Raw genomic sequence first — 104,430 nt, forward strand, 5'->3', positions numbered from 1 at the left:
TGTTTTTAAACACGGTTGCACACGGGTTGGCAAAATTGCACCCCCAGCACTTGTTCGGTTTCTTCGCTCTTTTGTAAGTTCCCCTGCTTAATTAGGATGCAAACAATCCCAGAGGAATGTTTAATTAATATTATAAAGCAACAATGGGATGATTAAGCAAGTCTGGGCAGCTGCTATTTATACACAGGACATGTGGCACTTGTTGGGGGTGAGGAAAAATCACTCCACGGATCTCCCCGTGAATTTTATTGCCTGTTTTAATTGTCTGGTTGGGCCTTTTCTCCTCTTTGTGTTCGCTCAGGCACAGCGAGAGGAGCAGGGATTGAACTCGGTCTCTTGTTCAGCTTAATTACAGAGAAAGCTTTGAGCAGGAGCCTCCTGCCACCCTGCCCAGCCTCCAGGGCTCCACAAACAGCTCCGGAGGCTCCGGGCAGGGAATGCCCTCAGACCGGGCCGGGAATAGCAGCTGGGAGAGCCCTGGAGCAGAACATCCCCCAGGATGGGGATGGGGACAGGCTGGGAGATCCCTGGAGCAGAACATCCCCCAGGATTGGGATGGGGACAGGCTGGGGGGTCCCCTGGAGCAGAACATCCCCCAGGATGGGGATGGGGACAGGCTGGGGGGTCCCCTGGAGCAGAACATCCCCCAGGATGGGGATGGGGACAGGCTGGGAGATCCCTGGAGCAGAACATCCCCCAGGATGGGGATGGGGATGGGGACAGGCTGGGGGGTCCCCTGGAGCAGAACATCCCCCAGGATGGGGATGGGGATGGGGATGGGGATGGGGATGGGGATGGGGATGGGGATGGGGATGGGGATGGGGATGGGGATGGGGATGGGGATGGGATGGGGACAGGCTGGGAGATCCCTGGAGCAGAACATCCCCCAGGATGGGGATGGGGATGAGATGGGAGATCCCTGGAGCAGAACATCCCCCAGGATGGGGATGGGGATGGGGATGGGGACAGGCTGGGGGGTCTCTGGAGCAGAACATCCCCCAGGATGGGGATGGGGACAGGCTGGGAGAGCCCCTGGAACAGAACATCCCCCAGGATGGGGATGATGATGGGGACAGGCTGGGAGAGCCGGGGGCTTGGCCAGGAGCAGCAGCACCCGCTGGGCTCCCCCGAGGCAGGGCAGGGGTGGGCTGGGGGGTCCAGAGATCACCTCCCACCCCTCAGGATCCGTGGAATCCACGGTTGGGGTTGGAAGGGACCCTCCAGAGCACCTCCTCCCAGCCCCTGCCGTGGGCACAGGCTTCTCCCCTGGGGTGAGATGTGCTCCTCAAACAGCTCAGGGATGCTCTCATCCCCCAGTGCCTGCCTGGTTTGGGTTTTAGGGCATTTCCCATTTGGAAATGATTTCTCTGCAGCTCCTCAGAAGCTTGTGCACAACCTGAAGTAATTGTATTTGCCTTAGGTTGAACTCTTTTGGCACTTCCTAAAAATAAACACTCGATTTCTTCTCTTTCCCGTGGAGCTGCCTCTGCTGGGAGCAGAACCAACCAAACTGGTAAAAAATGAAAGGAAATGCAACAGAAGGGAGCTGAGATGGCAACAGCACAGCCCCAAGCCTGTCAGGAACCCACAGCTCCCAGCAGACAGTGGGTTCATGTCTCACAGGGGACGATCCTGGGCTGGGAGCTCTTCCTTCCTCGCTGCTCCTGCCCTGGCACAGCTGAGGCAGAATCCCAAACCCGAGGAGCCCAGCCCTGAGCCAAGCACTTCCCTTGGGGAGCTCTTCACCCCAGCACAGCCCCCAGAGAACTCCATCCCTGCCCTTCACCCCCAGAATCTGCTGGAGGGGCTCAGTCCCACCACAGGCAGCAGGGGAGACACCCAGGAGCCTTTTCCCTCCTTTCCTTTCCTTTTCCCTCCTGCCCAAGAGCAGCTTTTGCTCTGACTCATCCTGAGAGTCTCATTCACCACCTCACACTTATTCAATTATTACTTCAGCCCTGGCCTGCTCTGGGAAGCTTATCTCACACCAAATCCTTCTCAGTCATGCCCTGAACGCTGATTGTTTCAGAAGGAAAGGGCCAAAAGCTGCCTGTTGGCTGCTGATCAGCCTCTGCATCATGCCCTGAATGAGGGAACACCCTGAGCTCGGCAGGGCAGCAAATCCAGGTTCTGCTCCTGCCCAGGCTGGTGGGGAAGGTGCCTCCAGCTGTGTCTGAGCCACCAGAATCAAACCCCGGGTGCTCAGAGCCACCAGAACCAAACCCTGGGTGCTCAGAGCCACCAGAATCACAGCTGGGTGCTCAGAGCCACCAGAATCAAACCCTGGGTGCTCAGAGCCACCAGAACCAAACCCTGGTGCTCAGAGCCACCAGAATCACAGCTGGGTGCTCAGAGCCACCAGAATCAAACCCTGATGCTCAGAGCCACCAGAATCACACCCTGGGTGCTCAGAGCCACCAGAATCAAACCCTGGGTGCTCAGAGCCACCAGAATCACACCCTGGTGCTCAGGGCCACCAGAATCACACCCTGGTGCTCAGGGCCACCAGAATCAAACCCTGGGTGCTCAGAGCCACCAGAACCAAACCCTGGTGCTCAGGGCCACCAGAATCACACTGGGGTTCTCAGAGCCACCAGAACCAAACCCTGGTGCTCAGGGCCACCAGAATCAAACCCTGGTGCTCAGGGCCACCAGAATCACACTGGGGTTCTCAGGGCCACCAGAATCAAACCCTGGGTGCTCAGAGCCACCAGAATCAAACCCTGGGTGCTCAGAGCCACCAGAATCAAACCCTGGGTGCTCAGAGCCCAAGGGACTCTCGGCTGCTCCTGGCAGCTCCACCGAGCCCTGGGTTCACCCCCAGCCCCTGGCAGAGGGTTCTGAGGGAGCCCAGTCCCTTGTCCAAGGACCCTTTTACCTTGACTCCATCTCCTGGGCACACTCAGCACTTGTGGAACCAGGGGAGAGGGCCAGGTGGATGCTTTCCTTGCTCCTGTTGAAATCCTGCACGTTTCTAACACGAGTTCAGAACACAGCTGGCTCCTGTTTGCCACGGGGGTTTCTTGTCAAATTTCGGTGCTTCTGCCCTGGAGGGAATGGAGAGGGAGCTGAGCCAGGTGCACGGGCCAGGGTGGCACAGGGGATGTTCCCTTCCCTTCCCTTCCCTTCCCTTCCCTTCCCTTCCCTTCCCTTCCCTTCCCTTCCCTTCCCTTCCCTTCCCTTCCCTTCCCTTCCCTTCCCTTCCCTTCCCTTCCCTTCCCTTCCCTTCCCTTCCCTTCCCTTCCCTTCCCTTCCCTTCCCTTCCCTTCCCTTCCCTTCCCTTCCCTTCCCTTCCCTTCCCTTCCCTTCCCTTCCCTTCCCTTCCCTTCCCTTCCCTTCCCTCTCCTCTGTGTTTGGGCAGCTCTGGTGCTGCTGCAGCTGCTGCTCTGCCACATCCAGCCCTGGCCTTTGCTCTGCTCTGCCTTCCCCTGTTCCTGCAGATTAATCTGGGCCTGGAGCCGGAGCCGGCCGCTGTCGGGTCTCCCTCATTTCAAACCTCATTTATCACACAGGATTATCCTGCAGGGGCTCCTGTGCAGTCATATTTAATAACGTAAACGGCTTCAAATCCAATGATTTCTCCCGTGAGTTTAAGCTGAACTGACAGGGCAGCTTGACACTTCTTCTTTCCAAAGCTAAATGAAAAATGGGTGTGGGATGCTGGATGTCTGCAGCCCTCACAATGTCACACCCACGGTGTGACCACGGGCAGGGAGAGTCAAGGTGCAAGGGAGCTGCAGGCAATTCATCCAAGGATTTGTAACAGCCTGGGAAGGAAAGGGCAGCAGAGCTGCAACACTGCTCCCTTTCACTCAGTCCCCATCACTCACCCAGAACTGCTGCCAGAAAGGAGGGGAGAAGGCAGGCTTAGGGATGATTGAGGCAGGGACTGGGCTGGGGGCTGCTGCTCTCCTTGGGGCTGTTCTGGAGGACACCCAGGGGCATCTCAGATCTCAGCATCGATCCCTGAGCTGCTCCGAGGGGCACAGAGGGTCCCCAGCCCCTGCCAGAGGCTCCAGAAAGCTCCGGTGTCCCAGCCCTGGAGCTGCTCCCTCGGGGTGAATTTGTCCTTTGTGGGTGCTTTGGGAGCTTTGGGCGGTGGCAGCAGCCGGGCTGTGCCCTCGGGGGTGCCAGAGCATCCTCCCTGCCCACACCAGGGGCTCCCTGTGCCCCCCGAGGAAATGGCAGCGATGCTGGAGCTCCAGGGCCTGTGCTGGGGGAATCTGAGCGGTGCCAGAGTCCCCAAGGGCTGGGGACAGAGCCAGGACAGGCATCTTCCAGCTCCAATCTCCACTTGTCCAAAAGCTCTGGCAAAGGATTTCATCTGCCTCTGGTGCTGCTCCTCTGAAGAGAATCCTGCTGGAGAGGAGGGCAGAGGAGCCAGGACAGCGTGGATAACGTGGATAACGTGGATAAAGTGAATAATGTGGATATTGTGGATATTGTGGATAATGTGGATATTGTGGATATTGTGGATAATGTGGATATTGTGGATAATGTGGATAATGGGGCATCTCTCACCACAGGAGGAAGGAGCAGGGTTTGCTCGTGTGCAGCTTCCTGCAAAGGGAGGAGAAAAGGCTGTTTTCAGTCCCAGGATAATACAATCAGTGTTTCCCCATTTCCCTGCAATTAGGAAGTCACAGAGCAGGAGAGCTCAGCCCCAGGCAGGAGCAGGCACAGGGCAGAGCTGTGCCAGGGCTGCTGGGAGGCTGCAGCATTGGCTCATCAGCCCTGGCTGGTGGCTACTGAGCCCAGAGTCCCCCAGTCCTGCCCCTCTCCCTCCTCCTGCACCGGGTTTGCCTCCAAACTTGGGGATTTTCCTTCCAGGAGGAAAGACAGAGCTGTGGCTGAAAGCCAGAACACTGACCAGCTGCTGCAGGGAAACCAGTGCCAGATCCCAGCCCCAGCCAGGAGGGTGGGAAGGATGCTCAGCCCCAGCCAGGAGGGTGGGAAGGATGCTCAGCCCCAGCCAGGAGGGTGGGAAGGATGCTCAGCCCCAGCCAGGAGGGTGGGAAGGATGTTCAGCCCCAGCCAGGAGGGTGGGAAGGATGCTCAGCCCCAGCCAGGAGGGTGGGAAGGATGTTCAGCCCCAGCCAGGAGGGTGGGAAGGATGCTCAGCCCCAGCCAGGAGGGTGGGAAGGATGCTCAGCCCCAGCCAGGATGGCTAGCACATGCACATGCTGGTTATTCACCAAGTGCCACCTGGGCCTCTGGAAAATCCAATTTCATTCCTCAGTGCCTGGTCCTGGCAAAATAAAGAAAACATTCAATAATTTTGCTGGTTTTGCAAAGGTTAATGGTGAACTGAACATGAATTTTCAAGTTTCTCTGGTGGCTGCAGGATGCAGGACCTCCCACATCAGCCACTGCAATGGCAGGAATGCAGCTCAGAGCCAGAAGGAATCTGGATTTGAGCAACCTGGGAAGGTTTCTCTGCCACTTGTTTGGGTCAACAGCACAACCTGCAATTAAAACTTCCCAGTGAGGCAGGACTGATCTGATCATCTGATCCACACTGGAGGGGAAAACATGGCTTAAAATAACCTTCAGAAAACCCTGCTAACAGATAAATTAACAAATAAATAAATATATAAATACAAAATAAAACACAGCACACCTGCAGAGGTGGCTGGGAATCTCCTTGCTGGGATTTGTGCACAGCTCACACAGGAGCTGGATGGCTCCAGTGAAATTTTAAATGTGCCCCTTTGCTCACAGCAAAATGTTACTGTGCTTGGCTGGGTTTGGGTCAAAAGCAGAGCCTGGGACTTCTGGGAGGTTTTTCTTTTCCCTTTTCTTCAGGACATTCTGCAGTGAAGCCATTTTTAACCCAGAGAGATACAAACCACCAAGTGCTCCAGGACATTTGTGTCTGACACGGAACTGCAGCAGCTCAAGCGTGTCCCAGGGCAGAACTGGAGCCATTCTGCTAAAATCCATTAAAGAAGAACTTTATTCTGTGCAGTGAGAAAACCAGCGCCTTGTGGGAGGCAGGGGGGAGAGGAGAGGGGTGGGAAGCGGGGTTTACACTGCAAATATCCCGATTTAGAGCGATGGCAGGGGAGCCTGTGCCTCTCCCACACTCCCATCTAGCGGCAAGCACAGCTTCCTTCCTCCTCATCCTCCTCACCCCACTCACACCCCTCACCTCTGCTCCCCAGCTCGCACAGGACATGTCCAGCGATCACCAGATCACTGAAATGACTTTATTACTAAAATATTGTTATATTCTGTAGAGGTAACCGACCTGCAAACACCGTGTGTCCCTGCTCCTCCTGAGCCAGGCGCTGCAGGGGAAGCTGAAGGCAGAGGCTGTCCCAGCACTCACTGCAGGCAGATGCTGTCACTCCATCCAGATGTTTGGGGCTGTCCCCAGCACTCACTGCAGGCAGATGCTGTCACTCCATCCAGATGTTTGGGGCTGTCCCCAGCACTCACCAGCAGACAGATGCTGTCACTCCATCCAGATGTTTGGGGCTGTCCCCAGCACTCACTGCAGACAGATGCTGTCACTCCATCCAGATGTTTGGGGCTGTCCCCTTTCCCCAGCAGGCAGATGCTGTCACTCCATCCAGATGTTTGGGGCTGTCCCCTTTCCCCAGCAGGCAGATGCTGTCACTCCATCCAGATGTTTGCACCCAGTCCTGCTGGGGCTGCACTCAGAACCTGGGGTTGCTGTAATTCATCAGCTGCATCAGAACAGTTTGAGAAAAACCCCTTTATAAAAACTGCTCCCCCTGATTCCAGCACGCCCTGCAGCGGCTCCAGGACACACCAGACTTCATTTCCTGATTGAAGGAGCAGGACAAGGCCTGTGCTGAGTTTTCTCCCCTGTGAAGACACATTTCTGCTCTCTCTCAGCCCTGTGGGGGCTGCAGCTGATCCCCGAGGAGGGGCTGGGGTCCCTGGGGCTCTGAGCTGCACACACACAGCAGGATGGAACACACACTTCACACCCTGCTCTTGGAAACTTCCTGACACCAACAGCTATTTGAAAAATACAAACCCAAAATGAAACCAAAAACCCTTCAGCTGATCAGGGACCACCAGCCAAAACCAGGTTTGAAAGCGAGGATCATCCTCCAAGTCAGGAATGACCTTGGAACAAAACCAAACTCCTGCACATCAGAGTCACTGAACAGAGGAAATGTTTGCAGCAACACAACCTTTAAAAAGCCAAGAGAAAACACAGGAGGTGCCTGCTGCCCTTTGGGGGCACCTCAACAAATCCCTGATCCACCAGGATGGGAGAGGAACTCACAGAACATGGAGCAAACCCAAAGGCTGGAAACAGTAACAAAAACACAGAAACAAAAATGAAAATGTACTAAAATTTAATCATTCATAAAAGCTGTAATTTAATCTGTGACAGTAAAACACAAGAAGCAATATTAGAGTTGGTTTAGTATATTATATATTTTTTGCTTTTAAAGCCATAGAAATCAGTTATCCCAGTTTTTTTCCTATAAAAGACCCATTTTTCCAAAGCATTATGCACAAACATTTTTAATTAGAATACAATGGCAGAATGAAAATAATGATGTTCCGTAACTTTTAAATATAAAATGAAGTCAATGACTCAAAAAGTTATTTGTTGCAGTGAGTTCAAAGGGAAATTTTGGATAATATATATCTATAGTTATAGATATAAAATATAACAGTGGAAAATTTTTAGTGCTTGATGGGGAGAAATTATGATAAAATGGTCAATATGAATTTTAATTATAATAGCAATCTCTAACATTTGAAATGCATCCATGCTCCTTGGGATAATCATATGCTAGAGTCAATTATATTTATTTTCACATCTGTTAATTGCTATTGCAAAGGAGGAGGAATATTGGCTTAAATTTCCAAGAGATATACACAGAGCAACTGCTTTTTCCAGGGACTGTGTGCAAACCATTTTCCAGATCTAAATTCTTCCCGCAGTATATAAAAAACAGGAGAAGCTTCTTCCGATATGTTACTCATTTCCATAAGGTTTTGAAGTTGGGAATGCTGGCACTTTCCATTTAGGCAACAGTTCTTCATTCCTGCAATCTGGAGAAAGCAGAACAGAACACAAGTAAGGGATGATGGAGGGACATTTCTTACCCTGCTGAGGAGGTCAGTGATGCCAAGGGCCTGAAAGCTGCCCACAGGCAGCAGCAGAGCTCATTTCCCCAGAATTCAGAATTCAGGGCTGTTCCTGGTGCAGAGCAGGAGATTGTGGGAACTCTGCACTTGTTGTGTTTTATCATGGCCAGACAACTGCCACCCTCCTGTCCCTGCCTGATAGCACCAGAGGCCTCCAGGGGCTCTGCAATTCCCCCTGCTCAGCAGCCCAGGGTGGGGGATCCCTTCCAGCTCTGGGGTTCTGGGGTGAGCCCCATGAATGTGAGACCCCCCAGAGCCCTGATCTGGCTGTGGCCAGCAGGCCCTGGGTCACAGGGGACTCAGGGAGGGAGCTGGAGGGTGCAGGGAGAGGGGCTTTAGGGCTCCTGCCATCCCACACCACACCAGGGTCTGTGGTGTCTGAGCACAGAACTCCTCCAGCAGCTCCCAGTGTGTCAGTGCTGCTGCACACGGGGCCTGGGAGGGAGGGACAGGGCAGAAATCGCTCCCTCCCGGGCTGGGGAAGCCAAATTCCACCCTGGCTGAGCAGGAGGCATCACCTGAGCAATAGGAAAAGCCACTCAAGGCTCTTCAGTCTCCTTTCCTAAAGCCATTGTTTCCCACAGCCCTGGGCTGTTCTCTTCTGGCACCCAAAGCTGGGGGGAAGAATCCACCTTCCCTCATCCCTCACCCCCCAGGGCAGCTCAGGAACAGCCCCTGGCCTGCAGAGCTGCCCTGAGCCACCTCAGGGCCACCTCAGGGCCACCTCAGGGCCACCAAGAGCAGGGAGCCGGGGCCTGGCACAGCCCCTGTCCCCAGGAGTGCAGCCTGGGGCCGGCAGCTCTCGGGTGCTGCAGGACAGGGCTCAGCCCAGGACACAGCAGGGACCCCCTGAGGGTGACAAAGGCAGCTGCCATCTGCCAGAGCCCTTCCCTGCCCCCAAATGGGGACATTTCTGTCCCAAACCTGGAGCTCTGGAGCTGCTGTTTCCTTCCAGGAGCATGACACAACAGCTGTGAGCACACAGAGTTCCCTGCCAACATACACAGGAAGATTATTTATAGCTGTGTCCAGCCTTGCCGTGGTTTTTTTGGTTGGGTTTGTTTTCAGGCTTTTTATGCTTGTTTTGGTTTGGGGTTTGGTTTGGTTTTGTTTTTTTGGTGGGAAGCTTTTTATTTCTGTGCCATCAAAACCCACATCCCACCCAAAACAATTTGTAATTGTCCCCAAAGCTCCCAGCACGGGGGCAGCAGAAACACCAGCATTTATCAGAGGATAAAAAGGAAGCAAAAGTGAGCCCTGGTGGCTCAGAGCTCGGTGTCACAGGCCAGAGGGAGAGCCCAGAGGGGCCAGAAGGAAGTTCCTGCTCAGGCACAGTCCAGAAGAGCAGCAGAGGGAAGGGGGCTCTGGCAGGAGCTGCCCCAGCTGGGATTCAGACACCTCTTACCTGGCTCAGAGCTGCTGCGTGATGGGAGTCTAAAGCAGCAGACATGATTTCTTTTTAGGCTTCTTCTTTTCCACTGGTGTTTTTCTATTTATCTGTCTGACCAGGTCATAAAAGATCTGCCAATGAAAAACACAAGCTGAAAAATCCAAGTGATAAAACACAAGCTGTCAAAACCGAGGCAGGCTGGGGAGCTCACAGCTCTTTCCTGGTGGCTGCAGTTGTGCAAATTCAATTAAACTGCTTGAATTTATTAAATGTTGCTCAAGCAGATGCTTATGGAAGAAGAAACCCAGAACTTCCATCAGTGTGCAGAACATAAGGGAGCTGGAAATTCAGTTTGTCACCACCAAAGCCTTCAGAAGAACACGGCAATGAAATGGCAACAATTTCCTGGCTTTGGAGATGTGGGAGAAAACTCAGGATGAACAAAGGGTTTATTAAGACAGGTACAAAACCCTCAAGGATCACCTCACCAGCAGAGCCCTGCCCTGCAGCTCTGTCCCCTGGCTGTCCCTCCCAACATCTGCCCTGAGCTCCACATTTCCACCAGGGCACTGTGGCAGGGCCCTCTTTCAGCTGCACAGCTTTTGTCAATGCTGCTGCTGGCAGTTGTTTTCCCAGCAAGACTCAACCCATTTATAGCAAAATGAGCTTTGCAAAAATGCTTGGAGCTGGGTCACAGCGTTGAGGAGAAATATTTCAACCTTCAGAGGGCTCCACCCTTGTCCTTGTTTATTTTTTCCCCTTCCTGGAGTGGCTGACAGCTCACAAATTCTTGTTGATTCCAAAGGAATTCAGAAGACAAAGAAACAGTTTATAACACACTGTAACTACTGAAATTTAAAATCTTCCTTTCTCATAAATTAGATTATTTAGGTGCTAGTACTGACTGTGAGTACAGATGACTGCAACAAGGTTTCAGGAATGCCACCATCCCTAGAAACAGTCACTGTGCTGCTGCAAGAGCATCTCAGGTCACCAGAAGGACGCCTGATTCACTCTGGATTAAAAGCTTATTATCTGAAAGGTTTGATTCACATTCAGCAAATGCATGGAGGAATTTATCACTCTTCATCTAGATTTTAACAAATTTAGAAACTCCAGAAGTAGGAATAGCAGGAATAAACCCCAGAAGAATACAAATGCTTCCCCAGCCCAGGAGCCAGCAGGACAAACTCCCAGTGCACTGAGCTGCTTCATTCACAATTTTTCTCTTTGATTTCCTCAGCTTTTGTACTTTTTACAATTAGGAAATATCAACTGGCAGGAGACCAGGAACTCATCTTGCAGATAATGACATTCTTCTGTCTGATGTGACCTCGCTGGAGGCTGCAGACCCAGCAGGGGAAGAGGGAGAGGCAGGATTCCTGTGTGAGGGATGTGGGGTGTCTGTGTGCCCCACAGAACCCCTGCCCAGGGCTCTGAGGAGGGTGAGTCTGCACCCCCAGCCTGGAAATGCCCAGCCCAGCATCTGTCCCCCTCCCTGGGGATCTGCTGGATGGCTGAGCCGCTCCTTGCTTCATCTCCAGCCCTGCTTCTCCTCCAGCTCAGACACACAAATCAATCCCTGCTGGCAGCAGTGGATCCTGAGCACTGCAGCCAGGCTAATCCCAGCCACAGGAGCTGCAATTCCCAGAGCCTGGAGCTCCCTTCCCTTTCCACAGCCCCTGCTGCCAGCCCAGCCCTGGGCCCAGGCCAAGCTCCTGCTGCTCCTGCTTATCACACACCCCTGAACAGTCCCAGTTATCTGCTGGCACCAGCCCAGCTCTGCTGCACGGGGTCACCTCTGCTTTTGTGCCTGGAAACTCGGCCTCTGGCACAGGCAGATCATTCCCAGCACAGAGTAAAAACTTGGTGCCTGATGTGGAGCAGAGCTCCCTCAGCACAAGCCCACGGGGCCAGGGAGCAGGAGAAGGCACCCCAGAGCAAAAGGGGGTCTCAGTTAAACTCAGAACTGCTCAGCCCTGGCTTTGGGCACGGTTTCAGCAGGCTGGGGGCTTACACAGGGCTGTGATGAGGCATCTGCAGCCAGAAATGCAAATGCTTCAAAAGCAGCAGCCAGCAGCACACAAGACAAGGAGTACAGCGGGGCATCGTCCACGTTTGGACTGGCAGCAGTTATCTGTACAAAATACTCTTTCCAGATAAAGTTTATCTAAGCTAAGAGGCACCCATCCAACCCAGGACCTCTGCTATTCCTGGCCCCTGGCTACAGAAACACTGACCTGGGAAGTCACCCTGCCTTTGCAGAGAAAAGGGAGCAAAAAGTACCCAAATACATTGCATGGCAACCCTTTCCTAGGCTGAGAATTGGGATAATCCTGGATCTCCCCAGTTCAGACACACCCTGCTTCAGTGGCACGTGGTGGTTACCTCGTTTACGTTGATTTTCGACTTTGCAGACGATTCTAGAAAGGCACAGTTACACCACTGTCGTGCTAAGTTCTGCCCCTGCTCTTTGCCCACGACTCGTTCTTCCTCCAGGTCACATTTATTGCCAACCAGGATCATGGGAACCTGGAGAGGAGCAAGCAGGAAGAGAGATCCATCAGCAAGTTCATGTACAGAGAGCTCTGTGCTGCTGGGGCTCTCAGACTGAGGAGGGGGAAATGCAGTGCAAAAATGCAGTGCAAAAATGCAGTGCAAAAATGCAGTGCAAAAATGCAGTGCAAAAATGCAGTGCAAAAATGCAGTGCAAAAATGCAGAAGGAAAAGCGTAGAATGAAAAGCGTAGAAGGAAAAGCGCAGAAGGAAAAGCGCAGAAGGAAAAGCGCAGGAGGAAAAGTGCAGGAGGAAAAGTGCAGGAGGAAAAGTGCAGGAGGAAAAGTGCAGGAGGAAAAGTGCAGGAGGAAAAGTGCAGGAGGAAAAGTGCAGGAGGAAAAGTGCAGAAGGAAAAGTGCAGGAGGAAAAGTGCAGAAGGAAAAGTGCAGAAGGAAAAGTGCAGGAGGAAAAGTGCAGAAGGGAAAGTGCAGGAGGAAAAGTGCAGGAGGAAAAGTGCAGGAGGAAAAGTGCAGGAGGAAAAGTGCAGGAGGAAAAGTGCAGGAGGAAAAGTGCAGGAGGAAAAGTGCAGGAGGAAAAGTGCAGGAGGAAAAGTGCAGAAGGAAAAGTGCAGGAGGAAAAGTGCAGAAGGAAAAGTGCAGAAGGAAAAGTGCAGGAGGAAAAGTGCAGAAGGGAAAGTGCAGGAGGAAAAGTGCAGGAGGAAAAGTGCAGGAGGAAAAGTGCAGAAGGAAAAGTGCAGAAGGGAAAGTGCAGGAGGAAAAGTGCAGGAGGAAAAGTGCAGGAGGAAAAGTGCAGAAGGAAAAGTGCAGAAGGGAAAGTGCAGAAGGAAAAGTGCAGGAGGAAAAGTGCAGGAGGAAAAGTGCAGGAGGAAAAGCGCAGGAGGAAAAGCGCAGGAGGAAAAGTGCAGGAGGAAAAGTGCAGGAGGAAAAGTGCAGGAGGAAAAGTGCAGGAGGAAAAGTGCAGGAGGAAAAGTGCAGGAGGAAAAGTGCAGAAGGGAAAGTGCAGGAGGAAAAGTGCAGGAGGAAAAGTGCAGAAGGAAAAGTGCAGGAGGAAAAGTGCAGGAGGAAAAGTGCAGAAGGAAAAGTGCAGCAGGAAAAGTGCAGGAGGAAAAGTGCAGGAGGAAGTATGAAAACCAATAAAAATCAGGGGACAAGGATGATGAAGTGGCACCTGCCCCTCTCCAGTGCCTGGCACGGCTGTGGCCCTCCAAGATGTCCCAAAGAGGAACAAAAGGAGGTGTCCCAGGCCAGCCTGGACAGGGCTTGGAGCACCCTGGGGTAGAGGGAGGTGTCCCTGCCCATGGATGAGCTTTGAGGACCCTTCCAACCCAAACCGCTCTGGGATTCTCTGACACCTTCAACAGGGGAACAAAGCCCACCCAACGATCTCCCCTGGGAGGGCCAGCTCCCTGGGGACAGCAGTGGCCTGAGGCTGCTCCCTGTCCCCTGGGGCTCTGCTGGGACAGCAGCCCTGGGGATGGCACGGGCTGAGAGCAGAGCAGGATGATGCCACAGCCCAGAACCAGTTCCTGTTTCCCCCACGCTGTGGAGAAGCAGAAAAAACCCCAAAGAGCTGCTGATAAGGGTTTGCACCCGCTCCATTTCCTCAAACATTTCATTCCTTGAGCAGAAATCGAGTCATTTCCAGCTGGAAAATAAATCATTACCTGCTCCATTTGGTAATTTACAACACACTGTTAATATTTATTCCCAGCTTTGAACTTCAGCTTCCCTTTCACACACCTGGAATAACCCTGACAGCCTCCAGTGCAAGACAGCTGCAGAGCTACTGAGAACATTATAATATCCTCACTGCTATTGCTCCTTAACTTTGAAGGAAATAAAGCACAGAGAAAGCACAGAGAAAGCACAGAGAAAGGAGAAAATGCAAATCCTGGAAAGGAGTCTAAAGGAAAAAAAGTTACATCATGTTGTTCTCAGTCAACTCCTACCATTTCTAAACATTGTGGCTTCCAGGACATGGGAAAATCTGGTTTTGTGATGGCCCTTAGCAGGTGCTGTGCCTCAAACAACACCACCAAAAACTTACTCAACACTAACCAAGAATATTTATTCTTTGAAAGAAGCTTTGTATGTAAACATCCAGGCATTTGAGAGCAAACACTTCTTAACCATTTGCAGAAATAAATACAAACACATTCTACTCACATCTTCAGTGTCCTTAACCCGTAAAATCTGTTCCCGCAGGTCCTGGAGGTCGTTAAACGTGGACTGTGCTGTTATAGAATATACTAGTGCAAACCCCTGCCCATTCTTCATGTACAGATCCCTCATGGCTGTGAATTGCTCCTGCAAGCAAATATTTTTAAAAGTAATTAGCTGGTGAATGCAACTAATGAATAGCTCCAAAGGAATACTTTTATTGTACTGGAGACGAGCATACAGTGCCATACAGCATGGATTTACATATTTACCCCTCACAGAAACCCACTGAAGCATGGAAATTGAATAAAAGCATTAACACTCTCTTTCCCTTTGTTTTTTTTTTTTCCCCTTAATAAAGGGCTTCTCAAAAAAAATGTGGAAGAGATGAAGAGCAGCAGTAAAACCATCTCTGCAGACAGACTGAAATGCCAGAGCGGGCTGGACAATGCCAGCAGGGACAGGACTTTTACCAGACCCACACAGCAGCAACTTCTGCAGCTGCTGGTGGGAATTGCCAAGGCTTTCCCAGTAAAAGCAAGCTCCAGGGAGCAGCCCCTGTGCTGTGCTGCTGGCACTGGCTGCAGGCTCTGTCCTTGTGCTCCTGGTGCTTGCAGAGCTCAGAAGGTTGAGGTGGGGATGGCACAGGAGGCACCAGCTGGGCACAGAGCCCACCAGGCCACTGGCACTCCCCACACTGGGCCGGGGTTATTGAACAAAATCCTTCCCTTTCCGTTACTGCAGCTGATTTATTGCTTTTGCTTGGATCACCGCTCTGAAGAAAGGAACTCCACAGCAATTAGATAAAGAAATGGCACTTACTGTCCCTGCTGTGTCGAGGATCTCCAGCATACACTGCTGACAGTCTACCTCCACTTGCTGGGGAAAAAGGGGAACAAAGAGCTCAGACTCAGTGGTGTGCAGTGGGACAGGCAGGAGGGATCTCAGCTCAGTCTGTATTACCCCACAAAGGGCTCTGAGCAGAGCAGGCACCTGCACTTGCCCAGGGCTGAGCAGCACTGCTGGCAGAGGATTAATCTTGCCCCAAGCCAGGCATTTGGGTCAGCTCATGTGCTCCAGAACTCCCTTCATTAGCAAGGCTTAAATGAGCAGCTCACTGTAAACATCTCAACTTAAGTGAGACTGTAAATATCTCGACTTAATCCACTCTTACAAATCAAAGCACCTTAAAACTTCAATTTTACTATGCTGATGGGAGAGAAGGGAATAAGGAAGAGAGGAAAATTCAAATATTTCAGGGTTCTCACAGTGAGACTTTGCAAATCCTTCACTCCCTGAGAAATGTCTTGGATCTAACGAGGGTAATTCCAGGAAAGTCAAGTAAATTTAACAGCAGAACTCATGCCACAATTTAATTTAATTATCCCAGGCACAAATGTCACAAGTTTTCAGTGTATGTTTTGGTGCCTTTAATGCTGGTGACATTTCTAATCCGTGAAACAATGGGTCACTTGACATCCATCCAGGGAAGAAAGCAGCTCTGTGCCTGGCATTACGTAACAGCTCAGGGATCCTGCAAGGATTTCTGCTCAGCCATTCCAGCCCTGCACCCAAAACACTCCCAGGAATTTCATATTCTCTGGGAGACTTGAGAGAAATAAAAACGATGGTGGTTTACCTTTCTGTATGAATCTTCTATTGTTGGGTCATATTTTTCAACAAAAATTCCCTGAACGAACTGTACAGTCTGGAGAGGAAAGAAATCAGAAAAAAACCCTAAGTGAGCTGAACACAACCAGAAACATTCACAGGAAAAAGCAACATCAGTAAAACTGCTCTGCTGTTTTTATCAAATAGTGAGAAAAAGACATAAAATTTCAATTTTGCAAATAAAATTTGTGTTTTTTCTGTTAAAATCACATTATTTGAGCCATGTTTGCAGAAGTTTTTTGCACATCAACTGTTTGCTCGCTTGTCTCAGAAAAGATGATACCCTCAAAAATGCCTTTACTCCGCTGCCTGTGACTTTAGAAGGACAAAAATCACCAAATATGGAAGACTTGAGATTTGAGCAGAAGCACTGGCAACCTGTGCACTGTGGGAAATGCACATTTCAATCCAAAGGAGCCCAGAGCAGAGCAGGGAGTGCAGCCTGGAGAGCCTCCAGACACTCCCTGTGCACGAAGCACTGCAGGAGGAGCCCTCACTCCATCTCCAAGGATTCCTTCCCTGCACACCTCAACACTTCCCAGCGAGCTGCCAGAGGGATGGGAGCATCCCTGGGAGCCCAGCTCTGTGCCCTGCCTTCTGCCAGGACAGAGTTTTCCTCCTCCTCTGGGAGGCAAAGCTCCTTTTTCCTTTTCACCCACAGTTATTTGCAGTAAAGCAGCACAGGAGTGGCTGAAGATTTGGGTGATGTTTGTAAAACAAGGTGGTGTGCACTCGTCAAACTGAGAGCTGAGATCCCAGAACTGAATTCTGTCTCTTGAAAATCAACCAACACACACCACTCATCTTCTGCCAACCGAACCTCTCACAAGTTTTACACAGCAAATTTGTGAGGAAAGTCTGAGAAGCCACAAGTGCCTCATTTCAAAATCATTCTGTATCACTAAATAAGTGCATCCCAGAAGCAGCAGCAGCCCTGTGCTGGCACAGAAGAGTTAAAACAACAAGGAGGATCTGCAGTGAAACAACCCCATATTGTCATCTGCACTCCAGTGCAAACTGAGCTGGAAATGAACACCAGGCTCTTTGTTGCACAGGTCAGTTTATACAGTTGGGAGAATGAAATTTAAAGTGACCCCATATTATTTTAAATCCCACCTTGTAACCTCTCCTTGCTAATGCTTGGAAATAAGGACAGACTCTTTGAAAGCTGAATATTATCCACTCCTAGCTGCTAATTGGCACTTTCTGGGTGCTCCTATAAACACAATGGATCTATGCTGCACACGAATTACCAAACATGCTGACTTAGCACCCACCCTGGCTAAAAGAATTTAACTTCTATTTACCAGACTATTTGAGTATTTGCATTTCAGCTGTTAAAAAGGTCAGTGATGGTGCTGACTCAGACTTCACATCACCAAGAAGGAAATTCAAGTATGTCAGATGCTGAGTAATCTTTATTTACAGCATACTACTAAGTGCCCCATCTCACCTAGTGAGTCTTTCAGTGTTATAACAGAAAATTAAGATAATCAGGGAAGTGCTGGTGGAAAAAGTACTACAGATTGCTTATATTGCTGTGGAAGAACAGAGCTTGTAAAAAATTACACCTTGTACACGTCTTGTAGTGATTAGGATGGGATTGCTGAAAGAGTGCATCAAATTTGATATACAACTGAATAACCTCTCCTCCTGTTCCCTGGGATTCTGCAGGTGATTTACCAGGATTATTACCTGGCTGTAGCAGCAGAATAAACAGCGAGGCAGGACAGGAAGGCTGCTCAGCTCATGTCTGTGACAAGGAACGCTGCAGTTCCTTGCTGTAGATAATTCACACTTGACCAGTTCTTTGCCCCTCTGCTGGAGAGAGCTGCTTGACTGCTGAGTGATAAATGGGTGACACAAGTCTCTCTCTCAGGGCTCTGCTATCAACTCTGCTGTGTAAACCTCTCCTTAGGAACAAGACAAGCACTTGAGGAGTGCAAAGTGTCATCAGCCTGCTGCTCCCTCTGTGCACAGGCTGCAGATGGGTTCTCAGTGCTCTGAGCCCAGGTGATGGAAAACACGAGGTGTGCAAGGCTGAACCCCCCAGTTCTGTCACTGATTCCAGCCAGACTTCTCCTGCTCTGCCAGTGCTCTTGGGCTTTTAATATCACACAGATATTCAGCCATGTACAGCACAACACCCATGCAGGAAGCAGACATGACACGCTAATTACCAGCAATTAATCACCTCTCCAAAACCATGCCACCCCTCCTCTCAGCAGTGTCACAGTGGCTACATGGAAGTCCTGGCACATGTTAGAAGTCACAGAAACTCCCCAAAGCATCAGGAACCTGGTCTGAGAGAGCCAGGCAGCTGGAGGGCTGGGGATGGGCTCCAGAGCTGCTTCCCCAAACTCACCAGAGCAGACTTGCCCACACCTCCTGAACCAAGGACCACCAGCTTGTACTCACGCATGGTGTGGTCTGTTCAGAGAGCGACGACCTGCAAGGCAGGAGGAAAGGCAGCAGTTAAAACCCAGAGCTGTGACCCTGTCCTGAAAACAGCAGCACTCCCCCTTCACCCAATCCTCCCAGGATGGGAACACCTTTATTGACAGCTCTGCCTTTCCTTTTTCCACCTCAACACTCAGGCTGAGAAGGCCACTCCAACAGCCCCAGGTCACAGGAAATGGCCAAAGCTGATCCTGGCAGTGCTGGGCGAGGAAGAGGATGGACACACCATGGGACAAACACAGAGCCTGCCCCAGCTGTGCTGGGCACCACGAGCTGTCACTGCCTGTCCTCTGCTTCCTCAGCATTTCATGGCACAAACCACAGCACGGGACAAGAAAATTAGATCAGAAAGAAGCGAGTCAAGAGGTTTCTCTGCCCCCACCCCCAGCAGGGAGGGATTTAGGTCAGCATTCTCTCTCTGGAAAAGGTCAGGCCCAGCGCACGGCTGCCAAGGCAGAGCTCTCTGCTCGCCCAACACAGGCTCTGCCTTTTTATGGAAATCTTGCAACTCCCTCAAGTCACTACGCAGCACCAGAAAACTTCTCCTTCTCCTCGAGGTTCCCTGACAAATAAGGCAAATGACAAAGCTGGTGATAAACACTTTGCAGGGTGTTTATATCAGCAGCCAGGCTGGGCTGTCCCGCTCCGGGGCTGCGGCAAACAATGAGCTCAGCACGAATCCCCCCTTCCGCAGGGACGGCGCTTCCTTCCCAAGTAAGGGCTGCACACAGCAGGGCTGGGAGCCTGGGCAGGCTCCACTGCTCCCAGCCACTTCAAACTAATGCTCCACACAATTTATGGGCTCGCAGGCTACAGCCTTTAAAAATAAAAACGTCTTCCAAGGAGTTTGATGGAGAAATGCATCACCCTGTCGATATGGCCGTGAGCACGCCTGTCAAGAACAGGGGCTGTATTTTTAGCTTTGCAACGTGGACAACTCCCTGACAATCTGTGTCTCGAGTTTATGTAATCATTAAACAGGGACAGGTTCTCTTCTGTCATTTCTGCTCCCAAGGGGAAGATGTAAAACAGAGGCAAGAGGAACCCTGTGTGCTGCTGCTCGTGTGAGCTGAACTGAGAGCTGGGGATCCTCCCCAAACATCCCCCTTAGCCCTCACTCTCACCCTCCCCTGCTTCATGGGCTCAGCATCACCCAAGAGTGCCTTTAAACAAAAATCTGAAAATCCCATGTGCAGCTAGAGAGAGACACACAAATTTCTGTGCTCGGTTTAGCACAAGTTTAAACTCATTTTTGAAGCTGGAATAACAGAAATCAGTGCAGCCCATCATTCTAAGCACCTGCAGGAGGTTTTTCTTCAACTCTTGAAGCCCACGTGAGCTGCAGTTGCCTAACTGCAAATTGTGAAACCAAGTCAGACTGAAAGGGGCTTTCCAGAAACTGCTTAAAAGCAGAGCAGGGGATGGCTGTGCACTCTAGGACACTGACAACAGTTCTGGCTAAATTCTGGGAACTGCAAGCTCCTCTTCTTCAGCATTTCCCTGAGAAGTAACACTCACTTCCTTTCTTTCAAAATCATGATTTTGAATGGGAAGGAGAGGGGAATTCCAATTAACATTTATTTTCCCTTTGATAATCCCAAGAAATTAAAATCTGATGCATTTTTTATAAAGCATAAATGCAACTTATTGATCCAGGTTGTCTTCATTTCCCTACAGTCCCACAGTCAGTTCCACCAAAGAAAACGCAGAAAGCAATCAAGCTAAGGGTTAAATTTAGCTGTGAACTATTTCACTTCTTATTTATAGTAGAAAATACTTGTGGGAAAGTTTAAGCTGGGAGCAGTACAAGACTAACTTCTCATTTCTTCTCTACAGTATTTGCTGATTTTTTTTTTTTTCAGGTGCAACAGGAAACCAAGATCCTGAAAGGCACGAGCCTTATTACTGTAAACCCCACATGCCTTAATTATCTTGTAGCTCTTTCACAAGTATGTTAATGTTATCTGTTTATACAACATGAATAGAGTGCTCAAGAAATTACTATGCTGCACCCTGGCCAACTTTTCATTTGGCAACTGTTGAAGCCCACCTAAATACAGTCAGACACAGCAGCATTCATTTCCATCCAGAGCTCTCTGCAGCAGTCACATGCTGTGAAGCAACGGCTCCATTTCCAAATGGAATTGAATTATGGCTGTTAAGTGTTCCTTCAGAGTCAAGAGAAGTGTATGATCACTAAAGAGTGTAAAAAAAATTAGCTGTACATGTTCTCATTAGTTCTGAATGGTGTGGTGCAAAGCTGAGTGTGTCTCCTTGTGCCCCTGAGCTCCAGCAGGAGAAGCACGGGGCACACCTCTGCCATCCCATCACATCCCAAACCACCTGCATCACCTGCAGGGTAATAAATCATAGGGTTCTTTTATCTCTAATCACAAAAAGCTTTGATTCTACACCATCAAACAGCCATCTGTGAATCCATCAGAATCCATCTGTGTTCTGTATTCTTTAACAGGAGCATCTCTTCTCTCTGCTGCTGTCACAACTGCCCGGGAGGAGACACAAATGGACACTCATCCATTCCCAGCAGCAGCCCCAAGCTGCTCAGCTCCTTCCTGACAGAAAAGTGAGGGGCTCTACCCTGGGAGCAGCTGGAGAGGTGGGAGAAGCTGCAGGATATTTGTGTCAATACCCAAAGGCAGAGGATCCCTGCGAAGGACCACGGGCAGGTGCAAGCAGAGCTGGAGCCCTACCCTGAAATGTGGCTCCCAGTCCCCTGCAGCTGTGCTCAGCCAAGCCCTGGTGCACTCTCCAGGCTGCAGGAGCCATCCTCACCCTCCTGCAGCCGGGGCTGCATCGGGGCAGGAAGCAGCAAAACTCCCAGGGTATTTCCCAAGAGGAAGAGCGGGGCAGAGGCTGGGGGAGGTGGTGGGGACAAGGGGCCCTTCAGGATACAAACCTGATGCAAAACCAGCTGCTTCTGGTAGAAAAGTTTCAGCAGCTCATCAAGAAGTTGGTAATTTGGGTGGTGGGGAGAGAGAAGCATGAACCAAATAAAGCAAAGACAGCACTAAAAGGGAGTGAGTGCAAGAACTTCACTTATCAGTTACCCACTCCAATGTTCACAGAAATTTCATTTAAAATATGATGAGAACACTAAAAAACTCTTACCTTGGCATAAAAGATCTCTCATCAGTGTTAGCAGCTCTACTGAAGGTTCTTCCAGGCTCCCCACAAGGAACTGAAAAAAAGAAGAATTTAAAAGAGAGTTAATTGTTTTTCAAGTGTCAGCATTTGCGAAGCATCTCTGTAGTGCTTAAGCCAAACCACCCTGTTCCTGTGGACTTCTCCCCAGAATACTCCAAGGAAGACTTCACTCACAAAAGACAAACTCAAACTAAGCATGTCTGAGGTTGCATCAAATTCAAAATTAATGCTGAAACATGGGAGAAAGATTCAGAGCAGCCCAATGTCCTGAAAGGGGGAAAGCCATCACTCATCTGTTATCACTGCCAGGGTAAAATCCAGTGCAACACCTCGAAAGCACCATTATTTCAGGGAACCCACCAGGTTTGTAGCAGGGGGTGGAACGAGATGAGCTTTGAGGTCCCTTCCAACCCAAACCATTCTGGGATTTTGTGACAGTCCTGGAGAGCAGAACAACTCCCAGGAACCTGCTGGCTCCTTGGCCAAGAGTTTCAGAAGCTCTGACATTTCCAGTACCTCAATCCTTTGTTCAGTAGCACTGAAGAGCAGCAGGGCTGATACTTCAGACAGTGATCACAGCATTGGCTACACCCTGCTGCTCTGACAGGCAAAGGCTCCTGTCTTTTACAGGTTCAGCACTTTATATTTCTTTTCAAGGGATAAAAAAAGAATCAACTGTTCCTCTGGAATCCCAGGAAGTTTAAATGAAAACCTAGTGTGCTGGTTTTTTGAAAATATTTCTTTTTAGCAGCTCTGGAGTCACCTTGGAGTCACAGAAATCAAAACTGTTTCCAAACAGATAATGGAAGCTCTCATAATCCTTGTCAAATATTTTTCCAGGTATGAGAAAGTGAGTCTAGAGGGCAGGGTTAGATGGGATATTGGGCAGGAATTGTTCCCTGGCAGGGTGGGCACAGGTGCCCAGAGCAGCCCCTGGATCCCTGGCAGTGCCCAAGGCCAGGCTGGATGGGTTTGGAGCACCTGGGACAGGGGGAGGTGTCCCTGCCATGGCAGGGGTGGCTCTGGTGGGCTCTGAGGTCCCTCCAACCCAAACCATCCCAGGATTTTTCATGAAGGCTCCAGGACTGCAGACAGACGATGGCTCAGCAGCACCGGCTGCGCTTGCACCCAAAAAGCAGAGCCTGAGTTTGAATGGGGTGAGAGAAAAGGAACAGAAAGAAGTGAGGCACAGAAAGGAGAGGCACAGAAAGCACAGCATCAGTTCCTAGAGCCTGTGTGAGATGGGCTCTCGAGGCACAGCTCCTGCACACCCTCACTGCCAGCCACAGGCGCTTTGCTCTCTGCTCAGCCCCAGGAAGATGCACCGGGATAGAGGAAGATGCTCCTGACCAATGGGACAGAGCAAGGACCACTCACCTGGCTTTAAGGAAGAAAAAAGAGATTAACTCCTTGCTTGCTCATCACTCACACCTCCCTTGCTCTGACTTTCAGCAGAGGAAAGCAGAATATTGAACATTTCCAAGGGAAATTTGGGAGAGAAGCAGAGATGTGTCAGAGCTCCAGCACCTCCACGCAGGGCTGGCTGTGCCACTCCTGTCTGTGGCCTTGCCCTTCCCACTTCCCAAATGAGAGGCAGATTCTTGGGATGCTGCAGCCACACGTCCTGGTTATTTTTATCCTGGCAGTTAAATACTGAATCGTGGCTACTATAAACAAACCTGTTTCATTTTCTACTTGTAAATGTTCTCCGTGCCAGTTTTATTTCAGCTACTATAAACTAGGCCATGGAAAGGGGTGGATTTTCTTTTTTTAAAAGTGTCAACTAAACATTGCTCAACACTCTACCAAAATCCCTCCATTACTCAGAGCCGTGTTGGCAAAACAAACCCAAACCCAGCACTTCTGCAAGGGGAAGATTTACAGCGATCAAAACCACACTTAAACTGACAGATTCCCTCCAGAGTCACAAAAAAAAGAATCCAAACAAACAGAGAGAATGATACAGCAGCAAAGGCTGGAAACACCAGGCCAAGGATGTCCCCTTGCCTTGAGCAGGGCTCCACTCAGCACCTGCTCCACACCTCATTTCCTCTTCACCAGTTCCAGATATTCAATTACTCAGTGAAGTCCAAAACACGTGAAATACTTCCCTAATGCTCATCAAAGCTGTCATCAATTCCACACTGGTTCCAGGAGCTGCTGGGAGCAGGGATGTGCATCCCAAATGAGAGGGGATGGCTGGAAATTGCAGATCCTGCCCCCAGACAGCAGCCAGGCAAACACGGGCACAGATTACACATTATTGGGTAGCAAGGAGCCTCTTCCATTGATAAAAATCACTGCCATGGACTCACTTCTTCACAAAACGAGGGCAGTCAAACTCCCTGGCTTTAGGGAAAACCTCCTCCACCTTTCCTGAGGCCACCAACAGCAGAAAAATGAGAGGGAAGAGAAAAACAAGAGACTGAAAGACCAGACTAAGCGGAAAGCAGGACTTGAATGTGGCTTCAAAAGTACAGTTTGACAAACCTCTGCTCACAGACTCTGCATTTATTTTCTTACTCATTATCACTGCGGTATCTGACACCAAATAAGTCTCTTTTAGATATTAACATTATGTAAGAGGTAACATTTTATAATTTGTGCCAAGAATCTCAGCCTCAGTTTTGTAATTTTAACACCAAAATCATTATCATTTCCACTGACTGCTTTCAGCATCAAATCAAATACCAATCAAGGCAACAAATGTGTAATTAGCTATGCACAATCCTGCTGTAGGATGAGTCATGACCCCACTGAGGTGCATTCCCTACCCTGGAACATGCTCTCCCTTTTCCAAATCATCAGTGATCCAAGTCTAAATATATTTTCTTTTGTTTTTCAGGTAACAAATCACCCCAAAAAGTCACAGCAAGAAAAACACACAGTAAATACAGCTGGTGACAAGCCAAATAAACAAACAGGTATGTGAGAACACAGGAGAACGACACTGGCCAGAGGTGTTATCTGAAGAGTTCCATCAGAAAAGGCAAGAGAGCAGCCTCCAAACCTGGCAGCCATTCCCAAAGCCCCCTGGTGCAGCCGTGTTCTCCTCAGAGACACATCCCCATCATCACTTTCTGCAGCGCTCTGCATCCTCCCTGCAGCCCCTGAGCCGGGGCCATGAAATCCTGGGCAAGAGTAAAGTCCTGCAGCAACACAGCCCTCCCCACTCCAGTGTTGTGCTGAGCTGGAGCTTTCAGCAAATTAACTGCAGCCCACACAAACAAGGCAGAGAAACAAACTTCTTGGAAAACAGCAATAATTCTGTCATTGGAAATAGTCATTTTGTGCACAAACGCTCTGGGATTGATCCTCCTCAGCCTGTAATCTTTTGTGCAATCAGCTTCACGCTGAACCTGCAATTTCAAATAACATAATGTTAACTTCTATGGAAGCGACTGCCTAATTATTCATTGGAAATTGCTTTGCCATAGAAGCTCTCCAGGCAAGGAACAAGGGCTCTGGGCAGCTAAAGCCTGCCATGCTGAAACGGCTAATTTATTTTTTGTCCTATTGGTCTGCACTTGCACAAAGTTGGTAGGGACGTGTGCCAGGCAGACAAAGGCAGGGGAAAGGAAGCCAGCAGCACAACTCAAAGCCCAGCACACACTGCATCCCCAAATTAGAACAGAGCTCTGCAGCAGGGGCTGGGGCTGGCAGGCTCCCCTTGGGCTGGACTGTGGCTCTGAGCATGGGAACAGCAACAGGAGTGAGCTGAGAACAGGACACAGGACAGGGACACTGAGCACAGGAACAGCAACAGGAGTGAGCTGAGAGCAGGACACAGGACAGGGGCACTGAGCACAGGAACAGCAACAGGAGTGAGCTGAGAGCAGGACACAGCCAGCTGAGCACAGTAACACCAATGGGACTGAGCTGAGAGCAGGACACAGGACAGGGACACTGAGCACAGGAACAGCAACAGGAGTGAGCTGAGAGCAGGACAGGGGCTCTGAGCACGGGAACAGCAACAGGAGTGAGCTGAGAACAGGACACAGGACAGGGACACTGAGCACAGGAACAGCAACAGGAGTGAGCTGAGAACAGGACACAGGACAGGGGCACTGAGCACAGGAACAGCAACAGGAGTGAGCTGTGAGCAGGACACAGGACATGGGCACTGAGCATGGTAACACCAACAGGAGTGAGCTGAGAGCAGGACAGGGGCTCTGAGCATGGTAACACCAACAGGAGTGAGCTGAGAGCAGGACAGGGGCACTGAGCATGGTAACAGCAACAGGAGTGAGCTGTGAGCAGGACAGGGGCACTGAGCACAGGAACAGCAACAGGAGTGAGCTGAGAACAGGACAGGGGCACTGAGCACAGGAACACCAACAGGAGTGAGCTGAGAGCAGGACAGGGGCACTGAGCACGGGAACACCAATGGGACAGAGCTGAGAGCAGGACAGGGGCACTGAACATGGGAACACGGAGGGGACAGAGCTGTGAGCAGGACACAGGACAGGGGCACTGAGCATGGTAACACCAAGGGGCTGAGCTGTGAGCAGGACACAGCCAGCTGAGCACAGGAACACCAATGGGACTGAGCTGTGAGCAGGACACAGGACAGGGGCACTGAGCACAGTAACACCAAGGAGCTGAGCTGTGAGCAGGACACAGGACAGGGGCTCTGAGCACAGGAACACCAAGGAGCTGAGCTGTGAGCAGGACAGGGGCACTGAGCACAGGAACACCAATGGGACAGAGCTGTGAGCAGGACACAGGACAGGGGCACTGAGCATGGTAACACCAAGGGGCTGAGCTGTGAGCAGGACACAGGACAGGGACACTGAGCACAGTAACACCAATGGGACTGAGCTGTGAGCAGGACACAGGCACTGAACATGGTAACACCAAGGGGCTGAGCTGTGAGCAGGACACAGCCAGCTGAGCACGGCCAGCTGAGCACAGCCAGGCACAACACGCTCTGCTCCACTACAAACTGCAGGGACAGTTTGATGGGAGGGATTGGGAGGTCACAGCTCCTCCCAAGCAAAGCCATGGCTGTATTCACCATTTCTCCTTTTCCCATCTACCCTGCTGGAGTAGTTCAGCATTCAGAGGAGTTCTCCACAGCTTTTTTGGAAGAAAAAATGAAAAAAAATACTTCCTTTCCCTCTTCCTCATCAGCCCAACATGTAAACATTAAAGGCCATCACCACTGGGCACAGCAGCTGTTCAGGGCACTTTCCTCCATTTGCTGCCTAGCACAGCCACAACTTGCCACTGAATTTCAAGCCCTATAAAGTTTTTTATTCCTCTCCATTTCCTTTAGTGCAAAAAATATCCTGACCTTTTATAAAACAGATTAAATTCCAGACAGACCTGAGGAGACTCAATCGTAGCAAAAGACCAACTCCATTCTACTTGGTAGGAATAATTTGTTGTGCTGATAGTAGCTTGGCAACGTTCACCGCTATTCTTCCTGGTTTATATAATTAAGAGTAAATAAGTGACATGAGGTCGATAGATTGCCACTGAAATTTCAGCCTGAACTTTAATTATTTCATTTCTGCAGTAGTAGTGGCCAGACATTGACCATAAAGCCCTGTTTGAGCTTACCAGGTCTCCAGCGTGAAAAATTCCATGGGGGAACAAAGCTTCCAGGCCACTAAGGATTTCTCAGTAAAATTGGAGAGGTTTAAACTGCTCTTCCCACGTATTTCAAACCTTCATTGGGTAGGTGAAGATCAGGTATTGGGACAAAAGTCTTTACCTAAAGGGTGCTGAGGCCCTGGCATGGGGAAGCAGAGCTGGAGCAGCCTGGGACAGGGGAAGGCGTGAGCTTCAAGGTCCTTCCAACCCAAACCATTCCATGATTCTGATTTACACCCACCAGAGATAAATTCTAAGACTAACACCAAGCCTCTAAACAAGGGGCACATCCCAGCTTTTCAGGAGACTGGGCTAACTCTCAAACTCCAGAAAATACTGATATTCCTTACACCTCCCTGGCACAGCTGCAATAATCCATGTGTGTATTTGTGTTTGTACACTGGAGCTGAGCATGCTGCCCGTTCTAAAGGTCAGCTTTGCATGTGCAGCCCAGATTTTCACTTGCCTGGTGTGTGGCAGCCACAAGCAACCAAACCCCCCCTGTTCCCACTGCTGCTCATTAAACGCCTCTTTTAACAACCATTTTCAGAATGAAAAGCCCCACTGGCCATATGGCCACTTATTAATACTACATTTGTTTATCAGTTTAAATAAACCCCCTACAGCAATGAGTATCCGTGTAATGAGGACTTAAACACAGCTCACAACGGATGTGTTTTAGCACTGCCAAGTAGGACTGCACCTCCTGAATGCTTTTCATGGCAGATTTTAAGGCTTGATAGGAACCTGAATAGCAGTAAGTGCACAGAATTAACTTCAAATAGAGGGGAAAGTAACAGTTTCATTATGTTTCCGAAAGAAATTGAGTTATTTAATGTGGTGCTTAATCCTTCAGTATTTAGCTCAGCCCCTTAATGCTGTTTCCTGGAACCTTGGGGCAGAGTGGGGGTGGAAACTGAATTTTCTTCTACAGCGAAAATGAAACTTTTTTCTGTGTGAAGGTTTTAACTGAAGGAATATTCAGTTATTAACACTTCAGTGCCAGAGTGAGAGCTCCGAGAGCAGAGTTCTTTAACCCAACATCTGCCAGACCTGGTCTCTGCACCGAGGCTCCTCTGAAGCCTTTTAATCCTCCTGAACCTGCTTAAAAGGGCAAAACTCCTTTGACAATTCATCCTGGAATTTCCTTTATGGTGAATAAAAGGTGGCATTAAAGGAAACAGCTCTGATAGTTTAATCAGCTCTATATGAGCCATTTCAGTATTTACAGGTCAAGTTTGAGCACAACCAAAGCAGACAAATTCAGCTGGAGTCCTGCTGGCACAAGAGGGGCTGGCTTGACTCACATCCTACCCTGGAGCAGCACTGCCATCAGCCATCCTTTCCCTCCACCTCATCAGCACCATTCAAACAGCAACAAAAAATGGATTATTTTTAGGATGTGTCTTTGAAATGATAAGACAGGGCAAAAGGAAAATAAGGGGAAAAAAAATCATCTCTTCCACATTAGTATGTAAATCTGTCAGGCACGTGGCCTGGGGACAGGCAGTTCTGCACTCTGAGCAGGACCTGAGAACACAGCACACTTCATCTGAGTGTTAATTGCCATCTCCCACAATTTCTGTGCCTTCCCCACGGTGAGGACACCTTCCCACCAAAGTCACAACTCCCAATCATCTGTTTTCTTCTGGAGTAAATCTGCAAGTACAGCATCAGCCCAAGCTGTGCCCTCAGCACAGTGTTACCATCACCGGTTTTAAAATGTTCCTAAATCCATTTCAACTTCTGCCCATGGAGATGCAGTGGAAGGGAACCTGGCATGAGAAGGACAGGGAAAGTCACAGCATCCCAGCTCCTCTGCCACCTGCCAAGCCACGCAGCACCCAGCTGGAACTTGCTCTGCTGCTAAATGGATCTGGACTCGATATTGTGCTCATGACAAGGGTTGGGGCAAACACTTCATTTAACAGAGGCTGCCAAGTACTGAAATGACAGAAAAAAAGGACAAGACCCACTTTCTCAGAATGACACCAGCCAGGAGAGTACCCTGGAGCATTACAACATCTGTTTGATCATTTCAAATGGGATTCCTGAAAGAGCCTTGACTGCATTCTAGGGATCAATATGCCAATGCAGTGTATTCACAAAACAAGGCAAAGCCATAATAATATTGTAATCTCCACAACTTCATAAGAGATCTGATGAGTTAAAAGCCCTAAATGCATACATATTTCATGAGAAAGGCTATCTGGAACCACTTCAGTCTGTATCTTTAATCTTAATGTTATTCTCAGCTACAATTAGTGTTATAATCTAAAGCAGAAAGCAAAAATTGGCTACATTTATTTTATCTTCACCCATATTCACTTCATAAATCCATCAACATTTCTGTTCTTCAGGCCTGATACCCAGTAACAGTTACTCAGCACAGGACTAACAAACACATCAAATCTCAGGGTAAAGCAAGATGTGCTGGAATGAGACTGTTACACGAAAAAAAGGAGAATTGCACCAGAAATAGCCTTACCCAGTGAACTCTGAGTTACTTTTAACTATCACGTGGTGAGTGGCATATAAAAAGATATTATTCTGCATGTCAGCTGTCTGTAATGAAAGTTTTCCTCTTCTCAGCTGCCCCTCCCTAGAACTTCAAGTTTATTTGCATGAGAGAAAAGACTATTACATAAAAATACAACATAAAAGGCACAGCAACCGATACATCCAGCTGAAGTGCTCCTCCCACGTCCTCCGTGCTTTCCAGATTAAGGGTCTATTTCCAGCTAAAAATGTGAGAAATGCCTGATTCCACACAGATTCTTCCCTTGGACAAACCCTGCAGCAGCTTTCCTTGCAGAGGCAGGGAGCAGCCCCAGCTGCAGCCAGCGATGCTCAGAGCATCACCAGCACACTGCACTGCCCCGAGCTCACACGCAATATCCTCATTTAAACACCACAAGTTCACATTTTTTCAGTATTAGTAATCAGAATTAGCTGCAGAACACAACATCATTGAATCCAACAGATATTTCAGCTAAAAAAAAAACAAAACCCAAACATTCCAGCCAGCCTTGAGTCTGCAGTCATTGACAAGTGAAATGCAAGTGTCTGTTTTCCTGCAATGCTCCAGCAAGCAGCAGTTATGCAACACAGCCCATTGACAAACTCCCAAAAAGCAGGGTTTTCACAAAGCAACATCACCTGTTACAGAAATGCTCAGTTACTCTGAGCACATTTCTGAGCCTATTTTACCTCACTGAATGATGAATGAAGATTTGTTCCAGCCCCAACACAGCCACTGCTGTGAGCACATCCAGACCTCTTGCTCCAGTGCCCCCGATGGGTTTAAGTATTTTCCATCTTATCAATGTTCAAAATAAATAACAAACCACAATGCCTCGGGCCACCTGCTCAACAGGACTGCCACTGCCTGGCTCCCCACATTTTAAGTTAAACCAAATAGGTTTATTTGGACAAATAGGTGAAACAGCCAAGACAAGACAGCCACCTGCAGCCATGGGCTGAGCCCTGGGATTCCTTTTTGGCTCTTTGTCCTGTTACCTGCCTCTTGCCTGGTGTAAAAGCCCTATGCAGGGTCAGACTTCCCCCCAGACTGATAAATTTTATCAAAAGAAAGTAACCAGCAGTTCTCAAAGCACAGCAAGTCTGCTTTGCTCAGCACCTGGATTCCTCCAGCCCTGGTGTGTGCCTTTCCCCGGGCTGAGGTCGAGCACGGCGGGCAGGGAGGGAGGGAGGGAGGAAGGAAGGAAGCGCCTGTTCAGGTAGAGCAGGTATTTCCCAACTCCCAATACCTGCCGGGGCACACATCAAAACATCAAAACATCGTCTTCATGTGGCCACGTCGGGCTTCAGCAGAGCCACCCGACCTGCTCCAGCAGCTGACACGGTGAGAAAGAGCCCCAGCCCTGCCCTGGGCTCCACTGCCACAGGACAGACACACAGACAGACAGACAGACAGACAGACACAGGCACTCCTGAGCTCACCTTCCCCAGGTGGGCTGCCTGCTGATACAGGAGCTCCAGACCCCAAAAGGACTGCAGGACCACGTGAGGGGTGGCTTCTGCTGTCCCATTTCCTCACCCACACACCCCAAACGATCTTCCCACGGCACATGAACACAATTTAAGCTTAAACACACCATTTCTGATCAGGAATGCAACTCAGTGGCTCCTCCTTGAGCACCACCATTCTTCCCACAGACTCCTCATTTTAATATTGTTAAATGGATTACTCTGCACAACCTTAATTATTTCAGTATTTGCAAGGGAAGAAGCGATCTGTCAGTAACCAGTTCGTGTCCCTCTGCAGATCAAAACTTGTTTCACAGCAAACCTGGGAGTGAAACGGCACCAGAGGTGCAGCACAAAGTGCTTCAGTGTGAAAACCAAGAGCTGAGCAGGCCCAGCTGTGTCCTGACTGATGCTCTGCTGTCACTGGGTCCCCTCTTCTTCAGAGGGGAGCTCAGAAAACAGACATTAATTAACAAAATTACGCTATCACAGGAAACAACAGGAAGCTTCTTATAATGAGCCATTTAGCTCGGAAGGGTTTCAGTCAGACATGTCAAACCAGCTCACAGAGGATGTCAACAGTCACCAGCAACAAGCACAGCCGGCTGAAAAACAACCAGCAGAGACCCTCAAGCTGTTGCAGCAGAAAGGCAGCTCGATGTAACTCTCAGAAATGCAGGCTGGTCCTTGCAAATAACAGCCTGGTACCTGTGAGGACAGAGCCAGTGTCTGGTGTGGTATTTAGTATTATTCTGGCAGCCAGAGTGAGTCACAGGTCTCGTTCTTCCCAGCTGTCACAGGCACAGCAGAGTCCCCCCATCACCCCTGCAGCAGCACAGGAACCAGCCCTGCCTCAGATCAGGAACTTCTTGTTCTGTCCTCAACTCCTTCCCTCCATCAGCAGGGCACTGGACACACAAGGCACAATTAAACACTATCCTCTTCACACCTGCTTTAATCCCTTCTCTTCTGGTGTAACAGTTCAACACATCTTCACTTTACCACCACAGATTTTTGTTTCGCTCTGATGTTTGTGCTGGAGACACTAAACTGCATCAGCTGGATTCCTGCTGGGTTCTTGCTTCCAAGAGTTTCTGAATGCCCAACAACAAAGCTTCGACAATGGGAAAGCAAAGGAGTTCAGGCTCTGCCTTGCCTTCCTCACCTCTCAGGGGTGAGGAACCCACGGCTGCTCCAAGCTCTGGGAAATTCTTACCCACAAAAACCGAGCCCCCTCCTTGGCCTGACTCCTGCACCCATCACCTGTACAGGAAGCACTGCCATAAACTCTTCTTGACCATTTCCACCAACTCTAACGTCCTGAGCTCGCTTCTACCTTCCAGGACCTGCAGGGAGCCCAGGGGAAGGATGGAGAGGGACTATTTACACCTCACACAAGTTTTAACATCTGAGCAAGACAGGCTGCACAGAGCAAGAAAGCTCAGCAAGATGAAGAGTTCTTTCAGAAAACTTTGGAACATCCTTACTTATCTCTGCCATTAGGTGTCACGTTTCCAGCAGCAGCAGCTTTCCTAAAGTGCAAACACAAATGCCTACAGGAAAATTTGACCCTGGGATTTAGAAGCACCCTCTTAAGAAGATGCATCCATTAAAATTCTGTTTAATTTCCAATTAACTATTAAATAAAAGAGTAAAAGAAAATCAATAACTACTACAGAGCTCAACATAAAATTAATTGAGGCTATACTTTAACTACCATCCTCACTACTTCATCTTCAAAAAATAACCCAACATTTCCCCAAATCAAGGCCAAAAAATCCAAACACCACTCTAGGACCTGACCAAGTTTCTAAAGTCAAATCTCTCTTGAATCTGCTTTTGCAGAATTAAATACACAAAGTTATAAGAAGTGATTGATGTTCAACATTGATGTGGTTCTTCAGAAATTAAAAGAAAGTGATAAAATAGGAAGTCTCCCATATTACCCTAAAACCCAAAAGTTTTGATCAGGATCCACAGCCAGAGCCAGCTGAGCTGATGTTGACAAGGGTGAAAATAACACTGGGTCAAGGATAATTCTGAACTTCAAACAGCTACACATAAAAAACACTTCAAATATAAAGCCTAAAGGTTTGAACTTATGTATGTTCAAAAGATTCCCTTTGTTTTCTCTAGGAAAACAGATAACATGTTCCTGTTGTCAGAGTATTAGGATTCCTCTTGAAGATGGTTTTTTTAAGTCTGCAGAGTTGCACAGAAGCAATCTGCTCTCTAAACACTGAGCACGAGTTCAAAGTGCCACCGAGTGCGCTCTGCACGTGCAGCCTACAAGAAAAAGCTCTGCAATGTAAAGTACAAACAAATGCTGGAGTTGTTTATGCCCAGGACGATGATTCAATATACAATTAAAACTTTAATGTTCAAGTACATCCACATGTCACGCTGCAGCCATTTAATTACTTCTCAGTTTTTTTAAGAGCAGTCCTCAGACTGGCTGAGAAGCCATGAAATGTATCACTAATAACCCAGGTCTGTATATTTGCAGCTTATGGTTTCAAATATAAACCGTCCCGATGCTCTGTGTAAACAGGAGTCTCCAAATAAAAGCATTAACCTGCCACTGGACTTAGGCTGTGCGAGTAATTCAGCCCGTTTGGCAGGAGATCCTCTCAGAACCTTCAGCAAAGCTCCTTACCCTAAAAACAGCAGCGCCAGAGCCGGGACACGTGATGGCTCAGCCCCGGGAGCCCTGGGGTGACAGCCTGGCTGTGACACCGCCGGCCACGGCTGGCACCCAGCTTCCCTCGGCCTCCTGGGCATCCTCACTGGCAGGAGCTGCTCCACAGGGGGAAAACTGGGCTCCAGGGAGGATCTGAGGGAACGCTGTGGCGCAAACACTGCGCATGAAAACTGATTATTTTTAGAAGCGGTGCGAGCACAGCACTTCCTGCCGACTCCACCTTGAAGAACGACAGACGCTCTGTCACCCTCCATTCCAAACCCAGCATTTCACAACTTCTGCTACCTGCCACAACAGACACAGGCAGGGGACAATCTGCCGAGGACAGCAAGTGACAATTTCCCAGTTTGGAACTTGGCACTGAGAACTTCTGCTGGAATATGTTACCAGTCTTCACTCACGTCAATAAATCGATGCCTTTTTTCCTGCCACAGGGATGAACAGAACATTAAATGTTTTTATTTATGACACTGATTTTTTCCATAGCAACCGGATGTGAACATGGCATTCCCAGTGCAATGAAGTCACTATAGCAACGTGATAATGATGTCAGAATAATCAGACAGCGTTTCATACTTGTGAAACACATTGCTTCTGTGAATTCAGAAAGTTGCAGAGACCACAAAAGCAAGAGTGCTCCATCTGGAACTTCCCTTTAACTTGCCTGGTTTTGGATAATTTCTCATTAAAGGCACAGAGCTTTGCTAACGCACCATTTTCTGTTTCTCCAAGCTTCATCCATTACTTCCTGAACGTCTCACAAATTCCCACATTAAAACCCTCTCAGATCCGAGGATCCGCTACACCAGGGGGAATTACTGACACACCATTTCAGCATGAAAAAAGCAATGACACAAATCACAACAGTGAAACATTTCACAGCAGACAGGCACTGTCAAATGAACAGACGCTCTCCTCAACTCCTCAGATGATCTGGTGTCTCTTTACATGGAGCAACACAACTACTCAGAGAGAATTACAACAGCAACAGAAATTACAGAGTGCTGATACCATACTCCGAAGGCAGACAGGCGTTTTCAAGGCAAACAACTAGTTTAAGGAATATTATCTCTCCTGCTAAGCTACTGAAAGGAAAAAACCCAGAGTTTTCATGGTTGCCCTTCCTGTTTTCAGCTCTCTCCAAGCTGTGAGCAAAGCAAGACCCAGTTCCAGCTCCGTGTCAGTCGGAATTGACTCGCTGTGCCCAAGTCCCAACCCTCCCACTGAAGAGGAATCCCTACACCAAACCCACACTCCCAGTCCCTCAAATATCGCAAGCAAAGACACCCGTTAACGAGAAGTATCTAAACACCAAAATTTCCCTCCGCAGACAACAGGTTCTCTTTAAAGCAACCGAAGGAAGTGCAAGAACCCTTTTCAGAGCTGAGGTGGTGTGAGACAACAACCAGTCCTTGGGAGTGGAGGATGAGGATGGGCCAGCCTGCAGCTCCACGTGGCTCACGAAGGGCTCTCCCTTGTCTTGTCCCACCTGCCCAAACCATCCGGGCTGGCAAAGCAGAGCACATGAAGCCTGTCCCTCATTCTGCATCCCCCTGTTCCTCTTCCTGCATCCCCCTGTTCCTCATCCTGCATCCCCCGTCCCCAGTCCTGCATCCCTGTGTCCCCTGTCCTGTAGCCCCTGTCCCCAGTCCTGCATCCCCCTGTTCCTCATCCTGCATCCCCCGTCCCCTGTCCTGCATCCCCCTGTCCCCAGTCCTGCATCCCCCTGTCCCCAGTCCTGCATCCCCCTGTCCCCAGTCCTGCATCCCCCTGTCCCCGATCCTGCATCCCTGTGTCCCCTGTCCTGCATCCCCCTGTCCCCAGTCCTGCATCCCTGTGTCCCCTGTCCTGTAGCCCCTGTCCCCAGTCCTGCCATCCCCCTGTCCCCGATCCTGCATCCCCCTGTCCCCAGTCCTGCCATCCCCCTGTCCCCGATCCTGCATCCCCCTGTCCCCAGTCCTGCATCCCCCTGTCCCTCATCCTGCATCCCCCTGTCCCCGATCCTGCATCCCCCTGTGCCAGCCCACCCTCGGTGCCTCCAGCCTCGCTGTCCCTTCAGCTCGGTTGCTCCACGGGCCCCGTCCGGCAGCGGTGAGCAGCGAGCAGGGGACGCCCCGCACAGATCTGAGCCCAGGATCACCGCACCGATTCCGGTCAGCTCGGAGCTGGGGACAGCCCCGGCTGCGGGCAGCCGGCCCGGGGCCGCACAAGATGGATGTCCGGCGGGGCAGCCCGGGGCCGGGGCCGGGGCCGGGGCCGGGCCGAGCCGCCTCCGCCTCGCCTCCGGCCGGGCCGCGGGGAGGGAGCGGCCGGCGCGGCCCCGCTGCCCCCGCCCGGCCCCGCCGGACTCCGGGCCGGCCCCTGCCCCGCTCCGCCCGCCCCGCGGCCTCGCCAGGCCCCGCCGGGACAGCCGGAGCCGCCGCCTTCCCCGCCGCTTCCCCGGCCCGGCCCCGCCGCCTTCCCCGCTCACCGCCGCCCCCGGGCCGCCCCCGGCGCCGCTCGGCTCCCCCGCTGCGGGCTCGGGGCTCGGGGCTCGGGGCTCGGCTCCGGCCGCTCCCGCTGCTCCGGCCGCGGCTGCTGCTGCTCTGCGCGGCGGCGGCGCCGCGTCCGCTCCGCCCTCAGCGGCCGCGGCCCGGGGAGGAGCCAGCGGGGCGGGCGGGACGGACGGGCCCGCAAAAGTTCCGGGAGGGCCGGGGCAGGTGCGGGGCCGGTTCCGTGTCGGGAACGGGAGCAGGAGCGGGAGCGGGCCGGGGCTCCGCGGGGCTGTGCCCGGGCTGGGCCCCGAGGGCAGGGCTGGAGCACCGGGAGCGGCTGGGAAAGGGGCTCAGCCTGGAGAAAAGAGAGATCGGGGGGGACCCTGTGGCTCTGCACAATTCCCTGCCAGGAGGGGACAGCCGGGGGACATTGGGGATCTTCTCCCGGGGAACAGGGGCAGGAGGAGAGGGAGCGGCCGCAGGCTGGGCCAGGGGACCGGCAGCGTGGGAATCGGGGGTGTTTCCCCATGGACAGGGTGGGATCGGGGGGATTTCCCCATGGGCAGGGTGGAATCGGGGGGATTTCCCCATGGACAGGGTGGGAATCGGGGGTGTTTCCCCATGGGCAGGGTGGGAATCGGGGGGAATTCCCCATGGGATGGACAGGGTGGGATCGGGGGTGTTTCCCCATGGACAGGGTGGGAATCGGGGGGAATTCCCCATGGGATGGACAGGGTGGGAATCGGGAGGATTTCCCCATGGACAGGGTGGGATCGGGGGTGTTTCCCCATGGACAGGGTGGGAATCGGGGGGATGTTTCCCCATGGACAGGGTGGGATCGGGGGATGTTTCCCCTGGACAGGGTGGGATCGGGGGATGTTTCCCCATGGGCAGGGTGGGAATCGGGGGTGTTTCCCCATGGGATGGACAGGGTGGGATCGGGGGGATGTTTCCCCTGGACAGGGTGGGATCGGGGGGATGTTTCCCCTGGACAGGGTGGGATCGGGGGTGTTTCCCCTGGGCAGGGCAGGGTGGGATCGGGGGGATTTCCCATGGGATGGACAGGGTGGGAATCGGGGGGATGTTTCCCCATGGACAGGGTGGGAATCGGGGGGATTTCCCATGGGATGGACAGGGTGGGATCGGGGGGATGTTTCCCCATGGACAGGGTGGGATCGGGGGGATTTCCCATGGACAGGGTGGGATCGGGGGGATTTCCCATGGGATGGACAGGGTGGGAATCGGGGGTGTTTCCCCATGGACAGGGTGGGAATCGGGGGTGTTTCCCCATGGACAGGGTGGGATCGGGGGTGTTTCCCCTGGGCAGGGCAGGGTGGGAATCGGGGGGATGTTTCCCCATGGACAGGGTGGGAATCGGGGGGATGTTTCCCCATGGACAGGGTGGGAATCGGGGGTGTTTCCCCATGGACAGGGTGGGAATCGGGGGGATTTCCCCATGGACAGGACAGGGTGGGAATCGGGGGGATTCCCCATGGACAGGGTGGGAATCGGGGGGATGTTTCCCCATGGACAGGGTGGGATCGGGGGTGTTTCCCCATGGACAGGGTGGGATCGGGGTGATGTTTCCCCATGGACAGGGTGGGATCGGGGGGATGTTTCCCCATGGACAGGGTGGGATCGGGGGGATTTGTTTCCCCTGGGCAGGTGGGCAGCAGGCAGGGAGCAGCAGTGTCCCTGCTCACAGCGCTTCACACCGAGGGGATAATGCTGCACCGCTCACACGGGACCGGACAAGGGTCACCAAGGGCTCGGGACCAGCACCACATCACCTTCACACTGTAAAAAGCTTTTATTGAAACACAGCTCTTCAAAGTGTGCGGGGCTTTGTTTAGTTTTTTAGCAAAGCATGAAAATAAAGAAGTGTAACATTGAAGTGAATAGACAAGAATCAGACAAAATTCGGGAAGAGGAAAGGGCACAGAGAAGTTCTGGCAGTGTTCATGTCACAGGGATTGTGAGTGACAGCAGCCACACAGGGAGGATCAGGCCAGAAGTGCAGCACAGTCACTGCCTCTCGTGATCTGGGAGATCACTTCATTAGCCCCAACTTAAACTATAATTCAGCTCTAAGCTACACACTCCAGAAGAGCTGATGTCAACAGTCAATAAATGTCAGGATTTTTTTTTTCTCCTCGTTAAGAATATATAATTACCCCAGGAGGAGCTGTGGTTGCTTCCATAATCGCAAAGCCCGGCTCTCCATGGAATGCAGAGGGATCTCTCTGTTTCCAGGCACTGTCACCTCCTTACATAAGCAGGGACAGGACAAGGACTGCAGCCTGTCCCTGGGGATGCTCCTGGTGCCAGAGGCAGCAGCAGCAGAGCAGGAGCAGCACCAGCACCAGCACCAGCAGCACCAGCACACCCTGGGGCCTCCCCACACTCCTCCATCACCACTTGCACAACTTCAGGGACACAGCAGATTTGCTGAGGTCTGAGGCTACAGCAACGTTTAACAGTCAAGCTGCCTTTCATCCACAACTCCAACAAAAATGCTAAATATTGTCTGGCTGTAGAGATGAGGAAAAAACCAGATTAAATGACTTCTCCAAAATCCCCAGCAGGTGAGCAGCCAGGAGACACACAGAGCTCAGAGTCCCCCCTCTGTCACTGAAACCTCTCCAGTTCTCCCTCTCACAGCTCTGTGTGTGCAGCAGAAATAAATACACAGCGCAGAGTTTTGCTTCCAGGTACAACTTGTGGCTGCTGATAGTGATCTGTAAATCTCTGTTTTTATGGCTTAAGAGGTGTCTCCTTCCCTGGGGACCACCGTGCTGGGAGCGAGCAGGTGAATCACTGCTTGATTTGAATGGCTGCAGGCAGGGCCATGCCAGCAGAGGATTTCCACTCTTTGTGTCTCTGCAGGACTTGGCAGCCTCGGCAGTGAGAGGCTCTGGAGCAGTGGGACACTCAGGGTGGCAGAAGCATCTGCCTTGAAGGATGCTCAGCACTCGTGGCTGAGCTCGTGGTTTCTTCAGAGTACAAACGCTATGGTGGGATCTGTGAACTTGGGAAGTTACTAGCTCAATGTTTAAAAACATGAGGCTGTGTCTGGAAAACAGGCAGGGATAAAATATCAGCGATAACTTCTGTTTTAAAAGCTGTGCAAAAACATATTCCCATGGGCAGAAACTGCAAGGGATGCAGTTCCTTTAACAGGCTCAGTGTACATGGAAATGTTGGAGCATTCTGCAAGACATCACCCCAAATTTCCTTTAAAATCAAAGCTATAACAAACTTTGCCCCAAATATCAACACTTTTGCAGTCTTTTCCCACTGAGCACTGACTGAAAAGTTTCACTGTAACCAAAATCACATGCTTATCTATTTCACAGCCAGTTTCAAAACAATAAGGGTCCAGTCACACTGAGGGCCTGACTCAGCAGGACAGAGCTCCTGTTTGATGTGTGTTCTGGGAAGGTTGACTTTTCCCCCCGTTTTCTGCAGGTCTGAGTGGAAGCTGATAACATTTATTGCTGAGTCAGACTTTGCAAGTAGATGAAATTAGATCTGGATGAATGTGAACCTGGTTATGAAATGATTAGGAGAGGAGAAGCAGGTCCAAGCTGAGCTGAAATCACATTTTCCTAGTGACTCCAGCAGGGAATAAACCTGGATCTGTGTTTCTGCCAGCCCCAAATCCTGCTCTCCTTCAGGCAGACAGATGCAGCCCCTCAGCCAGAGCTGTTCCACTCCTGTGCTGCTGCTCCTTATCTCTCATCAGCAAAGCCAGGCTGTCAGCAGGGTGTTACATCCCATGTCCACACCTTGTCTCTCGCTGCTTTCCCCATTTCTAACAAATCCCATTATTCCAGGGATGTCTCAGGGTGACTGACACTGGCACTGGAGGGGTGTGACCTGCTGACAACCCCAAACCAGGGATTTCACTCCACACCAACTCAGCAACAGCACAAGGTTATGAGGCAAAGAGAATCGATTCTCTGCATCCTGTCACATACAGGACACAGCCTGGAATGTCCTGGACACAGCCCAAGGAATCCAGTGACCCTTCACACTCCAGTTTTATTAAAAAAATGGTGTCATTTATCACAGCCCATCGATACAAAACAGGAGTTGCCACAATAACTTCCTTCCCAAACTCTGCAGTCTAAATCCATTCATATTAAATGATACCAAGATTTCACCCCCCTTTTCCTGATGTATGGCAGCAGTAAAAGACTGAAAGGAAAACACTCATTTATCCCAGAACCTGCAGCAGGATTGCAGTTTTTTACCTGCTTTTGCAGCTGAGTTGCACTGAGTCTTCTGCAGGCAAATTAATATGAAGAAGAATCCCTCAGGACTTCTTTTATTCCAAAATAATAATTGCCCAATTGGATAAATGATCACAAGTTCAGCTGATGTAAATATGTAGTTAAGGCCCATTTGCTGATTTAATGAAATTCAGAAACAATTTGTGATTGCATAATGACCTTGGATTCCTGGCTGATAGAATCAGAGGGCTGGAGAGTAAATGAGAGTGGCTTTGACACCATGCAGGCTAATAACACATTATCCTTTTGCTCTGGCTCTCAGAAGCCAAGGTGCTGCTCCTGTCCTGAGTGTCTGAACCTAAACTGCACAAGAAAGGAGCTGGTGCTCTCTAAACTCACAAAAAATCATTCTATAAACTCTAGTCAGGGAAGAATCAAGAAAAAAATGCTCATTCCAAAGACCTCAACACAAGCCTTTGAAGTGCAAGCATAATATTTTCTTTAGAGATGAGATCGCAGTGTATCATTATGAATAATGACTTAATGATGTAATTAACAGTGAGCATGTTAATTAACATGGCTGCCAGCAGCTGTCCTGGCTGAGGGTCACCGAGCTCACACCTCACCTCCCACGCTGTCCTTGCCAGGGATCTGAGCATAAAGGATCATTTAACCCAGCCCAGCATCCCAAACTCTGCAGGGGCAGGAGAGCTCCGAGCCCTGAGCCTGTTCCTGGAGCAGATTCCCTGAAATCCCCATCCCTGCTGTCCCTGCAGCCCTGCCCTGCTCCGTGCCCCTGTGGCTGGGTGATCCTTGCAGGAGATTAAAGATGGGCTGGGAGCTGTGGATGTGGGGAGGGATGGCTGATCCCCAGGCAGGGCTCTGCAAATCTCCTGCAGGGTTCCAGGGGAAAGCCTGGAGCAGCTTTGCTGTGTCCTACAGCCCTGGGACCCTGATCCTCCCCCAGGGCTCCAAGGGAAAGCCTGGAGCAGCTTTGCTGTGTCCTACAGCCCTGGGACCCTGATCCTCCCCCAGGGCTCCAAGGGAAAGCCTGGAGCAGCTTTGCTGTGTCCTACAGCCCTGGGACCCTGATCCTCCCCCAGGGCTCCTTAAAGGTGCTTGGAATCACAGGAAAGGCTGGAGCCCAGTGCAAACATGGGATGTTTTCCGTGTTTGAGCCCCACAAGGACTGCAGGAAGGGTGAGAAGGCAGGAACAAGGATCCCTCTACCAAAAACACCAGCAAGCCTGGGCTTTCCTCCTTTGTGCCTCTGAAAGGGACATGGGATGTTCCCTCATGCAGCTTCCCAAACATTTCCCTGCCTTGTGAGCGTGCCAGAGTCAGGCTGGTATCTGCAGTTCTGCAGAGTCAGGAGGAAGGCAGAGACTGATAGGGGTTTCTGGTTCAAGGCTTTTATAAATGCTATCAGAGGCTGTGAAACTCGCTGGGGAAGGAAGCACAAATCCCACTTCCCGTGCTCAGCTACGGCAGGGAGCTGCCAATTATCGTGTGCAGGGATTCCCTGGCCTCAGCCTGACAGCAGCACCATGGGCTGCTCTTACTCTTGGCTTTCTGCAAGCAAGAACTTCCTTGTCCAAAGCTGCAGCAGCCTGGAATTCCCTACCAGAGGAAGGAAAGGACCCTCGGAGAGCTAAACATGAGCAGAGGCAGCAGGCTGGGCTCCTCTCCTGGCTTTTCTTGCTGAGAGCCGTTTGTAGGATATTTGATGAATCCCCCAGGTATGGATGGGTGGCACCTCCACAGAGACCCCCAGAACACAGCCCAGGGTCTGATCCACAGAGACCCCCAGAACACAGCCCAGGGTCTGACCCACAGAGACCCCCAGGACACAGCCACAGAGACCCCCAGGACACAGCCACAGAGATCCCCAGAACACAGCCCAGGGTCTGACCCACAGAGATCCCCAAAACACAGCCCAGGGTCTGATCCACAGAGACCCCCAGGACACAGCCCAGGGTCTGACCCACAGAGACCCCCAGAACACAGCCCAGGGTCTGATCCTGCCTCACAAAGCCCATCCACAGTTTGCAGTGTGGCTGCTGCATTTGCACAATGAAAGCCAAAGCAGAGGGGATGGAGCTCCCTGATCCCTGCCCAGTCCCAAGCAGGAAAAACTGGGACAGCAGAACCCAACATGAGCAATACCAAGTGTTATTCTTTCAGCTGACAAACTGTGCTCCCTGCTCAAAGCAGCTGCAACCACACATTTTCTATTACCCAACTCCTTCCTGTGCAGCCAGGCACCCGCTCACCCCGTGGCCAGGCGCTGCCTCCTGTGTCTCTGGGTCCTGAGCCTCCTCCTCCTCCCCTGCCAGCTGCCCTCACACATTTCTAGCAGCTGCAGCTGCCATCTTCCCACTTCTATTTTGTAAAATCCAGGCAGTAGAATATGGGGAAGTTGGGGGAAAAGAAAGAAAAAACCAAAGATAAAATGAAAGTTGAAATGTAACTACCAGAGGAAGTCAGGGGCATCCTTTGACTGGAGGTTTGGTGGAACCCACACAATGAGACAAACATTACCTTGAAATTAAATGTCATGTATATTGAAATGAGAGGATGTCTAAGTCAGTAAGTGCTCCTTCCCATCTTTCCCTTCATGGAGTTTAAACACTTGTTTTCTTTAAGCACAGTCACACAATGACTGCTTTGTAGCCAAGGGGCAATTTTTGATTAGCAGGTAAAAGTAACAAGCCAGGTATTTGTCTGTCAGCTTCTGCAAGTCCTGTGAGATCCATGGGCTTTCTCCATTGCCTGTCCCTGCCCTCTCCCAGTTGATAACTGGTTCCACTCAGGGTCAGTGCCAGTATCCAGGGTCAGACACTCCTGGTGCCCTGAGCCCAGCAGCACACACAGGACAGGGTTTATAAGAGGTAACAATGAACTCACCTGTACCTGGAGAAGAGATGTACTTCCAGTGAGATGTTCCCAGTTAGTGCTGCTCTCTGTCCTAAGTGGATTTAATCATGCCCCAGCCTTGGAGACCCTCCAGCACCTTCATTCCTCTGCTCACAGGGGTTAGCAGAGCTTGTCCTGAACCAGCAGTGTCAGGAGAGGCAGTTCCTCAGCTCCTTTCAGAGCTGCTGCTCTCTAATTATGATTACACTAACACTTAGACTTTTGACAGCACTCTTTGTTTTCTGATTGCTTCCTGAACACAAGTGAATAACCCTGGCTTGGAGCCTCTTTCTGGGGAAGAGCAGGTATTTTCCTCCAGCAAGGCTGAACGAAGCTAGAAGAGAGCACGGGGCAGCCGTGTGTGCCCAGAGCTGGTGCTGAGCTCCCCGTCCCAGGCAGGAGGTGGCCCTGTCACCCTGGGTGCTCCTGGGCAGCAGCTGAGTGTCACAGCCCTGTCCAAGGCCATGGAGCCAGCTCTGCATGGATTCAGCTGTCCTTAGCAGCTCCTGAGTCACTTCCACTCCTGCTGTGATTCAGCCCCTGACTGGAGACTGCCTGAGGAAGGCCTGGATGTCCCTTGTGTGTCCCACCCTGCCGTGGTGCCACTGCCTGGCCAGGGACACCTCAGCAGCACACACGGATCTCTGTGTGTGCCTGCAGCCCATGGAAACCCCGCTGACATCCCCAAAACACTTGGCTGTGCTTTGGCTCCCAACACTTCCCTCTGTTGCCCTTTGAAAAGAAAGTGTTTGCATAAATAACAGCAGATGCATTTGAAAATAGCTCATCTCCCAGCCGTGGAAGTGAGCAAAGATGAAAGAGTTGCATCTGATGTGAGAAATGCAGCAGATGGGAGCAGCCGGGAGCAGCCGGCCCGGCCAGGGAAGATTGCGGCTCACGGGCTGAGGTTGTCTCAGCATTGATGGCAGGGAACGGGAAACAGCCAAAGCACTGTCACCACAGCAGCCAGCCCCGGTGACCTGAGCAGGGTGGGGACCAAGGGCCAGCTTTGGAGCCCCCCAGATGTGGGGTGAGCTGTGGGTGGGTGTGCTGGGTGCTGCCCCATTGGGATCCCCCCAGTTGTGGGGTGAGCTGTGGCTGGTTGTGCTGGGTGCTGCCCCATTGGGATCCCCCCAGATGTGGGGTGAGCCCTGGCTGGGTGTGCTGGGTGCTGCCTCATCAGGAACCCCCCCAGTTATGGGGTGAGCTGTGGCTGGGTGTGCTGGGTGCTGCCCCACTGGGATCCCCCCAGATGTGGGGTGAGCTGTGGCTGGGTGTGCTGGGTGCTGCCCCATCAGGAACCCCCCCAGATGTGGGGTGAGCTGTGGCTGGGTGTGCTGGGTGCTGCCCCATTGGGATCCCCCCAGCTGTGGGGTGAGCCCTGGCTGGGTGTGCTGGGTGCTGCCCCATTGGGATCCCCCCAGTTATGGGGTGAGCCCTGGGTGGGTGTGCTGGGTGCTGCCCCATTGGGAACCCCCCAGTTATGGGGTGAGCTGTGGCTGGGTGTGCTGGGTGCTGCCCCATCAGGAACCCCCCCAGTTATGGGGTGAGCTGTGGGTGGGTGTGCTGGGTGCTGCCCCACTGGGATCCCCCCAGATGTGGGGTGAGCTGTGGGTGGGTGTGCTGGGTGCTACCCCACTGGGAACCCCCCAGTTATGGGGTGAGCCCTGGCTGGGTGTGCTGGGTGCTGCCCCATCAGGAACCCCCCAGGAGCGAGTCCCCAGCCCTGCAGCTCCTTGCTGAAGCTCCTGGGCTGTTTTCCCGAGGAGCAAACGTGCCAGGGTATTTTATCTGCCACAGACAGGAGCTGCTGTCCCGTTTGTCACAGCAGGGTGGGAGCTGAGCTCCTGGAGTGATGGGGCCGGCTCTCAGGGTTACCTTCATGGCACAACTCTGCACTCGTCTTTCCAGAGTTACAGGAATCAGAGCTATCAGAGCGTTTAATCTCTTGTTTCAGTGCCTGGGCTGTGTTGTGGTGAGGAGCTGCGTTCCAGACTGACGGGTTCTGCTGTCCCCAGCCCCGCTGGCTGCTCCATCCCTGCAGGATGGGGATGCTCTGAGCCCTCCCGGGGGCTGCTGTCCCCTGTGCCGAGCCCAGCTGGGGCACATTGGGGACATCACTCACTGCTCTCCCTGCTCCAGCCCCTGGAAACCTGCAGGCAGCTCAGTTCTCATTTCCCTGTGCCAGACGAGCAGAGCCCAGCTCAGAGTGTTCATCCCCGGAGTGAAGTGACGAGGAGCTGAGGAGATGGAAACAATCACACTTTATCTCCCTGTCCTTCCAGACACTTCCTCTGCTGCTGCCTCTGCAAAGGCCGTGCTAAATCACACCAGGAACATTATTATTATCATTATTATTATTATTATTATTATTATTATTATTATTATTATTATTATTATTATTATTATTATTATTATTATTATTAATTTTTATTTTTATTTTTATTTTTATTTTTATTTTTATTTTATTTTATTTTATTTTATTTTTTTTATTTATTTATTTATTTATTTATTTATTTATTTATTATCATTATTTACCTGGGAACACCCTCACTTTAAATTCCCTTCTGCTGCAGATTCAGACAAATCTTAGGGGCAAACTCCAGATATATCACTGTGAGGCTCCAGAGCTTGCAGCAAGTATTTAAGAATACTTTATTTCCCCCCAGATCAGGGCAGCAATCCTGGCAAAAAGTGTCATTAACAGAACAGTTTTCTATAGCAATGAGAGTTCTGTGTGTGTTTTGTCGTAAGGAAAAATATATTCATTTTTTTTCTATAGCAATGAGAGTTCTGTGTGTGTTTTGTCGTAAGGAAAAATAAACTCATTTTTTTTCTGTAGCAATGAGGGTTCTGTGTGTGTTTTGTCGTAAGGGAAAATAAATTCATTTTTTTTCGCTAAGGAACCAAAAATCATCTCCGAGTTAATTGTAGAACAAAAGAGGCCTTGATTTCTGCCATCCATCATGGAAAAGGTTGGATCCAAATATACATACATTAAAAATAAAAAGGTATAAACAATGTTTCCTTCCTAAAGAGCTTCCCTGGCAAACCTGGACCGTGCTGGCCCCAGAGCCCGGCTGCCTCCAGCTCCTCCTCCTGCTGCTGGAGCTGAGCTCCTGGGGACACTCCAGGCTCCTCTCAGCACCACTTCCCTGGAAAATGGTTTGTTTTCAGTCCATCTTTGATCAAAGCAAGGCCCCAGGGCTTTCCTTCCTGGCCGCCACCTTTGTGTGTGAGTGTCCCTGGTTCTGCCAGGGCTGGGGATGGAGCCTCGCTCCTTCCTGCCCTGCTCCGAGCTCGGAGCTTCCCTGCAGAGCCCGGGGCACCGAGCAGCTCTGGAGATGTGGGATCAGCGCAGGGATGGGGAGCACTCCCCTCCCTCGGCTCCTTCCCCTCCCCAGGCTTTCATTTGTTCCCTTGGGACCGCAGTTCCTCGGGGGAAAGCCTCTGCCTGCACCTCCGGGGGGATTAGTGCAGCCACAGGAGCAAATCCCTCTGTTCATTACACCCGGGAAAAGCTGCAGCAAATAAATCCTGTTAAGCCATTGGGGCCACTCCGGGCTTACCCAGACAGAGGCGGCAGCGCTATAAATAAGATCTTGGTTTGATTAGGGAAATAAAGGCAGGAAAAAAGCACTTAAAAGATATCCAGAGGAAATCTAAGCTCCCCCCCAGTCATGCTGACAATGATGAATTAGTCCACGATGCCAGTCAGAGAGTGAGTCACGATTCATAAATAAATTACAGCAAGATATTCATAGAATCATAGACTACCCTGAGCTGGGAGGGACACACAAGATCATCAATCCAGCTCCTGGCTCTGCACAGGATAACACAAAACCTTAGGAATCTTAGGAAATACCTTGCTAATATTAATTTAATCTGGGACATTTGTAGGCTGAGATGCCACTAAACACTCAAAATTCAGAGTAATTCAGTGACCCCGTATCAAGCATATATATTTATTGTAGTTGATAGGGCCACACATTTCTGGCAGTGTCCTCTCAGCCTTTATTGGAGACAAACTGGATTTGGAGAAGTTGCTAAATGTGTTTTACAGCCGTGTTCTCAAGCCCTGGGGACAGGCAGGGCAGTGGCAGCGGGTGACTCCCGAGGATGCTCATCAGTGAGGTAATGGCACTTTCCTCCCTTTCTCTTCAGGGAAAGGCAGCTTTTGCAGTGCTCTGCAGTTAAATCATTTGCTGGTGTTCAAAAACAGGACCTGGGAAGGGAGCTCAGGGCCTTGGCTTTGTTGTTTCTCCCTGTCCTGCCTCCCCCAGCCTTGCTGTGCTGAGATGCAAAATTATCAGTGGAAGAGTTTATAAAATGTCCAAACAGTTTCTCTCCTGTCAGCCAGACAATTTGTGTAAATAGAGCCTCTCTAAAGAACCTCCTGCCAGCTCCAACCTCCCTTTCATCTCCCCAGGATTTATTGTATGCCATTTCCATGGAATTTTAAAAGAGTCTCTGATGAGGATGGGAAGTTCTGTGCTGCTCAGAGGAGCCTCCAGTGGGATCCTGGATGTGCTGTCACCTCCCAGGCCGGGCAGAGCTGGGGAACACAAACCGAGGCGATTTCCTCTCCTCACACGCCGGAGGTGGCTCTCCAGACCGCTGGGAGATGGCTCTGGGAAAGCAGCTCTGGGATGAAATATTCCAAAAAGCTGCATTTCCCCAGCCAGCCGAGCACAGCCAGCCCTCATCCCCGCCCCGGGTGCTGTGGGGCAGGAGCAGTGTGGGGCAGGAAGAACTGGATAACCCGGGAATCCTCTTCCCCCGTGGCAGGGAAGGTTCCCGTGTGTGGAGCTGGCATCAAACGGGGCCCTGTGCCAGCGGCTGTGCCCCTGCTCAGCTGCTCCCCAGACACACCCAGAGACAACTGGAAAAAGCTCCAGTTCATTATAAAACCACACAAAATAATCATTTGTCCCAGCCCCTGTCCCTGTGCTCCTGCCCTGTTTGTAGCCGGGGTTCCAGGGCTGGCTCCGGCTGCTGCATCCCACCAGTCTGCCCAGCAAAGCCACTGGGCCATACTGGTGTGCCAGCCCCAGCTCCTCCCTCCCGGGCCCTGCACTGCCCGACCAGCTCAGCAGGACCAGCACAAACAGATCTGAGACCCAAAGCCACGGGAGAATCCCAGCACCAGCACACACAGCTCTGAGAGCCAAAGCCACGGGAGAATCCCAGCACACACAGCTCTGAAACCCAAAGCCACGGGAGAATCCCAGCACACACAGCTCTGAAACCCAAAGCCACGGGAGAATCCCAGCACACACAGCTCTGAAACCCAAAGCCACGGGAGAATCCCAGCACAAACAGATCTGAGACCCAAAGCCACGGGAGAATCCCAGGACCAGCACACACAGCACTGAGACCCAAAGCCACGGGAGAATCCCAGCCCCAGCACACACAGCTCTGAGACCCAAAGCCACGGGAGAATCCCAGCACACACAGCTCTGAAACCCAAAGCCACGGGAGAATCCCAGGACCAGCACACACAGCTCTGAAACCCAAAGCCACGGGAGAATCCCAGGACCAAGCTCTGAGACCCAAAGCCACGGGAGAATCCCAGCCCCAGCGCAGTTCAGGCTCAGGGATTGGGATGTGGAAGGGAAGAAGAGCTTTCCAGATCTGATTTTCCTCTGACAATTTGCTGTTGACAGCGATTGAAGTCATCTTTGGAACCAGCCCTGCATTCTAAGGACAGTAAACTTTGCCTTTCAGCACAGCTGTGTGTGTGCCAGAGGAGGGCTTGCTCCAGGTTTTTGCATCTGTGAGAAACACCAGCAGTGGTTTTCCAACATCCCTGTGCCCCCACTGGAGGGGAAGGTGAAAAAATCCCAAATGAGGAGTTTCAGAGGGAAACCAAAAGGGTTCTGCTCCTGTCCAGCCCTTCCCAGCTCTGTGTAGACCAGATCAACCCTCCTTTTACCATGGCTGGGGAAACTGAGGCAGTGAGAGACACTGTCCCCACACCAGGGGAAACTGAGGCAGTGAGGGACACTGTCCCCACGCCAGGGGAAACTGAGGCAGTGAGAGACACTGTCCCCACGCCAGGGGAAACTGAGGCAGTGAGAGACACTGTCCCCACGCCAGGGGAAACTGAGGCAGTGAGAGACACTGTCCCCACGCCAGGCTCCAGCCTCTCTCTCGCTCTGGCTCCCAGCTCATCAGCCCGCAGTGGCTGTGTCACACCCGCCGTGACTCTGCTCCAGTCACGTCCCCTCTGTGCCTTTCGCTTCCTCCCCAGGCAGGGAAGAGCCAGGACAGAGCTCGCCCCCGCTCGCTTTTGGAGTTGTTTGGGGCTTTTTCCTGTAAACACGAAACTCTGAAATCCAGGAAAGAAAACCCGTCCGTGTCTCCTGCGACAGGAGCAGGGATGGAAGGAAAGAGGGGACGCTGATGTGGCTGGGACAGGCTGGCACTGTGCGAGCCCAGCCCCGGGGACAGCTCACGGGGGCTTTTCCCTGGAGGAGCTGCTCTGTGTCCCTGGAAGGGTTTCACAGCCCCGCCAGGACAGAGGCAGCCGTGGCTGTGCTTGACTCACCCCATAAGATTATTGTTGTGCGAGATTTCTTTTTTTTTTTTCTGTGTGTCACTTAGAAATAATCTTTTTCTAGCAAATTTGTTCTCCTCCCCTCCGCCCCTGAAAAGGGAATCTGTGCTCAAAGGCGCAGCTGAGATTGCAGAGACCTTCCCTTCCTGATCCTTATCTCAGCAGGATGTAGGAGGATCCCTCGGGAAGAGCTGGAAGCCTTTCTCCGGAGCCATCCAAGAAACGAGCAAGCCGAGAACGGCCTTTAAATGGCAAAACCATCAAGTGCTGGGGGAGCGGGATGCGAAAGCCTTTAACCCCATCCCACCGTGCCACGGCCCGGCTCCTGGAGCCGCCTGCCCAGAGCCCAAACACAGCCCGGAATTCCCGGTGTCCGGAGCCTCCCCGCAGCCCCGGGGCACCCCGAGCCCCTTCTGCTCCCGCAGAGAGCTTTGCATGGCTTGGAACCACGGCCCGGAACCACGGCCCTGGCCCTGGAAACCTCCGGGGGGGCTGCGGAGGGAGCGCTGTCCCCGGGCGGGGATGAGGGGATGAGGGGATGAGGGGATGAGGGGGATGAGGGGATGAAGGGATGAGGGGATGAGGGGATGAGGGGATGAGGGGATGAGGGGATGAGGGGATGAGGGGATGAGGGGATGAGGGGATGAGGGGATGAGGGGATGAGGGGATGAAGGGATGAGGGGATGAGGGGATGAGGGGATGAGGGGATGAGGGGATGAAGGGATGAGGAGATGCGGGGATGAGGGAATGAGAGGATGAGAGGATGAGGGGATGAGGGGATGAGGGGATGAGGGGATGAAGAGATGAGGAGATGCGGGGATGAGGGAATGAGAGGATGAGAGGATGAGGGGATGAGGGGATGAGGGGATGAGGGGATGAAGGGATGAGGGGATGAGGGGATGAGGGGATGCGGGGCCGGGGAAGGGATGCCCAGGGCTGGGGACAGCAGGAGGGCTCGTCCTCCCCCGGTGACAGCCACAGCAGCCCGGCCCTGGCGCGGTCAGGACAGGAAACAGATGCTGCCTGCTGAGGAAGCACCTGAAGGGTATCGGAGCACCTTTTGTGCCTGTCCCGGCAGGATCCCGCTGGGAACGGGGGGTGCTGGGCGGAACCTCCCCCGAGCTGGCCCCAGGTCAGTGGCAGAACGTAAAGCACCTGCCTTTGGGGCAGAGGGAGAGCTCCAGGGCTGGGAAATCCGAGTGCTGCTGCCATCGGCCCTTGCACGGGGGCTGCTCCATCCCCAGCCCCGGCTGCCTCACAAGCCGGAGCCTCTGCCCCAGCACCAGCCCTCGCAGCTCCGTGTGCTTCCTCCTGCTCGGATTTGGTTGGGAATTACTTTTTCCCCGAGTCAAGTCTGGTTTCTCTCTGTCCTTTCCTTCACCGGGGAGCCTTTCGATTTTAGCGCAGCTCCCCCCAGCCCCCCTGAGCTGCCTGGGCTGTGACAGTGACTGCAGAGATGAACCGATAAGGAGCAGCTTTGCAGCCAACTGCTGCTGGCATTTCTGCACTTGTAAAACGGCTTGAAAGAGGAACCTGGAAAACTATTTCTTTGTAAGCTGCTGGTGAGAAGGACTGTGGATGCTTTCCCACATTTTCATTCCAGAACAACTTCCCAAGGCACTTTGCTGAGCCTGGGCTGCTGAAGGGATGCAGTGAGCTTCAGGAGGTGTCTCCAGGGAGAGGAGCTGGATGCTGAGATGTCTGCGGGTGATTTGCTGCCCGAGTGCTGAGGACATGAAATAGCTGCGAGGTTTGGATGTAGGAGAACCCCTGGAAGAGGCGAGCAGCAGCCGCTGGGGATCCCACAGGTGGCCATCGGTGTGAGATGTGAGGCGTTCCATGGCAGAGCTGCAGCAGCCCACGATGCCAAACAGCAGCGTGGCCCTGAGCAGCCTGGATGGGATTTACATCGGCACCGAGTGCCTGGTGGCTCTGTTTGCCACGCTGGGCAATGTCCTGGTGATGTGGGTGGTGAGGCTGAAGGCAGCATTCCAGAACACCACGCTCTACTTCATCGCGTCCCTGGCGCTGGCAGACGCGGCCGTGGGGCTCCTGGTGATGCCCCTGGCTGTCGTGGTGAGCCTGGGCATCATCGTGCCCGCCTCCCTCTGCCTGTTCATGTGCTGCCTGATGCTGGTGTTCACCAACGCCTCCATCCTGGCCCTGCTGGCCATCGCCATCGACAGGTACCTGCGAGTCAAGCTCCCCACCAGGTGAGGCTGCCCCACCTCCTCTGTCCTCCTTCCTCACCTTTCACTGCCTGAAGTGGGTGCTTGTGCCTCAGAGCCCACCTGAGATGAGCTCCCCAAGAACCCAGGGGTGCTCATGATCAGCTCGGTGCTCTCTGGTGTTGCCACTGATCAGAATTTGCTCACAGGATGTATCTGTGGGCAGACTGTTGAATTTTCAGCATGCTGGTTAATTGCACAGGATGCTGAGTGTGTTACAGGGTTTTTTTTCAGGTTTCTGAGGCTTGTCTTTCAAATAAAATTCCTTTCAGTATTTGCTGAAAATACAAAAGTATTAACAAACTCATTAACAGTTAACTGAAATCACTCACTGGTTACATTTAGATGATAAGTACACAAGCTAGAAAAGCAAAGCATAACCTCAAGCATCCAAGAAATCGTATTTTATAATGGGAAAGGATGTATGAAGCTGAAGAATTAATTTTAGCCCAACAAATGGCATAAACCAAATAAAAAGAGGAAGGTACACCCAAGGAAGCCAAGAAATAAGATAGGAGTTCCAACAGCAGCAAAGCAATATCCTGACAAGAGGAGAACTAAGATCATAATGAAACAAGAAATAAAATAGATCAAATATCCAATTTTAAACAAGGGAACTCAAGCACAGTTCTTACTGATGCTGCAAAGCAACTGTTACAAATGAAGAGCTGGGGTTTGGGGCAAGATAAAATTTGGTTTTAAAAAATAAAGTTAATGCTTCACTTTCTAACAATGGTCCTGCAGTACCTGAACAGGTGAGTTCATCCTTGACTATTTAAGCACTTCTCTTTAACACGACCTGGGATTTCTTCCCCTGCAGATACAAAAGAATCACTACAGGGAGGAGAGTCTGGTGGGCCCTGGGGCTGTGCTGGTTCCTGTCCCTGCTGGGAGGGCTCATCCCCATGTTTGGCTGGAACAAGGCAGATGCCAGGAGCTCCTCCAGGTGCCAGTTCACCTCGGTGATGAGGATGGATTTCATGGTGTATTTCTGCTTCTTCACCTGGACCCTGGTGCCCCTGCTCATCATGTGTGCTCTGTACGCCGAGATCTTCCACATCATCCGCACCAAGCTCAGCCAGGGGAGCGCTGGGAGAGGGGCTGGGGCTTTCTATGGCCAGGAGTTCAAGGCAGCCAAGTCTCTTGCACTTGTTCTCTTCCTGTTTGCAATCTCCTGGCTGCCTCTGTGCATTATAAACTGCATTTACTATTTTTACCCCGAGTCTCACATCCCCCCGTATTTGGTGTACTTGGCAATCCTCTTATCCCATGCCAATTCTGCCATGAACCCCATTGTCTATGCCTACAAGATAAAGAAGTTCAAAACCACCTACCTTTTCATTTTAAGGACCTATATCCTGTGCAGAAAACCAGACCCAGCTCTTACAGAGCAAACAACAGACCCACAGTGATAAATAAAGGCTGAACCTGCCAGTGGCTACCAGAGCATGGATAAAGCTCCTGGCTTTGCTGGGAAACTCTTGGGAAACTGCAGCAACCTGTGAGTCTGAAGCTGCTCTAAAGCTGCATGTGAATATGTCTTTATGTAATATCATTTCTAAACACAGAAGATGGAAATTTTGTCTAGTTTGGGGTTTTGGGTTTTTTAACATGAGGATTGGTTGAGTTGATTGAAAACCAGGATGTGTTCTTTGCTGTTCATGATCCAGCAGCTCACAAGCTCATTTTGCCTTGTCTGTCCATCCAAACTAAACTTGTGTCTGGTCAGTTTGTGCTTCAGCCAGTGTTGTCACATTTTCACGAGTAATAATAATAAATAGTAGGTGGATTCTACATTAATTTGGCCTGCTGAGTCCTGCCATGACAATCAACAAAACCTGCCCAGTTTCAGTCCTGCCTGGGGTGGCACAGAAGTTGCAGTAATTGTTACACCACAGCTGACACAGCCTGTTTTTAGGGAACATGGGTCAAACTGAAAAGAGGTTGTTAAAGGCCAGGCTCTTTTTTCCTCCATCTTTGAATAATAAAAACGGTCTAGAAAAAGCAGCAAAGGGGGTGCATCATTCTGTTCCTTATCTCAGAGAGCGTTGGCATCTGCTCCTCTAGCTGAGATCAGGCACCTCATTTCTAATCTGAGGTAACCCTTGTCCCAGGCCAAGGCTCTGCCCAGTTACACAGCTCAGTGCCAATAAACGAGCCAAGGGAAGCCCAGGAATGTCAGAACTTGCTGCAGGTTCTCCTGTGAGCATTGATGGACCCAAGTGATTTCAGCAGAAAACCAGGTCCCTCCTGAAGAGCAGAAAGTGAATTGTTAGGATGATGCACAGGGAGCTTTGCTGATGTGTTTTGGATAAAGGGAGAGAAGAGGGAGCAGAACTGCACCAAACTGCAAGGGAATGAGGCACAAGGATATGGAGGAAGAAGAGAGGACTGAGAGCAAAGCAGAGCAGTCCCAGCCGGCTGAGCCCAGCCCACAGCTCATCTCCTAGGGAGGGACAGAGCCACTCCCCCTGTATTCTCTATTAGATGGAGCTTGGAGGAGCTGAGAGCAGCAAGACAAAGAACACAAGTTGTTCTGCTGACCCTGGGGAGGTCTGTGGCCAAAGCCCCAACACCAAATTTCAGAGCATCAGGTCACAGCTTTCAGTGGTTCCCTGAGGCTGCAGCAGCTGCTGGGAGAAGGCAGGACAGCACAGAGGGGCTGGAGGGGCTGGAGCCGGCTCGGGGAGAGGGACTGGAAGGGCTGGAGCCAGCTCGGGGAGAGGGGCTGGAGGGGCTGGAGCCAGCTCAGTGAGAGGGGCTGGAAGGGCTGGAGCCTGGCTCAGTGAGAGGGCCTGGAAGGGCTGGAGCCAGCTTGGGGAGAGGGACTGGGCACAGCAGCTGGGCAATCCCAGCCGATCCCATCCCATGGATCCCATCCCATCGCATCCCATCCCATGGATCCCATCAATCCAATCCCATGGACCCCATGGATCCCATCCCATGGATCCTACAGATCCCATCCCAAGGATCCCATTCCACGGATCCCATGGATCCCATCCCACCCCACTGATCCCATCAACCCCACGGATCCCATCCCATGGATCCCATGGATCCCATCCCATCCCCTAGATCCCATCCCCTGGATCCCATCCCATCCCCTGGATCCCATCCCATCCCCTGGATCCCATCCCATCCCATCCCCTAGATCCCATCCCCTGGATCCCATCCCATCCCCTGGATCCCATCCCCTGGATCCCATCCCATCCCATCCCATCCCCTGGATCCCATCCCATCCCCTGGATCCCATCCCATCCCATCCCATCCCCTGGATCCCATCCCATCCCCTGGATCCCATCCCATCCCCTGGATCCCATCCCATCCCATCCCATCCCCTGGATCCCATCCCATCCCCTGGATCCCATCCCATCCCCTGGATCCCATCCCCTGGATCCCATCCCCTGGATCCCCTGGATCCCCTGGATCCCATCCCCTGGATCCCATCCCCTGGATCCCCTGGATCCCCTGGATCCCATCCCCTGGATCCCATCCCCTGGATCCCCTGGATCCCCTGGATCCCCTGGATCCCATCCCCGGTTCGGTGCTGCCCTCCGCTGGCTCCTCCAGCCCCGCTGCTCCGCTGCTCCACAGCCGCCCCTGGGAACTCCCCGCAGCCCCAGAAAAGGGAACGATTCTCACTCTGTGCTCAGAGCACTGCGGGAAATGACACGTGAATGAACATTTCCAGGGATTTCGGCTGTCACACTGTGATTGTGCGTTTCTTTTATGGGACCCAACCGAGAAGAAGAGATTTGCATCCAAACATTTTATTATCATCACTTCAATAACAGAAAATAGCTCAGCAGAGCCCTTGGCAATCAAAAACAATATGGAAAATGTTAGAGTTGGTGACAGAAAAGGGAAACACAAGAGCACACGTGGATAGATGCAGAGAAACATTTTCATTTCTCAGTTCTCTCTGGTAGTTCTCACAAACGGAAACTTGACAAGGGCAGGGAGATTTCTACAGATGAGGAAATCCTGTATAGAAACTCTCCCTCTGCAGCCGTTGGCAGCCAGTTTGGAACAGGAGACAATTTCCCGTCATTACTACAGAAAGAGCTGTGTTACAGAGGGCATGAGGGCATTCCCAGGGCAGGCCTGCTTCTAAATCCTCGCAGCTTGTGATGCCCAGAAAGTGGGAACATTTTTATTTCACTTGGAATTTCTTCACACAGGCAGTGGTGTCCGGCCCTGCTGGAAGGCCAGAGTGCTGTAGGTCACTTCATTCTGGGGATGTGAGAGAAAACACAGACATTAGAGAGGGCACAAGCACCGCAGCTCAGCAGGAATTTCCCACTTCTGACTTGTCCTCAACATCCCACACCATAAACAGCCAGTGGGGGAAATTGGTAAATGCTGGTTCATCCCAGTGCTCAGAGCTCAGGGTTCTGGGTCAAGTCTCCTTTAGGGGCTTCCAAAGAATTAATATCACAGAGGAAAACTGCAGAAGTGCTTCCCCTTTAAAAAGATTTCTCCTAACCTGCCTCCTCAGTGGTTTAGTTAAGCCCCAGAAACCCTGGAGTTCCTTGACAAAAGAACTGCTGAGTAACAGTTGAGTCTCAAAGGTGACTTTTCTCCCTCCCACCCCAAATTAATATTTACCACACTGTCAAGAATGTGAAATATCTTCATAAGGCATTAGAAAAGACAGTTGTGACACTCACCTGGGACCTAAGAGATTCCTCAGCTGCCATCTGGGAGAAAGCTTCTTCTTGTAAATTTTGGTGGGACCTTTTATAATCTAGGAAGGAAAGGGGTCCCAGTCTGAGCTGTGTGCACGGTGTTTGGGGACAGCAGTGCCAGGGAGGCTGGGGAGGGGTGACAGCTGAGGGTGACCTCTGGCACAGACCTGCACAGCAAAGGGGCAGCTTGGGCTGCCCAGTGCCTGCCCACCTGCTGGAACAGGATCAAAGGCACTGAGGAGTTCAGCCTGGCCAGGATTAGGATGAGAAAAGCCCACAACCAACAAAACCCCCCACAACTCATCGGTGGCAAAGTTAACTCCTTCCTGAAAGCACTGCTGGGATGATTGATGAGGAGTTACTGCCAGGGATGAACTGTTCAAGGCAGACATTGTTTCGGCCACTTTATGCCCTCGAGTGTGTCACTCACTTTTCCTGAAGAGAGTGATGATTGCAAAAATCAGGACAGTCAGGAGGATGCCAGAGATGAAGGCCAGTGACATGAACAGTATTTCATGGCTGTTGATACACAGAAAATCCTGTCAGAATCCCCAGTTTCAACAGCAGGATTGAAGCACCAATAGCGCTCAAATTCACCAAACTTTATGGAGTGTGACATTTATCCCCAGCCCCAGGAGATTAAAATGTGTGTATCTGCATTGAGCATCTCTAGGAATCACCCATCCAGTGCACACACTAGGAAATTCTAACCAAATTTTAACCCCCCAAGATGTTAAATATGTGATATATAACCCTTCCCTTGCAGAAGGAGGCTGCAGTCTCAGGGAACTCTGGGTTTGAAGTCAGGAAATAAAGGTGCAGCATTTACTTATTAATCCAGCATCTCATTTCTGCATCTTGGAAATCAACTGCAGGGGTGTGCACGGTGGTAGGGACAGTGCTGGGGACAGTGGTAGTAGTGGAAATGGGTCCTGGTGCACCTGCAATAGAAAAAAAAAAATAATCACAAGCTTGTTTTAAAAGGTGCAAATTTCTGCAGTAGCACTGGAACCACATGGGGGCTGTGTCTGTACAGTCTGTCTGAAAGTGGAACCAGCAGACAGGAAAATTCTGCTGCTCAGATGATGACTGTGGCAGGCAGCCTCTGGCAGCCATGCAGCTCTTCCCCAAAGCCCCACATCACCTTAGCACTGCAGCTAAGGAAATCCCTTCAAAAATAAAATACCTGGATCTTCTTTTGAGGAAAAGCTTCCCATTCTCTCAGAGCATTAACTGACAGGAAGAGAAGCTGAAAGGGAAAAGAGTTATATTTATATACATATACACATAAGCAAAACAAACCTGTCATCCTAACTCAAAATACTTGCTTTAGCTTTTATTAATTTCTTGGAAATCTTATAAAAGTGGCACAAAGCCACTCGAAGCTGGCAGCTCCTCAGCATCAACCCCTGCCCAGTGTCCTGTTCCTGAACACGAGCTCACTGCTCCCTGAGGGGCACGGTGCCTTCTCCACCCAGGAAATGGAGGATATTTAAGAACCAAAAAGCACCTACAGGACTCATTTTGCAGTAGCTAAAACCCTATGAACATTTTCATAATCTGAAGCAGGTTTGAAAAGTTCCTCCCTTGATGTTTAAGAGACTTTTCCCACCAAAACAGGAACAGTAACCTTTTTCTCAATTTTTTTTTACTCTAGGACAGGGTAGAATCTTAAGAAATAGGGATTCTTAAAGATATTCTACTACAAAATCCTGGCATTTCTCACCACATGATTTGCAAACTGCGGATTGTGAATAATATAAAAATACTACAAGATGAAAATAAACAGCCTGTTCTCTGCTGCTGCCACTTTTCCTACTGCATCCCATTGTCACCACATTTCAGGGGAGTCAAACCATGAAACCTCCCCGTTTCCCACCTCACAGCGTGCTGGGTTTGCAGAAATAAAAGAAGGAAGAAATGATCCAGCTCCATCTTACCTCCCAACATGGAAACGCTGCTGGAAAACTCCCCAAGCCTCAGCACACCAGTTTAACCACTTGCTTTGTGAGAAGAATCTGTCACACCAGTTAAAGGCTCCCGTGTCAATCAGATGTGGCTTTACACAATTGTGGAAGTTGAGCAACTTCACTTTTTTATTTAAATTGACAGAAAACAGGAAACCATGAAAGACACCTGCATTCTCTGGAGCCGTTTATCTGAACAAGTAAGGCAGTTCCAGCTCAGGTTGGCTTGAAGGAAGGTTCTTGGCTCTAAAGGAACCATTTTGGTGAAGTGCTGTACTGCAAGTGTCAGAAAATGGTGTTTCTTGGTCCCCTGAGGAACGGGATCGCAGGCACTCCCCAGTGTGTGCTCTTGGCTTCAGGGACCACATCACTCACACAGCATGAGTTATTCATGGGGGTGCTCTGCCGGGATTTTGGAGTTTTGAAATCCCTTCAGGGAAATGCTTCCTATGAAAAGAAAATGAAGAGACTTCTGGAAGTCCAGGGAAACTGCTGTGGAATAAACTCCCCTGTTTCCCTGCTTTAAGCTGAGTATGGACACCATCAGCTGAGGGAGTTTTTCAGCTTTTGACACATTTCCTGCCTGATCACGCTTTTCCCAGAACCCAAACCCTTTCAACACTGCGTGAGGCTTTATGGTGAAAGGGGATTTCCAGCTCCTTTAGAGAACCAGAACATTCACCCAGAGCCCCTCCAGCAGGCGGATGGGAGCACAAATCCTGATTTCAGAACGTGGGTACAAGGACAGCAGGTTGCTATCTCACAGAATTTATAACACATTCAGCACCAGAATTTTTCTCTGTGAAGTTCTGTATCTCTGAAGTGTTCATGACCAAAGAGGGGACCCAACAGGATCTCACACACTGTGGTTTCAGCTCATCCCCCACCAAAAACCAGCTGTGGTGGTTGGTGTGAACATCCAGTGACTTCAAACACAAACAGGCAGGGACTGCTGCTAGTGAAAGACAGCAAAGAGGTTTTTTCATTTGTTTAATGATTTTACAGTCACAGAGGAGGAACTGGGACATGTCAGTGGGCTCAGACTGCTCACACGGCTGCGTGGGCACTCTTGGACAGCGCCTTCAGGTCCAGGATGCACTTGGCAATACTTTCCTTTTGCTGCAAGAGAAAGGAAACAGCCCTCAGGAGACAGTTCAACAAGCAAAACAGACATTTAAATACATTTTAGAGAAACCTTCTCAGACCTACAAGTTACTTGTTAAGAGGGACGCAATTATAGCTCATGAGGTCAGAAATTCAGATCCAATAAAGCACAGACTGATGGAATCCCAGAAGGTTTGGGTTGGAAGGAACCTCAGAGTTCATCCAGTCCCCCCCTGGCCAAGGTTACCCATCACCTCCTGAGCCAGGATCCCTGAACAGAAAATCTTAGTGCAGGCTAAAACGTAAAGCAGGGAAAACCCAGCAAGTACCTGCTGAGGTGTGATGCTCTGAACAACGTTCTTCTCCACCCACTGGATCATGTGGTCCTGCTCCTTCTGCCGCTTCAGGTTCTGCATGGCCACCTGGTAGTCCAGCCTCTTCTTCACCTCGTTGTACACCATCAGCAAGCGCTCCCGGTAGTTGGTTTCCAGCAGCATGGCGATGTTGTTCTGCAGGGAGCAGGAGACAAGAGGCTCAGTCTGGCAGCAGAAGATGCTGTGGCAGGAGTGCAGGACCCCAGCAGGGCAGGCTGCCCTGGCCCCAGCAGCAGCAGCGCTGCCCTGCTCACCCGCTTGGCGTCGAACAGGTAACTGCGGCCTTCCACCCGCCACTGCTCCTTCTTCTCCTCCTCGATGGCCGTCTGCAGGGCCTGGATGGCCTCGTTCTTCATGGCTAAAGCTGAGGCCACTTTCTCCTGGAAGAAGGAAAGAACTCCACGCTTCAGAGTCAGGTGCAAGGAAAACAAGTGATCTGCAATTAATCCTGAAATGTTGCATTAAGCTGAGAGAAATGTCTGTGTGAACTGCCCCGTGTCACGGCTCAGGTTATGGCAACAGAGAAGAATGAGGGCTCACAATCAGTCATGGAATCCCAGATGGTTTGGGCTGGAAGGGAACTGAAATCCCATCCAATCCCACCCCCTGCCATGGGCAGGGACACCTCCCACTGCCCCAGGCTGCTCCCAGCGCTGTCCAGCCTGGCCTCGGACACTGCCAGGGATCCAGGGCCCCACCACCCCCACAGGGAAGAATTCCTTCCCGATATCCCATCTAACCCTGCCCTCTGGCAGCTCAAAGCCATTTGTACTTTAATAAAACCATTCCTTACAAACAACTGCAAACTCAAATTACAGAGTCCTCACTACCTCGTTAAGTTTGTCAGCAAAAGCTGCAACATCAGCCCCAAACTTCTTGATGCCATAAATGATGACTGTCAGTATGCAGGCAGCTGCTGCTGTCTCGTGGTTCACAACGTAGATCTCCTTGGAAAGAAGGTAGAGCAGGAGGCCAGTGCCCAACATGTAGGGCCCTACAGGAAAAATAAAGCAGCATTACTTATATAAGGCATAACAAGGCTCAATAAACTCAAGTACCTAAGAGGGAGTACTTTAAAAGCTCACGAGGTCAGGGAGAAGTGTTCTATTTTACCAGGACAACAAGAAGAGCCACAATTGCACCTGGCAAAGGTGCCACAAGGAATCTCACTAGGTCCTCACCTGACATGGGACCTGCTGCTTCTGCTCATTCAGAAACATGCAGAATTTCCTGTTTAAATGTTTTAAGGACCAACAGGCAATTAAATCTTTCTATAAAATCAAGCCTGTGGAACTCTGTCAACTATTAGGAGTCTAACTTTAGAGCCAGGAGTCCTGCACTGGATTGTTCTTCACAACCTGCACATGCAGAATACTCATTTTTAGTAATATTTTACCTTTTCAGCAGCCAGAACTGGTGAGCAGAACCAGGTAAGTATAGCTAAAAATGGTAAAAGTCTATATTAACCTGTAACTCCTGTTTTAGGGTAGAGAAACTGGAAGAACTCCTCAGGGATCAAACCATGACGAACTTCTCCTCCCTTCTCAGGCAGAGGTGGCACAGGTGCCAAACTCTGCTGAGTTGTGTGCAGTGGTCTTGTGGTGTGCAACACCCTGTGAACAAGGAGAACATTTCAAGTATAGTTCTTATTTAAAAAATAGACAGAACTAGTCCCCCAAAGCACCCTTAGACAAGGCTCAAACACATTTCCAATTAAGTAGGTAAGTGGTGAGGCCCGGGCACGGGGCACCCAGGGGAGTTTGGCTGCCCCATCCGTGGCAGGATCCAAGGCCAGGCTGGACCTGCTCGAGGTGTCCCTGTCCACGGCAGGCTGGATGAGTTTTGAGGTCCTTTCCGACCCAAACTATTCCGTGATTCGAAGGTGGCGTTTACAGGACACACCTCCTCCCAGGAAGTGGGTGGGACTAGATAACCTCCAGAAGTTCCTTCCCACCGTCCGTCATTTATACTCCCACAACATGAATGGAGAAAATAAAGAGTCAAAACGGCAGAATAACGCGGTTTAAGCACAAATCCCGGCCGGTGTCCGAGGGGCTCCCCCGGTACTCACCCCACGGCGACGGGCGGCGGCAGCGCCCTCAGCGCGGCGGGGGCTGAGGGGACAAGAGGGCAGAGAGCGCGTCAGGGCAGAGCTCGGCCGGCACCCCCCGCCCGGCACCCCGCTCCCCCCCGAGCAGCGGCGCTCCCCGCGGCTCACCGGCGCGCAGCACGAGGCGGGACAGCATGGCAGGCCGGGGCAGGCCGGGGCAAGGCCGGGGCAGGGCCGTGAGGAGCGGCGGCGCGGAGCCCTCGTCCCGCTCGGTGACCGCCGCCGCCGGGCGCTGAGATGGCGGCGCGGCTCTCGCGAGAGCGCGGGGAGGCGGGCGGGGGGCGGGCGCTCTCGCGAGAGGAGGCGGCGGCGGGAGGCACGTGGGGGCGCCGCCGGCCCCGCCGCCGCCGCCATGGAGGAGCCGCTGCCGCCGCCGCCGCCGCCGCCGCTGCTGCCCCAGGCGGCCCCGCCGCCCGCCCCGCCCGACACCGCCGCGCCCGCGGCCTCGGTGGATGGGGAGCCCGCGGCCGATGCCGCCTCCGAGTGGAACATCCCGCCCAACGCGCCCGCCTGCATGGAGCGGCACCTGGAGCGCGCGCACTACCGCGCAGGTAGCGGGGCGGGGGGCGCGGCGGGGCCCGGGAGCCGCGGGCGCTGCCCGGGGGTCCCCGCGCCTCCCCTCGTGTCTCTCCCGCAGACGGGGCCCTGCTGCTGGGCGCCTCGGGGCTGAACGGGCGCTGCTGGAGCGGCTCGCTGTGGGTGTTCGCGGAGCCCCGGCGCGCCCCCAGCGAGGGATTCTGCACCGCGGGCGTGCAGACCGAGGCGGGGGTCGCCGACCTGTGCTGGCTGGCGGACAGGGGCATCCTGGTGGCCTCCGACTCCGGTAAGCGCTGGGGATGCCGCCCTTCCTTGGCTGGGGTGTGTCCGTCCCCTGTGCGGAGCTGGAAGCCCCCGTTCCTCACCGAGCATCCCCTGCATCCCCAGGGGCGGTGGAGCTGTGGGAGCTGGAGGAGGACGAGAGTCTCATCGTGAACAAGTTCTGTAAATACGAGCACGATGATATCGTGACATCGGTGTCTGTGCTGGCAGGCAGCAGCCAGGCTGTCAGCGGGGGCAGGGATTTCTGGTGAGTGTCCCCAGCCTGGCAGCCGTGTGGCCGGGCTGTGCTGGGCGCTCACTGCTCGCTCTTGTCCCCAGCGTGAAGGTCTGGGACATCCCGGAGCAAATGGTGCTGCACTCCTACAGAGGTGAGTGCCAACCCAGCCTTCTCTGGCCTTTTTTATAAACCCCTTCACATCCCACTGTGACCCTTTCCCCCTTTCCCCCTGTCTGGCTCCCTCAAGCTCAGGGGTGTCACAAGGACTTGTGGTTGCATTGGGCAGCTCATCATCACTTGGGTAGGAAGCAGTCTGCTGGAGCAGGAGTTATCCCGTGTCTGGGCATGACTGTTAGACTGCTGTGCCTCTGGAGGTCCTTGGGAATACGTGGGAAAGTTGGATACAATCTTTGAGGCTCTTTATCCTTTTGTGCTTTTGGTAGCTCACTCCGATGCAGTGACATGTGTGGCTTCCTGTCCTGGTAAGGACACTGTGTTCCTGTCCTGTGCTGAGGTAAAGCTCTCTCTATTGTCTAAACCTACCCCATTAAAATGAGAATTAACTTTAGCTATTTACACTTTAATGCACTTAGAAACCACCTCTTGTGTTACTGCAGTGTTCTAGTCTGATAAATTTATAATCAGTTTACCAAGCTGATTCCTACAGGTTTGTATCAAATCTTGGGAGCTCCTAGTTCTGTCCTGGGGATGACTGAAGGCTGCACTTAATGACAGCATCATTTTAACCCAGAGGAAAAGGCAGGGACATTTTGCCTGTGAGTCAGCAGCGAACCTGAATTTATGCCACAAAGAAATTGTAAAATTCTTCTCATTCCTTTTGGATTTATAGGACAACAGAATTTTACTCTGGGACACCAGATGCCCCAAACCAGCTACCCGAATTGGTATGTGTCTGTGTGCAGTCACTGTTTCTGCATGAGTTTGTGTTGGAAGGAATAAATTATTTTATGCCTGACTTCTAACTCCAAATCTAGTGATGTGCCTGTTAAAACCTAAGGAGATCTAACACTGTCACAGAAGTACAATAAGCTTGAAACACTTGTCTTGATGCAGGAGCAGTGCTAAATGAGATAGATGAGGAATATCTTTGTGCTGCCTCCTTCCACACTCACCCATTTCTTCCCTCGCAGTTTGCAGTGCCTGTAATTACCTCCCTACCTCAGTCATGTGGCATCCACAGAAAAGTGACATCTTTGTCTTGGGTAAGAGCCTGGACTCTCACCAGGAAAATCAAGGTTGTTGTTTTCACAGGACAGTTTCTGCTGGTAACTTCAATCCCCCCTCTCTCCCAGGTGATGAAAGTGGAACAGTTGCACTGGTGGACACAAAGAATCCTGACTCTGCCCTCAGCGCTGCTGTGCACACCCAAGGCATCACAGGCTTTGCTTTTTCTGCACACAGGTACTGAAAGATTCTGGTACAGAACGAGGGACTGCATCCCCTTAAAAGCTTTAGTTATTTTGGAGTGAAACCTATGAGAGTGCTGGGTTTGGCCCTCTTATCAAGGAAGTTGTAGCAGAGAATAGAGTAAAAACCAAGCAACATCTCACTTCTGACACGTGCTAATGTCCATGACAAGAACTCTGCAGTTCCACAATTACTGACCCACACACCGTGGGGATTTTCCTAATTACAGTCACCTCTGATTAAAGAAGGATCACTGGCTTTCAGACTCTCAGAATACAGAATATTCCCACTCAGTGTACAGGCACCCTGCCAAATGCTGATGGAAACACTTTTGTAAGATTTTTGTGAGTTAATTTGCAGTACCTGGGTCAGGATCACTAAGAACTCTACTGTTCACAAGTTTATCCCTAAAAATTGTTGTATTTGCTTGTTCTAACTGTGCTCTCATCTCTCTAGTTCACCCTTACTGGCTTCCATCAGTGAAGACTGTTCAGTTGCTGTTCTTGACTCAGACCTCTCAGAGGTGTAAGTACAGATGGAACATACTGCTGTTCTCTTCTTGAGTTAATTATTAATACACAGGATGCTTTGGGGTGGAAAGGACCTTAAAGATCATTCATTCCACCCCCTGCCATGGGCAGGACACCTTCCACTATCCCAGGCTGCTCCAAGCCCTGTCCAACCTGGCCTTGGACACTTCCAGGGCTGGGGCAGCCACAGCTGCTCTGGGCAACCTGGAGGTGGAAATGTTCCTGAATAAAGGAGCATCATCCTAACAATGCAGCAGTTAGGGATTTCCCAGGCCCACATCCTCTCTAATGATGGCTAATGGAATGTTGGTGTTTTCCAGGTTCAGAAACCGCTCTCATCGAGACTTTGTGAAAGGCTTGTCCTGGTCTCCTTTAGATGATGCCTTGCTCACTACAGTTGGATGGGATCATCAGGTTTTACATCACACTGTTCCCCTCCCAGCTGGTGAAGCTTCTGGAATCAACTGTGTAAAAGAATAGTTTTATAAACTCGTGGTCCAAGTTCCTTGCTGGCATCACTTTGATTCTGCTGAAGTCACAGGTGTGTGAGCTGGAGTGTGGGGTCTGTTGTCTGCCTCAAAGCTTGTGGCTGAGAAGCTTCCTGTAGTAATTTTGAATTAGGCATAAGTTAGTTACAATACAAGCTCTCTCCTCAGGAGTAGCTTCTCCTGTAATAAAAGACTTTGGTTTTACTCAGAAAAAAATTGACTTCAGGCACAGAGGAGACTTGGAGAGACAGGGAATTAGGTGTAATGAAAAAAAAAAAAAATAAAATCAAAAAGACTTGATTCAGTTCTCCAGACTACCCATGGAATTAACAGAAGCTTTTGGGGGAGGTTAGGAACACACCTCTTGTTGGGTAGATGGGAGATCCTCACCCTTGAGCAAAGTTCTTTGCTCTGTAAATCAGGTGGAATGAAAAGACCTGTTGGGATTCAAGGGCTTCTAGCCCTTGAAGGGGTTCCAGTGCCGTCCTTAATGCAGCATGTGGTGGAGAGGACTCAGCCCCAGTGGCAGCCTGGAGCCTCTGGTGAGCACCACTTGTGCCCTGGTGGGAAGTGAGGCTCCCAGCTGCAGCCCAGCACCTTTGGCATGGTGCTGGAATCCTGGGCTGCCAGCAGGGAGTGGGTGCTGTGCTCTGACACCACGGTTCATCTCCTCTGTGCTGAAGGCATTCCTCAAGGATGAGACCTGGGAACAAAAGGTTTCTGTGAGGGAAAAACTGGACTAAGGACTTGAGTTGTCATTTGCTTGCTTCTGTTGCAGACTCTGCTTAGTGATAACCCAGATCCATGCACTTGTGATGAGTGACTTCTTGTGCTGGCACTGAGGGGACAGGACAGTCCCCTACCCCCAAACCAGACTCCACAGAACCTGTAGAGGTGTTTTTGTCAAATGCCACATACATTTCTAACTCAGCTGTTTCCCTGGAACATGTTTACCTGGAGAAGGTCACTGCTCTGCATGCATTGCTGCTGCTCTAGGTATGCCTTGGTCTGGCCTAGTATTTCCTAGACAGAATTAAGCAAGTCCTGACAGATGAAACAAAAATACCGTTGAAATGAGTGTTACCCCCAGTTCTTTAGCATGATAGCAGCACTTAAATGTACACTGCTTCCAGTTTTTATCTCTGCATACACATAGGTTTAGTTGTGCAAAGCCCACAATGAATTTTTAGGCAGACTAAGCTTCCCCAGGCTCTGTACTTGTCTCATACTCTTTGTAAATCTCACTTGCTGCTTTTTAAATTCCTGTGTCATACAGATGTTCACAGCAACTTCCTGTTCCAGAGCAGTGTATGACAAGAAATGGTAAATGATGATCAAAATAGACATTTCCTCAGAAATACCCCTTGAACCACAGAGTCCCCTGCTAGGGACCTGTGATGCTGTACTGAAACAGGTCTTGTGCTGGTTCTGAAACAGTTGTCTTGGAAGATGGTTTTCATTTGTAACTGGGTTTAAGTTTCACTGGGCCACTTCTGTAGCACTGAAGAGCAAGCTGAGATCATCCACACACTTCAAGTTGTGATTTCAGTCCCTGATATTAAAACTGTTCTTAAATAAATGTTCACCGTATTCCTGTTCAATGCCAGGGTACTACAGTTCTTCAGCACCTGGTGCAAAGCAGGCTCTGGGTCCTGCTGTTTTCCAGGAAGTCTTTCCAGAACTGTGGGGTTCCACCATGCACAGCTAAAAACAAAAGTTCAAATATCAGACATTAAACCGTATTAGGTTGCTCATATTGCCACACCTGAGCAAAACACAGCAGTCCCTGGCAAAAGACTCCTGGTGGATGGTGAAGCCTGTGGGGAGAGCAGGTGATAAATAAACTTCTTTACAATTAAAGACTGAAGAACCCTCAATGCTTCAGCATCTGGCAGGTGTTTGTGGTGCCACAGGATGGCAGCAGCTGCCCTCGACAAGGGCACGGCAGCACCGCCCAGCTCTGCCTGGAGGAGTATCTGCTGCTGGGGCTTCCAGCACCTGCACCTGGAGTTTTTCACTCCTCAGAGAAGCACAGAAGAGCAGCAGTTCAGGAGTCACTCCTGGGGTGCAGTTTGGACCAGAGGTGTTGTACCAGTGCTGGCAAGGCTGCAGGAAAGTCACACAGACACGTGAGCAGCGTAGCAGAACACCAGCAATCCCACATCAATCCTTGCTGGTTTTGCAGCTCCCTGCCAGGGAATGCAGGGAATTGTGTGGGGTCTGTGGCTTGCTCAGCTGTCCCTGCACCACACCCCATTCAGGTTTGGGGACACCTGGGTACATCCACTGTGGCTGCAGTAGGAGCTTCAAGGCACACATGGCCCCCTTTCCTCCCTCACAGCCTGCTTCTGCAGCCAGGGCTGGATGGAGATGAGAATGCAGATCAGTTTAATCAGTTTAATTCTGAGTGGAGAGCAGCAGAGAAACCTTTTGTGTTGCTGCTTGCATTGCTCACTGTGCTTGCAGCTTTGGGCACAGCATTCGAGTTGGGACTTGTACCAGGTATGAGAGTTTCTCCCTAATGAAGGGCTCCAAGCCCAGGACTATTTATAGAATCTGCTCCTGTGCCAGCCTGCCCAAGCAGCTGGGTGTGAGTGACAGAGCTCTTGGGGCTCAGCTGCCCCCTCCTGCCTTGACTGGGCTTCTAAAACACTGAAATGGCCACAGGCTTTGGATGAACTGCTCAGAGAAATTGGACCAAGTTCTAGGTAAGATGAAATTCAAACTTTACTGAGCTACATTTTCCCATCCTTTCAAGGATGTGCAAACTTCTCAATCCTCCAGCAGACAAGACTGTGTAAGCAACATTAAAAAAAAAAGTCATACCACACATGTAATAAAACATCCAGAAATGTTTAATGCAAGAAGGTTGGTGTTCAATGGCACTTATAAATAAAAGACTTTGTTCAATACTTTACAGCTAAAGCTCTGTTACACTCCCCTAGCAGGAACTTGTGAGGAAGAGGCAGCTGCAGGGGATAATTTAAGTTGTATCACAACTTGAATTACCACACTGCATCAGAGAGGGTGAAGTGAGAATAATTCCACACTCAGGTCTCAGGGTTGCTCTCAGCACTGGGCTGAGGCAGGGTGCTTTGCTCCATTAACACCCCTTAGTTTTGTTTCTTCTCACTGTGTTGCTAAATTTCCCTAGTGAAAGAGCTGGGAGGAGCAGGACCAGGAGCAGTTTATCCACAGAACCTGACAGAGTTACCTGCCCCAGGAAGAGGAGGCTCTCCCCCATCCCTGCAGTCCTCACCTCCTGAGAGATCTCACTGTCCCCAAGTGCTCTGGCTGCCAACAGCTCTGACAGTGGTTCCTTTGTCACAGCAGCCCCAGAATCAATGGTGAGTTGTTTCTCAAATACCAGAATGTGCTGAAGGCATTCAAAAGCAGCAGGGATAGTCCAAAGGGTCTGAAGAATAGAAGTGTTCTGCTGCTGAAAGCCTGCATGCTAACCAGTCCTACAACTGGAAGCAGAGTCCAGCCTGATTCAGTGACAGCCCCTGTGCAGTCCCAGAATCTGTTCTTGAGTGAAGAATGGCTATTTTATAAAGCTGACTTCTATTATCACGCTTCTAATACTTAATTAGAACAACTATGTCTGCTAGAAGTGACACACTCCATGGTGTCTAAGACCATATTTCAGCTACACATGAACTGTGTGTCTGGATGAAGTAGTAAATGTGACATTTAAAGCAAGTGCCAACACTGGAGTGTCACATTTTTCCCTACAAAAAAAAAAAAAAAAAACAAAACCAAAAAAAGCAAACAAACTTGTGTTGGGGAGATTGTAATTTGGAAGAATTCTTGAGGTGGAAGATTGCACACATACCCCCTGCCCTCACCATTTCTGGGCAAAGTCAGTATCAAAAACTGAAATCACCCAGCCTTAAAATTGTTTTTGAGAGCTCATTTGCAATTATAGCTTATTATTTTGAAAAACAAACAAACAAACAAAAACTATCAAGAAGAAAAAAAAACATTAAATTGTAACCTTATCAAAGAGACTTCTTTGTTTGCTTTCAAGCTAAACTGGTGAAACTTCATCCAATAGCAAAACATGACCCTGAAGGCCCTGAAGGAGGATCAAGGATTTACTTCTACAAATGAATGAGAATGCTCAAGATTCTCCTTGCATAGAGAAAATTCCATGTTTTAGGGTAGGTGGTATTCCACATGACACTTGGCACACTTAAATGTCCTTATAATTGCTCCATAGTCACTTTTCTCCATAAAATTCCAGCACCCAGGTATTTAAAGCCTATTATTTCAATATTAGCTGGGGTGAACAATGGAAATCTTCCAAGTCACTGTGACTTACTGGCATAAAAATGTCCTTTGAATTAGCTATTAGACTGATTATTGTATTTGCATTTCCATTTTATTCACAGCAAAGTAAAGTTCAGAATACTTTAAAGCTGCTGCAATGTCTGAAAGGGATGTTAAATTATTAGGTAAAGCTGGAAATAACACAAAACACAGAATGCCAGTGACATGACTCGAATATCAAGATAACTTTTGAGAATTCAACTGTGAAGGAAAATTTATCCCTGATTTTGAGCTGAATGAGCAAGATCTGCTTGCAGGCCACATCCAGGTGTGTGCCAGGCAGGGTAAGCTGGAGTGGAACCAGTGGGATTTATAGCATTGAAAATAGAAAGTGCTTTCCATAAAAATAGACTCATGTCTCAAAGTGCTTTTAGTTTGCCAGTGATTAGAAAATATTCTCTACAAGTTTTTACAGTTATTTTACAGTGATTTTCAGCAAGTTTACCTAGGAGGAAGATTCTCTGTTTCTAGCTTCAGGAATTATTCACAACTCAGGTCAGCTGTCGTGAGACCCCACTGCTCACTCTGGAAGCTGAAACCCTCTAAGGCTACTCCGAGCTCCCACCCCTGTGTCCACCAGCAGCTGCTCAGAGGCACCAGCGGGAATCAGGGGCAGCTCTGCACATCCAGAACCTGGAAAAGCACCGAGGGAAACAGCGGGAGCCAGCTCCTTTCCCTGCAGACACCCCAAACACCACCAGGATAAATACAGTCACACTGAAATTTAGCTTCAAAGCAGGCACATGAAAGCCAATCTCAGTAGAATAAGTAGAATAAGGACTCTTGGGGTCACAGGGCTGTGATGTGGCAAGAGACCCCTCGGGGACAGCATCAGCAGCCCAGCACCTGGGCGAGTGGTGGACACCCACCAGCCCAAGGAAAAGGATTGCTCCATGACCTATGTCTCCAAAGTGCTTTACAGCCATCCAGCCAGGCCTCACAGCCTCCTTCCATGAGGAATAATTACCAACAGAAACATTTACAGTGACCAAAAGGCACAGCAAAGCAAGGCCCCTGCTCCCGAAGCAGCTCCTGGAGGAGGGGTCGGAGCCCTGCTCGGCAGGACAGGCACTGACTGCCCAGGGCTGGGTTTAAGGCAGAATTGATTTGCTCCAAACTCTTGAAGGACAGAAAGGCTCAGGATCTAGGCATCTCCTCCTATCCCACTGGCCTCACATTCTTATTTTAATCCCTGACATTTAGCTATACACTGCTTTGCTTCCACTGTGCACATCTCTCAGCCGGTTTCTCCCTGCTCACAAACATGCTGGTGTTAAACCAATTAACAAACAAACTGCAATCAATCTTTCCAGTGCTGATGCTCTTTAAGGAGAGCTGAGGATGCTCTTTGGCTTTCCTAGATGGCCTATCAGTCTGCAATTCTGACAATAATCCAGGAGGGAAAATGGGAAAAAAGGAAAGCACATTTGCTCATGTAACAAGGCAGCGGCCTGCCCTCCGCAGTAACAACTCTCCTCGACAGTCTTTTGAGATAAGCCTGAGTCTCAGGCTCGTTCCCCACCTCCGTCAGCAATTTCAAGCAGGAACGTTTTCAGGCTGGGTTGGGACCGTCCCTGGTGCTGTAGAGAAGGAAAGGACCAAGCCAGGCACCCTCTCGGCCGTTGCCAGCCGGACGCCGGCGGGGCGGCCCCGAGGTCCGGCCTAGCGGTGGCTCTGGTAGGTGTAGGAGATGGGCTGGCGCGTGCCGGGCCTCACCGTGAAGGTGTTGGAGGGTGCCCCGTAGTGCGGGGTGCCGTGGGCAGGCCTGCAGGGAGAACAGAGGGGAACTCACCCAACGCCCAGGCTAACCTTGGCGTTCAGGCAGTACCACAATGATCATTTTATCGCTTCGTGTCTCCACTCAGCGAGGTGGGGAGGGAGGGAGACGGGCACTGGGGTCACAGCTGGCACCAGGGGGGAGCCACAGAACGCTCACTGCCCTTGGAGCGGGAGCGAGCAGGAGCCAAGGGGCAGCGACTGCTCTGGAGCCCCAGCGCTGCTGTGGTTCCAAGGGACACTGAGGACAGGGAGGGCTGGGCCCAGGGGACACGTACCTGCTGCCTGTCAGCACGCTGCCGGGCGAGAAGTCCCCGTTCTGCCCCTTGTACTTGGTGTCAGCCCCGCTGCCGCCGTACGCCGTGCCTTTGCCAGCAGCGTCCGTGGACGCCCGCCTGCCCTGGGTGCCCGAGGGGCCGTTCCTGTGGGCAGAGCCCAGGCGGCGAGACCCCTCCCCGGCCGTGGAGCCGAACCCCCCGGTGCTGTAGGAGGAGAGGGTCCCCGAGGCCCGGGGGGCTGCAGCTGCCCGGGGGTAGGAGCTGTCGGGCTCTGACATGTACAGGCGCTTCTTGATCAGCGGCCGTGGGTTGGGGCCGTGGCTGGGGAAACTCGTGGAGCTGCTGTAATCCGGGTACTGGGGTGTGAAGTTGCCGTTCCTCCAGCTCTTCTCCAAGGGCAGCGGAGCTGCTGGCTCCTGGTTGCCCCCGTAGCTGCGGCTGTAGCCAGACCACCTGAAATAGCGCGGCTCGCCTGAGCTCCGGGTGCTCTCAGGGACACTGGGGCACTTGCGGTTCTCCTCCCGACTCGGGAGGGGACCCTCGTCCGCCTCGTTGCTGAATTCGGGGGGTGGGGGGATAATCCCGAAGTCCAGCGCCGTGTCCCCGTTCTCCTCCTCCCTGGGCACTCCGTGGTGGGCTGGGCCAGGCTGGCTCGGCTGCCCCGAGTCCAGCAGGCCCCGGAGCAGGCTGGAGGCAGCGGCTCGCCGGGGCCCGGGGGGCTGTGCCTCGCCCACCGCCCGCCCGGCCCTGCCCTGCTCCGAGGAGCTGGAGAAGGAGGGGGCTTTGCTCCAGCCGGACCCCGCTGGACTGGCCGCGGACGGCCGAGGCACCACAGTGAAGGAGTAGGGCTTGGACTCGTGGCGGAAGAAGCTGCTGGAGGTGGTGTCTGACGAGGCACTGCTGAGTCTCAGGGGTGGCTTTGCCCTCAGCACGGCCGCCCCCTCCCCGCCCTGGCGGCCCCGCTGGGCGCGCTGCCGGGCTGCCAGCAGCAGGGCCATGGGTGAACCCCGCTCCACGCGCTCCCCCGTCACGGGGTGGATCAGCACCTCCTCCTGCCCCGCTCCCGAGATGTCCGGGGGGCTCCTGGCCGAGCTCCTGGGGCAGGGGGCTTCAGCTGAGCCCGGGGCACAGTGTGGCTCGGCCGAGCTGGCCCCAGCCCGGTGCACTTTGTACTGGAAGATGGCCGAGCTGGGCTCTGGTGCCGGGCTCTGTGCAGGGGACGCAGGGGGTGAGGAGGGGGTGGGAGCAGAGGGCTCCTTAGCTGGTCCCTGGGGTGGGTCTGGAGGACTCACGCTGCTGTTGAGGGACCCCGGAGCAGGGCTCACGTTCTCTGTGACCTTGCCAGGAGCAGGAGCAGCAGCAGGAGCAGGAGCAGGAGCAGGAGCAGGAGCAGGAGTAGGAGCAGGATGGTCCTTGTGATCTGTCTCATCCTTCGCAGCAGCCACCGGGGCTGGGAGCAGGCTGGGGACCGGTTGTGGCACCACTGAGTCACTTGTGTCAGGGGGGCTCTTCCTCACTGGTGGGGTGCTGATGCCATTCTCCACACCCTGCTTCTGGCTGCTGAGCCCCACAAGAGGTTTCCCCTCTTTCTTCAGGGACAGCACAGCCTCCAGCTCGTTCCTGATCGTCATCACGCTGCGGGGCTGTGTGTCAGGGCTGCTCTCCGGGGCGGTGACTGCAGTGCTGGGAGAGCCCCCGTTGGTGCTGGGAGGGCTGCTAGGCACTTCTTTCTTCTCCCTCTCCCCTTCCTTGGATAACCCTGTGTCCTTCTTGGCGAGCTGGGGCTCGCTGAGCCCCGGCTCACGGCTGCCAGCACGGCTGGGAGTGCTGTCCCCGGGCTGGGGAGCAGCCGGCTTCTCCAGCGGCCTCTCCTCCCGGCGTGGGGAGCGCAGCAGGGCTGAGAGCTCATCCCGCAGCTTGTTCAGGTTGCTGGCATCCTTCCAGTCATCCTCGCACGTCGGGTAGTCCGGAGGAGGGAGATCCAGGTCGTTCGCAGTGAGAGGTTCAGATTTTGGAGGGGAGTCTCTCCCGGCTGTTTTCAGCTGGGGAATCTTCTCCACCTCAGAGCCTGGCAGTGGGGACCGGCGGCCGGCAGGATTCACCCCCTGGCTGAGCCCTGGGCCCGGCTTGGGGCTCAGAGGAGGGGGTACAGCCGGCTTCCCAATGCCCTGTCTGAGCCCGGAATTTCCCTGCTCGGCTTCTCCCGGCCGTGCCTTGGCCGCGGGTCTGATGGTGAAGCAGGGTGGGAGGGGTGGCCGGGCGTGAGGCTGCCTGGGGACGGGCTCCTGCTGGCCGGGCTGGCCCTCCTGCACTGGGATGGATGAGGAGCGCGCAGGGGCCGGCGGCGGCACCTTGAACGACCTGGGGAAGGTGAGGTGGGGCTCGGGCTTGGGCTGCAGGCTCTCCTTGGGGCTGGGGGCTGCGGGCTCCCCGGGCTCGGCAGGGCACAGCGGCCCCTCGGCATCCGCCTGCCTCGTGTTCAGCACCGTCTCGGATTTCCACTTGGAGATGCCGGGGCCGAAGGGCGCGGGGTCCCGGACCCCCGGTGGGGCCGGAGGGATGAAGTCTGGAGGAGCCGGGGTGCTGGGAGGGGACAGGGCACAGGCAGGAGGTGGCGGGGCTGCCATGGCAGGAGGTGGTGGCACCATCTCAGGCGGCGGGGGTGGCAGCATTTCGGGGGGTGGAGGGACCGGCGAGGCCAGAGCGGGTGGCAGAGGCGCTGCCGGAGGGGGTGGAGGGGGTACCGATGGCGGCGGGGGGATGTCTTCATCCAGGTCATCCCCATCGAGGGCCTGCGGGCGCAGGTCCCCCACCGAGCTGTACATCCGGTAATTGCCATTGAGCTGGGAGCCAGAGCCTGCAAGAGCAGCGAGAGCACAGCCTGTGAGCCCCTCTCCATCATCATCATCATCATCATCATCATCATCATCATCATCAACATCATCAGGCCACTGGCCTGCCCAGGGAGCCAGCCCCTTGCCAGGCTTCTCTAAAACTTCCTGAACTGTAACAGCCTCTCTGCCCCACCCTTTAGGAATTAATTAATTTTGAATTACTTCAAAAATAATTAATAGCAGACTCTATTTTAGCATGAAAATATATGGGCAGCGTGTCTGCTCCAGAGCTTGGTACACACACACTTCCTGCCCTGAGGGTTTGGTGAGCACTTTGTGCTGGCCAGGACTCCACAGAGAACATCCCTTACCGAGAGCTGCCTTTTCCTCAAAGTCTTCTGGCACCGACGGCGTTGGCACAGCCACCCCATGGGATTCTTGGGCGTTCTGCAAGAGTTGAGAAAACAGAGCTGTCAGTCTTCAGCCCAGGGATCAGAGAAAGGGCTGACAAGCAGCTGGTAATCTGTTCACACAAGCCCTGATGGGATCCAGGGCAGGCAGTGATAGGGAAGTCCCTGTGGAAGCTGCTGTTGACAGGGTTTGAGGGGATGAGTGAACCGATCAAGGCTGCACAGGCCATGGACACAATTCCCCCGTGGTCAGGAGCGAGGGCTGCAGAGGAATTTGGCTATTTCAAATCCCCCTGGGGGCTCCTCACCGTTCCTGTCCCACACACCGAGCAGCTGCCCCGGCTTTGGGGGTGTTTTTCTGCAGCAAGCACTGCCACACTCACCAACACCCCGCTCTGAGGCCACCGACGGGCCTGCAGGGCCCTGGGAAACTGGCACAGCACATCTGAGCGCCAAGGGCAAACTGCTCCCGGTGTGGTTTGTGTTCCGCTCTCAATTCCTCCCTTCACATTCGTGCTGGGAACTCAGCAGTGCCCGAAGCCGGTACAGCAGCAGCAATTCAGCGGCCCACACATGTGGGAGGCCCTGGAGCGCCCCGGGTGACTGCAGCCACCCAGCCGAGACATTCGGGCAGCCTGACTCGCCTGGAGCTCTGCTCGGGGCTCTGCTCGGGGCTCTGCCAGCAGCAGGAAACCTCTCCTGTCCCTGCGGCTCAGGGCTGGGGGGCTCCGAGGGGCTGGGGGGGCTCTGAGGGGGCTCTGAGGGGCTGGGGGTGCCCTGAGGGGCCGGGGGGGCTCTGAGGGGCTGGGGGGGCTCTGAGGGGGCTCTGAGGGGCTGGGGGGGCTCCGAGAGGCTGGGGGAGCTCTGAGGGGGCTCTGAGGGGCTGGGGGGGGCTCTGGGGGGGCTCCGAGGGGCTGGGGGGACTCTGAGGGGGCTCTGAGGGGCTGGGGGTGCCCTGAGGGGCTGGGGGGGCTCTGAGGGGGCTCTGAGGGGCTGGGGGGGCTCTGAGGGGGCTCTGAGGGGGCTCTGAGGGGGTTCCGGGGGTCTCCAGGACAGCCCTGGGCACTCGGGCCGGGCAGGACCGGGGGCCGGCTTGGGGCACCCCGGTGGCAAAAAGATGCCGAGCTCCGAGGGAACATCCAGCGAGGGACAGACAGACAGACACGGGCAGCGGTCAGGGACACGCTGTCCCCCTCCCGGGCTGCATTCCTGCCCACCCCGGGCAGATGTTTGCCCTGCTAACAGCCCTGGACAAAGGAAATGTTATCCTGCCATCAGCCTGCGCCTCTCCCCAGCCATTTCCTGCACACAAAAGCCTGGATAATGATTGAGCCCCTGCCCTTTGCCTTTCGCTGCCGTTATCACCGCTTTAACATCACAGTGCTCCGGGATTCCAAAGTCTCCTGGACCAAAGGTCATTTGTTCATCCAGCCCCATCCAGGCTCAGACAGAACATTACAGCTCCACTCTGTCCTGGCTGGGGAGCCCAGGAGCTGCTGGGGCAGAGCTGATTCAACAGCAGCACCTGGGCTCCTCTGGAGAGCCCTGGAATGCCCCAGCTTTGGCCAAAATAATAGGAAAATACACATATTTCACATGCTACATCCATCACCCTGCAGATGACCAAAAAACCTCTGTAGCCACAAGGGAATGAGGTCCTGGTGAGCCGGGAGTGAGGGAATTCATATCCCTGGGGTTGCACAAAGGACCAGATAACTCTGTGCTGATGGAGAAGCCAAGGCCTGAGAAAGCATAAGGGCACATCCTGAACTTCATCTGAGAGCCAGAGGGGAGACAAAGGCCAGGAGAGGCACTTCAAGAGCTGATAGTTCAATTGTCCAGAGCAATAAGATACCAAAATCACAAAGAATAAAACCCCAGCAGCTCCCATTTGCTATGGAAATCCATTGCTGCTGGTTTCCAGGGAAGCAAAGATGTCTGAGCTCTACATTGCCAGCATATGCATCACCTGTCTGGGGAGGAGTGGGGAGGAACTGGCAGTCAGAAGAGAGCTATGCAAAGCTGGAGGACACGGTCTGCACTTCATAAAGGAGCAGCAATTTTGGATGTGTCATTTCCAACTGGGCAAGCCTGTTCATCACCAAAACCTCTGTGGCAGTTGCTAATGCTCAGCATCTCTCAAAAACCACCCGTCCCCACATCATGAGCTGGCTTCTGAAATGGAAAGCATCCCCAGCACGCTGCCAGTCTGCAGAGATGGTTGGGAAGATCGTTCCTGGTGTTTGCTGGGTGTAGCCAGCCCAGAAAACCTCCCACTGATTCAGAGCAGGCTCTGGGTGCTGTGCCAGGAACCTGCATTTCCAGTTTGTGGTACCTGAATCAGAGTTGTGCCTGCTGAGGATCCCGTGGGGGGAAGCTTTCACTGTAACCACCAGGAATTACTTTTCATCCCTGGAACAGTCAGACGTGCCCAGTGAAGGGAGCCTGCCTGTCCCCATGGGCCCCAGCTCCCCGGGCTCTCAGGAGCACCCCCTGCCCAGCCATCAAATGACCAAGGTTTGAGGCTGCCTGTTACAAAAGCCACCCCAAAATACAACTGCTGAGCAGCCTGGGGTCTCTGAGAAGCCAAGAATTTCTCTGAATATGAAGGGCTTCCCCCAATCTCCTTGTTTTTGAGCTAGGGCAGTGTGGTGGTTTCCTGAAGGGATTTATTCCCCTGGGATGCCAAAGCTCTCCTGCACCTGCAGTGCTGGGGGAGCCAGGGGGACGTGGGGGGACCCTCTCCTGCAGTCCCTGCTGGGATTCCGTGTGGGCCAGCCCAGGGCTGGGGGAAGGAGGCTGCTCCAGGTGCAGGGTGCAGGAGCTGCAGGGCAGGGCGGGTGCATCCTCCTGACTCACCGGAGCTGCTCCCCGTGGGTGGGGGGAAAGGGTTAAGGCAGGAGCTGCAGAACCGCCCGGTGCAGGTGTGTACCTGGTGCAGGTATGTGCGTGGCAGCAGAAGAGTCTGTGCCAGATCAAATGATCATCAAACCTCACCAAAGGAGCACAAACATCCAGCGCAGACTGATCCTTCAAAGTGCTTTCCTACTAATTCCTTCAGTTAAAGCTGTTACTGTCGAGGGGAGGCCCAGCTTTGTGAGGGACCCTGACAAGGGAAGAAGAGCCCCAGGGCCAGCTGTGCCTCTGTGGGCAGCAACAGCAGGGCCTGGGTGCCCTCAGGATTTGTCCTGGGGGCATTCCTGCTGTCAGTGCCTCTACCACACACACTTCCATTAGCAGAGATCACCTCCTTGTCAAGACCAAAGGATTTAAGCATTTTCCTGTCTTCACTGAGCTCCTGAGCTGTGGGTATCACTTCAGTTTAGCTATGGGCATCTCCAGAGCCCCTCTGAGCACCCTGCTCTAGTGGAAGAGGGGGGAACAAGGTGAGCTTGAAGGTCCCCTCCAACCCAGATCCTGGGATTCTGTGAATCCTGTGCCTCACTGTGCTCTTTGTAAGACCTCTGGAAAGTTCTGCATGGGGTTCCTCAAAGCCAGCCACAAGCAAGCGTGGCTTCTGGAGTTACAGCCACCTCCAGGCCCTCTGCTCTGGCTGTTTTGGTCCTTGCTGCTGCTGCTGGAGCACTGGTAGCTCTGCAGGGAATGTTTTTTTCATAGAGATTGAAAAGAATCATCCCCTGCACACTCACAGCATCACCTCATTCCTCTGCTGCAGCAGGACTGGGGTCACACTGGGGGCTCCAGCAGCACACCTGATGCTGGGACAGATCCTGCCAGCAGCAGTGAGATAAACGCCAGTGCAAGCCTGGTCTGTCCTCTCCGTGCTCAGCAATTATTCTTTAATTGAGAATGTGAGTGTGACGGTGCTCACGCCTCTCCCCTGAGTGCCTCATCCATGGCCCAGGCCAGCCCTGAGCTCAGACACAGCCCCTCGGAGCCAGGGTCACTGCAGGGGGGTTTCTGCTGTCCCTGGGGCTGGGGACACCAGCTCCAGCCCAGCAGGGACTCGGGCACTCACCAGGGGCAGGAACGTCAGCAGCGGCCGCACCCTCGGCCGCGGTTTCAGCGTTGCTGTGCCAGAGTCTGTCACCGTCCCGAAGCGATTGTCACCGTAATACACCTGGATCACGTCACCTGAGGGGAGAGCACACTGTTAGCACTGAGCTTGGGCACTGCCAAAACACCGGGCACGTTCAAAGAGAGCTGTGGAGAATTTGCTGCATCAGCTGCCAGGAGTGGGCAAAGCCCAGCAGATCCTGAGGAAATCCTGGGTGTCCTGGAGGTGAGTGGAAACCAGGGAGAGAAAGGTCCCGTGTGTGCAGGACAGGCACTCACAGCCCTGTCACACACCTGCAGAGCACAGAGAGCCTTCCCTGAGCTCTGCAGGATGGAACTGAAGCAGCTCAGAGGGAACAGGATGCAATTCTGGCTGATGTGAGCAGCTGGAATTGAGGGGGAGGCAGCAGCAGAGCTGACCAGGAGGAGGGACAGCTCCTGCCCTGCCGAGCTCTGTCAGAGCACTGACATCCAAACCAGAGGGAATTCCAGCTGCTTCCCAACACTTCCACACTCCAGCCTGCTCTGTTGACCTCCCACAAAGCACTGCCGTGGATGGAGGGAGACACCAGGGCAGGAAGTCACAGGGCCCTGGTGTGACAAGCAGGAGGAGCCAGCAGGAATTCCTGGTTCCCAGCCTTGTGCTTTCACCTTGAACCACACCTCTTGCGCCCGTTTATTTCTGACAGTGAATAAAGCTCATAAAATTAATTTAATTACATTCTTTGTGTCTGATTAGCTGCATGAATTAACAAGCAGAAATACTGAAGCATGTAAACCCCACCTTGGCTGGAAGGAGATACACAAATAACTTGTAGCCAAGGAGACCGACATTAAAGAAAATCTGAGGGTTTGAGGAGGGAGGGGGAAGCAACAAAATGGCTGTGATTGAAGGGAAGGCTGCAGGAGAGCTCCCAACAACACTTTGGTAGTGAGGAAGGGAGGAGAAGAAGAAGGATGGGCAGAAATCAGGAGGAAGCTCTGAAGGAAACAGCTTTACACCAAGTCTAATGAAAAAAGAGGAGGGCAGATGTCTCTGCGTGTCCCACAGAAGGAAAGCACTTGCATGGACACCTGGAATGAAGAACTGAGCACACCAGGGGCAGGGCATGAGGCAGCACAGCCTCTGCTGAGGGACTGGAGGCAGATGAATTCCACACAACCTTCAAACACACCACAGAGTCCAGACACACACCAGCCCTTCCCTTCTCCCACCCACGACCTCCCCCAGCAGCATCTGCCCTGCTCTCCCTGCCCTTCCAGGCAATCACAGCTTCCCCTCCCTCACTTCCCAAACTTCTCCCACTACGAGCAATTCTTTACACAAAGGACATTTTCTCCATCTTTCAAATCAACAATCAGCCTGTGCTTCAGCCAGCCTGGTCCTACCAAGACTTCACCACTTCCTTGCCTGGGAGGGCCCAAGCACTCAGGAGGAGCTGCTGGAGACCCAGGAAGGACAGAAGTGCCAGCAAATTGCCTGGAAGTGTTCAATGCCAGGCTGGATGGGACTTGGAGCAGCCTGACCCAGTGGAAGATGTCCCTGCCCATGGCAGGGAGTGGAATGAGATGAGTTTTAAGGTCCCTTTCCACCCAAACCACTCTGTGATTCTGTGATGATTAATTTTGTGGGTGACCCCACATTCAGTGAGTAAGGAGCAGGAATTAAGGCTAAGGCAACAGGAGAGTTTGGACTCAGACAGCCTGAGCAGCGACAGAGTAGTTCTGAGACTTGAAATGATGAGTTTATATTTAACAACTCACTAGGTAAACCCAGTGAGAAACTGGATTAAAGATCACAAGGACTTTGATCCTAGATTACTAAGCATCGCTACCCTGAATGCTTTAATTAAAGTCAAATGAAGTGCTTGTAGTTGTGTTTTCTTTGCTAGATAAACAGGACTTGCCTGCTGGGAGCCCATCACCAGCAAGACCTGAGCTCTGCCAGCCTCGTTTCCTGGAAGGAGGGATCAGGACATGCACCCTTGGAAGCTGTGGGAAGCAGCTGGCTCAAAGCACTGGCCTTGCTTCGGCCACTTTTTGACATTCAGCCTGTCCTGGAGACATTTGTGTTTGCTCAGCCATGGGAAATCAAATAAACAATTTGCCACTCATGTAATGGAACTTCTTCCTCCCCGGGGGTTGCATCACCTGGAGGAGGCGCAGCAGGTTTGAGCCGGGGTATCCACAGCTCCCGGGAGGAGGAGGAGGAGGAGGAGGCATCAGTCACTACATTCAGGAATCTCTGAGTCAGGGACATGCAAAGCTACACCCATTCCACATTGCTTAACTTGTGTTTACTCTGTGTGAGAAACCAAGGTGGGGATCAGCAGGAGCAGTGGACTCCTCCTGGCACGGAGCTGTGCAAGAAATGTCCCAGGAACAGGGCTGGGGCTGCCCTGGGCAGGACAGGGCTGTGTGTGGGGCCAGCCACAGCAGAGCTGTTCCTCGGGCTGCTGTCCTGCTGTCCTGCTGTCCTGCTGTCCCTCAGACTGCTGTCCTGCTGTCCTGCTGTCCCTCAGACTGCTGTCCTGCTGTCCTGCTGTCCTGCTGTCCCTGCTGTCCCTGCTGTCCCTCAGACTGCTGTCCTGCTGTCCTGCTGTCCTGCTGTCCCTGCTGTCCCTGCTGTCCCTCAGACTGCTGACCCTTGAGCCACTGTCCTGCTGTCCTCAGACTGCTGTCCTGCTGTCCCTCAGACTGCTGTCCTGCTGTCCCTGCTGTCCCTCAGACTGCTGTCCTGCTGTCCCTCAGACTGCTGTCCTGCTGTCCCTGCTGTCCCTCAGACTGCTGTCCTGCTGTCCTGCTGTCCTGCTGTCCTGCTGTCCTGCTGTCCCTCAGACTGCTGTCCTGCTGTCCTGCTGTCCTGCTGTCCCTGCTGTCCCTCAGACTGCTGACCCTGCTGTCCTGCTGTCCCTGCTGTCCCTCAGACTGCTGACCCTGCTGACCCTGCTGTCCTGCTGTCCTTCAGACTGCTGACCCTTGAGCCACTGTCCTGCTGTCCCTCAGACTGCTGTCCCTGCTGTCCTGCTGTCCCTTGGGCCACTGTCCTGCTGTCCCTGCTGTCCCTCAGACTGCTGTCCTGCTGTCCCTGCTGTCCCTGCTGTCCCTCAGACTGCTGTCCTGCTGTCCCTCAGACTGCTGTCCTGCTGTCCTGCTGTCCTGCTGTCCCTACTGTCCCTGCTGTCCCTCAGACTGCTGTCCTGCTGTCCTGCTGTCCTGCTGTCCTGCTGTCCCTACTGTCCCTGCTGTCCCTCAGACTGCTGTCCTGCTGTCCTGCTGTCCTGCTGTCCTGCTGTCCCTGCTGTCCCTGCTGTCCCTGCTGTCCCTCAGACTGCTGACCCTTGAGCCACTGTCCTGCTGTCCTCAGACTGCTGTCCCTGCTGTCCCTCAGACTGCTGTCCTGCTGTCCCTTGGGCCACTGTCCTGCTGTCCCGCTGTCCCTTGTGCCACTGTCCCCTCCTCACCCCGCTCCCTCAGCTGTGGTGTCACACTGGCCCTGCCACTGCCCCCTCCACAAACCAAACCCAGGGCAGAAATGCCAGGAGGATGCTGAGGAGCATCCAACAGCTGTTCCTTAGGCTCGGCTTTCAGGATTCCCGTCCTTTGCAGTGTGACCCACAGCTGAGCAGAAAGCTTTTGTACTGCCACTGCAGAACTGCAGCCACGGAAATCTGGCTTGTAATAAGCAGACACAGCAACTTCTTCTTTTTTTTTTTAATCCAAACCACATCAGAGAGAAGCTTGAATCCTCCTCAGATTTACGACAGTTAGAAATCAGCAATTTTCCTTCTAGGTTGCAGAGTTGCATGAAACTCCCTGTCACATTTTAATTTTATCTTGGTTTCAGCAGCTTGGCCTTTGGGGTGTAACCACCTCGCTGTTGCTTTCACAGACAATACTTCACCCTGCACAGCTCAGCAGGCAGCACTTCCATTTTTTTTCATCTTGGAAGAGTTTGTTGGGCTCTCACAGCCACCAAACTTCATCCACAAAGTGCTATCGTCTATCTACCTGGCTCCATTACTATTAATTTGGCTCCCTCCTACATGAGCCTCCAGGGCACCGTATTGCAATTAAAACCACAAAGAAACACAAATTAATCCCGAGGAATATGCAACCCTCAGCTCCCTCCTCGCTCGCAGCCCTGCGAGAAACAGGTTTATGAGTAAATAACTCAAACCTGGGAAGGCTCAGATCAAGAATGGCGTGGGAAAGCGATAGAACACATTCACAGCCACTCGTCAGCCTCTTTTAGCCGAGTTTAACTCGCCCAGAGCCGGCCTAGCCGAGGTGCGGAGCCGGCTCCGGGAGCCGCGCCGCCCATCCCGGGGTGTCCGAGCGCTCCCGGAGCTCCCCCGGGGCAGCAGCGGAGCCGCCGCCGCCCCCCTCCGCTCCCCCCGGGGCCACTGACCGGTGCCACCCGCGCTGTCCGAGGTCACCTCCTGCGTGAAGATCCAGGGCGGGTTGGTGGCGAACAGGGACGCGGCGCTGGGGCTGGAGTGGCGTTTGCCGAAGAGGCGGCTGAAGGTGCCCTGCACCGAGTGCGGCTGGTGCTTCTTCATGCTGGCCGAGCCGGGCCGGGCATCCCGCACCGCCGGCACCGACAGGCTCCGGAGGGGCGGGGACGGCCCCACCCCCGGCCCGCCCTCGCCAGGTGTCCCCGAGCCCTCGCCAGGTGTCCCCGAGCCCTCGCCAGGTGTCCCCGAGCCCTCGCCAGGTGTCCCCGAGCCCGCAGCGGGGCCAGCCGGAGGGACAGAGGCACCGGGCGAGCTGAGCCGACACTCGGGGCCGTCCCAGAGCGGCTGCTGGCCCTGCACAGACACCCCCAAACCCCACCCTGTGCCTGCCGCCTCCCCTTCAGCTCTGCAGAGCCCTGCCCAGAGCCCGGGGTGAGGAACCTCTCCCTAACATCCAGCCCCAACCCTCCAGGCTTTGCCCTTCCTCTCCCTCCTGTTTCTCTGTCCCTTCCCCTCCTGCCGAGGCTCGGCTTCCCTGGCACGGCCGGTGACACCGGGGGGCTCGGGGGGTCTGGCTGCTTTCACTAAAAAACCTTCAAGGTGATGGGACTTGACCCCAAACCCTTTCTAGTTTCAAGTATGAAAGCAAATTTCTAGCACTGATAACGATTTTTTGTGCCATGCAAGTAAAAATTGAGAGTTAATGAGTAACACTGGCTGCTAAAAAATGCAGGGAATCCTGGAGAACTTTAAACCCAAAATAGCTGTCAAAATAATTACTCTGAAACACAGTTTCCAACTTCAGCTTCAGATCTTACACCTCTTTCTATTTCTACCAAGTTTTGAGAGTCAAAACAATATGGATTTCTTTTTTTCAGTGATAAATATCACTTAATCACTTTGAAATCATGCTTTTCTTGTGAAAAACATCTTCTTATTTTGCTTTAAAGAACAAATTAAAGCAACACATTAAATGCCCTGTGAAGAATGAAAAATGAGCACTATTATGATATTCCAAAAGGGAAGTCTAATCGTGGCACAGATTATGAGGCAGCACTTAAATAAAGCGAATTATGAATGGGAAATTGGGAAGGAAAATGAGAATTAAAACGTTAAAATTCAATTCCGTGGCTGCGGTAGAGGAGCTCTGCTAATCCAAAGCGTTTTCTGGGGGATTTCAGCTGCAGGGCACTGCGGGGATGCCTCTCCCAGCCCCGCTCCCGGAGCCAGGCTGCGGCTGCAGGGGCGGCTCCGTGCCCTGCACGAGGCTGCAATTAGTGGGACTGTCCTGACAGTTATCTAAAGTGCTGTTTGTGGGATGGAAAGGCTGCACACACACACACAGACACACAGACACACAGACACACACACCCTGGAGAAGGGATGGTCCTCCCTGCCTTTCTGCTGCTCTGGAGCCGCTCACCCGCAGCTTTGCTCTGGAGATGCTCCCACCGTGACTGGAGCCACAGCCTGGGGGACTGGGAATATTCCCTGTTCCGATTTCCACAGCCTGGGGGACTGGGAATATTCCCTGCTCGGATTTCCACAGCCTGGGGGACTGGGAATATTCCCTGTTCCGATTTCCACAGCCTGGGGGACTGGGAATATTCCCTGTTCCGATTTCCACAGCCTGGGGGACTGGGGATATTCCCTGTTCCGATTTCCACAGCCTGGGGGACTGGGAATATTCCCTGTTCCGATTTCCACAGCCTGGGGGACTGGGGATATTCCCTGCTCGGATTTCCCTTGGTGCTGATGGTGCTGCCAGAGCTGCTGCTGGGGTTGTGTTTGGGGCAGGCAGGTTGTGTTTGTCCTGCTGCAGGCTGCTGTCCACCACGCCGTGCTCTGCAGGCTGCAATCTGCATTCCAGCACTTCAGAAACTCTAAATCCTGTCTCACAGCCTGGCCCTGCAGCCAGCTGGGCTCATTCCACCTCCTTCTTTATTCACAAAGCTCATATTTATAGGAAGGCACTGCCTTAAACCTAAATGATCAGCAATACATTGAAAATTGGCTATTGTAAATGTCTACCAAATGTTCTCTCTCTAGATATGTTTACATTTTTCCTTTGTGGGTTCTCATGGGACAAATCCTATTGCTTACACAAGTGCTTTTGTTTTTCACCCTCAGAGTAGATTGTTGTGTTAAATGAACTTCTCATTCTCAAAATAGCTTCACATGGGAACTCACAAATCGCTTGTTAGCTGCATTTAGAAGAATTTTAGCAATTTTAGCAGAGCGAGGCTTGATTTCATAAGGCCTTTTTTTTTTTATGATTCTTCTACCTGTCTACAACACAGGATCAGTTCAAAGAGGTTGGAAAAGACCTCTGAAATCACCAAGTCTGACCTGTGGCATTTAAAGAAAATTCCCTGGCACCTCTCAAAGCAGAAATCAGGTGGAATGAAGAACCCAAAGACAAAGGACACAGTATCTGTCTGCAAGCCAGGCAAGACAAAAGTGCTCAGTGATATCCACAGCCCCTGAGTGAACAAATGGAGCAGGACACACAGAGAGGCAGTCATGGAAAAGGGAAGGAGAAGAGGAACTGTTTTAAGAAGTGAAGCCAATAAAATCCTGTGGAGTGAGAGAGCCTGGGCTCGTGCACAAAGGTGTCCCACAAAATCTCATTGCAGCAAGGAGACTTCAAAGGGGCTGTGGGAGCAGAAGGGGTGATTCAGCTCCCTGCCACTGCTCTGGGCAGCTCCTGAGCCCGGGGCTGGGGCCCTGCCACCCCACCACCCATGCTCCTGCCTCGCCCTGGGTGGCGAGCCCAGGAAAACATCACCAGAGCAACATGAAGGGATTCTGAGGTGAATTTATTATCCCACTGAACACAAGCTGCTAAGCAATTCTGCCAGGGCTCCTGTGCTCATTCCCATTTGTTTGTTCCAGATGAAAGATGTTTGTTCTTTACCTTGCACCGCCCAGCAAGGCACAGAGCTCCCCTCGGAAGGGCAGGGAAGGCTCAGGAGCAGCACGAGGAGCAGCCTGGCTGTGCTGCTGGGCACGGAGGCTTCTGTGGAGTGCAGACTCCAGAGACACAGGAAAGCTGCCGAGTTGGGTGGCTGGGCTGTATTTTTAAGGAAGGACAGCTCACTCCTGAGTGATTGAGGCCACACAGTGAAAGGGACTGGTGGGCTGGGCTGGGCACAAAGCTCAGGAAAGCACTTGGAAGATCTCCAGCAGATTTTATGGCATAGAAAGAGCCATGTGAGCACTGCTGTGATGTAACACATCGCAGTGTGAGGCTGCCTTTGATCCCAGTTCGGGTAAACACCCCAGAACAATCTGCTTTTGCATTGGGGTGAGGAGCTGCACCCACAGATGTGGACGGTTCCTGCTGCACTCGCAGGTCTGTGAAGGGTTTGTGCAGTGAGGGCAGCTCTGGCCAGACCTGGAGGAGGGAGGGATGGGAGGAGAAACCCTCAGGAGTGGCTGCAGAAGAGCAAACGGCTCCCAGGGACAGGGAACCGGGGAAGCAGCTGGTGCCCACGGGACAGGGGCCCAGCAGAGGATGCACAGGCAGCACCGGGGTTCCAGGGCTGTAAATCCTGCTCCCCATGGCTGTAAATCCTGCTCCCCATGGCTGAGCCCCTGCACTGCTCTGTGCCCTGGTGACACCCAGCACCCCGGAGATGCCCTGTGGTCACAGTGACCCCTGGGGTCACAATGGCCCCGGTAGCCCTGACAGCCAGCCCTGCCCACGGCCCCAGTGCTGCCTCCTCCTCCTCCTCCACCCCAGACAGCGCCACACTCCAGGGCCCCATCCCCGAGAAACCCTCCCAGGTGGGTGTGCCAGGCTCTGAGCTGGGCAGGGGGGACACTGGCTCACCCTGTCCCCTTCGGGGCTGCAGATCCTTGCCCCGAGGGTGACCGGCCTGGCAAGGTCCCGGTGATGTCAGAGACGCTTCATCCCATCCCTGCTGCGCAAATCCCGCTGCTGCCGTCAGCCAGCGTGGGACCGTGGGGCTGAGAGCTCAGAGCAGAGCACGGCTGCTAACCCTGGGATGGACCTGGGATGGACCTGGGATGGACCAGGGATGGACCTGGGATGGACCTGGGATGGATCCAGGGATGGACCAGGGATGGACCAGGGATGGATCAGGGATGGATCCAGGGATGGATCAGGGATGGACCTGGGATGGATCCAGGGATGGATCAGGGATGGACCAGGGATGGATCCAGGGATGGACCAGGGATGGATCCAGGGATGGATCAGGGATGGATCAGGGATGGATCAGGGATGGACCAGGGATGGATCCAGGGATGGATCAGGGATGGATCAGGGATGGATCAGGGATGGATCAGGGATGGATCAGGGATGGACCAGGGATGGACCAGGGATGGACCAGGGATGGACCAGGGATGGATCCAGGGATGGATCCAGGGATGGACCAGGGATGGATCAGGGATGGACCAGGGATGGATCAGGGATGGACCAGGGATGGATCAGGGATGGATCCAGGGATGGACCAGGGATGGACCAGGGATGGATCAGGGATGGATCAGGGATGGATCCAGGGATGGACCAGGGATGGACCAGGGATGGATCAGGGATGGATCAGGGATGGATCCAGGGATGGACCAGGGATGGACCAGGGATGGACCAGGGATGGATCCAGGGATGGATCCAGGGATGGCTCTGGGATGGACCAGGGATGGACCAGGGATGGATCAGGGATGGATCAGGGATGGATCAGGGATGGACCAGGGATGGATCAGGGATGGCTCTGGGATGGATCAGGGATGTCTCCAGGATGGCTCCAGGATAGCTCCAGGATAGCTCCAGGATGGCTCCAGGATAGCTCCAGGATAACTCCAGGATGGCTCCAGGATGGCTCTGGGGACAGGAGAGGAGCTGCTGGTGTGGGCACAGCCCCTGAGCAGGGACAGGATGGGCTCTGGCAGCTGCCCAGGGAGCTCCTCCCCAGGGAGCAGCACTGAACCCTTCCTGCTTCCCAGCCTTTCCCTGGGAGCCAGCTGGGGGATTTGCCTTGGCAGACAGCAGGCAGTTTGGGAGGGATTAGGGATCTCTCTACGTAGGAGCAGGTGCAATAGGATTATCTGGGACTCTTCATTCAGGCACGGAGCACTGGCAGTGCCATAAATAGCACCAGGACCTTAAGCTGGTGCTTCCCCTGCAAGGCAGGGCTCAGGCAGGCAGGTGCATTCACCCAGGGAAGGGAGGAGGTTCTGCAGAGCTCCAGGGGCCCCAGAGGATGAGCAGGAGCCGTGGGGCAGCCGGCCCCACGGCAGGAGCAGAGCTCAGCACGCCCTGGCTCGGGACCTGCCCGTCACTGAGGTGACTCCAGGGCTCCAGAGCCCAGCCAGGCTTGCTCATCTTGAAGGCATCTGCATGACTTGGCAATCAGGTTGCCAGGGCAGCTCCAGCCTCCCCTCCACACCCCGAATTCGTGACTTTAGTGCTCCTGCTGGGTGGGTGCAGAGGCATCAGCACAGTCGTGCGTGTACTTGTCTCTTCCAACGTGAAAATGGCCAGGAGCAAGCAGCACACACTTGTGAAAACAGCAGCTTCTGAACGATCTAAGTCCAGAGCAGGGCTGCACAAACCTCACTGAAATGGCTGTGGTGGTGTAAAATCTGCTTTTCAGGAGTCAAAACCCATCATTATATGCCCTGGGGAAAAATGCACTGAGGTTTCCTTGGGGCAGCAACTGCTGAAATAACACCTGTGTGCTGAGGTCCAGCCTTTCAGGCATTTGGCATCGGCCCCGCAGAAATGAGTGACAAAAAGAGGTGGTGAACATGCAGGGATGTGGTGATTCCCCTGACAGGCCTTAAGGAGATTTCTAAACAATTAGCAGGCATTCCCCTTCCAGTAGATTTAGGATCTAGTGAACAGAAATAGCACCAAGTACGTCACGGAAAGTAGGAAACCTCTTTACAAGGTTAAAAATAAGCAAACAGCAAAGCACTTCTTTAAGACAGGCAGGAGTGGAGTGGCTAATTGCTGAGGGAAGAGCCAGTTTCCATTTGCACTGAGGTGTCGTCAATGAAAACAAGATAACTGAGTCATGCTTAGGTAACAGCAGCAGAAATATCTCTGCAGTCAAGCACAGCCCTGCAGCAGCCCTGGGTCACCCGTGTGTGTCGTGGGGCTCCTGTCCTTCCTCCTCCTCAGCACAGGGTTCTTGCAAATGCTCAGGCCAAAGGGGCTCTTTCCCTGGTCCTTGTGGCCGGCCTGGGGCCTCCACATTTCTGGGGGAAAATCCACTTGGAATTGGGCTGGGAGCAATTCCCAGAGCAGGAGGAGGCGCAGGGAGGGGTGGGGTCCCTGCAGGGGACCCAGAGCTGCTGAGCTGATGCTCCAAAGGTGCTCCAAAGGACAGTGGCAGGTTCTGCCAGCACTGCTGCATCCTCTCGGGTCAGATTGTGCTGAAGCATTTTCAAGGCAGGTTTGCCATGGCTGTGGCTGGTGACAGCTTTGCCAGGAGCGTGTGCTGCTGGTATTTATCACTTCTGGAACGGGGAGTCAAGAGAGAATCAAATCCTTTGTGTCTCATCCTTCCCATTCCCTCAGCATCTGTTTAAAGTCGCTTCCATATTCCCAGACATCCTTTGAGTTTAAATTCCCTTTTGCTTTAAGCAGCACCACCTCAGATTTTTGGCTAAGGATGTGCAAACCCCTGGCTCCTCAGCACCTGCAGTGCCCTGGCTGCCCTCGCAGGAGCTTCCCTGGCTGTCCTGGGGTGGGATGGTGGCAATCACCACGTGTTTTTCTGGATCCTCTGCTCCACAGGTGGCTAAAACACCAGAAACCCCTGGCAAAGACCACATGAGAACCAAGGGCATGGAGAAGGCCAAAGCAATGCCAGAGATGACCAGCCCACCTCCCAGGTCGAGGAACCGGCCGCCTCCAGCCCCTCCTCTGGGCTCTCGCTTCATCCCGCTCATTGTCCACGCTGGGGACCGTCCCCTCAGCTCCCTGGACTTCGTGTTCTACCGGCCCCAGTGGCCCAACTCGCTGGCCCCGTTCTGCACCTCGCAGAAACCCTTCTGTGGCTTCCGCTTCCAGGAGAGCGCCAGCCACGGCCGGCGGCGCCTCGGCGTGGAGAGCACAGAGCCCATGAAGTGGAGATCCTTCCACGGCCCCAAACCGTAGCTGAGAGCAGCCCAGGCCAGGCAATAAAACCCTGAACCGGCAGCTGCGTGTCCCAGCAGAGCGTCAGCCACGGCCCAGGGATGGGTGGGGAGGCTCTGCCACTGCTCCCCAGCAAAATCTGCAGAGTGGATTTTGCTCTGAACACCCTGCCCCACCAGTCCTGGTGTTTGCACCCCTGGCCTGGGTGTCACAGCTGGGCACCCAGCCCAGCTCACCTGGCTCAGCACAGCCTGGGCTGAGCTCACTGAAACTTCACCTTGCACACCAGGGGCCCGGTGGCGAGCACAGAATTGGCACATCCAATTAGTGCTCCTCAGCTTAATTCCTTTTCCATAAGTGTTTTACGATTGTGTAATGCTGCTTTTTTTAGCAGAATTATTCCCAATTTACTGTGGTGCAGAAGCAGCACTGGGCTCTGTGACTCGTTAGATAACTGAGGTTGTTGGATATAAAATGTGTGTTATGGATAAATTGTGTGTTATGGATAAACTCTGTGGGACAGACTCACATCCATTCACTCACAGCCAGGGCTCTGGCCCATGCTGCTTTCTGAGGATAATTCCTGGGTACTTCTCAGAATGCTGTGTGTCAAAGTGAGAGCAGCATTGCATTTGGTTGTATTTACATGGAGAATCTTTAAAGCTGTGTCTAACTGCCCTGCTGTGAGCTGGGTCTGTAACACAGCAGCCAGGACACACTGCTGGGCTGAGCAGAGTGGGACAATTTTGAGGAAAAACCTCTCAATTGGCAGGACCAGGGCTGGACATGGAACCCTGGAGCTGGGGGAGAGGGCCCTTCCCTTTCCTGCTGTCTGCAATTAAAGCACTTAAACCTTTCCCATTCAATTATGTTCCTATATTTGTCTCCTCACACCAAATTTACCCTCCTGGTGCATCTCCTGAAGTGGCACTTCCCCCTCCCTGAATTCCAGGCCCCAGAGCCCCTCTGGAATTCTCTGGAATCCTCTGGCAGAGTGAAGGGAAGGCAAAGCAAAAAGCAGTAACAGCACAGAGGACTCAGAGCGGTTTTCCCTCATTCTTCTTACTCTGCTTGTGCTGCAGAAGTTGCTGCTTATGTGACACCAGCCCCCCCAAAAACGATAAATGAAGTGGATTAAGAGATTAGCTCATCACAGAGAAAATTCCACCCTCCTAATCTCCTGCTGGGCCTGTAATCTGCAAGACTTTCCCATTTTACCTCTTTTCTATTTTAACCCTGAACTCTTAATGCCTGGCAGGACCCCACCGCCCCCCAACCTTATTGGCTGGGGAGGGATTTGCTGGCTACTTAAATATCACCTTCCCCTCCAAAGAGGGTTTTGTGCTTTTGGGTTTCCCCAGGAGGACGAGTCTCCTGTGTCCATCACCGCTGGAATCTGGGCAGCACCAGGCACTTCAGCTTTTCCTGATGCTCTGACCCCTGCAGTGCTGGGGAATTCTGGGCTTTGAAGGCAAAGAAGCAGAACTGCGAATTTTTTCCCCCCTAAATTTCACAAACTCCGTTTTTGGCTGCAAAGGGAGCAGCACTTGGTGTGGAGATGGGGAACATGGACGGGAAAGCCGTGGAGGAGCTGAGCACCACCGAGTGCCACCAGTGGTACAAGAAGTTCATGACGGAGTGTCCTTCTGGCCAGCTCACCCTCTACGAGTTCAAACAGTTTTTTGGCTTGAAAAACCTGAGTCCAGCAGCGAACAAATACGTTGAGCAAATGTTTGAGACGTTTGACTTTAATAAGGTAAATATTGTCCTTCCCACTCGGCCGTGCAGGGATCGGCTGTGCCCTGGGATCCCCCGGGCTGGGGCTGGGGCTGGGGCTGGGTGGGTGTGAGAGACAAACTGCTCTGAGCCTGATTTACTGTGCCCTCATAAACCGGAGAATCAGCTCTGGAACGTGAAAAACGCCAGAAAAACTCTTCAGCCACTGCCTGCTCCTCTCCCAGAACTGATGTTTTCCTTTTAAAACAGTGGGGTTTTATCTGGCAGTCTTTGATCCCTTTAAAATGAAGTGTCCTTTAATCCTTGGCCACTGGATGTTGTGTCAGTGAGGACAAGAGCTGCACTCATGCAGGGATGGGCTGTTTGCATTGTTTGGAACTGTAAATGCAGTAAATGTAAATGCAAATGTAAATGTAAAGTGCACTGGGGCCGATTTTATTCCATGGATGAGGAGCTCGGGCTCCCTGTGGAGAGGCTTTGAGCCCAGAGCAGGCAGTCCTGGAGCAGGGATTGGGGAATGCAGTCCCAGAACAGATATTTGGGAATGCTGCTCCCCCAGCTCAGGAGCTGTGCCAGGGAAGCAGATGGATGCTGCGTCTCTAACAGGAAACTGCATCCTCCTCTACTTGCAAATGACCCGAAATTGCACCTCCTTCGAGATGAGGAATTTATTTTGTGGCATTAATCCCATTGACAAAAATGCAAATCAGGCCCTAAATCCTTCAGGTGTTTGGTTTGTTCCTTGACCTTCCCCTTGCTCGCTGCCCGTGTCTGAATGCATGCCTGCAGAGGGAATTGATGCACAGGAAATCCTGCTGGCAATGGGCTTTAGTGCTATTTGCAGCTAATCTGGCTCCTGCAGCCATGGATAAAGCAGATGATCTCCCCTGGAACCTTTGCTCATTGACAAAACCCTGCCTTACTCTGCCCTGGGTTGTGGTGGGAACCATGGAATCATTGAGGTTGGAAAGGGCTCCTGAGATCACAGGGAGCTGCTAGCCCAGCTCTGCTGGGGTCACCACGGAGCTGTGTCCCCTGTGCCACATCCACACGGCTTCTCAGCCCTTCCAGGGCACTTCAGAGCATGGGAAAGCTCTGTGGTGGGCAGGAGGCATTTTAACAACCTCCTGGAAGCTGTGAGCATCCTGGGCAGTGCCTGGGGGCAGTTTGGTGGCCTGGGAGCTCAGGCCAGCAGCTCTGCAGTGGTGCCACCATCCTGGGTCCAGCTGGACACCTCAAACACTGTGGAGTGAGCTGGGCTGGAAAAACACCCAGGAGGAAAGTCAAAGATAAAAGTGTTTGTGTTCCAAATGTGGAAATGGCACAGAGAAACACCTTCCCAGCCTGAAGTGTCAGCAGCGTGCTGGGGTCACCCCTGAATTCTCTCCTCTCCTGGAAAGGAGAGCCCCTCAGGAGAGAGGAGCTGTAGGTGTGTGCAGGCAGGATGAGGTTGGGTAATTTATCAGGGTTCATCTGCCTAAACCTCTCTGACCTCTGAATTCCCACTGCTTTGGCTGGTAATTAATGCCTGGCATGTTAATTCCCTGAGCACATCTCAGTCCCCACGCCTGATCCACCCAGCCAGTCCGTGCCTTTCCAGCAGATAACGGTGCAGGGCTGGACCTGATCATCCTGCAGGCCTTTCCCAGCCTTAATGATTTTATAATTCTGTCATTCTACAACATTTCTGCACAGATTAAAGTGGAGCTTTCACCACAGGCTCCACAGACCCCTCCCTGGTCTCAGGGTGGAGGGACCAGTTCCAAGGGGAGACTTCCAAAAGTGACCAAGAAAATCCCCTCCTGCCTGACTCTGTGCTTTGAACCTCACCTTAGCTTCTCACCCTCTGCTTTTAGGATGGCTACATCGATTTTATGGAATATGTGGCAGCTCTGAGCCTGGTGCTGAAGGGGAAGGTGGATCAGAAGCTGAGGTGGTATTTCAAGCTCTACGACGTGGATGGGAACGGCTGCATCGACCGGGCTGAGCTGCTGAACATCATCAAAGTGAGTGGGCTCAGCTCTTCCACTGCTAACACAGATGGGCACTGGGAGAGGGACACAGAGAGCCTGGAGCAGGAATTTCCAGCCCAGTGAACCCTGTGGTGAGCAGCCACTGCCCAAAGCTGCTGCCCAAAGCTGCTGCCCTGCTCCAGCTCCCGGCTGGAGCTGCTTCCCACACCCCTCGGACACCCTTGTCCTCTCTGGCAGCTTGCTTAACCCTCTGCACTGAAACTGGGGCTGAGATAAGCACTTGAATTTAATCTCAGGGTTTTCAGAGGTGAGTGGCTTCTGGCTTACCCCAGCATGCCCACTAAATCTTGTAAAGCATTGATTGCCTGTTTAGGTGATTTTAATTTCCAGTATTTTAGGCAAGACTTACTCCTTTCAAAGCCTGACTGCCTGAAAACAAGTTCTAGCCCTGAAAATGAGCTTGGCCTTTCATGTCTGGTCCCTTGGCCCCTTGCTGTGATGGACACAGACTGCAGAGCACTCAGTGATTGCCTGTGCCCCTCGTTCCCTCCAGGCCATTCGATCCATCAACCGCTGTAACGAGAAGATGACGGCGGAGGAGTTCACAGACATGGTGTTCAACAAAATCGACATCAATGGAGATGGTGAGGCCCTTCCTTGGGCACTGCCCTGCTCCTGCCTGGCCCCTGTCCTGCAGCCCAGGCTGCCAGAGCAGCTCCTGTGCTGGATGTCCCTCACACCGGGCAGGGAGAGCCGGCTCAGGGTGGCTCCTGTGAAGGTTGAGCTCCCCATCCCCTCTGGGCTGCCTGGCTGGGATCTGTGGGGGGCTTTGGGCACAGTGCAGAGCTCAGGGCTCAGGGCTGTGCTGGGGACAGCGAGGGCTCAGCAGAGCTTTGTGTGTGTGCCCTGCAGGGGAGCTGTCCCTGGAGGAGTTCATGGAGGGCGTGCAGAAGGACGAGATGCTGCTGGACATCCTGACCCGCAGCCTGGACCTGACACACATCGTGAGGCTGATCCAGAACGATGGCAAGAACCCACACGAGGCGGGGCAGGATGCCCAGGCTGCCCAGTAGCTGGCAGGACGCTGTCCCTGCCCTCCCCTGGCGCCTGGGCTGGGCTGGGGGCTGCAGAGGACATCCTGCATGGACAGGCAGCGCTGAGAGCAGAGGTCTCTGCCAGGAGAGGGTCCCACACTGACCCTGGATGGCCTCGGGGCCTCTGGATGATGCTGAGCTCGGGGAGGGGACAGCTGCAGCTGCCCGGGCAGGACTCGAGGCTCTGCAGGTCAAGAACCCTCCGAGAACACCCCAAAATTCCCACCGAGGCCGTGGCCCCTCAGTGGGGTCCAGCCCCAGGGCTGCCCAGGACTTGGCCCCGGTGAGAGGGGTCCTGGAAAAGCAGATCCAAAGCTTCTCCTTCCTTTTGTAATTCCAGAGCAAGCAATCACCGGCGCTGGTCCCTCCTTCCCTCATTCGGTATTATTTGGTCAGCAGTGATTAGTGATAACGTGAGTTAAAGCGTTTATGAGCTAGAGAAAGGGGAGGGGTGAATGCAGTGGCTTTTCTTTGTCTAAAAGCATTAAAAACATCGAACGGTGCCTTTTTTTAACAACCCCCCCGACTGTAAGGAAACGTTTCTCCCTGAGGCATCTGGAAGGAAGGAAGCGCTTCCAGATGAGCAGAATCAGCACTGCAGCAAATGCAGAGAGGGAGATGATTCCTGCACGTTTTACCACCTGGAAAGGAGCAGTGGGAGGCTTTGACCCCCATGTCTGTGTGGGGTTTGGGGGGAGCTGCTACAGAGGGGTGAGACTCAGCTCAGAGCCCCCATGGGTGCCCGAGGATTCCTGCTGGGTCCATCCCAGCTGGGGCAGGGGCCGGGGCTCAGCCCCCGCAGCCTCTGGAGCCTCTGGATGCTCCTCAGCCCTGAGCCCCAGGCGTGGTGAGGCAGCACAGGACACCAGGGAGCATCTCTTGCCCAGCTGAGAGTTTTGTTATTTAGCACTGGGTGTCTGCAATTCACAAGCAGCTTCCTGGCCGTTTTTCCTGTGTGTCTTTTTCATCTGACAGAGTTTTACCTGGAAGCTTTTCTACTTCCAGTCCTACGGTGAACTAATAAAGATGTTTTACAATATAATTTCTGGTCGTGCCTCTTCTCTCTTCCAGTGGATCCCTCTGTTTCCAGCAGGACAGATTTAGTGGCTCACACAAGTACAGGAACATCTGCTCTGGGGCTGTTCTCGGGCTCAGAAAGGACAGGACAGGACAGGACAGGACAGGACAGGACAGGACAGGACAGGAGCCCTCCATGGGCACTGCAAACCCCATTGCAGGTGGGCTGAGCTGTTCACTCAGAGTGGAACTCTCCTTGCAGCAAAACCAAACCCCCCAGCACAAAACTCAGAGCCCTTTGGCTGTGCAGCAGCACGAGGAGGGAGCTGAGCTCAGCTTGGGCTTTGTGAGCATCCCCTGGGCACAGGCAGTGCCCGAGCTCCCCTCTGCAGCCACAGGGAGCAGCTTTCACCAGCCACGTTTCCATTTATAAACCCAAATATTCTGAAAGGGCTGTCCCTGTCCCCATCCCTGCCCCATCCAGCTTCCATCCTGGTCCCTCTCTCTGTTCCCATCCCGATTTTTGGGATCTCTCTGTTCCCATCCCGATTTTTGGGATCTCTGTTCCCATCCCGCTTTTTGGGATCTCTGTTCCCATCCCGCTTTTTGGGATCTCTCTGTTCCCATCCCGATTTTTGGGATCTCTGTTCCCATCCCGATTTTTGGGATCTCTGTTCCCATCCCGATTTTTGGGATCTCTGTTCCCATCCCGATTTTTGGGATCTCTGTTCCCATCCCGATTTTTGGGATCTCTGTTCCCATCCCGGTTTTTGGGATCTCTGTTCCCATCCCGATTTTTGGGATCTCTGTTCCCATCCCGATTTTTGGGATCTCTCTGTTCCCATCCCAGTTTTTGGGATCTCTGTTCCCATCCCGATTTTTGGGATCTCTCTGTTCCCATCCCGATTTTTGGGATCTCTCTGTTCCCATCCCGATTTTTGGGATCTCTCTGTTCCCATCCCGATTTTTGGGATCTCTGTTCCCATCCCGATTTTTGGGATCTCTGTTCCCATCCCGATTTTTGGGATCTCTGTTCCCATCCCGATTTTTGGGATCTGTTCCCATCCCGATTTTTGGGATCTCTGTTCCCATCCCGATTTTTGGGATCTCTGTTCCCATCCCGATTTTTGGGATCTCTGTTCCCATCCCGCTTTTTGGGATCTCTGTTCCCATCCCGATTTTTGGGATCTCTCTGTTCCCATCCCGATTTTTGGGATCCCGCCGTGTCCGCCCGTCCCGCAGCGCCCCCTGCCGGCCTCGACCGGAGCGGCCCCGGGACCCCAAACCCGGGGGGAATCACCCCAAACCCGGGGGGAATCACCCCAAACCCGGGGGGAATCGCCCCAAACCCGGGGAATCACCCCAAACCCGGGGGGAATCGCCCCAAACCCGAGGAATCGCCCCAAACCCGGGGAATCACCCCAAACCCGGGGGGAATCACCCCAAACCCGGAGGAATCACCCCAAACCCGGAGGAATCACCCCAAACCCGGGGGGAATCACCCCAAACCCGGGGGAATCACCCCAAACCCGGGGGGAATCACCCCAAACCCGGGGAATCACCCCAAACCCGGGGGAATCACCCCAAACCCGGGGAATCACCCCAAACCCGGGGGAATCACCCCAAACCCGGGGGAATCACCCCAAACCCGGGGGGAATCGCCCCAAACCCGGGGGAATCACCCCAAACCCGGAGGAATCGCCCCAAACCCGGAGGAATCGCCCCAAACCCAGGGAATTGCCCCAAACCCGGAGGAATCACCCCAAACCCGGGGGAATCACCCCAAACCCGGGGGAATCACCCCAAACCCGAGGGGAATCACCCCAAACCCGAGGGGAATCACCCCAAACCCGGGGGAATCGCCCCAAACCCGGGGGGAATCACCCCAAACCCGGGGAATCACCCCAAACCCGGGGGGATCACCCCATTCGGCTGCTCTGCCCCAGCGCTCCTCAGCTCCCCGAGCATCCTCCAGTGCTGGAGCTTCAGGGGTGACACTTTGTGAGATCCTGAGGTGCACTGAGCTCTGAACAAAAGAATAAATTGAGGGAAGAAGGGAGGAAAGGAAAAGGAAGGACAGCAAGGAGAGAAAGGGAAGGAAATGAAGGAAGGGCAGGCAGGGAGGTGAGAAGGAAAGAAAGAAGGAGAATAAAGGAGGAAAGGGAGGAAAGGGAGGAAAGGGAGGAAAGAAAGGAAAGGAAGGAAAGGGAGGAAAGAAAGGAAAGGAATTTTGCACTGAGAACACAGGCGCCGTGAAAAGCACCGAGAGCACCGGCAGTGCCTGCAGTGGCCAGCACGGGGCTGAGGAGGTCACTCTGCCTTTCCACAGGACATTTTCCAAGGGAACCTGGCCCCAGGGGCTTCAGGAATGACCTGGACACAAACCCTACCCCTGCGCAAAGCTCAGCTGCTCACAGGGCAGGGCTGGGCACAGAGCTGGCTGCAGGATCCTCTCTCCTCTCCATCCCTGCTGCTCAGAGATTCCTCCAGGGATGCATCTCCCGCAGTATTTTAGGATGTGATGCCTCCTTGGCTCCTGTTCCCTCTTCCCTTCAACAACAGCTCCAGCTCCAGCCTTCCAACCTGATTATTCCACCTTTGGTCCTGCCCAGCCGCAGGGGCATCGAGCACGGAGCAGATGGTAGCCCAGAAAAGTCAGGTGGCATTTGCCTTTTCCTGTTTCCCAGTTTAGAGCAGAAAGAAATCCGATCAGGCAAATCCAATTCCAGCTGGGCCCTAAGTCTGGAAAACGGATTATGCAAAATGCCTGACATCAACAGCCTGATGTGAGTGTTGAATGGAGTTTGGGAGGAGATCAGGGTATTTATACCCAGGGCTTTAAAATAGCACTCGGGCCAAAGCACCTGAGATTTCTTGGCCAAAGATTACACAATTGATAAGAGGAACAATTTTCCATTGGGTTCTGCCAGCTCTGACACAAACACATCCCCTGCACCTGCACCTGCCCAGGCCCCAGCACAGGGCACCATCCTGAGCCCCCAGGCTCCTGTTCAGTCCTGGCTGCAGAACTCAGCTCACTTTATTTTAACCACCCGTTTCCAGTTCCATTGAGAAACATCATTTTTTTAATTACACTCTCATGGTTTTTGCTGTCATCACACGGAAGTTAAACAGAAGAGGCTCCTTCATCGTCATCTCTGCCTTATCTCTGCCTTACCTGGCTGTTCCATCAGCTCCTCCCCTAAATTCAACAGATCACACTCACAGGCTACAGTTTCAGTCAGACACTCAGCTGCTTACACAGATCTTCACCTAATTAACAAACAAATACTATGAAACAAAGGTTTTTAATAAATATTTCTTTATTCAAGTCGTGTTTTACAAAACTTCCAGCAGCAGCTGTAGCAGTGCTCAGCTGGCCTGGGGGTCCCAAACAGCCCCTGCAGAGCCTGGGCTGGCCAGGAGAGCAGAGCTGCAGGATTTGGAGCATTTCAGTGAAGCAGCAAAATGCAATTCTGTCAGCTAAAACAGCCTCCCTAAAACCCTGCAAGGAGCAGGGGGTGTTACCTCGGCTGAGGTGCTGAAATGCTTAGAGATTAAATTCTTAAATTCTTAGAGATTCGTATCCTCCAGTGAAAACATTTTTTCACAGGTTGGAAAATCAATAAAAGTGAATGTTTTCTTAGAGGCTCTCAAGTCAGAAGTCAGATTTTTCTTTCAGATCTTGGGCTGATAAACTATTGACTAGAGAGAGCTGTGAGCAGCTGCCTGGGAGCAGCAGAAAGCACAAGTCTAATCAGCTCTGATAAGTCAGCACACCACAAACTGCTCGGTATTTACAGAGAACTCATAGAAAAGCTATTTCAAAGTGGAAATGTGCACGAGCTGAACTCTGGTACTGATTGTGTCTAATCCTGAACACTTCCCTGTGGAATTTAAACACTGGGTAAACTGACAAGACCACAAACCAGCAAACTAATCAGCTAATGACAGTTACTACAGTCCTAATTAAAGGCCACAAAAAGGGGTTGTAAATCTTTTCATTGGTATGACCTGGCCCACTGATCCCATGGGAAAAATTAAATGGAGCAAACAAACTTTTATTATTTTCCTGGGGAGTTCTTTTCTTGTAAATGAACCAGTAAATCCAATAAAGGAGAACCAAAATATTGATTCAACCCAAATTCTTTTCCCACATAAATCTATGTAGAAACATGGGTTAGAACAGCAGAGCTCAGCCTGCAACTTGTGTAAATTTTATATCTCTAGTCTGGGGCTAAATTAAGTCCAGTGTAAAACCACTGTACTGGAATTTTTGTCACTTTTTCCACATTTCAAGGCCAGTTTGGGCAGGGCTTGATGTGACATCCCTGCCTGGGGCAGGGGGATTGGAAATCGAGGAGTTTTAAAGCTCCTCCCAACCCAAACCATCAATGATTTAAGATTCTGTGTTCCTGCCACTGGAGCAGCACAGATCCTCTCATTGCAGACTCTGCTGTCCCCTCAGCTCTGCTCCCACACTTTTCCCAGAGCAGTGGAAGTCCTGGAGCTCCCTGAGCTCAGCCACCCTTCCAGAGCAGGAGAAGCTGCTGCAGGGTGGTGACTCCATGGGAACAGGGAAGATTCCAGGATTCCAGGAGAACCGGAAGGGATTTGAGCACAGCAGTGCTGCTCTGCCCCCTGAGCTGTGAAATGTCAGCCCTTGGAGCCAGCATCCCCCAGCCCCTGAGCCCCTGAGAGGCACAAGGAGCAGGCTCTGGTCCCCAGGAGGGAGAGGATGCTCTGCTCCTCCTGCCCAGCCCTCACATCGCTTCCCTCAGCTCTCTGTGTTGTCCTGGCCACTGCTCTGATCCAATTCTCGTTTTTGGTGCCTGCAGGAATCTGGCACGAGCAGCACTGGAGGCTACAAACCACACACAGAGAGCCCTGAACATCCAGCAGCAGCTCCTGGGCTGCTCTGGGTGCTGGAAGAGGAGGAATGAGCTGGACCAGCAGCACCAGCCCCACTCCTCAGTCCCCATCTGCCACCAGCCCCAAGCCCTGCTCGGCCCCTGCTGCAGGAAGCCACAGAAAGTTTGTTTCTTGGGGTGTAACCAAAAAGCAGAGCTGGCAAACACAGTGCTGTGTACACAGCAGGATTATTCATGGGCCAGAAACAGTCCCTGGGTACCAGCAGTGCTCAGCACGAGTTACAGAAACCGCTCCTGAAACCGCTCAAGATGCTGAGATGGAATTAAAGGGAAAGAATTAAAAGGCTGAAGGGAGGGTCACACACGGGAGTCAGCATCACGATTTCAGCCGTGCCAAAGCCTCATTTTCTCAGAACAAAGCACTCTTCCTCCTCTGCTCCGTGATCCATCCCCCGGGGTTCACATCCATTTGCAGCATCTTCATCACCCACTTGTCCTTCCTGGCTCCATCAATGAACTCATCGAGGGACAGCTGCCCTGTGGGGGAGAGGGGCACAGAGGGACACTCAGCACCCCGAGATAAGAGAGGAGGAGGAGGCAGGAACAATCCCAGATAAAACGCTAATCACACACGATCTGAGGCACTCAGCTCTTGTGCTGGCCCCGGGACCTGGCAGAGGATGGCATCTGCCAAAACCAAAACCCAGCCCCAGCAGTGACTCCTCGGTATTTTACATTAAAATAACAACGGAGAAGATTTCACCCTGCTCCACCAAGACACTTCTGACTCTGTGGAACAAGAAGCTGTCACACAAGAGTGAGCAAAGGCAGGCAGCCCAGCTGAGGTGAGCTCCCAGCAGGCAGGAATGCAGGCACCCATCACTCACCATCCCCGTTCTCATCCACCAGCTGGAATATCCTGTCCACCACCTCCTCTGGTGTCAGCAGCGGGGTCCTGTCCTCCACGTCGGACCAGCACACCTTCTTCAGCCTGTAGATAGACTGCAAGGAGCTCACAAATTAGGAAAGGGACTGGAACAGGAAAAGCAGTGAACTCTGTTATCATCCCATCACTGTGGAGGTCTTCCTCAAAGGCTGGGGGTTTAACCTTTCTGGAAAGATCTGTCCCTCAGCAGCCTCAGATCTGGAGCAGAACCCGTTATTCCTACACTGGCTGCACATTAATTACCTCCTTTGCTCTGTGAGCTGCTGCCCTCCTGCTCTCCTCACACAAATTGCTCAGACCTCAGGGCTCCTTTTGCAAAGAACAAAGCGAGAATTTCACAGATGGCAGAAGTCACAAGCCTCGAGTTGGATTTTTTGCTGCCATCCAAAGCCAGGCTGAGCTGGGCGAGCACAGCCCTCTCTGTGAGGCTGTGGTGGGGCTGCAGATCAAACCTTAGCAAACCTCCTGAGCCACAGTTTCTGCTCCCCTTTGCCACAGGAAAGGGTCAGACTTGATTCCCCCTGTCCATTGTTACCTCCAGTGCCCAAGCTGAAGGGTTTTGGCTGAAGTGTTCCCAGAGAGAGGATTAGCAGTGGCCTCACAGTTCTGGGCAATTCCTGGCTGACCTCAAAACTTTAATGGAGCGTGGCCCAGCCAGGCTGCCCTGGCCTGCCCTGGTGTCACAGCTGCTGCTGCAGGGGACAGCAGCTGTGTCACCCCCAGGGGCAGCTCCTGCTGCTCACACCCTGAGATGCTCTCCTGGGGGATGGACAGTGCTCCCGAGCTCTGCTGGCCAGGGGAGCAGCCCCTGTGCTGCTGCAGCACAGCCACAGAGATATTTCACCTTGGGAAGAGCACGGCTGCTTGTGGCTGTCTGCTCAGCCCCACGGCGTCCCTCAGCTTGGAAAAGCCCTTTGGCATCATCCAGCCCAACTGTTCCCCCAGCACTGCCAGGGCCACCCCTAACCCCTGTCCCCAAGTGTCACACCCTTTATATCACATCTTTTATATCACATCTTTTATATCACACCCTTTATATCACATCTTTTATATCACATCTTCTATATCACATCTTCTATATCACATCTTTTATATCACATCTTCTATATCACATCTTCTATATCACATCTTTTATATCACATCTTTTATATCACACCCTTTATATCACATCTTTTATATCACATCTTCTATATCACATCTTTTATATCACATCTTTTATATCATGTCTTTTATATCACATCTATATCACATCTTCTATATCACATCTTTTATATCACATCTTTTATATCACATCTTCTATATCACACCCTTTATATCACATCTTTTATATCACATCTTTTATATCACATCTTCTATATCACATCTTTCATATCACATCTTTTATATCACATCTTCTGTATCACATCTTCTATATCACATCTTTCATATCACATCCTTTATATCACATCTTTTATATCACATCTTTTATATCACATATTCTATATCACACCCTTTATATCACATCTTTTATATCACATCTTCTATATCACATCTTTTATATCACATCTTCTATATCACATCTTCTATATCACATCTTTTATATCACATCTTTTATATCACATCTTTTATATCACATCTTCTATATAAAAGTCACATCTTTTATATCCCTGCAGGGCT

At 52.4% G+C, this 104,430-nt stretch overlaps 9 protein-coding genes across 11 annotated transcripts in view; 5 read left to right on the top strand and 4 right to left on the bottom strand.

Moving 5' to 3' along the window:
• Positions 1–7,320: 7,320 nt before the first annotated feature.
• Positions 7,321–36,402, bottom strand: RAP1A (RAP1A, member of RAS oncogene family). 2 transcript variants are annotated; one of them, XM_058856099.1, is made up of 9 exons: positions 36,264–36,402; positions 21,469–21,538; positions 18,245–18,328; positions 15,848–15,916; positions 15,031–15,087; positions 14,215–14,355; positions 11,921–12,064; positions 9,548–9,663; positions 7,321–8,046 (listed from the first exon to the last, which is right to left on the bottom strand). In XM_058856099.1, the coding sequence occupies exons 3-8, from the start codon at positions 18,299–18,301 to the stop codon at positions 9,577–9,579; spliced, it is 555 nt and encodes a 184-aa protein (XP_058712082.1). In that variant the 5' UTR covers positions 18,302–18,328; positions 21,469–21,538; positions 36,264–36,402; the 3' UTR covers positions 7,321–8,046; positions 9,548–9,576. The 2 variants fall into 2 exon arrangements, with proteins under 2 accessions (XP_058712082.1, XP_058712083.1); XM_058856100.1 differs by lacking the exon at positions 36,264–36,402 and adding an exon at positions 35,821–35,895.
• Positions 36,009–39,086, top strand: LOC131587566 (uncharacterized). The gene is made up of 3 exons (XM_058855566.1): positions 36,009–36,492; positions 38,521–38,720; positions 38,853–39,086. Exons 1-3 carry the CDS (start codon positions 36,009–36,011, stop codon positions 38,949–38,951), a joined length of 783 nt encoding a protein of 260 aa, XP_058711549.1. The 3' UTR covers positions 38,952–39,086.
• A 12,077-nt stretch (positions 39,087–51,163) lies between these two features.
• Positions 51,164–54,130, top strand: ADORA3 (adenosine A3 receptor). Its single transcript, XM_058856094.1, has 2 exons — positions 51,164–52,190; positions 53,026–54,130. The coding sequence occupies exons 1-2, from the start codon at positions 51,817–51,819 to the stop codon at positions 53,615–53,617; spliced, it is 966 nt and encodes a 321-aa protein (XP_058712077.1). The 5' UTR covers positions 51,164–51,816; the 3' UTR covers positions 53,618–54,130.
• A 5,686-nt stretch (positions 54,131–59,816) lies between these two features.
• Positions 59,817–62,717, bottom strand: ATP5PB (ATP synthase peripheral stalk-membrane subunit b). Its single transcript, XM_058856095.1, has 7 exons — positions 62,554–62,717; positions 62,407–62,449; positions 61,803–61,948; positions 61,166–61,329; positions 60,590–60,715; positions 60,291–60,470; positions 59,817–59,976 (listed from the first exon to the last, which is right to left on the bottom strand). The coding sequence occupies exons 1-7, from the start codon at positions 62,579–62,581 to the stop codon at positions 59,905–59,907; spliced, it is 759 nt and encodes a 252-aa protein (XP_058712078.1). The 5' UTR covers positions 62,582–62,717; the 3' UTR covers positions 59,817–59,904.
• Positions 62,718–62,797: 80 nt separating this feature from the next.
• WDR77 (WD repeat domain 77) lies at positions 62,798–65,944 on the top strand. Its single transcript, XM_058856096.1, has 10 exons — positions 62,798–62,996; positions 63,083–63,268; positions 63,370–63,511; positions 63,583–63,632; positions 63,925–63,995; positions 64,332–64,386; positions 64,633–64,704; positions 64,795–64,903; positions 65,366–65,434; positions 65,760–65,944. Exons 1-10 carry the CDS (start codon positions 62,798–62,800, stop codon positions 65,917–65,919), a joined length of 1,113 nt encoding a protein of 370 aa, XP_058712079.1. The 3' UTR covers positions 65,920–65,944.
• A 432-nt stretch (positions 65,945–66,376) lies between these two features.
• Positions 66,377–84,292, bottom strand: C23H6orf132 (chromosome 23 C6orf132 homolog). The gene is made up of 5 exons (XM_058856093.1): positions 83,986–84,292; positions 79,537–79,652; positions 75,519–75,594; positions 72,314–75,170; positions 66,377–72,024 (listed from the first exon to the last, which is right to left on the bottom strand). The coding sequence occupies exons 1-5, from the start codon at positions 84,134–84,136 to the stop codon at positions 71,922–71,924; spliced, it is 3,303 nt and encodes a 1,100-aa protein (XP_058712076.1). The 5' UTR covers positions 84,137–84,292; the 3' UTR covers positions 66,377–71,921.
• A 2,977-nt stretch (positions 84,293–87,269) lies between these two features.
• Positions 87,270–91,157, top strand: CIMIP3 (ciliary microtubule inner protein 3). The gene is made up of 2 exons (XM_058855567.1): positions 87,270–87,386; positions 90,795–91,157. Exon 2 carries the CDS (start codon positions 90,831–90,833, stop codon positions 91,155–91,157), a length of 327 nt encoding a protein of 108 aa, XP_058711550.1. The 5' UTR covers positions 87,270–87,386; positions 90,795–90,830.
• A 1,498-nt stretch (positions 91,158–92,655) lies between these two features.
• Positions 92,656–95,938, top strand: GUCA1A (guanylate cyclase activator 1A). Of its 2 annotated transcripts, none has more exons than XM_058856010.1 (4): positions 92,656–92,892; positions 94,730–94,879; positions 95,400–95,495; positions 95,764–95,938. In XM_058856010.1, the coding sequence occupies exons 1-4, from the start codon at positions 92,695–92,697 to the stop codon at positions 95,917–95,919; spliced, it is 600 nt and encodes a 199-aa protein (XP_058711993.1). In that variant the 5' UTR covers positions 92,656–92,694; the 3' UTR covers positions 95,920–95,938. The 2 variants fall into 2 exon arrangements, with proteins under 2 accessions (XP_058711993.1, XP_058711992.1); XM_058856009.1 differs by having other exon boundaries at positions 92,695–92,892; positions 95,400–95,490; positions 95,759–95,919.
• Positions 95,939–102,196: 6,258 nt separating this feature from the next.
• GUCA1B (guanylate cyclase activator 1B) overlaps positions 102,197–104,430 on the bottom strand; it is a 4,318-nt gene continuing 2,084 nt past the window's right edge. The window contains exons 3-4 of the mRNA XM_058856007.1: positions 102,716–102,830; positions 102,197–102,365 (exon numbers count right to left, since the gene is read on the bottom strand). Coding sequence (XP_058711990.1) covers positions 102,238–102,365; positions 102,716–102,830 — 243 coding nt within the window. The 3' untranslated portion in view covers positions 102,197–102,237. The remainder of the gene's footprint in view (positions 102,366–102,715; positions 102,831–104,430) is intronic.

This window comes from Poecile atricapillus, chromosome 23, assembly GCF_030490865.1.
Source record: "Poecile atricapillus isolate bPoeAtr1 chromosome 23, bPoeAtr1.hap1, whole genome shotgun sequence".
Lineage (NCBI taxonomy): Eukaryota > Metazoa > Chordata > Aves > Passeriformes > Paridae > Poecile > Poecile atricapillus.

What these genes read in the sequence shown, in the direction of transcription:
- ATP5PB (XM_058856095.1), bottom strand. Translation starts at nt 62,581, where the DNA reads ATGCTGTCCCGCCTCGTGCTGCGCGCCG. An exon ending in CCCTAAAACAGGAGTTACAG is followed by an intron (nt 61,330 to 61,802) that starts GTTAATATAGAC and finishes TTTTTCCTGTAG; the next exon opens with GGCCCTACATGTTGGGCACT. An exon ending in ACCTGTTCGACGCCAAGCGG is followed by an intron (nt 60,471 to 60,589) that starts GTGAGCAGGGCA and finishes TGCTCCCTGCAG; the next exon opens with AACAACATCGCCATGCTGCT.
- WDR77 (XM_058856096.1), top strand. Translation starts at nt 62,798, where the DNA reads ATGGAGGAGCCGCTGCCGCCGCCGCCGCCGCCGCCGCTGCTGCCCCAG. An exon ending in GGTGCTGCACTCCTACAGAG is followed by an intron (nt 63,633 to 63,924) that starts GTGAGTGCCAAC and finishes TGCTTTTGGTAG; the next exon opens with CTCACTCCGATGCAGTGACA. An exon ending in CAAACCAGCTACCCGAATTG is followed by an intron (nt 64,387 to 64,632) that starts GTATGTGTCTGT and finishes CTTCCCTCGCAG; the next exon opens with TTTGCAGTGCCTGTAATTAC.
- CIMIP3 (XM_058855567.1), top strand. Translation starts at nt 90,831, where the DNA reads ATGAGAACCAAGGGCATGGAGAAGGCCAAAGCAATGCCAGAGATGACC.
- C23H6orf132 (XM_058856093.1), bottom strand. Translation starts at nt 84,136, where the DNA reads ATGAAGAAGCACCAGCCGCACTCGGTGCAGGGCACCTTCAGCCGCCTC. An exon ending in GGACAGCGCGGGTGGCACCG is followed by an intron (nt 79,653 to 83,985) that starts GTCAGTGGCCCC and finishes CTCTCCCCTCAG; the next exon opens with GTGACGTGATCCAGGTGTAT. An exon ending in TGAGGAAAAGGCAGCTCTCG is followed by an intron (nt 75,171 to 75,518) that starts GTAAGGGATGTT and finishes CTGCTCTTGCAG; the next exon opens with GCTCTGGCTCCCAGCTCAAT.
- GUCA1A (XM_058856010.1), top strand. Translation starts at nt 92,695, where the DNA reads ATGGGGAACATGGACGGGAAAGCCGTGGAGGAGCTGAGCACCACCGAG. An exon ending in AGCTGCTGAACATCATCAAA is followed by an intron (nt 94,880 to 95,399) that starts GTGAGTGGGCTC and finishes CGTTCCCTCCAG; the next exon opens with GCCATTCGATCCATCAACCG. An exon ending in ACATCAATGGAGATGGTGAG is followed by an intron (nt 95,496 to 95,763) that starts GCCCTTCCTTGG and finishes CCTGCAGGGGAG; the next exon opens with CTGTCCCTGGAGGAGTTCAT.
- LOC131587566 (XM_058855566.1), top strand. Translation starts at nt 36,009, where the DNA reads ATGTCCGGCGGGGCAGCCCGGGGCCGGGGCCGGGGCCGGGGCCGGGCC. An exon ending in TTCCGGGAGGGCCGGGGCAG is followed by an intron (nt 36,493 to 38,520) that starts GTGCGGGGCCGG and finishes CTCTGTTTCCAG; the next exon opens with GCACTGTCACCTCCTTACAT. An exon ending in GACACAGCAGATTTGCTGAG is followed by an intron (nt 38,721 to 38,852) that starts GTCTGAGGCTAC and finishes AATCCCCAGCAG; the next exon opens with GTGAGCAGCCAGGAGACACA.
- ADORA3 (XM_058856094.1), top strand. Translation starts at nt 51,817, where the DNA reads ATGGCAGAGCTGCAGCAGCCCACGATGCCAAACAGCAGCGTGGCCCTG. An exon ending in CGAGTCAAGCTCCCCACCAG is followed by an intron (nt 52,191 to 53,025) that starts GTGAGGCTGCCC and finishes CTTCCCCTGCAG; the next exon opens with ATACAAAAGAATCACTACAG.
- RAP1A (XM_058856099.1), bottom strand. Translation starts at nt 18,301, where the DNA reads ATGCGTGAGTACAAGCTGGTGGTCCTTGGTTCAGGAGGTGTGGGCAAG. An exon ending in TAGAAGATTCATACAGAAAG is followed by an intron (nt 15,088 to 15,847) that starts GTAAACCACCAT and finishes CTTTTTCCCCAG; the next exon opens with CAAGTGGAGGTAGACTGTCA. An exon ending in TCCTCGACACAGCAGGGACA is followed by an intron (nt 14,356 to 15,030) that starts GTAAGTGCCATT and finishes ATTTGCTTGCAG; the next exon opens with GAGCAATTCACAGCCATGAG.